This window comes from Amphiura filiformis, unplaced genomic scaffold (assembly GCF_039555335.1).
Source record: "Amphiura filiformis unplaced genomic scaffold, Afil_fr2py scaffold_37, whole genome shotgun sequence".
NCBI lineage: Eukaryota > Metazoa > Echinodermata > Ophiuroidea > Amphilepidida > Amphiuridae > Amphiura > Amphiura filiformis.
Window position 1 is genome coordinate 237,267 of NW_027305501.1, and position 144,179 is coordinate 381,445.

The 144,179-nt window shown below is 36.8% G+C and overlaps 3 protein-coding genes and 4 long non-coding RNA genes across 10 annotated transcripts; 1 reads left to right on the forward strand and 6 right to left on the reverse strand.

The window, feature by feature from the left end:
* Positions 1–14,250: 14,250 nt before the first annotated feature.
* On the forward strand, positions 14,251–16,903 carry LOC140144009 (uncharacterized). Its single transcript, XR_011857823.1, has 2 exons — positions 14,251–14,843; positions 15,505–16,903. It is a non-coding gene; the product is annotated as an uncharacterized lncRNA (long non-coding RNA).
* A 3,033-nt stretch (positions 16,904–19,936) lies between these two features.
* On the reverse strand, positions 19,937–26,964 carry LOC140144039 (uncharacterized). The gene is made up of 3 exons (XR_011857830.1): positions 26,898–26,964; positions 25,174–25,415; positions 19,937–20,119 (listed from the first exon to the last, which is right to left on the reverse strand). It is a non-coding gene; the product is annotated as an uncharacterized lncRNA (long non-coding RNA).
* Positions 26,965–32,723: 5,759 nt separating this feature from the next.
* Positions 32,724–35,210, reverse strand: LOC140144030 (uncharacterized). Its single transcript, XR_011857826.1, has 3 exons — positions 35,068–35,210; positions 33,978–34,060; positions 32,724–32,785 (listed from the first exon to the last, which is right to left on the reverse strand). It is a non-coding gene; the product is annotated as an uncharacterized lncRNA (long non-coding RNA).
* A 2,776-nt stretch (positions 35,211–37,986) lies between these two features.
* Positions 37,987–79,201, reverse strand: LOC140144012 (glycine receptor subunit alpha-2-like). 3 transcript variants are annotated; one of them, XM_072165840.1, is made up of 9 exons: positions 79,053–79,201; positions 72,130–72,212; positions 71,499–71,566; positions 70,312–70,529; positions 68,340–68,422; positions 43,773–43,913; positions 42,251–42,480; positions 41,153–41,254; positions 37,987–38,612 (listed from the first exon to the last, which is right to left on the reverse strand). In XM_072165840.1, the coding sequence occupies exons 1-9, from the start codon at positions 79,139–79,141 to the stop codon at positions 38,376–38,378; spliced, it is 1,251 nt and encodes a 416-aa protein (XP_072021941.1). In that variant the 5' UTR covers positions 79,142–79,201; the 3' UTR covers positions 37,987–38,375. The 3 variants fall into 3 exon arrangements, with proteins under 3 accessions (XP_072021941.1, XP_072021940.1, XP_072021939.1); XM_072165839.1 differs by having other exon boundaries at positions 37,987–38,615; XM_072165838.1 differs by lacking the exons at positions 37,987–38,612; positions 41,153–41,254; positions 42,251–42,480; positions 43,773–43,913 and adding exons at positions 62,120–62,730; positions 64,711–64,812; positions 66,945–67,174; positions 67,807–67,947.
* On the reverse strand, positions 43,947–60,291 carry LOC140144040 (gamma-aminobutyric acid receptor alpha-like). Its single transcript, XM_072165864.1, has 5 exons — positions 60,159–60,291; positions 57,495–57,577; positions 55,307–55,374; positions 45,325–45,542; positions 43,947–43,983 (listed from the first exon to the last, which is right to left on the reverse strand). Exons 1-5 carry the CDS (start codon positions 60,194–60,196, stop codon positions 43,947–43,949), a joined length of 444 nt encoding a protein of 147 aa, XP_072021965.1. The 5' UTR covers positions 60,197–60,291.
* Positions 79,202–89,786: 10,585 nt separating the features above from the next.
* On the reverse strand, positions 89,787–97,529 carry LOC140144025 (uncharacterized). Its single transcript, XR_011857825.1, has 3 exons — positions 97,221–97,529; positions 92,636–92,723; positions 89,787–91,810 (listed from the first exon to the last, which is right to left on the reverse strand). It is a non-coding gene; the product is annotated as an uncharacterized lncRNA (long non-coding RNA).
* A 33,566-nt stretch (positions 97,530–131,095) lies between these two features.
* On the reverse strand, positions 131,096–139,149 carry LOC140144043 (glycine receptor subunit alphaZ1-like). 2 transcript variants are annotated; one of them, XM_072165868.1, is made up of 4 exons: positions 139,053–139,149; positions 138,675–138,904; positions 135,809–135,910; positions 131,096–131,632 (listed from the first exon to the last, which is right to left on the reverse strand). In XM_072165868.1, the coding sequence occupies exons 1-4, from the start codon at positions 139,060–139,062 to the stop codon at positions 131,396–131,398; spliced, it is 579 nt and encodes a 192-aa protein (XP_072021969.1). In that variant the 5' UTR covers positions 139,063–139,149; the 3' UTR covers positions 131,096–131,395. The 2 variants fall into 2 exon arrangements, with proteins under 2 accessions (XP_072021969.1, XP_072021968.1); XM_072165867.1 differs by having other exon boundaries at positions 131,096–131,635.
* Between the last annotated feature and the right edge of the window lie 5,030 nt (positions 139,150–144,179).

Genomic DNA, 144,179 nt, shown 5'->3' on the forward strand with positions numbered 1-144,179 from the left:
ATATTATGATTTCGGCATAGGGCTAGTAATCCACGGACTAAACAGTGCGTATTTTAAACGATAATGTGTATTTGAAAATCACTCCTGCATGGTGCAGGTCTTTTGCCTACCGAGTACTGATTGTTGAGTGAAACATTTTGTTTCTTGAATTTTATTAAACCGTCCCGCAGTGCGTATTTTTAGCCAGAATGTGTATTTGAAAATTCACTCTTGATTTCGAATTTCTGTTGTATTTGAAAATCACTCTTCTTTACATGGTGTAGATCTCTTTCCTACTCATGTAGTCCTACTGATTTAGTGAAGAATTTTGTTCATGTGTTTTTATTTTTGGATTTTATTAAACGGGGCCGCAGTGCGTGTTTTTAGCGACAATATCAGATGATTTAATGTGTATTTGAAATTCACTCTTGACTTCAAATTTATGTTATCCGAGCAATTCATGATCTGATGATTTTCGTTTGTTTCAACTTGTGCACTATGAATGATATTCGACGATATTTGTTAGTTTCAAGTCGTGCACTACATTAATTTCTACTATCGACTTGTGCACTTGGACTGTGAATTACGATATTTGTTTGTTTGTTTTTGTTTGCCGAAATCATAATATTACATCTACGATAGTAAGCTTATTAATTTCGAGCTGAATGAAATGTTTATTTTCTTACCATGATTGAGAGCTGATCGAAATCACAACTGCTGATGCTAAAACCGTCACAAAAAAAGAAATAACAAAGCAATGAAATGGAACCCATACAAACTGCCTGTTTACATAGTTTCTATTAATGTGCTACACGTACAAGATGTTGCCAACAAAACCAAAGTACCCCGGGGCCACTCATATAAATGATCTGTACGCATGCGTGACCAAGCAAACAAGGAAAAAGGGGGGGGTTAAACATGTTACTACGTTTAAAACAAATTAATCACACAAGTATCATATATGTAAAATAATACAAAACATAAACATCCATTTACATTGTTAACACTCGGTGATAATATTCTTGTTTATAACCAATTTTAGAACATAATATTTCAACTTAAAAACTTGTGCAAGTGACATTCACTTCAACCAACCTAAATAGTTCAGTCCACATGGGTGACTTATATTGCCGACCTTTGATTTAATTCTACATATTAACAGACAACTGTGCATAATTAACTTCATATAAGCCTACATAATGTATTTCACAATTTCTACTCTTTCCAAATTGCAATTTCCACTCAATTGAACAATGCATTTAAATAACATTCCAATTTAGTCCAAAGGTGATTTTACTAAACCATCCCCATTTAATTCCAACAACCTTTCTTGTATAAACCTAGGTGACCTCCTACTCCACTTCACATATTACAACTGCCTCAGCGATGTTTGTCTTTTTTTAAAGACTATTCTTGTTAAGTTTTTTGCCGTGAACCCTCCTGCTTGTGTTCAAAGTGAACCAGACGCCATTTGCAGTTTAGGGGATGTCATTTTCTTCGGAAGGGGGTGGGTCATGAATATGTCGGTGACCGGAGTAAATTTTTGTATGACCCCCCCTATCGCGTGCTAAAAATTTTACGACACTAATTATAAACGATACGAGAAAATTACGAAAAATATCAAGATCAAGAGACTTGAAGATGCTAGAGCTGTTCAAATGGTTGAGGACGGGATGGCTCAGAGGCAAGTGACTGAAATAATGGGAGTGGCTCAAAGTGTAATTAGCAGGGTTGTACAGAGGTGCAGGGATACTGGCGAGTATAAAACAGCTGGTCAAGGTCACCCAAGAGTCATAGTCACTGTCCAGGATTGTAGCCTTCTTACCCCCGGTTCTACACGGCGGCCTAACTGCGTGCTGCCTTCCACAATGCCACAAGAGTACAGGTTTGTGATCAGACCATGCGCACACATCTTCACAGTGCTGGTGCTGCTCTGACTGCAGCGCATTTCAGAGCAATACAGAACTTTGCCAACGTCATCTGGACTGGCAGCTCAGACACTGGAATGTTGTCCAATTTACCATTAAATATATGTTTTGTGTCTGATGAATCTGCAAATGCCCTCTTGATCAATATCTTACCAGGGCCTAAAGAGTGCTTCAGTGAGTTCCAAGAAAGCGTAGAAAAAAAGTAAAATTTGTTTGTTCTAGCATTCTGTAGCAATATTTTGATGCTTTTTTGGTATTTAGTAGGGTAACCCAGCAAACACGAAAACGTTTTTAAAACGTTTTTAATAAGTTATATTTTGGCTTTTGGTTTACATAAAAACGTTTTAATAACATTAAAATGTCGGGTTATATGAAGGTCATGAAAACGTTTTAAAACGTTTTGTATGAAAACACACTACAACAATATTTTTAAAATGTTTTCAAAAATGTTATTATAAACTATTTTTGCAAACATTTTTTGCCAAATATTTTGTCAACACTTAAATAACATTATGCTAAAATATTTGCACCCAGCAAACACAGAAATGTTCTTAAAATGTTTTTTTCAAAACGTTTTAATAACATTTAAATGTCGGGTTATATAAAGGTCATGAAAATGTTTTCAAAACGTTATTGCAAATATTTTGGGCAAACATTTTTCGCAAAATATTTTTTTAACCCCAAAATAACATTCTGTTCAGAATGTTTTGTATCAAGTTTTCAAAAATGTTTTTGGAATGTTATTAAAACGTTTTTATACCCTTTATATAACCCGACAATTCAACGTTTTCTGTAAAACATTTTTTGTTTGCTGAGCAGTAGATTATCAAAAAACGAATTTTAATGTTATGAAAACGTTTTATACCCTTAATATACCCTTTATATAACCCGACATTTAAACGTTTTTTGACAACCTTATATAACCTTTTACGAATGATGTCGAAAACGTTTTGTGTTTGCTGGGAACATGAGTAAATAATCAGAAATCAAACATCGCACCCTCGGCGCAACGCGTCTGTAATCGAAGGTCGTAAAAGACAATCTTATAACAATAGCTATCAATAATCCGTTTCCAGTCCCTTCATACACGGTCCCTGGTTTAACGTAATCATCCTTCAAATTTTGAATAGGAACACTTGAAAATGTTCCAAGCGAATGAGTCCTCAATTAAGTTGTTATCTTAAAAACTGGCAACACCATATTATATTTAACTGATATATAATCAATAAGGTATTTTTAATGTAATAATGTTTTCATAACATGCTAATGTTTAACTATAGGTACCTATAGATTGTCGGCAAATCAAATCGGCACAAAGGAACAATGTTATAATAGCTCTATGTGATTACCCGTCATAGCGCAATACCGATCAGAAGAACAATATGAACAATGTGTTTTACTTAGTTAACTTTTTACCATACTAACAAATGCGATTATTTTTGGGTCTAGGTACCTGTATTTTTTATTTATACTTTTCGAAAAATGATAATTCTCGAAATTTTGAATCTTGCTATGACTTAAAGCTACTTATATGATGCAAATGTTTGTTGCTTTTTGTGGGCCGCCAGACCATTTGTGACCGTCCACCACAAATCGGCAAATTGTATTCCGAGTGACAGTGCAAAATGTGCATAAAGTGTGTATTCATGTGTACCTAAAGGTGCCACATCTTTCTCATTTTGCTAGTGCCAGTCAAACACCTTTTAAAACAATCATTAATCATATTCATGAAATAGATGCATTTGTAGGATTGTAGAAATTAAACTTGATTAGATTTTTTGATTGACAAATCCAAAAGTACTCACTCGTTTTAGACTTTCGCCATCTTGGCTGATGGCTTCTTCAGAATGACCATTGGGATCCACTTTCCCGCGGGATTGACCGCTGTTTCCGGCGATTTTCTCATCCCTCGGTGGCTTAGTTCGTATTAGTGGATCGTATACATGGTCTAGAGAGTAACTCCCGATGTCCCTGTTGACTGTTCTGTCCCCCAAAAAGTTGCAAACAGGAAATACACCAGAAAAAAACAGAACAATGTCAACCTCAGAACAAAACAAATCCGCGATAACTGACCACATCGCCATCGAGAACCATGTTATCAATTGGGATGAGCCTAAGTTACTAGAGAAAGACGGCAACCAACAAACTCGACTGATCAGAGAAGCTATTTGGATTAGAAGGCGGGGGGACAGAACAGTCAACAGGGACATCGGGAGTTACTCCCTAGACCATGTATACGATCCACTAATACGAACTAAGCCACCGAGGGATGAGAAAATCGCCGGAAACAGCGGTCAATCCTGCGGGAAAGTGGATCCCAATGGTCATTCTGAAGAAGCCATCAGCCAAGATGGCGAAAGTCTAAAACGAGTGAGTACTTTTGGATTTGTCAATCAAAAAATCTAATCAAGATTAATCATATTGTTGTATACTTATGTATAGAATTCCTAAATAGCTCTAGTCTTTGTTTGCTCTGGCTAAATCCTGCTCAAGTGGTTTGTTATCCAACAATTAACAATGAGAGGACATTCCTGAGCTTCGTTGACTTGGGGATGATTTGAAGTGACCGCCAAATTATGACCATTTGATATTTACTACCAGCAATGTGGAAAAAGAGAAATAATGTAGCACCGAAATAATGTACCCTTTTGCTGAAGGATTATCATTTTTGTAAATAGCTTACCTGAAACTGTTAATTGTAAATGCACTATGTATGCTGATGATACCACACTTCTTTGTACTGCTAATGATCCTTCTACTCTTCAATCAGAACTTCAGACAAACTTTGATCATATTGCTGATTGGTTCAAGAGTAACAATCTTACTTTAAATGTTAAGAAAACTAAGTTTATGGTCTTTGGTACTCGTCATACATTGGAAAAGTTCAAAAATGTTCACATATATTATAATAATGTTAACATTGAGCGTGTAGATGAATACAAATACCTTGGTGTCACATTTGACCCTATCTTGTCTTGGTCAAATCACATTAACAAAATGTCTTCATGTATTTCCAAACGTTGTGGTATTATTAGACGTATTAAATATTTTGTTCCAAGAGATACTCTTATCATGCTTGCTAATGCACTTGTCATGCCAAACTTTGATTATTGTAGCTCTGTTTGGTCTAATTGTGGCACTGAGCTTTCAAACTCTCTTCAAATTCTGCATAACAGATTAGCTCGCATTATCTTATCTGCTGATATTAGAACACCTGTTAATGACATGATGAGTATCCTACAATGGAACAAACTAAATGATAGATGGACTAACCAAATGTTGGTACTAATATTCAAATGCCTTAAAGGTATGGCTCCTAGTTACATATCATCTCATTTCAATTTCATGTACAACATGCATTCTAAAGGTACCAGGAGTCAAACCAACTTTAATCTCCATGAAGTAGCATGGAAAATTAATGCAGGGAAAAGGACTTTTACTTCACGTGCTGCCAAAATTTGGAACAGTCTTTCTGCTGATATAAAATGTAATTATGAATCCACGAGTCTTTGTCAATTTAAGCATAGGATTCTTACTTCATGAATTTGTTTATTCCATCTACATTATAGCAACATCTGTGTATTTGTATTTGTATATGTAATTTTATAATTGTAGCATAATTAATATAATCTATGTACTTGTATGTAATTTCATTTTAAATTGATTTTAATCTCTGTTTATAAGAATCTTGTACTTTTTGCTGCAGGGCCTCCTTGGAAATCAGTGTATTAACATTGAAGGGGCTACCCTGCCTAAAGAAAGAATAAATAAATAAGGAGCAAAGTTTAAGAAACCATAACTCCGCTTCTGGGTATTATTTGAAGTCAAATAATATATCATTTTAAAGCTTATGATATATATTGTCTAAATAAGGAAAACAAATGACCAGGGGCCGACTTAACGAGCGTTTCGTGGTGGACGGTCACATTTAGCAATCTGTTGCGTGTGAGGTGTATGTTATTGTTAAGGGATGGGGCCATTTTTAAGCGATCTACAAAAAGTTTTTTGATACGTTCTTTGATTTCTAAAAAAGTAAAATCGCAGTTTAACAAATAACGGTTAAAATGAAAGCCATTATTGGGGGGCTAATTATTGTATCAATTTGAAAGGCCTGACACCAATATAAACATTTGTTTCGGTGACCCAAGTTCATAGTCACAAACGCTCACGCACTTTTTTACAGATGGCCTAGAATGGCATATTTCGGTTTCAGCGATTGCCCGAAAAAAGGTTGTATGTTTTTGAAAAGCGTTTCCGCTTTAAATGTAGATAGTTATTGTTGATATTACTGTTCGCGATTTTTATTTATGCACTCTTTAGCCGACAATTTTCAATGCATTTTACACGATAGAAATGTCGCTTGCATAAATACCGATATTTTTAACAGTATCGGGTTTTTTAACCAAAATACCTTCCACATTAATTCCCAAGAATTGGATGAAACCATAGATACCATATCAGACTGCAGGTGACGGATAGATTTTAAACTAGAATTAAAAGAATCAGCGTAGGCCCTCTCAAAATTTAGTTTCGAGATATATCGCCTTGTGCAATTTTGGACAGCGTTTTGGCTGGTTTTTATAACAAGGAAATGTTTTACTTACCCCAAACTTCTCACGTAGTCCTTACTCAATGTCCGTTGCTATTTGGTATTATTCCAGTAATCCGATTTTAGTTATTTAATTACATTTTAGCACAAGTTTGCACCCCGAACGGTGTGCTACACTCTAAATTACAAGGATTTAAAAATAAATCCTTAAGACTGTAGTTAGGGACCAATCAATTTTAGATTTAAAATAAATCTTGTAGATTTGAATTTTAAATCTAAAAGATTTAATTTTAAATCTTAAAGATTTAATTTTAAATCTAACACTTGATTGGTCCCTAATCACAGTCCCTTGGGATTTATTTAAAATCCTTGAAATTTAGAGTGTATATTCCCAAAACTGTTAATGGCGTCAGCTGGCGTCAGGCTCGCCTTATTTCAAACCAAGTCGTAGATGTGTGACACTAATTTCACGGTTTTTATATTGGCAATTCAAACCTACGACAGATTTGGTGGTTTGCGATAGGCGATACCATTTTCCACGATTTTATGATATCCAGCTATATAGGCCTAGTATTTCATTTGATTACACTGAACATGGACATAATGAAGCTAAATCTCTACAGCCATCATGCACTGATCATTATTTTGCAGACCCGGCCTTTCGCATCGGTTCCACATGTAGTAGTCCTAAGCACCACATTAGATAATGTTAACAAAAAATATTTATAAAATATGCAGGGCCGGATTTACCATTGGGTCAGATGGACCAGGGCCCAGGGCCCCCGAAATCTGGGCGCCCCAATTTGGCATGTGCATGTTTCTTTTTAGCCCGAATACACCATATTTTGCACGAAAATATGCTAAAATTGCAAATTTTACGCGCTTCGCGCCCACTGGCCTTTTATAATTATAACAAAATTCACCTTCATTTTGGGCTAAAATTGTCTGAAATCGAAATGTTTCTCGCGCTTCTTGCGCAAATGTCTTAGTAAAACCCATCTTATTATAGGCCCCTTATTTGTAAACCAAAACTTGGTCACTTGAGTGCACATGCCTTCCCCACGGTGAGTTTGGGGCCTCCGAATTTTGGCCTGGCCCAGGGTCCCAAAAAAGGTAAATCGGGCCCTGAAAATATATATACAAAATTAAATTCATGTTAGATTTATATAGCGCTATGAATCAACTAGGCCGGTTGCAGCCAGACAGGGTCTAATTCTGCATAAAACCGGGCAACGTTATTTCTATAGATCTGCTGCGCATTCAAATTGCATTGTGTTGCATCGTAATTTCACTTGTGTCTATGCTAATTATGTTTACACAACATGAACTCACGTGTTTTCAAGTAAATTCGCCGATAATAGGTGATCAAAAGCGATCGGAAATTCGGAATGTTACAAAAGTACAGATCGCATTCAGCTTACTTCATATGAGATGATCTTTGGAAAAATACGGCATAATTTGTCTTGGTGTTTGCGGAATGCCATGCAGTAAAATATTAATACGTTGCGGCAATTCATGATTGACAACTAACAATCGGGGTGTCCTTCGTATCCTCCACTGTCAATTTCTTATCCACTCACTAATCCTCACAAAAGCTTTGTGTTGATTACGTAATGTGTGGAGGCAAATTGCAATAAGTACAATGAAATAATGAGTAGGGCGGGCTCCGAGGCGGGTTTCTTCTTCATCTTACGTAACAGTATTGTTCTCCAAAAAACCCGGAAGCTTGTCGTTTGGAGCTCTAGCTGAAATACAGCAAGATAATGTAAGATAGTGACCTGTATTTTAGCTAGAGTATCTCGAGCTAGTTGCAGCCGAACACGGCGCACACCTATCTGCTAAGATTGTAATCACCAATATTATTACAATATGGAATTTTGAGCGCTATGAATGAGCAAGAGCCGCCTCCTGTGTGAAATCTGCTATGGGAGATTTGATGATCATATCTAGAGCAACACCTGTGTTGATTCAATTCAATGCCTCTCTTTTATCTCAAATAAAAGGATTCGAACCATTATAAATAGCGTCCCTGACCTAATGTGACACATATTTAATGAGGCGAAAAGGGATTGGTCTGGAATATATGCTTGACTGAACTCAATGCGATCAGTACACTGTCCTATGCCTTATTGTGATGAGGCGGGAGTTTTAAAAACACGGCCCCTGAACATAACATAAAGCCCGAACATATTTCCAGACAAGGAACAATAGCCATAATACAGACAAACTGTCTGGCAATGACGTCACAATAGTCTATAGTATGATCAGTACAAAATAGTCTGTGATCGCCTACAGTATAATCAGTACTAAAAGTCCAGAGCGATTTTTCATTTATTTTCTAAAATTAAAAGAACCACTTTTCAGCGGGAATTTTTGTAAGTTGCACAGCTGAAGTTGTGAAAGGGTTGAAAGACTACAATATTACGGCATAAACAAGAATATGTTTGTTTGGTCTTTATTCCTATAGGCATATCCCTTAAGGTTTAGAAAAATAATATACCAATACAATCATGCATTGTGTCCTTCTACATGCGGATGTGATGAACGCCCGGGATAAACGTACGTTACATCCTGTCTACTGACATCTTTGACCTGATTAAGGTGGTGCGTGGCCAATAACTATACATACACTGGCAGCAGGAAGTATTTGCGCACCACACACTGCCCACAAACTCACCTTGTTGCTAATAAAATATCATATGTATCCCAGAAAATATTGGTTGTGTACGTTTATCATTTATATTCCATCAATAAATTCATGTTTAATCCGTATTTTAAGCTTACACGCTGTCAGAATTCATTATTGTTTTCATGTCGTCAAGATTCACACGTAAAATACCCATTGACATTTGCCTCATGAATAATTAATCAGCTCATTATCGCTGCATCACGCTATGGGGATTTTCCCAGACGAAAAAGATGGGTATTTGAAACATCTGCGCAATAAATATCTGTTTACCTTTTTTATGCGCAGTAAGCACATATAGCTTGAGGGGGTTTCGAAACTATTATAAAAGGTCAAATGACATCATTTCAGAGGTCACTTTTGCCGATAACCGTGACTTTCCAAGAGACATGATTTTGCTATTGCGTGAGCTCAATCCAATTCGGGAACCATCAAAATGCCAATTGTTTTTCCCGGGGTTTAAACTGGCTTGCAGTGATTTTCTTCTTGTGTGCACGTGTATCAAAATGCCGAAAACAAGTGAGCTTTCCGACTTCCAAAAAGGGCAAATTTCTGCACTTTCTGAGGAAGGGATATCCAATCGAGAGATAGGAAGACGACTCAATATACCTGAGTCAACCATTCGGTACAATTTGAAGAAGAAAAGGGAACACGGAAGCATGGAAAATAAAGCAAGAAGTGGACGACCCGAGGTGATGACACCGACTCAAGTGAGAAATCTTGTGACAAGATGCAAGCGTTCGCCGTTCAAGCCAGCCACGCATCTCCGCCAAGACATCCTGGCAGCAACCGGCTCAGCTGCTAGCATTTCTACGGTGAGGAAGAAGCTTGCGGAGAATGACTTGTCAGCTTATCGCCCTAGATCAGTACCAATGCTTCACCCAAGGCATCTTACTGCAAGGAAAAACTTCGCAAAAAGTTACCAAGATTGGGAAGAAGACGAATGGAGGCGGGTAGTTTGGTCTGATGAATCGAGGTTCTGCCTCTTTCGCAGTGATGGGAAAGGCTACGTTAGACGACCAACCAACAAAGCTTTGGACCCACGATACACCAAATGGACTGTGAAACATTCAGGAGGTGGGATCATGGTTTGGGGATGCTTTTCAAGAGCAGGCGTTGGTGATCTGGTGTTGGTTGATGGAACCATGGATCAGCACAAGTATCTTCAGGTTTTGGAAGAAAACATGCTTCCTTCAGCGCATCGTTTGGTCGGCGAGCAGTTCATTTATCAGCAAGATAATGCTCCATGTCACAAGGCCAAGTCCGTGGCAGAATGGTTCAGTGATCCAACACCAGACGCACTGAAAGAGATGGGAGTCGATTGGAGCTTCGACGTGATCGAATGGCCCGCACAGTCTCCTGACCTCAATCCAATTGAAAACCTTTGGAACGCCATTGAGGAAGATTTGAAGACAAGGAGGGTGCAACCGTCATCTAAATCTGATCTTTTTCGTGAGGTCAAGTTTTCATGGGAAAACTTGTCACCAGTTTATCTGATGCACCTCGTCGACAGCATGATTAGTCGATGCCGCGCTGTTATCAAAGCCAAGGGTTTTCACATCGATTACTGATCTGATGATGCCAAAAAAGCCTTTTTAAAGGCTAAATAACCCCAACAGCCTTTTTAAAGGCTTTTAAGGGCTACCAAATCTTCAAAAAACAGAAATGATCTTGTGTTATTATGCTGTGCTATGCTAAAAAAAAAAAAGAGTCCCTACACGTCCTTGCCCCGTACACAACACTGATAGTCCCCAAATTAAACAACACACACACAAGTTTTGTTTGTTTTTATTACAAGAAAGAAAAGACACCCATTCGAAACTTTTATTATTTTTATTCACAATATCAAATAAATGAACAAAACAAAGAAAGAATCATAATAAAATAATAATCAATAAATACAAATATACATGCAGACGGCATAAAGTTTGTGTACAATTTCTTGACTGTACACGTCTTATCGTTACACAGTGAGTCAATGGGTTCCCGGTTGTTTCTCTATTAGGTACAGTGGTTACGGTGCGCAAATACTTCCTGCTCGTCATTTGTTCAAACACAGGCTCGTACCCTGGATATTTTGGGAGGGGTGCGGAATTTCCAAAATGTTGACAGTCTTTTCAAAATAAATGTTGCTCACATACAAAAAAAGGAAAGCATTAGCATGTTATGAAAACATTATACCAAGTTTTCATATTCAAAATCTGAAGGAAGATTAAGTTAACAGTGGTCAACGTAGATTAGATTTCAGTTCAAACAACAAAAATAAACATGAACTTCTCACCAAATGACTTAAGGCCCCTGAATAAAGAGGGGGTTGAGAGATTTCAGAATAGAGGGTGCTCTGTTTTTTTCTTAAAAGGCCTTTTTCACATGAACACTTGCAACATCCTAAACACAATTATTATTTTGATCACAAATAATAGTTACAGCTATTATTACCACAACAGAATTATTTAAAGAATATCAAAGTTTGGCCTACGTCTTAAACAAGCCGTGGGAATGTCATTGAGCTTGATTTCTAGTCCAAACATTTCCAGTTTCAGTTTTATTTCACCTTTCCGGTACAAAAGGATATCACCATCAAATATTTCTGTTCTCACGGGATAAGAAGCGTAGCATGGCTTTGTATGAACAAGTTCAATGGCATAAAATTGCGCAACAAATAATCATATACTTGAGTAAAACTTACATTAAAGGCCTACATGGTTCTTCGAAAAATTTTGTACGTGGATGTGCCGCACAGGCTTTGGGATGATGACTTTCTGACCTACTTTGCTGTTTTGCCACCCATCAGTATCAAATTTTCACAAAAAGTACCCAAATTTGGTGCTTTTTCGAGCACTTTTGCTCAAACTGTTTCCAATTGCGCATTGGTCATAACTGAAAACCCACACATCGATATACAAACATCGTCGTGGCACATCCGCGTACACCTTCAACCACTAAGAACGCCCAAAACAATTTAAGCCTCAAATATAAGCAATCCCAGGTATGGATATTAAAATCCCCCCAATATTTTGAAAAGGGTGATGGTTCATACAATCACCCCCCCCTTGACGCATGTTTGTTGATTTCTGACTAAATTAACCTCATATTTGGCCATTTTAGCCTAAAAAGTACCCATTTTCCCGCGCTTCGCTCGAATTTGTTCCACTGTTGCACAACATTCCACCATTTTAGCTTCAATATGGCAAATTTTTCGCACGCTTCGCGCGGATTGGTAACATAAACTCATCTGTCGCCAAAAGATGATGGATCCACTATACTACACCCCCCCCCATGTCAGAAAGAAATCTACGCCTAGCCTGAAACAATCAAATATGGATAGAAACATTTGCTTTAATAAATCGTTAGACACGTTTTATTGACAAAATACAGGCCTTCTTCTTTGAACATGTTGAATGTGGAGAGATTGAGAGCTGGACTTACTTTAACTAATATAACCTATAAGGTATAATGTTTACACAACTTGCTAATGCTTTCCTTTTTTGTGCATATAAGCAAAAACTGTCCACATTTTGAAAATTCCGCACCCCTCTCAAAATATCCAGGGTACATGTAAATTTGAAGGCAGATTAAGTTAGCCATGCCTTTAAGGGGGTACTACACCCCTACCCAATTTTGTGCCTATTTTTGCATTTTTCTCTAAAATTATAGCGCATTGGTGACAAGGAAGATATGTATATTATAGGGGCAAGGACTACAACTATTGCACTGGAAATTTTATTTCAGCACAGACAACAGTTTTGGAGTTACAGTCAAAAATGAGGGAAAACCAGTATTTGATCAATAAATCAACTACTTGCCTTGAGTTGCTGAATTTTCAGTGCAGTATTTGTTGTCCTTGCCCTCTAATATACATATCTTACTTGTCACCAATGCGCTATAATTTTTGAGAAAAATGTAAAAAATAGGCACAAAATTGGCCAGGGTGTAGTACCCCTTAACTACTCTAGAATGCAATTATATTATAGTCTTATAGTTTTTACAAAAGCTAAACACATTTTGAGTCTAGTCTATTTTAGTGGTTGGTCGGGAAGCCGGAATCCTAGAACCGTAGTTTTGTTTTGGTGAGCACCCAGCAAACACAAAACGTTTTAAATAAGTTATATTTTGGGTTTTGGTTTAGGTAAAAACGTTTTAATAACATTAAAATGTCGGGTTATATAAAGGTCATGAAATCGTTTTAAAACGTTTTGTATGAAAACACACTACAACAATATTTTTAAAATGTTTTCGAAAAATGTCATTGTAAACTATTTTTGCAAACATTTTTGGCCAAATATTTTGTCAACACTTAAATAATATTATGTTAAAATATTTGCACCCAGCAAACACAGAAATGTTCTTAAAATGTTTTTTACAAAACGTTTTAATAACATTTAAATGTCGGGTTATATAAAGGTCGTGAAAACATTTTAAAAACGTTATTGTAAATATTTTGGGCAAACATTTTTGCAAAATATTTTTCAACCCCAAAATAACAATCTGTTTAGAATGATTTGTACCAAGTTTTCAAAAATGTTTTTGGAATGTTATTAAAACGTTTTTATACCCTTTATATTACCCGACATTTAAATGTTTTCTGTAAAACATTTGTGTTTGCTGTGCAGTAAATTACCAACAAATGTTATTTAATGTTATGAAAACGTTTTATACCATTAATGTACCCTTTATATAACCCGACATTTAAACGTTTTCTGACAACCTTTTATAACCTTTTGCGAATGATGTCGAAAACGTTTTGTGTTTGCTGGGCAGCAACACACGTATTTTTGTCCAGTCTTACGCCCGGCTTAAGGTCTCGTATAGCGACGCTTTCACATATGGGACCTGAGAGCACATCAGATATATCGAATTGCAGTTTGAATACGAGGAATGTCATTCTGATATCAAATAATTTTGAATTTTTGAAATTCGCGATATAATACACATTTTATGGCAAATGATTAATAATTGATATTTGAAATTTAACAGTCCTCGAAATAAATTGTATACGTCTAATGATATGTACTTAAAGGATATGCAGCTGGGATGAAAAGCAGTCCATCCAAAACAATTGAAATTTGGATTATATCGCGAATTTCAAAAACATCTAAATTATTTGATATCAGAAGGACATTCAGAAGGCAATTCGATATGTCTGATGTGGTCTCAGGTCCCATAAACTACTGTGCAAACGTTGCTATCCGATCCCTTAACACTCCGTTAAGAACGCCTTTAATAATACTAATAATGTACAATGCACTCTTAAGGGTGGGAAGAGAGTTATCTTCCGGAAGTGGTGACATTGAAATTGGTATTGTGAAAGCTGATGAAGACTGTTGTCGTAGTATAAAACAGGATCTGGATACGGCAGACTGCTCAGAATAGACAATACTGGTGCTTCGTTTACCACTGTAAATGACTGAGTACTCATCAGAATTGTTTCCATATATCCAAAACATCTCATCGGTACGATTTTAGTGTTCTGCACAAAAACCAAACATCATGCTGGGAAAAGAGTCTCTTATGCAACGTATATTTTGTTTTTACATTTTGCTCGCAGCTAGTGATGTCGCAACAGCGGAGCCGGATACCTGTGGCTACCTAGAAATCGACATTATGTGCCCTGCTGTACCTGCAGATAAAAGCCTGTCTTGCTGCACTGCACGGACCAAAGATGAAAAACAGGTCATCACAGAAACTATAGCTGAAATCGGTAATCAGACTAATTGTTATTTTCGATAAAATAATATTAACCATAAACATAAATGGAAACATTGTAGTAGCCTACAACTTTAAGGCGTGTCGTGGAACATGACCTAGCGTGTTACTGTTAGTGGTGTTTGCACTTATTATTGAGATAAATAAAGCTGACACACAAGAGGAATGGTATAAAGGAGATCCCAAGGCTTGATATGAGGGGTGTCATTTCTGCCCCCATGTGCATGATTTTTCTCGGGAGGGGTAACACGCTCAAAACTTTTAGATTATTGATATTATATGAATTATATTTTGATATAGTATTGCAGCCTTAACTCAAGAATCTCACAATTATGGCGATGTAAATGCGATTATTTGCTTCCATGACTCATTGTCTATAAAAAGTACACCGCAATTTTTACACCTCGCCTACTCCAATACATATCCTTTAAATTTAATATTCTTCCCTTCGTTGCTGATGAAGTTCTTTGAACAAATCAAACCCCTTGCATTTCCTCACATCACATCAAGCTTACATTGGGCGCCCCATTCCTTTTTAAAGGAATTTTATTTAGTTACGTGGCAAAAAGTAGAAAATATGGCTCCTTCCATTCCAATCGCCGTAATAACCGCATTCATTGTTATTGTTTTTTGCTTTTGTATTTTTACATTTACAGACAAAGGCTCAACACTAGAGTCCTATAAAGAAGACTATGATCGAAGAAGGAGAATGCAATTGGAGGGTGACACACCATACTATATAACTACAGCAGTTTCAACAATTGACAAAGTCACCGGAGCTACCTACGTTTGTATCGCTAATGGTACATCCCATTGCGAGTATCGCATGGCCACGAACGCAACCACCGTTAATGGGACGACTTGGAGCTGTTCCGATGTTGAATTTGATACAGTTTATACGAATGATCCCTTTGCGAAGGCCTGTTTTTCCATTCCCAAATGTACGGATAGGGAAATATGTTATTACCCTGACAAAGATAATGGTGGTAGTTCATCAACCATGTCAACCAGGGTTGGCTGGATTACCATTGTATTGATATTGGTGCAAATTGTTTCCCTTGCGCACTGAATACAAAATAAATAAATAAAGTCACTATAATTGGCTAAATTACTAGCTGGTTTCCCGTTGGCATTTTGCTTTTGGAACAAATTTTCCTTATTTTGTTTTTTTATTTTGAAAATCCAGAAAAAACATCTCGTTGTTTTTGTTCACACCATCTAACCGAAACATAATGTGAAGCGTTATATATTACGTTTAAAAATAAATAAGCTTTCTTCTGATACCAAAATGTTTTTGATGAAGAAAACCGAAAATAGATACGCGTAATAATTAATCGAATTAATGACAAACAATTTGGTTTTCGGTACATGGGTATAGTCCAATTGTTAGATAAAATAAAATACTGCAGTGAAGTGAGATAACTGTTAGAATATTTGTGATGCAATCAAGCAAAATCAGTCGGAACTCGAAAATATTACATTTTCAGTTTCTTATCGGATAGTAAAAAGCATTTACAAAGCTGGATTTTGCAGAAAACCCCATTAAACTTTAAACAGTTCCAAAGATATGAGCAATTAAAGAGTTTCCAAAACAACTGGTTCCGACTGATTTTGCTTGATCGCATCACACAGACCTATCAAAAGCCTATACATAAACTGGAACACTGTGAATTTCGTGTTATAGTATTAGACTATTTTAAATATTACATCAATAATAGAAAACATTTGCAAGCATCTTATATAATTCTAGTGAATCTGAACTGAAAAATATAATTTGTAGTGTTCCTCAAGGATCAATATTAGGTCCATTACTTACCACTAAACTTTATTCGCATAAAACATTCAATCTCAAATGAATCGAGAACTCAAAGAAGTGAGCAAATTATTCATCATCCAGAGAATCTTGTAAATATCTTCTTAGATATATTTAGAAAGAGTGCAGCATAAAAAAATCATGGATGTACTAATGATGAATGTCTAACATGGACATGTCATAATGTGTTTCTAAAACAATATTAAGAAATATTAGTGTTATGAATAAAGTAAAGTATTTTATTCCTGATTGTATACTCTTTTGTACGTTAGTTTTGCCTAGTCCTTCAAGAATGACTATTGGCTGAGGTTACAGTCAATATAGCGAGGCTCGGCCTTCGGCATCGCTACTCAGCCGAGGAGGTGCTTCTTGAAGGACTCTCTTTACCCTACCTAATTATGAAATACTGATATAGAGGTTGTGCATGGAATTATTGATTGACTCCAAACAAAGGATTTGCACCGGTGTCCTTCACCGTAATCATGGCGCAGTGCAGTGCATTCAATCAAATGTTGTCATCAACCTATTTGATCGTAGTGCATTTGTTATGTGTGTGAGACGAACTGTCGCGGTAGATTGCAATCATGCTTTTATTGAATGCATTTGAGTAGTCCGCCATATTTACGGTTTGATACGTCATTATGCACAACCTCTATGGAGTAGTACATATTAAACATAATTATCTAAATAAACTTGCAAAAGTGAATGGGCAATCCAAACAGTTTCAAATGTAGTAATTTGTCTGTATGTATTAAGTTGATTTAAGATTTAAGTTAAGATCATAATACACTTGAACTGGGCACTTTCATGCATAAATATTCGATTAACGAATTACCCAATGCCTTCAATTAGCCTTTTCGAGATATGGCGGACACAACAGGGTGGCGCTGCACGAAGTGGGTAAAGGCTTCTGAATTTGCTGGGTTTTAGCCAGATAACTGCCCTCCTATTGTGTGCGCCATACTTCGAAAAGGCGAATGATTATTTTACAAAAATGCTCCAGTCCTTTCCTCCATATTTGTCCTGTTTTGTCACAAATTTACATTTTGATGTTTTGCTTTGTAAGTAAGTTTATTATAAAATACTGGAAATAAAGCTGAAGACTTGAAGACTAACTGTAAACTGTACGTTTGTATAAAGATGTGGATGATTGACAGCCTCCATTGCTGTATTGCTTTTGCGGTGTTGCTTTGGGAATTGGGAAGGGGTGAACACAGTGGAATTAGTTCAAAATTCTTCTCTGTTTGCAATGTTTAATAATAGATTCCATAACATTAATTTTGAATTTCGACTCGGATCATAATATAGGTAAATCCGATTCCACGCATTCCTACACCTCAATGGCAGCCATTGATGGGGGCATCCAACCTGAAATGTGAAATGATGCAGGCTTTGCGGGAATTTTAAACTGTGTTCCATCACCCGTGTGACAAAAGGATGCTGAAAGTTTACTGTACTAATGAATTCTACCCATCACTTGGCTCGTCGGATTAGTGTACAGTTTTGTTGGACTCGGATTAGGTAGGCTACCCCCGAGTTCAGACTCGGTCACAAAATGACTCGGATTTGGCCGTCGGGGAGTCCGATGAGCTCCCTCTTCGAAGTCGGAATATTTTCAAACATAAACTTAGTTTATGTTTGCAAAACTATTGTTTGTGGAATTACTGAACACTTAGATTGCCATACATGCACGTCCACAAGGATACGGCCTAATATATGACACCCAAAATCATGCTATTGCCCAATCACATTTTGTGTTTACAAAGCTAGAACACTTGAAGACCTGAGCGCAAGAAGACCGAACGTCCACTTGGCCCCTCAACATGTATACACTAAAGTTGTGTATAGTTTTGTATAGTTTGGTAATGTTTTATACATGTTCAGGGGCCAAAACAAATCTTGTACAACCTTTCATGATGTTTTCACCCTGGAACATGTATTAAACATTATAAAACCCTAAGAAACTATACGTAACTTTAGTGTATACATGTTGAGGGGCCAAGTGGACTTACGGTCTTCTTGCGCTCAGGTCTTCACTTTTAGAACACTGGGTAAAACATCCATTGAGTATAACATTGTACCCAACATTAGGTATATTTGACTGAACATTGGTTAAATTCAACCTATATTTTCAGAAGTTTAGTCGATGTTGGTTAAAGTTTAACCAAAAATTTCTGAAAATAAATGTGAATCTAACCAATGTGGGTGAAATGAACCTAATGCCTCTGTCACACATAATGGACTGGGTCATCGTATATCGCCGTATACACAAATAATTTATCCGGTGGCAAAATCACCAGTCCGGCAGAAGATTAAGGGGATTTGGGGTCCCATTTCCTTTCGTTTCTCTATGCGTTTATATGGTATGTTTATGTATGTCCAATCGTTCAATGTCCAGCAAATAGAAGCTAATAGCTAATCCTATTTGAAAAGTGTGGGAGCAGAGAGAATTTCATAATGTAAATAATGGCCGAGGACCCTCAACTACCTAAAATACTCACAGGTCTAAGGCTTACTTCTCCGGCCAGGGCCGGATTTACCTTTTGGGGGGCCCTGGGCCAGGCTCAAATTTGGAGGCCCCCAAACACATCGTGAGGAAGGCATGTGCACTCAAGTGGCCAAGTTTTTAGGTTTGACTAGGACATTTGCGCGCGCAAAAACGCGCAAAATATTGCACTTTACCCTATTTTGGCCCAATACATGGTGTTTTTCGACTAAAATGGAAAATGCACACTGCACAGGGCAATTTTGGGGGCCCCCCAAATTTGGGGGCCCTGGGCCCGGGCCCATCTGGCCCTATGGTCAATCCGGTCCTGTCTCCGGCGATGTTTGACAGGCGCATAACGTTAGGTGTTAAAAATGTTTTCCTCAACGGTTGGTTCAATCAGTGGTGTGTTCTGACAGTGGATGATTTGCCATTGTTACCAACCCAACAAGAGTGACGCAATTATAGATGTTATTTGCAATTTGAGGGATCAGAATCAGAAAGCCTACTCACAAAGTACAGCTCTCACAAAATGAGCATAAAATTGACAAAATAACTTTCTGAGATATTCCAAAAATCGATATTTCCTCCAGAATTTATTGAATTTTGTCATGTTTATTATACTGTATATTCTTTAGTGCCCTGGCGAATTTAAGCTCATTTTGTATATATCATCAGGTTTTTATGAGTTAAGACTTTCTGGCTCTGAACAGTCGAATTATTAATACATGTTGACATCTTATGATTCAAAAATCACATAAAACGACCAGTAATATACATTAAACGCCAGAAACGCCAACGCAAACAACACTCTTGCTAATTTATCCATGTGCTCGGCACTAAATCCTGTATACTCCGGCTTCGATGGTCCGTTTGTCAATTCCTTTGTGTGTGCTCCGCTTTTCTCTTTAGTTGACGGGCTGGTGCTGTATATGCTGTCGTCGGGTTTTAACTCTGATGCATCATTAGATTTCTTCAGGAAAAGATGACAAAAATAATAATTTAATGATTACGTTAAATATACATGTATCTGTAGGTGTAAATTTAATGATTGTTACGTCACCCTTTACAAATGAATAGTAAATGAATTCCTTTGATTTCTGGATGAGCAAGTCACTGAATCACGAATACTTTTTATTCGTTGTAGGCCCCTATATACCTGTGCGATTGGTTTCTGGTGAAAGTGAGTGGTCCGAATTTATTACACGATTTATATACACGAGTCAGTTTCAAGTGGAGTTATTATTAAAGTCCATAGCATTTTTGATCTGCATGATTTTGCGAGTCTGAAGTCTTTAAAAAGTGTCACAAATACCGGAGCACTGTGACATTCAAATTTTATCATTTGAGTTGGGGCCCGTGAAAAATGTTGACATTGAAGATTTTAGCTTATTTCGTACTGCACGTACATCGATCGTGGACCTTCATTCTGAAATGTCTAACATCGATCGTAGACCTTAATTCTGAAATGTCTTGCAAAATTTGCAACTTGAAAATTGGCTAATGTGTTTATTAGCACTACTAACTAAAACAGAAAAAAATGATGCGGCATTTCTTAAGATTCAATATCCAGATCATTTTGTGGCACATTGGATAGCTAGACATTTTATTTTCTTCTTCCTTTTCTGGTCAATTGAATCCAATAATATCATTTTCATTTTGAACTTGGGCATACCGGGGCTACCGAGCTGGGGGAGAGGGGCAACATTTTCAAACTGTCTGTCTCGCTGATCCGGTACTAAAATGACTTTACTGGGTCAAATGCACATGGAAATTTTAACGCTAAAATGGCTCAATATTAGGACAATTATACCTCATGAAACCGAAGAAAGATGCACATTACATCATTTGGTCAAAATTGCTCCCCGGAGTTTCGGAACTTACCCCTCCCCCTTCCCCTAATCAGTAAACCTCTGATTTTGAACAAAAGAAATACTGTACCAGTTTTCTTTCCTGAAGTACGATAAGATAGTTAGTCATGGCATATTCTATCAGCGAGAGGAAAACGAAGATAAAACACGCGGCCATCCATATATCTATAGCCTGTAGGAAAAATCAAACATATTGTGGACATGTCCTTAAAAAAATTTACCCCCGCACAGCGACTACGCCTGGTAAATAATTATACTGTACAGGCAGGGAAGCTAAATCAATACACGTCTATCTGCTATATGCAATCCGATGCACGTGTATTGATTTACAGATACACGTGTATTGATTTTGAGATCTTTAGATACCGGGGTAGATTTTGGTTTCAAAAGAATCCAAAGAACATAGTGATAATATTAAGTGAGTGTATTGGAATTTAAACCGTGCATTTTGAAATCAAAAACTGACAAAAATTCAGATTTTATATGTGCAGAACAAAAAAAATTACAGCTGCCCTCATTCGTAAACACTCGGTTTACAGAACATAGCACAGTACTGGCGCAGTGTAGACCACTGGTGGAGGCAGCCTAAACATATGACGTACCAGGCTCACTGACCTCTACAGAGGTCAATTGTCAATAGCCTTATTCTTAGGTCCCTCGGCCTATAGTCTCAAAAGTATTATACAGGTCGAAACAAAATGGCCATGCGTGGATGTTGAAGAACTAGTGGATTCGATCTACCATCATGGCGATATCTGCCATGAAGATATCGGGGCGATGACACTGAGCCCCGAATAGCCAGTATCGGGGTATATAATTTTCTTTCCCTGATCTTATTTTCACATACCACTGTCAGCACAGCAGGAAATTGCAGGGGTTATTACACAGCCCGCTATGCACTATGACCACTCCTGCCAAACAACTTTATTTTGCATTTGAATATCGCGCTATCCCAGTCAACTCGCTACCATGATCATGACCAGAGGATGTATTGTATAAAGACATTCCCATAACCCAAATGGGGTTTCTGGCCTTCATTTGGATTTGGATTTGGAAGATACCTTCTCTTAAATAACAGTATTGCGAACCACCAGCATACATAACTCGAGGTAGAGAGTCTTTCCTATTCAGAGGAAATATTGCAATTACACACCTTATTGCCTTTTAACAATAACCATTGACACTAGCACATATCAGAGAAGATGTAAGAAAAGGATGGAGAACAGAATTATATCCTTGAGATAATCCCGTAGGTAATCCTGTTGCACCTATCATAGTCCTTTATTCTCAAGTGGTGGGTTAACCAACAATTAACAATGAGAGGAAATTCCTGAACCTAGTTCAGTTGGGGATGATTTGAAGTGACCGCCAATTATGACTATTTGATATTTAATACCAGCAATGTGAAAAAAAAAAAGTAATAATGTAGTGCCAAAATAATGTACCCTTTTACGGAAGGAGCAAAGTTTAACAAGTTATAACTCCGCTTCTGAAGTACGAATGTCAGCGGCGAATGTCAGGTTATTATTTCCCAGTCTTTAAAAAATTACAGGCAGAGGTGGGAATCGATCTCGGTACCTCCAGGTTAAACAGCACTGTGGAAGACCACTAAGCCAACTAAATATCTGTTGTGAGATGTGTGACATTAATCTTTGATATTGCTTAATGGAACAAATCGTGGAATTAAATCAGTAATAAAAGAAGTAGATTCTTATATAGCGGTCAAATTAGATAAAAGGGGAAATATTTGTCCCTGCTCTAAAGAAAATATAGGTTAGAAAATTATCAAATAAATTTAAATTAAAAATTGAGATTTTATATTTCTTTCTTTCACGAGGCGGACAAACACTGACAAACACTGTATAAGCTAAAAATTCGACCCTTATCACTAGATCCTGTCATAGCTCAATGGTAGAGCATCAGACTGCTAATGTCAATATCGTTGGTTCGAGTCCTCCTGCCAGCAATGGTTATATTTATGATTTTAATACTACGCTACAATTTGTTCAATTTTTTTCGTTTATTTATTTATTTATTTATTTATTTATTTATTTATTTATTTATTTATTTATTTATTTATTTATTTATTTTTGTTTATTTATGTAAATAATTTGATATATTTGAAAGAGGTATTTGAGCAATTGAAATTGCCAAACGTACAAAACCTATGAGTTTGCATCATACATGTCATCATCATTAAAAAAAACATTCTATGTATACCTGACGCCGCCGGCAGCCTATATTAATTTACTAGTCAACATTTGCATAGGAACCGCATAGATTGGAGATTATATACGTATTTATTAGTAATAGACAAGTAATATATATATATATCGTGTGTTTGCGATTTATTCCGTAATCAATAAGTATGATGAACAAACGCATTTCTGGCAGAAGCACTCACAGCGTAGTGGTATTCGATCTCGACTGTTAATCAAAAGGTTGTGGGTTCGAACCCTGGTAGAATTTTAATTGGAATAAATTTGTTTTTCTTTTGTTAAGGGATCTAAAATGAGCGTTTATTGCGTTTCGACAGTATTTTTTGTGGGACATGAGAGCACCTCGGACCTATCGAATTGCATTCTGAATACGAAGCATGTCTTTCTGATATCAAATAATTTTCATTTTTGAAAATCACAATATAATACAAATTTTATGACAAATCATAAAAATTTGATATTTGTCAAATTTTGATATATAACAGTCCTCGAAGTAAATTATATAAATCTAATGATATATTCTTAAAGTGTATGTAGCAGGGAGGAAAAGCCGACGGTCAATTGAAAATTTTGACCTTTCATATTGAAGATATGGATTTTTTCCCAAAAAGACCTAATTTTTTTGGTGTTTTGGGAAAAAAATCCATATTTTCAATACGAAAGGTCAAAATTTTCAATTGATCGTCGGCTTTTCATCCCACCTACATACACTTTAAGTATAAATCATCAGATTTATAAAGTTTACTTCAAGTACTGTTAAATATCAAAAATATCCATTTTAATGATTTGCCATAAAATGTGTATTAAATTGCGAATTTCAAAAATCTAAATTATTTGATATCAGAATGACATTCTTCGTATTCAGAATGCAATTCGATATGTCTAATGTGCTCTGATGTCCCAAAATAAATACTGTCCAAACGTTCATACCCCAGCCCTTAAGTAAGAGGTAATAATTATGGCAATAAATCCGCCGTATAAAACTGAACACAGCTCAATCCAGCCTCATAGGCCTATATCATGTAAATGTATTATGTGATGCAAATGTTGACTAGGAAAAAAAATATCGCACGCCGGCAACTAGACTACTATACAAAAAAATAGTATCACATCTTTCTTGCTCAATCAATATATTATAATACTTGCAAATAGATCATAGTTTACTAATCTAATCCTGTAATATAGACCTGCTATATCACCTTTACATGGTTTGTTATGGTAGGGATTAGTGTCCGATCTCTGTAATGTAATGTAAATGAAGCATATTGATATGCAGGAAGAATCGATCAGGGTGCTATCTATTAGGGAAAGATAAACACTATTCAAAATATCAATAGACAAGAAGAAAGGGATGTAGAGATTTGTAATTGAGTCATGCATGATTTAACAGAAGGTTCTTTCCAAAACCCAAACGTAATGTTGGTATGTCTGGCTTTTGTACACAAGTGGCACAGTTGACCATACCTTGCATTGGGATTGTGTGTAAATATCTGGTGTTTTCATCCTTTTATTTAACATTCAAAACATTGAGACTTATGAATAAAATTAATGCAGTGGGACATTAAGAATGTTTTCTATAAGAAAGTCTAATTTAATTTGATAAGTCTCAACTATTAGCTCGTTGGCTGCAATTTTAAAATTACCATTTTGTGTGTGTAGTAATGGGGATTTTGCCTTTAAGATTAGGTTATATTGATCAAATTGCCCAATCATAGCGCATTGTAGGTATGCCTTTAAGCCTCCTCTGGATCATGACTACATGCTTGGGAAGAGAAAACGTGTGTAGCTATAAGAATGGGTGGTTTTATTTAAATGAGAGACGTTCAGAATCTCCTCTTTTCAATGATGTTTTCATTTACATCGGATTCCTTCTAGGTTTCGTACAAAAGCGCCACAAACATGAGTTTACTTTATTTTGAATCACCCTGTAGGCTTACCTTCGCCCCTGTGGCATCAGGAAAAGAATCCTGCATAGTCGCTGTCATAGTGGTAGCCGTCAGGACTGTTGTGATCCCTAGAGTGATCCGGGCTGGCGCCGCGTGAGCATCAATCCAGAAAGACATCCAAGATATTGTGACCAGGAGTATGCTTGGGATGTAAACTGTAAGGATATAGGCCTGAAGGTGCCGCTTGAAGGTGAAGGTGATCGCTGCACCCGACCAGGGACCCGACCAAGTAGCTATAAAGATACAGCAGTGTTGTTGTTTTTATTTGGCAAAATTGACAAAAGTAACAAATAATCAATCAACCATCATCCCACAAGAAACACTACATAGAAGGGAGTACGGGAGTTGAAGAGGCCTTTAGGTGGTTTTTATTGGGTAGACAAGTTCGACCGCCAAAAGACAACCAAAATTGTGGTATAGGCATGTCGCTTCTATTTGTGCGCGTTTAATACCACATTTACTTTAATTTCTCGGCCTTATCACATACTGACGTATTTGCAAAATACGCATTTCGAGAAAATCGAACTTGAAAATCTAGCGATTTTCATTTGCTGCATAATCTTGATTAAAATATTATTGTCGATTAAAACCAGGTTAACAGTAATGTAAATATACCATATTTTCAATATAATTCACTTATCACTATCAGAGCATAACTTATTCTGCAAAAAAATAAATAATAAATAAAATACGTCACTATGCGAAAAGGACTAATGTCAATTTCGCCATTCAAATGACAAATACGTCGCGCAAATACGTCAGTATGTGATACAGTTGCGCAAATACGTATGTGAAAAGGACAAAACAGCAATTTTGCCGTGCAATGACAGAGTCGCGCAAATACGTAGCACAAATACGTCAGTATGTGAAACGGCAAATTCTTCAAATTGCAGATACGATATACTGTGCTTGCGCAGTATAGGTAATCGGCAAATACGTCGTTATGTGATGCAGACATTTCAAGGTTTTGTAAATACGACATAATTAAATTAATTAATATCTTACTAATTAAGCAACTTTGAGGCATGGTTTTTGGTGAATATATAGAGTAGAACATAACAAACTAATATACCAATTTTCTCAAAAATGTTTAAAATGTCGAATACGTCAGTATGTGATACGGCCGACGATGGGCCAAAAAAGTGTAAAATTGCACATAATTCGCTTGCAATCATCAGTTTTGGTACCTGTCTGCGGGACACGTTTTACCAAGTTCATTCTACAAAATCCGGGAAAGGGCACAAATGTATGCTATACCGGAAAGACCACTGTTTTTTGGACCGCGCACCTCCGAAAAACAAAGCACTGAAAGATCCCTGATTTTGATAATTTCAGCTCTAAAAGACCCGTGCTCATTCCTTTCATTTTCTTCCAAGACGATTTCAACCAGAAAGGAAATAAATTATAATATGAAGACACTTGATTTCGACAGTTAGTAGCTCCGAAAGACTTCCTTTTGCCGTTTTATACGCAATCGGCATTTTGTATTGTAAGGGTACGAATTTTTAAGCAAATAAGTACGATGAGTGTCGTCCATTTTTGTTCAAAAGTGAACTTCGACGTACAGGCCTGCGGCAGGATTACAAAATTTTGCTTGCCTGGTACCCATGATTTTCTGTTCGGTGACTGATCGTTTTAAAAGCGGCGTAATGGCACAACTCCCTTGAAAATTACATCCATAGCGTTTTTAAAGAAAATAATACCACCACACTTACTATTAGTCAGTATCTCAAAGTTCAAGTAGTATGTTTTAGTTGACACATTTGTCAGGTCATATCGAGCCACTATTATATTGGGATGAACTGCTACACTATTATCAGTAATGTCGAGCAAAATATCCAACGAAGAATATGCAACTGCAAAAAAAATTAATATTCGATATATTATTTTATACTTACGTCGTACTCCACATGTAATCTTTTCTAATAATCTCTTAATACCGCTCTTTGCAAAGTCACTAATCTTACAGATGCGAGTGATCAACATGATATGAGTATTCTATAGAATTACGATCCAGGTCTTTATCCCTGTTCTTTGACATCTATGGTTCAATGCATAGGTATCGCCTGAACGTTGTAGAAAAGATATCTCAACGTAAATATGAAATTTGAAGGTTTATAATTAAATTAAATAAAAAGTTATTTTGCCCCTTGTTTTCGAGACGATTACTGTGCCGAACTGGTCATGTTTTGCTTATAAAACGTATAACATGCATCTTGCGCTGTGTTGCCCATTGAGATCGATGATTTTACTGGGCTGAGATTTTCCATAGCGACAGTAAAACGTGCTTTTTTTTGTTCTCAACAATATCTCGTCCTGCAATTTTCTCTGAATTTTTAGACAACTTGTCTCAACCTAAATCTGAAATCTAGAGGGGCACAATTTAAGAAAAGGTGATTTTTTAGTTCTGTTTTCGCCATTGTTTCTGTGCCGAATTGACGAAGTTTGTGTACAAAACGTTATCGCATACATCTTGGCCGCTGTAGGCCAGTAGGGCCGATTGCAACGATTTAAAGTGACTCGTGGTTCAAGTTTGCGTTGTTGATTATCAAATTTTCAAGTAATTTTTGTATCACAGTTTGATTGCTTTTTAACTTAATTTAGTCCCCAAAATGTGGTCAGCGTCAGTGCAGTCACTGGAGCATGTCAGTTACGCAATCCAATTAAATTGTGCTTAACAACAGTGGATTAAAGCCTTCGCAACCGGCAGACTGATATATTCAAAAATTGAATTCAGCTATTGCTATAGTAGTTAATCATGTTACATCATCACTTCTACGGCGAATGGAAAACTTACAACTAAACATGTGAATGGAACACGTCTGCGTGTCAAATGGAAACCGTTGTAGTAGCATATGGCACACAGTTGTCAAAGACACTCTAGAATAAAAACATATCAAAAGTATCAAAATGATTATGGCAGTTTGTTTTTATATAAAATTATATATGAGCATATAGGAGCATGTACAAATTATACTACAAAATAATTAATTATTTATATTATTTATAACACTTAGGGGTCTGGCAATCTCTTTTTACATTGAGCAGAAATGGGATTATTCCACTTAACGAAAAAGACTTTTGCGAATATTCAGATAAACATGTATACCAAATTCATGTGTGTATGTTACATGTTTCCTGCCGGGGGCACTCATATAAAAAGTTGTAAGCATACGTGTGAACAAATGGTTGGGTTTTTACTACTGCAACACGGGCCCCGGGCCCATGTTAAGGGTATCAAAATCATTGGTTAGAGCATATAATGGTGTCTTTTTTGAAACCATGTGTCCGTGCTAAGGGTAGTTACAGCAAATCACATTCTTACCCCTGCAATCGTCATAATAAAATACTGCCCTGATAATGCAGGCGATAATTATGAGAAAATCGATCATGCATCCTTGCTAAGGGTTGGATGGTACGGTTAACAAACTATTATTACTGTTGAGGGTCATTTTGAAGACACAATGGTTGTCCTTGTTAAGAGTGCTTTTCTGAAGTGCATTCACACGCATGCTTACAACTTTTATATATGAGTGCCCCACGCCGGGGGCCCCACGCCCCCCCCCCCCCGGTTTGCTGTCAAAATATGGACATGGGTTGCTGCATTTAGCATCCATCAACCGAAATAGTTTTACAGAGCTTTTTAGTATAAAACAGTGGATTATAAATCAACTTGTATATATGGAATTTGGCACAAATGCTATTGGAATATTCGCTACGTCTTTTTATATAATTGTTACCTACAAATTGGACTCACCACTATTTTCTGTCATTTTCGGCAAATTAAAGACCTAACAATTAATGCCATCTTTGGTCCAATAGATCGCCGTAACCATTGTTCAAATCATTGCACTTTTACACGGGGGCCAAGTTCCAAATTGTTCGGACTTGGTTAAAAACAACAATAATGTCAGATGTGTTCAACTTCACCTAGTCATAAGGATTCAGAAAAAGTATAGTTTGTTGACCTATTATTGCCCGGTTATAGTGATCATGATGGGCAAATAGGTAACATTGTGACGTCATATGTCGAATTTTGGCTCCACAGGGGGCGAAAATGAAAAATGCTCCGATTCTATTGACAATAGTCACAAACTCCTTGTTTTGCCATGAGAAGAAAAAGAATAGTTTTCCCTGTGTAGGATATATCGTTACCATGGTAATAAAGACAAATATGACAGTATCCACTAAATCGCATTGGATTGAGTCAATTTAACCATGACAATTGTTGTGTTTCCTGGATAAGAAAGCACTCTTTGAGAATCATAACTATTTTTTTTTCATTTATTGTAACAAGATGAATAAGTTAAGACCATTTTCAACAAAAGCAGATCAATTTTCATTTTCGGCCCCTGCGGAGCCAAATTTAGACCTATGACGTCATAATGTTACACTTTTGCCCATAATTCAATAACCATACGTCATAGATAGGTCAAAGTATATTTTTCTGAATCCTTATGGCCAGAGAAGGAAGATGGCTGGGTTGTGAATAAATTGACCGCCTGTGCAAAGTTCATTGACCTTTTCCCACTAAATTAGGGGTGTTATTAAAATGGCTCCATAGCATAGATTAATCACCTCCATAAGTAATATTACAATGCCAAATACGGCAACTTTAATACGATTTGCACGATTGTATTGCCTATCATACTGAAATCTCTTGAACTGGTTGTGGGTGATAATCGACAGTCGATAAGGTCCTGTGTCACAACCTGGGGTACCTTTGTGTTTCATAGTAAAAAAATGAAATACTTCAAACATTTTACCTACACGTCTCATTTGAAGTGGTTCATCCTCCTGAGCATTTTGACACCTTTTTTTAAAAATGAAAATCGGTTAAAAAATGAGAGAGTGCGGGCAAAAACAATCACAAAGTAGGTGGGATTTAACCCCACCTCTTTTTTCCACATTTACAATCATTCTGAGCAAGTATTGGTCTTTTAAATGACCTTCTGTATTTGTTTAGATGTCTGGAAGTTCATTTAGACATTTTTTTTACTAGATTCAAATTTTTAATGGGGGTTTTAGATCAAATTTACGATACGAATCCCTCCTCCTAATCATCCTCCTAATAATCCTCAACCACCCTTGGCACATTTCATACCAAACGTCATAAGAAAATAATTAAAAATTATTTTAAAACAGGATAAAAACATGAGTAATATAGAATAAATTAGCTTCAATTTAAGACCTAATTGAATCTTCTAAGTGAAGGAATACTCAAGCGACACTGTTTTGAAGTCCAAGCTGCACATCAAAATGTAACAAAACCACCTTTTTTGGGTACCCCAGTATATGACACAGGATCATAACCGATAATCAATGATCAATCAGTTATCAATATAAGACACAGGATCATAACCGATAATCAATGATCAATCAGTTATCAATATTCAATAGGATTCTAAAAATGATAATAATAACGGACATAACGGACTTTCATGTTCACAAACGTGGGTTGGGTGTGTATAGCATGTTAAGTTGGTGCTCGCATTCGCTTTGGACGTTTATATCCCCAAAGAGGACATGAGAAAATGTGCTTTTTCCATGTCTTCTTAAGGGTAGGTGCCGTTAATTTCTACAATAGCCCATATACAAAGTACAACTTTACCTCACGGCATATCGGCATTTGCCGTCTGGTAAAATACTGAGCATTTGGTTGGCTTGGATGATATTATGATGATGTCCTTCTTTCTCATACATGAAAAAAACATCAGGAATCCAAAACTTTTGAATATCGTGTCCTTTTAAGATGATATAGTTTTCACCAGTGTAAGTTAACCTAGTGTCAACCCAATCCATCGCTGTATAAAAACTGGAAGAAAAATCCTGGAATAAAGAGTGGCTCGCATTAGTACCGGTATATGACATCAGGAGCGAATTCAAGTTTTTGAAGGGGGGTTCATGAAAGGTTTTCAGGCTCGCTTCGCTCGCTCAAATTGTACGGCACATGCAACTGTATTGCCCATTATGGGGAGTCTGTGGTTATCCTTGACCCTTGGAGACGGAAAATTGTGCAAAATGTTCTCAAGATCACCAAAAATATCTTCAAAAATGTGTTTTTCCTTCCCTTGGATCTGCCCTTCAAATAAATCACAATAGAAGTCATGTTGAATATTTGCAATCTAATGTTTAGAGTAAAGATGGCTCTTGGGTACTGCTACAGTTAACCATTGTTTTACTATTATGTACCCCCACCAAAATTTTAAAATGTTGGTATTTATACAGCGCTTTTCACATGTGTACATGTACCAAAGCGCTTTACATTTATTCCGCTGTCGTTAGAATATGTCAGCTGCCATACAATGCCCAAGGCATGCTCATACCTTTGGGCGGCGCTCAATGGACAATATTCATAACAGCTCCCAATTTTACCCCTGGGTAGAGAGAGGCAAGTAAGGTAAAGCGCCTTGCCCAAGAGCACAACACGGTGGCACCGCTGGGGCTCGATATGGTAAACATTTTAATGTTATTTTCTTCGTAGTAGGGTAATAGCTCAATTTGTTTCCTGTAGAGTAGATTAGATATGAATATTGAAAGTTAAACCAAAAGGCTATACACCTGATCCGTGAACATTGCCTTGTTTAAAGACTTTTCTTGTCTAATTTGCAACTGCTAATCGTCTCATCATCGGCAGGAAAGTACAATTATAGGAATGGTCTAGGAACTACGTTATTCCTCTTACCATATAGACTATGCCATATTCGATTTTTGATAAATAAAAATAGGTTATTAATCATGATGAGCGCATTCAGTTGAACTCGAAATTATACTGATATTTATTACATCAAAATACTAGTATAAAATGGTTATGAAAAAGTTTATATTATTATATTTGTGACAGTAAAAGTAAAGTATACGTAGGCTTATATTATTGAATGCAACATATCATAATGTCATAACTATAATGGCACTTCAATACTGAACAATTCTAATTTTAGAATCTGCCAGTTTATTACGAGTTAAAAATCGACTATGGACTTTCACTTTTAAGCAGAACTTTACCCAGGGACTTCGTTCTCTAAAACACACTGTCAATCATACTTGTTTATCAATCAAATCTAACCACAAGACTAAGCATGGTGGTACGATACGCGCTAGATGCGTACGTTCATCCACCAACTTTCGCGCCAGCACAAAAGCGCCGCATTCCAAAGATAGATGTGTACCACCATGTATAGTTAATGGTAATGGTACGTGTCGGGAGGATTTAAACAATAACGAGATCTGGGCGACCAATCACAAGCCAGATTCATTTGAAGATGCATTACATCATGACCAATTTTAGTTAGGCCAGAAATTGGCCTAACTCTCCATAGAGTCCCATGTTAAAAATGTTAACCGCAATCCAAAGTCAGTAGTCCACTTGGGAAGCTAACATACAGAGGGAGTACGGTGACTGAAAAGATGATCAGTTGTGAAAATCTATCAATTGTGCACAAGTTAATTAAATCGGAGTTTTAAGCTTAAATGCAATATCCAGAGTATGCACAATCATGACAATGGGCAAGTGGACTACGGAGTAGTCTACTTACCATAGTGCGTTCCTCAAGTGGCCCAATACTTTCCATAAAAACAATAAGAGACACAGTTGTTGGCGGTCCTGAAACAAAAACCCAGATATATTTGCATGATTGCGTGTTTGAGAAACAAGTCAAAAACATAAAAATGTCACTAATTTCTAATGTTTGCCGAGTGCTACAGAATTGTAATGCTGTACTGTAATCTTATATCATTTTGTTGATGCGTTACTAATAAACAATGACAGTTTGCCTGCGTTACCATGGTTATTGTACCGATTTAATATAATTGCATAAAGTATGAGCGGGAGAACGAGACCTTAGCCTAATTAAAGTCACGTCACACAATCACTGTCATATTAAATGGAAATGACATTTATGGAATACGTCTTAAAAAACATTTATAACCAAAAACGGGATATGCATTATTGTGATATATGTGCAACTGTGTCATACTATAGGAGAACGGAGTTAAGGGCTTTATACACATGATACAAGACATAAAGGGTGGTGGTGCAATTTGGTTTTTGGTTTTCTTTTTTAAAGATCAAAATACCTAATATTCAGGCCTAAAACTCGGGTTGCGAAGAATTATGCCAAGTTGGTTTGCTATGACATGTGAAGGAGTGGAATCCCGGTGTATGGCCGGGGTAGGCTTCAGAGATTTTTGACATGATTCGGGCCCATTATATGTTTATACATATACAAGCTATTATTGCCACATACTGTAATATTATCGTCTCTTATAAAAGGGTCTGGTATGAACGTTTCGATAGTTTTTTATGAGATAATATCAGATATATCGAATTGAATTCTGAATACGAAGAATGTCCTTTTAATGTTGATATAAAATAATTTTGATTTTTTGTAAATTAGCGATATAATACAAATTTTATGACAAATTATTAAAATTTGATATTTTTTCAATTTTTGATATTTAACAGTTCTCGAAGTAAACTTTGATCTGTATTTAAAGTGTATGCAGCTGGGATAAAAAGCCGACGATAAGTTGAAAATTTTGACCTTTCGTATTGAAGATACCCCCAAAACACTGAAAATACAAAAGGTCCCAATTTTCAATTGATCAGCGGCTTTTCATCCCAGCTACATACACTTTAGATTTGTAATCATTTGCCATAAAATGTGTATTATATCGAGAATTTCAAAAGTCAAAATTATTTGATATCAAAAGGACAATGCAATTCGACAAGTTTGATGTGCTCTTATGTCCCACAAAAAATACTGTCCAAACGTTCATACCCCAGAAGACAATACCTTCATGATCAGGTCTGATTCTATGGTCGTAGCCTGTTAAAAGTTCTTGTATTGTTTCCGTTATATTTGAAGCTACAGCAGACCTAATAGAAAAGTATATAACAATAGGAAATAAAAGTGTAAGTATATTCTTTGGTTAATCAATAAACTTTGGCTCCTCCTCGTACTGTCGTTGAACCAGGAATTTTTCCGGGGGTATTGATTGGCAATGGCAACATTTTTCCAAGGGGAAAATCTGAAAATACGCCACAAATAATGGCATTTTCATTCCTTGGTTATACCATAGTGATCCAAACTTGTATGAAACCCCCCATTGATGACTGTTGGGGTGGGGATTTTATATAATTATAGAGGAGCGGTGTTTGCTTCAGATATAATGATAGACTCTTATGTAACTCGACTACAGAGTTGTCATACACTAGGCCGACTCATCATTAGAAAACGTCAACATTATTATTATTTCCAAAAAATTATATTAATATTATTATGGTTGTGGTTGTTGCTGACCCGATCTTGAAAATTTGGAGAAAACAGGATTTTACTGTACAAAAGAATAACGATCGTAATTTTTCGAAATTACAGAAAAAAATGTTTTTACTTTTTATTTCAGAATTTTAACATCCTGAATATTTGTTTAAACAGCTACATTTTCATCACACTTTGAAGTGATGCAATAGAGAAATATCACAATTCACACATAATAGTCATTTTTATTAAGCTAATTAGGCATATACATGTTTTTGGCTACTATCTCCGAAAATAATATTTAAGAAAAAAATCCGAACCTCTCTTCCACAGAGAACTGCGACGACATGCAACATTTTTTTTTCTCTTACTATCATTTAAGTGAGATTTCTGCACATATAGACCTAAACATTCCTAGCCAATATGAAATTTTAAAATATGAAAATAACACCAGAAGACAAAAATCTGTGATCGGTTGAAAAATCCGTGAAAATTCTATAATCCAACACAGATTTTTCAACCAATGTGAATGAGCGAAATGTTTAACCATTTCATTCCATTTAATACATTACACGCGACTTTATTCAGGTTTAGTTACCATGGTAACAAATTCATTTCAACCTACCTTTGGACAATCACTGCCAATATCAGCAGCCAAAGCATCTTGTTGTAAATCGCAATATTATTCCACTGTATCCACAGTACAGAGACCTTCGACCTAATGGGCAAATAATGTATTTTAAGAGTAGTATCGCTATTTTTAAGACTGTAGAAATTTATTAAGCTTTTAAAAATGGTATCTGTATGTCACGAATGCATTTCGTAAGTAGTAGGTAATTGTAAATTATGTCACTCACCAGGAACTCTTTTACCTCAAATCAAGTGGCGTCCATAGGTGGCGTCATCAGCTGTGGTACACACTCTCAGAAATAAAGGTTCCAAATGAGCCTAAAATGATCGTTTTTGTCCTCTATATAGATGGACCGCTTAAAAATACCCCAAAAAAACCCTTCTTTAAATTGTAAGGACCCGGTATTTCTTTAATGTTTCTTTAACCCTGTGCAGAATCGGCAATTAGGGCTATTGAACCTTTTTCAATTCCGTTGAAGGCTCCACGGAGAGAGTTTTTAAACTATTTCTGAGAGTGTGTATGCTATAAACATGATAAACAAATGTCATATGTCAAAAAAATAAGTTTGAGTAAAAATAATGTCCAACAAGGTCCTTATAAATTGGCACGCTTGTAGCCATAACAATTTTATGACACAAATAACAGTATATTGTCCGAAATGCAGGCAAAATGCAACATTTGTGACGATAAAATACACAAACAAATGAAAATCTACTGAAGCACACACAAATACTGTGTGCTCATTGCCGAGCGTGTTGTTATTTTACATAAAATACTTCAATAAAAGCATGCAATTTTGTATACAATGTAAAAACTCTTTGTACAGTGGACTTCGGGTATATATATAAATGCGCTTTTAAAAATGCGCACGTGACATCTAGAAGTCGCCATACCGTGTTCAACGATGTAAGGTACCCGGATGTACACAAATCCCACACGCAAAAGTATAGGCGAAAATGACAGGAAAATTGTTTTTGCAAAATAGTGGCAATGATTGCAAAGGGCAAAATAATTTGAGCGAAACATACACTCTTTATTTAGATTTTCCATTACGGACAAAAAAAATTAATGACGGAAAAGCTAGATATAGCTGATTTGAAAACTTATATTTCAGTATTTTCGTGCTAAATGGGCGTGGCAATTGGCCATATTGATGACGAAATGTGATTCTTACTGGCATTAAGGTCAGAACTGAGTAGCTGCCGATGATGTTATTTGATAATTTTGCACGTGATGATAGGGAACTTAGCGGGCTGTCATTTTCTTCGGGAGGAATGGGTCATGGATTTATTTATTTGGGAGTCAAGATAAGTATTTCCCTCCCCCGTAGTGCCGCCACTGAACATAACCCTGACCCTAATTTTAACTCTAATTTTAACGTAAATTGACGAAACTATAACATGTATAACTTTAGCCCTTTTCGGAATAATGACCCTCTCGAACTTAATAGGCTAGATGTCCCCGCCCGACCTCCTCAACCCCAACTTACTCATTCGCTCGTTCACATTCAATTAAGTATCAAAATGGACACACAAAAAACAAATTCAAAATGTGTTTTTAAGCACCTTTTTGTGTCCCCCATGCTAAATCGGTAATTTGTACACCCTTTGACGTACAATTTAGAGTATAAATACGTAGATGACTGTACATGATCTAATCATCCCGGCTGGAAGATGTTGAGGAAGACTATACTATACATCACGCTCAAACGTTATATGACAATTTGACGTACAATCACGTATGTTATGCATGGTGTATTCTTCTAGTATGGTCGTCATACACAGTATTGTCATGGTAATATATATTGTAATTGTATACGTCATTTTTGTTCAGGTTGGTTCAAAGGGCTTATAAAGTTTTACTTTACACGGAAGGAGAAACTTAGCAAAAAAACAATTAATTTATGAGTTTAAAGGGGGGAGGGTGTGTTTTGCCTAGCCGAAAGGGGAACAAATAATATTTATGAAATTATAAGTAAGGCTAAGAAAAACAGAAACTCTGTTCTACGGGCGGGCGGACCTTTCAAGTAGGGTCGGTCGGTCGGTTTTTTGTTGTTGAAATAACCCAAAAAATCGCCAAAATCTGTAAATAATTTGCAATTTGAGAAAATAAAAAAACATTTATTAATTTGTACCGAAAACAAATATTTCTCAATTTGTTCAAAATCTGGGTCGGTCGGGCTCGTAGAACAGGGTTTTCTTTTTTCGTCGCCTAAGTACATAAGTAATAATAAATAAATAAATAAATAAATAAATAAATAAATAAATAAATAAATAAATAAATAAATAAATAAATAAATAAATAAAATTAGTTATGTTTGTACATGGGGGGAGGGTTGTGCTGTGCAATAATTATGATATTTCGATTACCATGATTTAGCCTTGCAAATTTATAGCATCAAACCTAAATTGTATTCTGTGTTACGGTGTAAAATGTGTACGAAGGTCGTATTCATCGATAACTTAAGTTGGCCCGACATCCGTCTGATTTTGATAGTCAAAAACTAATCAATAATCCTATTGTTGAAGTGGATAATATTAATAAGCTTCTACCTTAGATGGCCGGCTATAGAACTTTTAATAGCTCTGGTCTTTGTTTGCTTTTGCTAAATCCTGTTCAAGTGGTGGGTTACCAGGCATTGTATTTTGTACAGGTATGCATAACCAACAATTAACAATGAGCGAACTTTCTTAAACCTCGTTGACTTGGGGATGATTTGAAATGACCGCCAATTATGACTGTTTGATATATATTGCCAGCAATGTGGAAAAAGAGACACATGTAAAACGTAAAAGCTATAATTTTGTTGAAGGAGCAAAGTTTAACAAACCATAACCCCGCTTCTGGATATCGTTGGAAGTCAAATGATATACCATTTTTAAGTTTATGATGTTTATTTTTAAACCACGAGAGAAAACAAAATTGACCGGGGGAGGAATTTACGGCTCATTCGCCGTGGACGGTCACATATACAACCGAAGTCTACTGTTGTATAATGTTGAAAAAGTTCAGCGCTTGTACTAATAAAATTGTATTCATAAATTAGGTTTTTTTTACTGACTTGTTTGTGTAAAATGGTTTTATAATTTGCGAATGTCGTTCATTTTCTTATTGTTCATTACCATGTTCGAATTTAAAAAAATTTAGCCGTAATTTTATTCAAAAAACTATAGATTATATGTTTGTACGAATCCACACCTCTCTGTACGAATCCACACTTAACTGTAGATTCGTGCAGAAAAGTGTTGATTCGTAGAAAATAATTTACAGTTTATTTAATAGACTGACGTCATAGCAATGGTTCAAAAAATCACATAAAACGTCCAGTAATATGCATTAAACGCAAGAAACGCCAACGCAAACAATACTCTGGCTAATTTATCCATGTGCTCGGCACTAAATCCTGTATACTCCGATTTCGATGGTCCGTTTGTCAATTCCTTTGCGTGTGCTCCGCATTTCTCATTTGTTGACGGGCTGGTGCTGTCGTTCGTGCAGAGGCTGTCGTCGGGTTTTAACTTTGATGCATCATTAGATTTCTTCTGGAAAAGATGACAAAAATAAAAATTTAATGATTACATTAAATATATCTATACTATTCTATAGGTGTAAAATTAATTATTGTTCGTCACCCTTTACAAATGAATGGTATCTGAATTCCTATGATAGTTTTTATATTCAGTGATACCAGCGAAAATGTAAATAAAATAGTGTATAAATTGCCTAAAAGCAAAAGATAAGTCATTAAAATTATCATTAGGTATTTTTAAAATGAGGAAAACAGCATTATTGACAAAGTTGAAGCACATTCAAATGCATGCGACTATTTTTTTCTACTTAAAGCCATATTATAACATTTCTTTAAAAATAGATTTGTGTTTATTTTCCATAAAATGTTAGCTTTTACTGTCAGATATATCCCCTTTTAATTTTGAGCCAACAAGTGAGGTAAAGCAATCTACTAGCGCTATTATGTTAATCCGGCGGTTATAATACGGTACGATCCTCTGGGGTGTGTGTGTGTGTGTGTGTCCCGCGCGCCGTGTACGTAGTATGTGTTATGAACATCGCATATGCGTTCGACTAATATTTCTATCGTAATAATAAAACGACGGTTCCGGCTGTTTATTCAAAATCTCGGATTTTGACAAAACTACAGCACCTAAAGTCTTGACTTTTGCAGAGAATCTTTGTTTACTAAAAGCTACTAAAGTACATTACAATCGTATAAAACCCTGAATTTAAATTTTTTTTGAGGGCGTTCTCCTCAGCAAATGTTATAATATGGCTTTAAGTAGAGAAATTTTTTGTCTTTATACGCGGTTTTCGCCATAACAACTAGTAGGCTATGTTAGACATCTACTAATAAAGGTGCCAAAATCTGAATTTTACGATACTTCGGATGAGCAAATCACTGAATAGCCTTTAATCAAATCACGAATACTTTTTATTCGTTCTATGATCTTTACGATTGGTTTCTGTTGGCGGCGAGTGGTCCGAATTTTTTACACGAGTTTTATACCTAATTACATGAAAGCTCAAACATTTTATTCAGTTTCAAGTGGGGCTATTAAAAGTCCATAGCATTGTTGATTTGCATGATTTTGCGAGTCTGCCGTCTTTAAATGTGTCACAAATACCGGACCACTGTGACATTCAAATTTTACAATTTGAGTTAGGGTCCGTGAAAATTGACTACAGGGCCCGTAGATTTCAAACACAGAGGGCCCTTTTGACATTGAAGAATTTAGGTTATTTCGTACTGCATGTACATCGAACGTAGACCTTGATTTTGAAATGTCTATGATCGATCGTAGACATTCTGAAATGTCTCGCCGATTCGATCAATAACTATGTCTATGAGGGGGAAATCTTGGCAAAGCCTGATATGATTGTTGGCTAATGTGTTTGTTGGCATTACCAACTAAAACCAACTAGCAGTCAAGTTAGCTCAATCGATAAGGCGTTCGACTATGGTGCGAGAGGTTGCGGGTTCGAACCCTGGCGGTGCCTAGTACGCTCTCGTGGAAAAATTGAGTTAGCTTGAAATTCCCTGGACAAGGAACTTATTGCTAATTGTCTCGTTGTAACCCGTACGAAACTCGGGGAGCTGATCCTGGTTGCGATGGTTATTTGTGGAATGTCAAGGGTGTGCGCTCTTGTAGCAGCAAAGTCCCTGAATTGTTGTTAAATGGTTTATGGAATGATGTGGGGCCATAGTGGTCAGCGACAACCTGTAAAGTGTGCTGAGGCTTGTGGATCAACGTCTAGGCGTTGTGCCTGTGCGTAGCGCACTATAAATCACTGCGCTTTTTTTTCTTTTTTTTTTTTAAATCACCAGGGGAAGCTGAAATGATGCGTCATTTCTTAAGATTCAATATACAGATAATTTGTTTGCACATTTGATAGATGGCCATTTTATTTTCTTCTCCTTTATCTGATCAATTGATTTCAATAATAATGGCTTTATTTTTAACCAAATGCAAACTGTAGGTGGCGCTATTTATCCTAAATGATACTTTTTTTAATTTGCAAGGGGTAGGTGATTAAAAGTGCCATTAAAACAGGTGGAATAGGTTAAACAAGCAACAAAGAAATTATATAAACATATTTCATCAAACAATAAATGTATTTTATATTAAAAGCTTGAAAGAGTAATTTCCAGTAACTAAATAACGCCACCAATTTTGTAATTAATAGATACATTTTATATCCGAAAAAGCTTTAAAAATAGTGCAAAAGTGAATAATTATTTAAAAGAGGGGAAATTAAAGTGGAAAATGACTCAATAGCATCTGTATATATTAGCATGATATCGTTTTGAGCTCTTAACTTGGTTGTACATGATGTTTTGTTTATAAAACTAATAAATGATTCCATCAAACAACAGTGTTCCAAACCGTCCCACTGATCCGCTACTAAATGACTTTACTGGGACAAATGCACGTGAAAATTTGAACGCTAAAATTGGTCGAGATTAGGACAATTGTACCTTGGTCAATTTTGTCCCCCTCGAGCCGGGGAAACTTAACCCCTCCCCCCTCCCCTCTCTTTTGAACAAAAGAAATAATGTACATACCATTTTCCTGTCCTGAAGTACGATAAGATAGTTAGTCATGGCATATTCTATCAGCGAGAGGAAAACGAAGATAAGACACGCGGCCATCCATATATCTATAGCCTATAGGGAAAATAAGACATATTGTGGACTGCAAAAATGTAAGGGTTATTATTATTGGTTTGAGCGCTCCCCTGCTGACAATGGTATGTGAACATTAGATCAGGGAAACAATATTACCCCAGATACGTTTGTCACTATAAGATCAATGGGACGTTTTATAATTATCGGATATTGGTCAGTACCAGCAAACACAAAAACGTTTTAAAAACGTTTTAAATAAGTTATATTTTGGCTTTTGGTTTAGGTAAAAACGTTTTAATAACATTAAAATGTCGGGTTATATAAAGGTCATGATAACGTTTTAAAACGTTTTGTATGAAAATACACTACAAAAATATTTTGAAATGTTTTCAAAAAATGTTATTGTAAACTATTTTTGCAAACATTTTTGCCAAATATTGTGTCAATACTTAAATAACATTATGTTGAAATATTTGAACCCAGCAAACACAGAAATGTTCTTAACATGTTTTTTTTTTCAAAACCTTTTAATAACATTTAAATGTTGCGTTATATAAAGGTCATGAAAACGTTTTTAAAACGTTATTGAAAATATTTTTGGCAAACATTTTTCGCAAAATATTTTTTCAACCCCAAAATAACATTCTGTTTAGAAAGTTTTGTATCAAGTTTTCAAGAATGTTTTTGGAATGTTATTAAAACGTTTTTATACCATTTATATAATCCGACATTTAAACGTTTTCTGTAAAACATTTTTGTTTGCTGAGCAGTAAATTAACAAAAAATGTTTAAGGTTATGAAAACGTTTTATACCATTAATGTACCCTTTATATAACCCGACATTTAAACTTTTTCTGACAACCTTTTATAACCTTTTGCGAATGATGTCGAAAACGTTTTGTGTTTCCTGGGTATGTGAAAATGACAACGAAAGAATCGACATGACAGGTATTATTTTTGTTCAATGATCGTGCCCGTCATATAGATGATTCGTTTAAAGTTCCTTAGTTGGACTATCATCGCATATTTACTTACCTTCGCCCCTGTGGCATCAGGGAAAGAATCTTGCATAGACGCCGTCATAGTGGTAGCTGTCAGGACTGTTGTGATCCCAAGAGTGATCCGCGCTGGCGCCGCGTGAGCATCAATCCAGAAAGACATCCAAGATATTGTGACCAGGAGTATGCTTGGGATGTAAACTGTAAGGATGTAGGCCTGAAGGTGCCGCTTAAAGGTGAAGGTGATCGCTGCACCCGACCAAGTACCTGTAACAATACAGCAGTTATATATCTATTTTATTTATCGTAAAGGACGATTTCGTAATCCTAGCATGCTCTTTTTATGACATTTTTCAGTATATATCCACGAAAACACGGAAAAAGCTTATTCCCCAAATTTCAGTTGATTCCGATTTTGTGTTTGCGAGTTATGCATGATTATGTGTATGAAACTGCTTCATAGGCCACTGTTGTAATTTCGTTCTGGTATACCAGAACGAAATTCAAATTTGACGATATTTTTGCTAAACGAATTATTCTGCAAGAATAAACATTATGTAGCCAGAGGTTTCCAGTGGTATAAAAATTTCAACTCGTTTTGAAAAAAGTGGGGCGATGAGGCTGTGGATCACGAAATGCCCCTTCAATGATTTTATTTATTTATTTATGTTTAGTTGGCAAAATTAACAACAGTACAGAAAATAACAAATAAGCAATCAAGCATCGTCAACACAAGAAACATACAACCAGGATAACCCATAAAGTTGGCTAATTAAGCCAACTACTTATTTCAATGAGATCCATATTGGCCAAATGTTAAGACCATAGTCGTATATACCTGTGTACTAATGTATAGGAGGGAGCACGGGAGTGGATGAGTCACCTATAGGATTATTGGGTACGCAAGCTCGACGGGCAAAAGACCACCTAAATTGCGGTATGTAGCCATATCGCTTCCTTTTTGCGCGTTTAACCATGGACTGTAGAAATAATGTTTAACACCAACTTTATGGAATTTAATTGTGCGAAATCGTCATTTTTGGTACAGGTCTGCAGGGCTCGTTTTACTATGTTTACATTTCGCCCTACAAAATCCGGGAAGGGGCAAAATGTATGCTACACCGTAAAGACCACTGTTGTTTGGACTGCGGAGTGCTGAATCGCGAAAGACCAAAAACAAAGCACTGAAACACTATTGCTTTTGATAATTTCAGCTCTAAACAATGCTAAATGACCCGTACCCCTTAATTACTCATTCCTCTCATATTTTAAGAGGATTTTCAAGATAGAAAGATCTATAATATGAAAGACTTATGAAGACACTTGATTTCGACAGTTGACATCCTTTTACCGACTATTTAAACAAATAAGTACGAGTTTCGTCCATTGTTTTACGTACAGGCCTGCAACAGGATTACAAAACTTCACTTGTCTGGTACCCATAATTTTCTGTTCGGTGATTCATCGTTTTAATAGAGGTCTAATGGCACAACTCCCTTGAAACTTACAGGCATAGCGTTTTTCAAAAAAATAATACTAAATGCTACCACCACACTTACCATTTGACAGTATCTCAAATTTCATGTCGTATGTTTCAGTTGACACATTTGTCAGGTCATATCGAGCCACTATCACATTGGGGTCGACTTCTACACTATTATCAGTAATGGCGAGCAAAATATCCTGCGAAGAATATGCAACTGAAAAAAAATATCCGTTATATTTTTATTATTTTATACTCGTACTCCACATGTGATCTTTTCTAATGATCTATTAATATACACACAAAACAACATTTGAATTAGTTGTGATCATGCACATATTATATTCGCCGTAGAAGTGATGATGTAACAGGATTAAATACCATAGCAATAGATGAATACAGTTTTTGAATATATCGCTACAAGCAGATTGCACTCATCCCCTGCAATCATAGATTGAATACAATACCGCTCTTTTCAAAGATACTAATCTTACAGGTGCGAGTAATCAGCATGATACGATCCAGATATTTATCCCTGTTCTTTGACATCTATGGTTCAATGCATAAGTACCACATGAACCTTGTAGTGCAGGGCGATATATTCAAACTTTGTATTCATCTATTGCTATGATAGTTCATCCTGTTACATCATCACTTCTACGGCGAATAGAAAACTTACAACTAAACATGTGAATGGAACACGTATGCGTGTCAAATGGAAATCGGTGTAATATCATACGGCACACAGTTGTCAAAGAAACTCTAGAATAAAGAAAATAAAAGTATCAAAACGGTTATGGCAGTTTTAAAATAGAAATTATTTATGAGCATATATGAGCATTTACAAATTATGTTACAAAATAGAATTAATTATATATAGCCTATAACTTTTTGAATATATAACTTTTGAATAGAGTGCTCAATCCCAAGAAGGGAGAGCGTATAAAAATTCAAAGTTCAGACCTTCCAGAATAGAAGTCGTAACTCTGAGTTTCACGCCTAAAGGCGATCGTCAGACGACACAGTGGAGAAAATTTGGCTGGACGACCATCTCTTTGAAATGGAAGAATTTACATTCCATGGTGTCAACATGGTGTCAACAGCCAAACTATTCCGTGTTAGATTCCCAGGCATATACCATAGTGCAGTTATGTCCACGGCGAATTCACCGTGACCTTTCCAACCATAAACCCGCTTAGTGAAGATTAAACAGAGATATGCAGTACTAAACCATTATAGTAATCGATTGTCCAATGCAAATTTATCCAATGAGCGATCGAATTGTCCGCTACGGTCGACTAATCCAATCGATAATGCAGCTATTGACTGTCATTTACTCATCAAGGCGGTCCCCCGTTATTATAAGGACTATGCTAATGATTTAAAAATTGACATGTAGAAAATAAACCATACTTGATTGACAGAAAGTACTAAATTTGTACCTATTTCGGTTTCGTGACACCCCTCTTCTAAATGCGACCAAGCCAGGGCGGCCCGGTGAAGCAAAATGTGCATTGGAATAACACGGGAGTTTGGATATAGATGGTAGGATTTCTTTTTCATACAAATGTATGGTCTCCCGTAATTAAAGCTTGTACCGGGTTGAAAATGGGGATGTACAACTTTACCTCGCGACATATCGGCATTTTCCGTCTGGTAAAATACTGAGCATTTGGTTGGCTTCGATAATATTATGATGATGTCCTTCTTTCTCATACATGAAGAAAACATCAGGAATCCAAAACTTTTGAATATCGTGTCCTTTTAAGATGATATAGTTTTCACCAGTGTAATTTAACCTAGTGTCAACCCAATCCATCGCTGTATAAAAACTGGAAGAGAAATCCTGGAATAAAGATTGGCTCGTATTAGTACTGGTATATGCCATCAGGGACGGATCCAGCTCATGGTCATGAAATATTTTCAGGCTCGATTCGCTCGCACTAATTTTACGGCAAATGCAATTGTATCATGTGGCCACTCTTGGGCTCGCCCGGGTATTTATTTATTTATTTATTTATTTATTTATTCTTTCTTTAGGCAGGGTAGCCCCTTCAATGCTAAAACACTGATTTCCAAGGAGGCCCTGCATCAAAAAGTACAACATTCTTAAGTTAAAAACAAATTTAAAATTACATATAAATACAAACATGTAAATAATATAAATTATTTTACGATACAACTTAAAAATTACATATGAACACACAGATAGATTATAATGCAGATGGAATAAACAAACTTATGAAGAATGAATCCTATGCTTAAATTGAGAGAGACTCATGGATTCATAATTACATTTAATATCAGCAGAAAGACTGTTCCAAATTTTAGCAGCACGTGAATTAAAAGTCCTTTTCCCTGCATTAATATTCCATGACACTTCGTGGAGATTAAAGTTGGTTTGACTCCTTGTGCCTTTAGAATGCATGCTATACATGAAATTAAATTGAGATGATATGTAACTTGGAGCCATACCTTTAAGGCATTTGAATATTAGAACCAACATTTGGTTAGACCATCTATCATTTAGTTTGTTCCATTGTAAGATACTCATCATATCATTAACAGGTGTTCTAATATCAGCAGATATGATAATGCGAGTTAATCTGTTATGCAGAATTTGAAGAGAGTTTGAAAGATCAGCACAACAATTTGACCAAACAGAGCTACAATAGTCGAAGTTTGGCATGACAAGTGCATTAGCAAGCATGATGAGTGTATCTTTTGGAACAAAATATTTAATACGTCTGATAATACCACAACGTTTAGAAATACAAGAAGACATTTTATTAATATGATTTGACCAAGACAAGATAGGGTCAAATGTGACACCAAGGTACTTAAATTCTTCGACACGCTCAATGTTATCATTATTATAATATACGTGAACATTTTTGAACTTTTCTAATATATGACGAGTACCAAAGACCATAAACTTGGTTTTCTTAGCATTTAAAGTAAGATTGTTACTCTTGAACCAATCAGCAATAATATTGAAGTTTGTCTGGAGTTCTGATTGAAGAGTAGAAGGGTCATTAGCAGTACAAAGAAGTGTGGTATCATCAGCATACATAGTACATTTACAATTTACAGTATCAGGTAAGCTATTTACAAAAATAATAAAGAGAAGTGGACCAAGTATAGATCCTTGAGGAATTCCAATATTGATGTTTTAAAGTTAGACAGTGTGGAATTAATATTTACAGCTTGAGCTCTATTATTAAGGTACGACTTGAACCACTCTAATACATTACCTCGAACACCATAACAATACAGTTTCTCAATCAAGAGAGAATGATTTACACAATCAAATGCTTTGTTAAGGTCAAGAAAAATTGCTCCAGTAGCACTTCCACTATCCATGTTTTTCAAAATATAATCTTCAACATCAATAAGAGTAGTTGCAGTGGAATGATTTGTACGAAACCCAGACTGATTATCAGATAGAATACCAGAGATTGTAAGGTATGAATAAAGTTGATTGTGAACAGATCTTTCAATAATTTTTGAGATAAGAGGCAAAACAGAAATAGGTCTATAGTTCCCAACATCTAATTTGTCACCAGCTTTAAAGATTGGAGTAACTTTGGCCAATTTCCAATTTGTTGGGAACATAGATGTACAAAGAGAAAGATTACAAATATAAGAAAGTGAATGACATATATACGGTGCAGCAAGTTTAAGAAGTTTGATACTAATATCATCAATACCAGTTGACTTGTTGTTAGGAATATCACAAATTTGCTTATAAACAAAATCTGAAGAAATAGAATTAAAGCTGAAAGAACTATCAGAATCTTTGATATTATTGTTAATATGTACATTATCAAATTTTTCTGCAAGTGTGGAACCTATTGAAGTGAAATAATCATTAAATACATTAGCAGTTTCTTTGACAGTAGATGTAAATTCATTATCATTTTTAACAGTAGTGGTAGTTGATGAAGATTTAGATGGTAAAAGTTTCTTTATCGTAGACCATAATTTCTTAGAGTTATTTACATTATTAGTTATGGAATCAGAATAAAATTTCCTCTTGAGACTTAGACGTAAATTATTGGCTTTGTTACGGTATATTTTGGCCATCTGCCAGTCATTAGGTTCATTACTTTTATGTGCTTTTGCATAATAATAATCACGATCTTTACAAATAGATAAAAATTCACTTGTTATCCACTCGGGTTGAGAGGTTTTCACACGCTTCTCTTTGATTGGAGCATGAGTATTACATGCTTCATTAAACATTGTTGTCCATGTTTGGAGAGCTTCATCTACATTTGTATAATTATTGATTATATTCCAATCTATATTTTTTACTGTATTTACAAATTCATGTTCATTGAAATGCTTGAAAGACCTAGATTTACATATCTTAGGAGATGACTTAATTTGCTTAATCTTACGTACAACAAAGATAAGATTGTGATCACTAATTCCCAGACTGTGAACACCAGAAGCACAAATAATTTCAGGTCTAGACACAAATGCAAGATCAATAATTGTCTTACTTTTATCAGTGACACGAGTAAAATCATGAATAAGTTGAGTGAGCTGAGAATGATTAGCAACACGTGAAACTTTTTTAGCATCAGCAGGTTTAGCTACATCAAGATTAAAGTCACCTAAAATAATAACATCATCATAATTAGAAGAGCAATTTTGAAACATAGCATCAATTTTATCAATATAGTCGGCTTTGGCATCAGGAACACGATAAATAGTACCAACAATAATTGGTTTAGTATGGGGAAGACAAATTTCTAACCAAAGAGCTTCAACATCATTAATATTTAAATCACTATTTACACGATAATTCAAACTATCCTTTACATAACAAACAATGCCACCATGGGTATTGTATACTCTATCAATTCTACACAAGTTATAACCATTAATTTTGACTTCACCATCATCAATATCATCTGTCAGCCAAGTTTCAGTTACACAAAAAATATCTATTTTGTTGTCATGAAGAAGAATATTAAGGTAATCTACTTTATATCTTAAACTTTGTACATTAAGATGAGCAATTTTTAGACCTTTATTGAGAACACACTTGAGATCAATAAATGGCTCATTACAAAAGGGGAGTTCATTTGAACATGTCCTATACAGTTAGCAACCTGGACAACAGATTCTTTTGTTTAGCAAGGCTCACTCAGTCATTTAATGTGGCAATACAAGCGATCGAATTTGGTGTTGAAACGAGCTAAATTTTGAGTTACACCTTTTCAATGTAAAATTAATTTTCTCGGCCAAATGAAATGCAATCATTTTTATTTTTTCAGTAAATGTCAGGTAAAATTGTAGTGCTTGATACTTAATTTTTTTTCAAATCCTAGTGTTAAACTTAGGCGTGAAATTCAGTCATTTCGTGTAAGATTTTCGATTTTGATAGGCTTAAACTCTGCCCGCGAGCCTTTTCTTGGATCAACCTTTTAGCTTTTCAAAGTAATATAGTTCGCTAATGAAGGATTTTTCCCAACTTTCTAACGCACATCACCGTGAGCGATATATCATAGTTTTGTCAGAATTTACGTTTTGATTTCACCATTTTTTCACCGGCTGAAATTTTTTCAAAATCAACGCGTGTAATATAAGGCTAATAATACTAGCATTGTGGGTCGATATCCCTGGGTTTAATAGGAATACCGGCATGATACAGTGTTGCCAGAACTTCAATATAGCAACGAAATTCCCAGGCCTAATAGCGCTCCTATACTGATCATGTTTATAGCACGATGAGGATATTTCATCATCACGTGAGTGATTCGGACCAATGTGTTGAAATTTGCTTCTCCTCAAAACAACTTTGCCCGAAGGCTTACATGCAATTGGGCAATATTTTAAACAAAACTTTCTTTTACAAAACATTATATTACGCTGTATGTTTTATGATCAAGCAAACTGTTTGCACTTCCAAAGAAATAACCTTCGTAACGCCCCGGCGTAACGCCCCAGACTTTCGTTATTTAAACGCCAGAAATAGATTGTCCTTATAAGAACCATCAGAGATTGTGGCTTATAAGAACCGTTCATTATCATTGTAAACTTAAACAGGTTTATGTTTTTAAACATCTTTATAAATTGATTGTTTTTATGTTTGTTTGTAAATTTCGTGCTTTACGCGCTTTGAGTTCCTCCTCAGAGATTGTGCCTTATAAGAACCATTCATTTTCATTGTTAACTTAAACAGGTTTTTGTTTTTAAACAAAAACCTGTTCAAGCAATTATTTAAAATTGCTTGCCTAAAAACAGAATAACTTGGATGTTAATACTTGACATAGTGTTTCAATTGTCATGAAGGTGACTGGGTATGGTGCCTTTTGTTTGTGTTTGTTTGAAACTGCTTTTGGAAACCCACCGAAAGTCATAGGCCCTAATGAAGCAGCCAAAACAATACCAGGTTAAACATGGAAGTTTATAAAAACGTATTAAATAACCTTAAGGAAAAAAACAAACATTTGTGGCAACAATAAGCCTTGCATTGAAAGTCATGGTTTAAGTGTGTTGATTACCACACCAAAGTTTCCCTACATACACCCCACTACCCACCTCACACACCTCTGCACCCACCCCACCCTATAGGCCTACATGTACATGATATTACATAATAATATATAGCATAGCTATACATTTAGGTATAGCGCTTAATTATGACAAATATGGTTAGGCCTATATATAGGCCTACATGAAAAAAAAAAAACAAACCCGAACACTGATGAATCTCTACAGAAACCCGAACACAAGTCTGAAGGGTGTAATGAAAATGGCAACCCGCGATGGGGGGGGGGGCGGTGGGTAGGTCATACAAAATTCACATGGAGATAGGAGGGACAGAAGATTAAAATCCCCTATAATAACACGCTAATTTTTCTAGGTTTGGACCGTGGATTTTCATGAACCTCAAGCGTGCGTCTCTTAATACGGACTAACCTAGGTAAACAAACACACAGACAGACAAAATGGTTTTCATAATCATGGAATCCATATAAATTGAAATTGCAGGCTATCACGGGAGCAAATTTTTAAAATTCACCTCATTTACCAGAAAACCCAATTGGGGATTTGGGCTACCAAATCGCTAGTCGAGCAATCTTCATGATCTTTGCTTTTCAATGGAAAATTGCCCTGGATGACAACAATGAAAATATCGACTATTTCTGCTGGTTGCGCACGAGATAAAAGCACCGAGTTTGACATTTTCAGAGCATGAAGGGAAAAAGGGTAAAATAAAAACGGAAATTCTGACAAAACTATAATATATAGACCCACACGATGTGCTTTACAGAGGTGGGAAATATCTTTCTTTAGCAAACTATATTAGTTTGAGACGCTAAAAATCAATTCCGTAAAAAGCTCGCAGGCGAACTCAAGGCCTATAAAAATCAAAAATATCACACTAAAAGATACAATTTAATGCTTAATTTTAACACCAGAATTTAAAAAAAATGTATATCCAAGCACCAAGTTTTTAACTGACATTACTGAAGAAAAAAAAATATTGCTTTATATTTGACCGAGAAAATTAATTTCATAGCAAAAGGTGTATCTCTGAATTGTGCTGATTTTAACATGTATCGATCGACTTTTAGCGCGACTAAGCATTTCTAAAGAATCGGTTGTCCAGGTAGGTGACTGTATAGAAACATGATTGACACCAATATGGGCCATTGTTATTATAATCAGTGACACAGTTATTATGAAACATCAATGAACATTGAATGCATGAAATGGTTTGATGAGATGGGATTATCTTACAAGTACACTCAGCACAAATTGTATTATTATCACTTGCGACTTTACAATGAGATGGTTGATGGGATGAATGGATCAGTGGCATTGTTAACTGTGTTAGTTGTGTCACTGTAATTATTTACACTATTATTGCACATATTATTATTTTCATTACATATTGGAGAAACATGGTTATTAAACACATTTGAATTACAATTACTTGGCATTTGCAGAAAAATTCCACAATCAGGATTTGAAGAAGTATCAACATTGAAAACACTATTAGCATCAAAATTTAAATTAGTTCCTTTGTTACAAGGGTTCATGTCCATAGGTTTTATGACACTGTCATTGTTCTTCCTCTTATTTGTAGAAGCATAGTTTTTGTTTATTTTATAGTCCGGTCCTTTGTGACGCGAAAATTTAAGTAGTTCATGTAGTTCCTAGCGAGAATGGCTGTCCCTTGTTTATTCAAATGCAAGTTATCTTGAGTACTCAAATGATCAAGTGTAATGTTGCTGTTGTCTATATATTTCCAGCCATTGGCATTACTTAGTATACATAGGCGTGAGTTAAAATTGGTTATCCAAGTTCTACTAACACGGTTGAGTTGTGTTGTAAGCGAAGAAATCACAATGTCAATGTCATATCTTATAGCGCTTATAAGATGGCAAAGTTTGTCTATACAGTCAGAAGGCGTGAAGGTATGAAGATCATTTGTACCGCAGTGGATGATAACCATCGTAGGCTGTGTTTCTTCTATCATGGCATCGATGATTTTAGTCCACAAACTCAGTGTACTTCCTGGTATACACCGGTTGACAAGTCTATATGTTCTTGACATTCGTCGACCATTAACAAACTTTGGTATAGAATCTATACGTCGGAAACGGAAAATTGTGCAAAAATGTTAATAACCAAAAAATCGTCAAAATATGTTTTTCCTTCCCCCTGGATCCGCCATTCAAATAAATTACAATAGGAGTCAAGAGTCCAGACGCAGGTTTCATCATGCCTCAAATCACTTTTTCATTGGTCAAATCAGTGCAGAGTAGGTTAGATATGAATATTGAAAGTTAGATCATATAGATGTCTTATAGATGAATTGACCAATGATGTCACATGTTTACATTCAGACCACCCTCTGTTGTTTCAAGCCAGGCAGAATAATACAGGAGTGTCTATGGCAGACTGCATTAAGCTTTTGGAAATCCAACTTTTAAAACCTTTGAAGTTTTGAGTGATATTATATATATGGTCGAATCCAACCAAAAAGTGTCCACGGGCCAAAAATAAAAGTCCGAAATAAAAATGTCTCCACATTTTTTTCCTTTTGCCCATTGATTGATGACATATTGGCCTTATAGGAACCAAAAGTGCCATTACTAATCTTGAAAAATAAATCCAGGACGTGTGATAGTAAATGTGATATCAAAACCCAATGTTACCTACGAATACCACTAGGATGCTTTCACTATCGCAATACTAATCAACCTAAAACAAATGGAATATTCCCATTAACGCTTTTTTCGTGTAATGTAGACCACAGGGTGTCAGGAAAATGCTAGCTCAACCAGAAAATATTTGTTTTTATTTTTATAACGCGATCAATATGATCTTAGTCAATTTATGCTAGTTTATTTTTGAAAATGAAGTTTAGGTCAGTCTCTGTATTTTATTTATCAAATGAGTATGAATCAATTTACACATTGTATAAGAACGAGTATGATATATGTTTTCAAGAATATTAGGAATTATACGCATACACCTAACGCTTTATACAATGAAAAGGTGAAGAAACCCGGGTATTCGTAGGTAACATGAGTGATTAACAATATCTATATTGAGTTTATAGGTTTAAATTTTGCTATTATGGTAATGAATTAATAAAATGGTAGTTTTTAGATCTCTTTTAGATGGTACGTCCAAATGAATAAATGCTATTACCTTAGATCAAAATTTTTTGATGCTTTTAGCAAGATTTTGACCACTTCATTTTGATATACAAGTAGTTAATCAGCAATTTTACATAATAAATAATTGTTGAATGAATCCGTATATGGGTAATAATAGTGTCCTGGGGTACCGCTTAAAGTTTTTGACAATTAATTTCCATTGGTAGGGACACTTCATTACACATGTCATGTATTATGCTGTATTCGTAAGTAACATTTCAGTATTTGTAGGTAAGAATGAGACTTTTGGTGGATATCGCAATCAAAACTTCATTTTATAAAGCACTTTGAATGTATTATTTTCTTTATGTGCGTTTATTGATACTTTAGACCCTATCATGTATTAATAATGTCGGTTCACAGCGGTTGAAAGAGGATTGAAGTAAGAAATAAAGGCACTAAAGTGACTTTAATTTGCTTAATTGCACACAAATCACTTAAAACCGTTATTGCAGACTTGTGAAGTCCATCTTGGAGTCAGTTACGTCTTGTGGCCTTTCGTTTGAGGGCAACTACAATTAGCTTTATACCAGGGTTCATCAATGTGTTGTCTAGATCATGAGACAATGAGAACAGTCGTTTTTTCCATGGTATTCGTAGGTAACCTTAGCGAAAACGTCAAAAGTTACCTTCGAATAAATCAATTTGGACACAAATTACTCAGAAACCAGAAGGTCGGTAAACATTTAAAATGAAGCACACATGACAGTTGACAAATCCAAGTATTTATCCCTTCTAATCTTCTTTGAATCTGATTTTTCTTTCAAATGAGCAGACCGTCGTCTATTTCAGTACATATTTTCACCAATTAAGCCGTATTCAGTTTTGCATGGTGGGCATGTATGTGAATTCGCAACTTTCATTGACATATGATTTGATAGCAAACATACAGGCCTTCGTTATGTACCAATATGGGCATTAGCATGAATGGCGGTGTTTCACAATACTGACATGATGTCAAAGTGTATTCGTAGGTAACATTCGGTTACCGAAATTTACCTACGAATACTTGCTTTTATTGTTGACATCTCAGAAATATTTAAACGCAGGTTATTGAAACTTGGTAGAAATAAAGAGTGTATTACCCTGCACCTATTGCTTAACTATTGTTTACTATTCTCTCACTTTGTGGAAATGGCACAGCTTTTAACATGTATTCGGAGGTAATGCATATTTTTTACCAAACCTACCTTTGTGCCATTTAGAATTTCTGGCAGCTAAACACAATAATAAAGATGTCCGAATGCAATGCATTTCAGTATTGGACATATCAAAGCTTGTATCAATTGCGCATTTATTAGTGATTTCCATTTTTAAAGATATATCTAGAGCTATGAAAATTGTATTCGTAGGTAATGTAAAAAATACCACTCAAAAAATTATCACAAAAATTCATAATTATGTACAAATATGTGAAAAATTGAACAGGCCATCTTTGAATACACACCTTTCAGGAAATCAATTTAGATTCAATCCAATAACTTCTTTTCATAACTGATTTAGATGTTTTTAAAAATACTTTAAGAAATATTTTGAAAAAATGGGTAAAAATAGCATGTTTTGGGGTCTCTGTGTCTAAGTTTTACACAGAAGGGGGTCTTATTATATATGGCGCGAAGCGTATGATCAAGGCGAATAAACACAATACAAAAACGAATGCCAATTGATTAATACTTTCAAGTTATGGCCCTGAACATGCCGTGTACACTTTTCGTTGGATTCGACCATATATAGCTTGATGCATTTGTAAACAAGTATGATAACATTTTTAGTATTATTTGCGTTGAAACCATGCAAAGTTAATGAAACAAATCAGCTTCTTCAATGTAAACTATTGTGTTTTTTATGCCTGGCACCTCACTAACGGCAGGAAAATACAATTACAGGAATGGTCTATAAACTACGTTATTCCTCTTACCATAGTGCGTTCCTCAAGTGGGCCAATACTTTCCATAAAAACAATAAGAGACACAGTTGTTGGCGGACCTGAAAAATCAAAACAGATATATTTGTATGATTGCGTGTTAATTGAGAAACAAGTCAAGAACATAAAAATGTCACTAACTTCTAATGTTTGCCGAGTGCTACATAATCAGGCTTTTGCCCCTAATTTATAGAGTATTCATCTTCCTCTTAGGCAGGTCCATCCCAGGGAAAAACTAACATCTTTCCCTACCAGAACCACACTTGGCACATATTTTGCTTGGGTTAATAGGATAAATAAAGCCCACTGGTTATCTCGATTTTCCCCCAAATGCAAGATGGCGCCCAAAATCACCACGTGTTCACCATAAATATGACTATATATTGCGTAATCCTATAGGGACACGACATTACAAATACGATGGGTGCCAACAAACTTAAGATTAGATAGCTATTATGCAACTTTCTTTCGTTAATGAAACAGCCGAGTGATAGTCCTTTTTGTCACGTTACAAAACTTTATTGCTGACCCATTGATTTTCACCTTCTGATGCATTGTGGGGTTCCAAAATGATACTTTCTTTCAATCAAATTGATTTGGAACACCGCAATGCGCCGGAAGGCTGTGATCGATGGATCGGCAATGAAGTTCATTGATCATTCGATTTTATTCTTGGTTATATATTTAGTTCATATTGTTGCTCTTTTGTTTAACATGTTTAAGGGATGAGCCTATAGGAATAACGACCAAACAAAGAAATTCTTGTTTATGCCGTAATATTGTAGTCTTTCAACCCTTTCACAACTTCAGCTGTGTAACTTACAAAAATTCCCGCTAAAAAGTGGTTCTTTTAATTTTAGAAAATACATTAATAATCGCATTGGACTTTTCGTACTGATCGTACTATAGTGACCACCAGCCTATAATGTTCTAATCACACTATAGACTGGGATTACATGTGACGTCATTGCCAGGCAATTGGTCTCTATTGTTCCTTGTCCGGAAATATGCCCACGCAGTCAGGGACCGTGCTTTTAAAACGCCCGCCAGATCACAATAAGGCCATTGAACTGCGTAGTAGCCATACGTACTCACTGAAGTATAACGGTGGCACGTTCCCTTACCGACTCATTATTAATGTGTGGAAAGGGGTCAGGGACGGCATTCTGATCATTCTAATCCTTTCTTTTGAGGTCAATAGATAAAAGAAAGGCCTTGAACACAGGTGCCGAGTTGTAGATAATATTTAATCATCAAAGCTGATGGCATAAGAAAATTCCAGGAGGCAGCGCTTATTATTTCTTGTAAACACAATCTAATGTGGTACTCACTACATGTAGAAGGCCAAGGGTCTGCAAATTAGTGCATGAAGCTAGTAAAGATATAGCTTCATGTTCAGTTTAATCAATTAAAATACTATGGCTGGATATCAAAAGAATCGCGAGGCATTATTTCTTGTTATGGACGACAAGTATTAATTTTTATATTATTATGACAAAATCCAGTCCCTTCTCAATTGAATAGGCTCTGAGATTAGACTTTCCTTTCCAAAAATAAATTATATGGCCTAGAGGACATGATATAGGCCTAATATTCGGTATCCAGAAACCTTCACAGTCCGAGCGGCGCTTGCACTCGCATCGCATTAAACTAGACAAAGTTCGCTTAACTGAGGCCTGCTTCAATTGCCAACCTTTATCGAGGGGCGAGTTTGAGGTTTCATAGTCATCTATTACCTATACCATTTTTCACCCGATGTGGCAGTGATGTCAACGCGTTGTGAACAGCTGTTTCGCTCGCGCATCTATGCGGTGTCTTTAAGCGCGTGCGTATGTACACCAGCGCCATCGAACTCCAGCGAGTGATGCTGCGCTTAATAAAATTCGTATAGACCTTTTTCCCTCTTTCCCGCCATGCACTATTCCAGGGGGTATGAGTGTCGCAAAATACATCATCTCCCCGGGGGAGTACAGAGTTATGTTCATTGCATTCTGGAAAACGGACATTTCGGCTGGTGCCTTCATCACAAAAAAGGACGAAATAAAATAAGTTCTGTAAAGTATGACTACCCTGATATTGTTGTAATGCCTTATGGGAAATACTTCCAGAATTGGAATGTTTCCAGAAAAGGAAACTCGGCCGAACTGTTAAAGGGTTGCAAAATATTAAAGTAAGACAATACCTTCATGGTCAGGTCTGATGCTATGGTCGTAGCCTGTTAAAAGTTCTTGAATTGTTGCCGTTATATTTGAAGCTACAACAGACCTAATAGAAAAGTATATAATAATAGGAAATTAAAGTGTTAAGGGTAGACGAGGTATTGTTGGTCGAAGCAACCTAAAAATCGATTTTCATTATCTAGATCAATATATTATTGAAAAATAAAACCTTAATGTTTTGCAAAAGTTTATTCTACAAACCGTATACTTTGTAAACTTGCTTAATTTATTGTTGTTAATGATTTATGTACGTTTTACAAAACTGTTGTTGTTTCAGCCCTCTTTACAACATAACTCAAGAACCGCAGCACCTATAAAAGTATATCTGTGATATTTTAATTCTTCTATACACTCGCTATGAATTGAGCAATGCAGTTTTTGCCAAAGCTCACTACCATTCGTAAGATGCTGTGAACTACCAAATCACAACAGTTTAAAATAATTAATAACCTTAAGTATATTATTTGGTTAATCAATAAACTTTGGCTCCTCCTCGTACAGTTGTTGACAGTAGTGGCACCAGGAATTTTTTTCCGGCGGCATCAGAGGAGGCTTAAAGGCATTCCTACAATGTACTATGATTGGGAAATTTGATCAATATAACCTAATTTTAAAGGCAAAGTCCCCATTGCCACACACACAAAATGGTAATTTTAAAACTGCAGCCAACAAGCTAATAGTTGAGACTTATGACTAATATTTGATTTTCTTATAGGAAACATTCATATTGTCCCACTGCATTAATTTTATTCCTAAGTCTCGATGTTTTGAATGTTAAATAAAAGGATGAAAACACCAGATATTTGCACACAATCCCAATGCAAGGTATGATCAACTGTGCCACATGTGTACAAAAGCCAGACATACAAGGTCAGAAACCCCATTGGGTTGTGGGAATGTCTTTAAACATCCTCTGCGGCGGCATTGAGAGACAACGTTTTTCCGAGGGGAAAATCTGAAAATACGCCACAAATAGTGGAATTTTCATTCCTTGGTTATACCATACTGATTATTGAGCAAATCCAAAATTGTAAGAACCCATCCCCTTTATGATGATAGGGGGTTGTATAATTATAATGGAAGGGGGTGTTTGCTTCAAATATATGGCAGACTGGTGTAACTCCACTGCAGAGTTGTGATAAACTAGGTGGACTCATCATTAGAAACGTCAACATTAGTATTATTTAAAAAAACATTATACATATCAATTTGTTAGCGTTCTTTAGCAAAGTCATAGTTCATTGAATTTACAACTGTATGACAAAACAGCCGAAATCAGTAACTTTTTGCACAAGAGATTGGCCATTGCTCATTCTAATTAAGCTAGTATTATGGCCAATATAAGTGTGCTCTTTCATTTAATGAACAATCTGAAAAATATTGTAAGGAACACTTGAGGTTTTGACTTTTAAAACCTATATTTTGGTCAAAATATGTGCTTGGATAGGTAGTTTTTAACAACAGATTTACCACATTCGCGTTGCTCTAACATTGAATTGCGTTATCTGTTGACCTAATAAAAAAAAGTATTTTTAGGGAGACGTGCTAGTTTTCGTTCGATATCAAACATTTTCTGATTGGATGAAGGGAACACTTTTTTACAAAAACCAATCACAGACGTCTATTTCCCACTAGATCTCACACAGCTGTTATGATGCTTTTCACTCAACCGTGTAGTATAACACAGACTGCGTGGAGACTAGACTCGCTGTGTTGGAAATATCTGTATACTCAGGTGTATTATATTATTATTATCCCAATTCCACTATATGGGGGCTAGACACAGGCCTTCAACATCATAGGCGAATTGTGCGTGTAAGAGTATAGTATCGCTATTTTTTAAGACTGTTCATATATGACATTTAAATGTCACGGATGAACATTAAATTATGTCATTCACTAGGAGCTCATTCACCTTAACTGGAACATCATAGGTGCCAGTAGGCCTACTGATAGGTGCCGTCATCAGTTGTTGCACACGCTAGATAGGTTCCAATTCTCAAAAATTATATTATTATTATTATTATTATTATTATTATTATTATTATTATTATTATTATTATTATTATTATACAGATATACATTTCTTGCCAATTTTAAAATTATAAAATGTGAAAATAATGAGCGAAATGTTAAACCATTTTATTTCATTTGAAGTCCCATTCAGTGATCCCAGCGCAAGTGTAAAAAAATTAAAATTGTTTATAAATTGTTTAAAAGTGAAGGACAAGTCATCATTTGGTATTTTTGAAATGAAAATTTGGCACCACACGAAGAAAACAGCAGAATTGTAGACGTTGAAGCTCCATTAAATTACAGATTCGTGTAAATGCACTTTATTGTGTCTTAAATACACGGCTTTCGACTGAACCACTAGCAGACTATGTTAGCACATCTATGGCAAAGACAAAGGTACCAAAACGTCCGGATGAGCAAATCACTGAATGGGCCTTTAATAATTTATCATAATATTGTGAAACTTCTAGCTACTTTGAAGTACCGCTTGAAGTATAGCTAAAAATATTTATTTTCTTTCATGCATGTGTGAAAAATGCATAGTTTGCCTGTCAATTGCTACATTGCACGCGAATCCAGTCAGGTTTAGTAACAAATAAATTTCAACCTACCTTTGGGCAAGTATCGCTAAAATCAGCAGCCAAAGCATCTTGTTGTAATCCCAGTAATTATTCCACTCTATGGGGGAGGGGATTACACACAGGCCTTCAACATCATAGGCGAATTTTGCGTGTAAGAGTAGTGTCGCTATTTTTAAATATGATATTTAAATGTCACGGATGAACATTAAATTGCGTCATTCACCAGGAGCGCTTTCACCTGAACTCACTATAGGTGCCGTCATCAGCTGTTGCTCACGCAAGGTTCCAAGCCTTAAAGACATTTTCTCCCATGATGGAACTCTCCCCTAAACTCTGTTTAAAAAAGGGTTCTTTTAAACTGAAAGGACCCACTTCTGGTTTTTGTTTAATGGTTCTTTATCCCTGTGCAGTATATTTTTGGGCATAAATATCATAGTAGAACCTTTTTTTATTTCCGTTAAAGGCTCCATCAGGAGAGATTTAGTCCCTTAGTAACCATTTCTGAGAGCGTGTGGGCATAGGCTATAATTACAAAAGTCAAATTCAAAAAATTCGGTTTGAATTCAATTAAGATCCAAAAGGTTCTTTAACGTTGGCACGCTTGCAGCCATAGAGGGGGTTAATAGCCTTGACATTGACAATGATGTGCTAAAAATACCGAAAACGACGTCAAGAAGGATATCGCGGGTTATGTGATATCCTTTTTGGGGCGCTCGCTACGGCGGCGCCCCACTATTGTCTTGTAATGCAAATTTGAGCAACTCTGAAATTTGACCACTGTGTTGACCTTTAACCTTGAATATGGCCGGAGTGCCGGGAATTATTTTTGTTAACATCTTGAATGTGTTAAAGGACCATAAAAGGAAGCTAAAAAAGTTGGTTTGGTAGAGTCCTGGGGGGTCGGGGTCATCATTAAATTCCCGTAGATATCTGACTAAAAGTTTACAATGCAATACAATGATAGGATTGATTTTGAAGCAGGCTTTTCCACCCTATTGGGCTGTTACAACACCAGTTTGATCCATTATGGATTTATGTTTCCCACTACTTCAACTTTTGGGGACTTTTAATATGTTCTTTAATATACTTTCCTGAAATGAATGGTGATTAAATGATTTCTGTTACAATTAGTGGTTGGTGATTTTCTTTTGATTTGATTTTAATTTGATCTTATAGTATTAGACTAGCTTAAAACTTACTTGAATAATAGAAACATTTGCAAGCATCTTACTAATTCTTGTGAATCTGAACTGAAAGATATTATTAGGAGTTCCTCAAGGATCAAAATTAGGTCCATTACTTTTAATTGTTTGTGTAAATAATTAATACTTCAACTTTCTTCGCATAAAAACATTAAACCTCAAATGAATATTGTCAACGAAGAACTCATGAAATGGGCAAATTATTGGTTCAAATCCATGAAATTGTCAGTAAATACCAGTAAAACCAATGCTTCACAAATGACATCAATCAAACAAACTAATAATATAATCTTAGGCAATACATATTTAGAAAGAGTGCAGCATACAAAATTTCTGGATGTACTAATGATGAATGTCTAACATGGAAATGTCATATTTTTGGCTGTCGGGGTGGGAAGGAACCCGAGGAGTACGAGGTGACCCCTCGCTTCGAGGTCACAACTATTGTTTATGGAATTGCTGAACATTTAGATTGCCATACATGCACATCTACAAGGATACGGTCTAATAGATGACACCCAAAATCATGCTGTTGCCCAAATCTAGACCACGCCTACGGGATATCACTTTTAGAACACTGGTTAAAACATCTATACATTTTATCCAACATTATGTAGTTTTGACTCAACATTTGTTAAATTTACCTATATTTCTGAAAATAAATGCAAATGTGGGTAAAATTTACCTATTAAATGCCTCTGTCACACATATACGGACTGAGTCATCGTACATCGCCGTATACAAATATTTTATCACGGTGGCAAAATTTGGGTGGGATTTGGGGTCCTATTTCCTTTCGTTTCTCTATGCGTTTATTATTATATGATAATAATCCTTCAGGCGTTTGTACAGCTCTCACAAAATGAGCATAAAGTTGACAAAATAACTTTCTGAGATATTCCAGATTTGAAATCCTTATTTTATACCCTCTAAAATCCATGATACCAAACATGTAGGGTGGCTTCTTGCTTTGGTCTCCGAAAATCAATATTTCTTCTAGAATTTCTTTAGTTTTTTATTGAATTTTGTCATGTTTATCAGACTGTATATTCTATAGTGTCCTGGCGACTTTATGCTCATTTTGCAACATCAGGTCATTATGAGTTAAGGCTTTTTGGCTCTCAACAGTCGAATTATTAATTTTGCATGTTGACATCTTATGATTCAAAAATCACATAAAACGTCCAGTAATATGCATTAAACGCCAGAAACGTCAACGCAAATAACACTCTTGCTAATTTATCCATGTGCTCGGCACTAAATCCTGTATACTCCGGCTTCGATGGTCCGTTTGAAAATTCCTTTGCGTGTGCTCCGCTTTTCTCATTTGCTGATGGGCTGGTGCTGTCGTTCGTGCAGATGCTGTCGTCGGGCTTTAACTCTGATGCATCATTAGATTTCTTCGGGAAAAGATGAAGAAAAAAATATAATGATTACATTAATTATATAGGTGTAAAATTAATAAATGAATTCCTATGATATCCGGATGAGCCAATCACTAATTAGGCCTCCAAATGAAGCAAATAGCGCCATAACACTTTTTATTCGTTAGGCCCGTGTATATCTTTGCGGCGATTGGTTTCTGGTGAAGGTGAGTGGTCCGATTTTATCACACAAGTTTTATACCTAATTATACATGAAAGCTCAAACATTCTTATTCAGTTTCAAGTGGAGCTATTAAAGTCCATACTATATAAGCATTGCTGATTTGCATGATTTTGGGAGTCTGAAGTCTTTTAAAAGTGTCACAAATACCGGACCACTGTGACATTCAAATTTTACAATTTAAGTTGAAAATTGACTAGAGGGTCCGTAGATTTCAAACACAAAGGGCCCTTTTGACATTGAATATTTTGGCTCATTTCGGACACTGTATGTACATCGATCGTCGACCTTTATTCTAAAATGTCTATGATCGATCGTAGACCTTCATTCTGAAATGTCTTGTGGATCCATTTCGATCCATAACTACCCAGCAAACACAAAACGTTTTCGACATCATTCGCAAAAGGTTATAAAAGGTTGTCAGAAAACGTTTAAATGTCGGGTTATATAAAGGGTATTATTAAGAGTATAAAACGTTTTCATAACCTTAAAAAGATTTTAGATAATCTACTGCTCAGCAAACAAAAATGTTTTACAGAAAACGTTTAAATCTCGGGTTATATAAAGGGTATAAAAACGTTTTAATAACATTCCAAAAACATTCTTGAAAACTTGATACAAAACATTCTAAACAGAATGTTATTTTGGGGAGTTGAAAAAATATTTTGTGAAAAACGTTTGCCCAAAATATTTTCAGTAACGTTTTAAAAACGTTTTCATGACCTTTATATAACCCGACATTTAAATGTTATTAAAAGGTTTTGAAAAAAACATTTTAAGAACATTTCTGTGTTTGCTGGGTTCAAACATTTTAACATAATGTTATTTAAGTATTGACACAATATTTGGCAAAAATGTTTGTAAAAATAGTTTACAATAACATTTTTTGAAAACATTTAAAAATATTGTTGTAGTGTGTTTTCATACAAAACGTTTTAAAACGTTATCATGACCTTTATATAACCCGACATTTTAATGTTATTAAAACGTTTTTACCTAAACCAAAAGCCAAAATATAACTTTTTTAAAACGTTTTTAAAACGTTTTTGTGTTTGCTGGGTATAGACGAATCTCACGAGCCAAGTCATGGTCAGGATTTGGTCGGCCATGACTGGGTCCCCGCTATACACCAAACAGGTGTTGTGACTGCCCAATTGGGTGAATTTAAGCCGCTTAAAAATCGATGTTATATTGTATTGTGTTGTAAACTTTCATCATTCTTTTGTCTACGTGTAGCACGGGTGATGGAAAGCAGTTTAAAATGCCCGCCGACGGGGACCCAGTTAATGGCTGCGAGTGAGGTGTAGGAATGCGTGAAATGAGATTCGTCTATATCTATGAGGGGAAAATCCTGGCAAAGCATGGTTTGAACGTTGGCTCATGTGTTTATTAACTAAAACAGCAGGGGAAGCTGTAATGATGCGGCATTTCTTAAGATTCAATATCCAGATAATGTTTTTGCACATTGGATAGTTGGATATTTTATTTTCTTCTTCTTTTTCTGGTCAATTGATTCCAATAATATCATTTTCATTTTGAACTTTTGCGTACCGGGGCTACCGAGCTGGGGGAGAGGGGCAAAATTTCCAAACCGTCCCGGAAATGTTAACGTTAAATTGGCTCAAGATTAGGACAATTATACCTCATGGAACCGACGGAAGAAAGATGCACATTACAACATTTGGTCAAAATTGTCCCCCGGTATTTCGGAACTTACCCGTCCCCCCTTCCCCAGATCGGTAAACCTCTGATTTTGAACAAAAGAAATACTGTACCATTTTCCTGTCCTGAAGTACGATAAGATAGTTAGTCATGGCATATTCTATCAGCGAGAGGAAAACGAAGATAAGACACGCGGCCATCCATATATCTACAGCCTGTAGGAAAAATCAGACATATTGTGGACAGCAATTATTATTATTGGTTTGAGTGTTCCCTTGCTGACAATGGTATGTGAAAATAAGATCAGGGAACAAATTATTACACCCGATACTGGGTACTTGGGGGTAAAATTTGTAAGGACATGTCCACATGATGACAAAATAACATTTACTTTATCCCGGCAAACACAAAACGTTTTAAACGGGTTATATTTTGGTTTTGGTAAAAACGTTTTAATAACATTAAATATCGGGTTATTTAAAGGTCCGGGATTTTTAAAACGTTTTGTGTGAAAACATGTTCTACGACAACATTTTTAAAATGTCAGAATGTTACGGTAATAAATATTTCCAAACATTTTTTGCCAAATATTTCGTCAGCACTTAAATAACAATATATTATAATATTTTGCAGTAAGTTTTCAAAAATGTATTTGAATGTTTTGAAAATGTTATATACCCTTTACATAACCCAACATTTAAACGTTTTAGGGTAACCTTTTATAGCCTAAACCTTATTAAATCGAAAACATTTCGTGTTTGCTGGAGAGATTAAAATTAAAAGGGGACATATCTGACAGTAAAAGCTAAAATTTTATGGAAAAGAAATTAATACTAATCTATTTTTATAGAAATGTTACAATATGGCTTTAATTTAGCGCTCTGCACTATTCATGCTATTGGTATACTTTTGCACATGGGGTGTGCGTACGGGCCTGACCGCGTCTGTCATGCCATTTAAATGTTGCTTGGCAGATAATTGATAGTTTAAGATTTACACTGATGCAATAAAGTCTAAAACACAATGCCCTATACTGACAGTTAGATAGGCCTACCTCTGTATCTGGATGATTAACATGGAATGCCCATGAATTGATAATTTAATGTGGCAGCATAATGTGTGTTCATATATATAAAAAGAGACGATGATTTCTAATCTTGATGTCCGCATAGTGCCGATCGTCAGATTGCCAGGAAAGTAATTACAATGTAGAGCCGTAGGCAATTCAGTGCCGAGCGCAAGTAGCAAGTAACTATATATAAAATAAGCCAAAATCGGATTTCCATTGCAAAAACAAATCGATGAACGTCGACCTCTATAGTCACTATAATATCAATGGGTCGTTTCATAATTATTGGTGATTTGTCTGTATGTGGAAATGACAACGAAAGACTCGACACGACATGTATTTGCATTATTTTTGCTCAATGATCGTGCCCGTCATATAGATCATGATGCAGTCATGTCTACAGTAGAATTCATCTCGACCTTTGCAGGACTTAAACCCCATTAAAAGCTATTAAACCAAGATAACACTCATTGAAACAGCTCAACTGATTAAATCGGATTTTCTCTGGTTGTGCACATGTGTCTGTTTTATATGTCCGGTATCGCTATGAGGTGCTAAAATACAGCTTCAGTTGGGTAACTGATTATAAAGGAAACGCAAGGAAACAATGGTATGTGGACCTTTGTTCACGAAATGAGACAATGGCCTGCTTTTTGTTAACCAGCATTCTTAAAAATGAGCAACATAATGATTGGTTTGGAAATAATTTCTTCATATTTTTGGTGTTATCTGTCGTTTACATATCCTTCCTAAAACACAAAAGTGCGACTATTTCCAAACACCTAAATTAGCTAAAAATTTAGGACATGTTACAAAACTATATTTTCTAGAATTTCATAGAATAGTTTAAATGTAGCTTGTACAGTTTTTTTTGTGGCATCCTTCAGAACGGAGCGGTCCGTTACCAATATAGCTCAATATTTTCGGTCAAATCTCCATTCAATTAACACGGGGAGTTGGCTAGCTATGAGCTAGCTATGCTTTGCCCTCACTCATATTCTACGAAAGTGCGACTATTTCTGAACATCTAACCTAGCTGTAAGTTTAGGTCATGTTAGAGAAATATATTTGCTAGAAGTTTGGAGAATAGTTTAAATATTGGCCGGTTATTTTTCACACAGTGATGTTAACTAGGCAAATGCAATATACTTCTAACATACACTATTTGTAAAGGTTGCGCGTCAATGGTGAGAGCACTGTGTATAGGAAAACGGACAGTAACTGCAGTATGTGATTCGTTTAAAGTTCCTTAGTTGGACAATCATCGCCTAGGCTTACCTTCGCCCCTGTGGCATCAGGAAAAGAATCCTGCATGGACGCCGTCATAGTGGTAGCCGTCAGGACTGTTGTAATCCCTAGAGTGATCCGGGCTGGCGCCGCGTGAGCATCAATCCAGAAAGACATCCAAGATATTGTGACCAGGAGTATGCTTGGGATGTAAACTGTAAGGATATAGGCCTGAAGGTGCCGCTTAAAGGTGAAGGTGATCGCTGCACCCGACCAAGTGTCTATAAAGATACAGTAGTTGCTTATGTATTTTATTTTATTTATTTATTTTTTATTTGACAAAATTAACAACAGTATAGAAAATAACAAATAAACAATCAAGCATACTCCCACAAGAAACACGCAATTCACACACAAGCAGGATACTCTCATAAAGTTGGCTAAATATGCCAACTTATTTCCAATGCGGTCCATATTGGTCCAGTTCGGTAATATTAAATTTTAAGACCATATTCATACCGTAGGGCCTATACCTCTGTGAACAAATACATAGAAGGGAGTAGAGAAGTGGAAGGGGGCTAGAGGCCCCTGCGGCTTTTATTGGATAGGCAAGCTCGATGGGCAAATGACAACCACATTTGCGATATGTTGCTTCCTAAATAAGCCATCAGCATTTTCTATTGAAGGGTTTGAATTTTTAAGCAAATAAGTACGAGTTTCGTCCATTTTTATTTAAAAGTAAACTTCGACATACAGGTCTGCAACATGCATGATTTCACAATTTGTCTGGTATCCATGATTTTCTGTTCGGTGATTCATCGTTTTAATAGAGGCGTAATGGCACAACTCCCTTGAAAATGGCAGGTAAAGCGTTTTTAAAGAAAATAATACTAAATGCTACCACCACACTTACTGTTTGTCATTATCTCAAATTGCAAGTAGTATGTTTTAGTTGACACATTTGTCAGGTCATATCGAGCCACTATTATATTGGGATGGACTGCTACACTATTATCAGTAATATCGAGCAAAATATCCAACGAAGAATATGCAACTGCAAAAAAAAATTAATATTCGATATATTATTTTTGTAATCATTTGTAATATACACAATTATGTAAATTTGCATTCGTTGTGATCATGCACATCTATTCACCGTAGAAGTGATGATGTAACAGGATTAACTACCATTGCAATAGATGAATACAGTTTTTGAATATATCGCTACAAGCAGGTCGCCGGTGTCTGCAATCATAGATTAAATACAATACCGCTCTTTTCAAAGACAGGTGCGAGTGATCAGCATGATAAGATCCAGGTCTTTATCCCTGTTCTTTGACATCTATAGTTCAATGCATAGGTACTGCGTGAACGTTATAGTGCAGGGCGATGTATTCACAAATTATCCAGTTACATCATCACTTCTACGGCGAATGGAAAACTTACAACTAAACATGTGAATGGAACACGTCTGTGTGTCAAATGGAAATCGTTGTAGTAGCATACGGCACACAGTTGTCAAAGAAACTCTAGGATTTAAAAAAAGTATCAAACGGTTATAACAGGTTTTATATAAAATGATATGTGAGCAGCATGCACAAATTATGATACAAAACAGAATTAATTAATTATATTATTAATAACACTTAATTAGTTTGCGTTCGACGTCATTATATTCAGTTGCTCAGCAGCGATTTATTTTTTCATATATCATTTTTAAAACACATATGGTAAACACATTTGCTTTATTCCGTGCTAAAATATGAAAAGCGGAAAAGAAATTCAAAATTTACAAATGAAGAGCAAACAATATCGCTCCCGTGTACAGGGTGTAACAAAAAAAGTGTACAATTTTGAAAATAGAATGACACAAGTATGCCGCCTATATTTTGGTTTGATATTTATATGTCTATCAAGATCATTTCATTAGCCACCAGCTAAGCTTTGTTCCAATAAAATCGATGGTATACAAGTGATGATATGGCCAATCAATTATGTAACCTAGTCTTAAAACCGCTTGGGCCACTTTTGTCTAAGTGTTACAAGAGTGACTGAAAAGAGTTGAACCATGGACCAGTTGGACGGTGCTCTTATGATAGGTAGTTTTAAACAATGGGGTATTCGAAATGGTAGAAATGATTACATAATAGAATATCTCCTTGAGTTTTTGAAAGTCACAACTAACCACTGACATAACAACCTCATTTACTAGAAATCGTGGCTGCAGCTCAACACCTTCAACCTAAATTCACGTTGGAAGACCGTATTTTTATGGTTGTGACATTCAGTAGCACATGGGGTCAAGCAGAAACCATAAGATTGTTTATAGCTCATTTTCCAAACTCACGTCTTCCATCAAGGCATACAATTACATATTTGTATGAGAAGTATGTAGTATTTGTTAACAGAAATGCTGGCAATAGTGGTCGCCCCAGAACAGCTAGAAGCCCAGCTGAACTCAATTTCAAAATTTTATTGTTTTGTACTTATGGATGCAAAAACTGTTCTCAGTTTTACCAATGATATCTCAGGGATATGAGAAATTACTTTATTTATAAGATAATTTGAAAGAAATCTCATGACTTCATTTTAAAGAAATATCATATTATTATTAAGTTCATGTTAATTATATGTAGGAACTCCACTTAAAATTCTTTTGAGTCAGTTTTTTATGCTTAATGCACTATAAGAATATCTACGCGGTTCAAACTTGATATACGCAAACATGGCAAAAGAGGCCCAACACATTTTCTGGACGATTTAATTAATCGAACATAACCTTTGAACCCAAGCTAGTAAAGAAACCAATTAAACGTCTTCTTTTAGCCAAGTTATTACTGATTGTATTGCATATAACATTCTTGCCGTAACTCTTTTAGTTTTTTCCTGAAAAGTCAAAATGCAATTGTATAAATTTTATTGTTACACCCTGTATATAGACCAGGAGCTCAGAAAATTTATTCAAATGAAAAGCGCCGGAACAACTGACCCTATGGGTTGAAAAGGTCATAACCCCACATCACTATGCATCGCTGCAGGGTGTGTGTATAATTTGTTGGTGCTCGCAATCGCTAAAAGAACGTTTACCCCTAAACGTGCTAAAGAAGACATGGGACAATTTGATTTTCCCATGTCTTCATTGGGGAATAGAGAAGACATGGGAATCCCATGTCTTCTTAAGGGGTAGGTGAAGTTAATTTCTGCAATTCACCCATTGTACGGTTCCGCCATATGCGAGGAGAGCCTCGATCTGGCAGCATGCATGAATGGGATTTGAACCCTTGATTGAACCAGTCATATAACATTGCGTGAAGTTAAGCAATACTTCCTTTCATGTCTATTGCCAGTTCGAGGCTCTCCACGCATATGGCGGAACCGTGCAATAGGCGAATAGCCCATATACAAAGTAAAACTATACCTCACGACATATCGGCATTTTCCATCCGGTAAAATTTTGAGCATTTGGTTGGCTTGGATGATATCATGATGCTGTCCTTCTTTCTCGTACATGAAGAAAACATCAGGAATCCAAAACTTTTGAATATCATCTCCTTTTAAGATGATATATTTTTCACCAGTGTAAGTTAACCTAGTGTCAACCCAATCCATCGCTGTATAAAAACTGGAAGAGAAATCCTGGAATACAGATTGGCTCGTATTAGTACTGGTATATGCCATCAGGGGCGGTTCCAGCTCATGGTCATGTAAGGTTTTCAGGCTCGATTCGCTCGCACTAATTTTACGGCAAATGCAATTGTATTGGCAATTGGGGGGAGCCCGGGGTACCCCCGCCTTCGGAGACGGAAAATTGTGCAAAAATGTTCTCAAAATTACCAAAAAATCGTCAAAATATGTTTTTCCGTATGCTTCGACTATATTTATAAATACGTATATAAATACGCACGTGACCACCTCCGCGCTGCCATAACGGCTTGTAGATAGTTAGCCTCGAAGTGACCTTCTACACCTTTCTACATTTGAATGCAAAGGCGGTAAACAACACGAGATTGGCTACTGTGCAGCAAAATTGTCTATTTTGTTCAACTTTGTAAACGTTTCCGTCGATAAATATTTTTTTCCGTCAGCAAATACTTTCAAAATATTGTTTTTTGATAACATATTACAAATTCGGAATAATTTTGCTAGCCAATTAATACTTAAATAAAGACATGAAAGAGTTCCTATGCTTTTCTGTATAGTGGTCAATGGCATGAGGATCTGGTCACGCTTGCTGGTCTTGGTTATGTCGTGCCCATGGGTCACATGCGTATTTATAAATACGTATTTATAAATATAGTCGAAGCGTACTGTGAGTAGTGCTACAGTTAACCATTATTTTACTATATTATCATGATTATACACCCCAGTCCTGACAGATTCCCCCCGTGTACAAAAATATTCAAATAAGTACCCAAATGACTTGGACTAATCAAAGTCCATCTTATGCGCTAATTTTTATGGAAACATTATAGGGACCACGCAACCAAAAGGGCTCCATTTAGCATGTTTAGGAGAGATGTTTCAAATAGACAAATCATATATCAAAATCAACGGCAGGAAAACACAATTATAGGAATGGTCTATAAACTACGTTATTCTTCTTACCATAGTGCGTTCCTCAAGTGGGCCAATACTTTCCATAAAAACAATAAGAGACACAGTTGTTGGCGGGCCTGAAATAAAAACCAGATATATTTGCATGATTGCGTGTTTCAGAAACAAGAACATAAAAATGGCACTAATTTCTAATGTTTGCCGAGTGCTACAGAATTGTAATGCTGTCGAAAGGGTAGAAAATTATTTTAAAAATATAGCCTCCCTATATATTTTCATAAAGGCTTATGCCCTGATTTATAGAGTATTCATCTTCCTCTAAGGCAAGTCCATCCCAGGGAAAACTAACACTTTTCCCTACCAGAACCACACTTGACATATGTTGCATGAGGTAATAGGATAAAAAAGCCCACGGGCCACCTCGATTTTTTCTCAAATCCAAGATGGCACCCAAAATAAGTTCTTTAAACATGTTAAAGTAGGACTACTTGTCCGACGGCGAACCCGCTAAAAACCCACTAATTGTTATGAATTCCCGTCGTAAAAGCCTATACCACAAATAGGACTACCCTGATATTGCTCCAATGCCTTATGGGAAATACTTCCAGAATTGAAATGTTTCCAGAAAAGGAAACTCTGCGGAACTGTTAAAGGGTTGCAAAATATTAAAGTAAAACATTACCTTCATTATCAGGTCTGATTCTATGATCGTAGCCTGTTAAAAGTTCTTGTATTGTTGCCGTTATATTTGAAGCCACAATAGACCTAATAGAAAAGTATATAACATTGGGAAATAAAAGTGTACGTATATTCTTTAGTTTATCAACAAACGATGGCTTCTCCTCGTAGTTGTTGACAGTGCATGTGGCACCAGAAATTTTTTTCCGAGGGCATTGATAGACAACGTTTTTCCAAGGGGAAAATCTGAAAATACGCCACAAATAGTGGAATTTATTGTGCAAATTCTTTGTTAATTCTTTTGAAATAACAAAGCCATTTTCGAGGCTTCTTTTGGCTCTCACCCAAAGACCCCATTTTATAAAAAAAGTCATAATTATTCTCACCCAATGTCCCACCCCCTAATTTAGATCCAAACGGTCCCTCTCTCAACCAAGGACCCCATATTTTGTACATTTTGCTCTCACCGAATGCCAAAAATCATGCTCTCACCCTTGCAATGACCCCAATGTTTTGCTCTCACCGGATGCCCCTTACTGCCCAGCCCTACACCTATCTATTCATATTGAAGTGCCACCTAAGGCTGGAATGTCCGTTTAGATAAAATTGTTTTGTTTAAGGGGGTACTACACCCCTGCCCAATTTTGTACCTATTTTTGCATTTTTCTCAAAAATCATAGCGTATTGGGGACAAGTAAGATAGTTATATTATAGGGGCAAGGACTAAAACTACTGCACTGGAAATTTTATTTCAGCACAGACAACATTTGTGGAGTTACAGTCAAAAATGAGGGGAAACCAATATTTAATCAATAAATCAATAACTACTTACTTTTGAGTTGCTGAATTTTCAGTACAGAAGTTGTAGTCCTTGCCCTTATAATATACATATCTTACTTGTCACCAATATGCTATAATTTTTGAGAAAAATGCAAAATTAGGCACAAAATTGGCCAGGGGTGTAGTACCCCCTTAAAACAAGGTAACATTAGCATAGTAAGCAAAGAAAGATTAGGAAATGTAAAGCATATTTATTGCATTGAGAGAGGTATCAAATCGTACTGCATGGGATGAAAGAGGGTTGGTTTCAAATAAAAAGGAATAAAGATCAGGTTACCATTTCGGTTACGATTGTTAGGAAATCATGTGGGGGGGGGGGGGGGGGGAGCAGAATTATTTTATTTAGAATACATGTATATAGCTTTGCATATTTAATTCTAAAGGATTGTTATCCAAGTGGACATAATTATGATATAACTGTAGGTTGTAATACCTGACAATATTGCATGCCTGGTTATTAATTTAACGGAAAGTCGCCGCGATATCAGAGCATTTGAACTTGTTTAACATGTTTAACGACACAAAAGTCATTGTGTATTGGGTGTTTATTAACCCAATAGATTTGTATTTCAAACAAAGATGACAAGCCTATACGCACGGGACTTTAAGGATTTTTTTAAAGTTAAATGTTTTAAATAACACTTAGGTAAATGTTTTAAATAACACTAAGGCCTACAACAAATGCAAATACCGCGCTAGATTTTCCAGGGATAAGAGACCATCCCTCTTTTTAAAAAAAATAAGAAACCATGTTTATTGATAGAATTCCTGGTTTCTTGATCGACAAAGTAGCGTTCGAAATAGCGCTATCTATCGAAAAGTGTTTTTAGAAGACCTGAAAGGTATTTTTCTTAATTTCGTATTTCAAGCATTAATTCCCGCTGTATATTACGTGCATTACCTATGCTGTATTTTACTTGCATTCAATGCATATTAGTAAACAGTAATACAATCAAAATCCAAACCAAGTTAGTTGTCTTATTTATTCTAAGCACATACTTTTGAAACTTAAAGCATTTTGCAAAGTCAATCCAATATAGGGACGCCGCTGTAGCGGGCGCCCTTCAAAAAGGATATCGCGGGTTGTTTTATGTGATATCCTTTTAAGACCGTCCTCGGGTTCTGGCCAGATTTGTACCGGCCAATTGGAGTTGTTTCTAACTTGTTCCAACATTAGACAGTTTATGAACAAAACAAAAAATATTGCCAATGAAAAAATGACGAAGTGGTCACAACAAATAGAAATACCAAAATTGGTGTGTGGAAACAACAAACGTTTTGTGTTGATTTTGTATTACTAATTTTTAGGATCTTTCTTTCTGAGCTAAAATTTTTTTGCATTTGTGCCCTCATTGTGGGTTTTTAAGACAAAATAAAATAAAGGAAACAAACATAATACAAACTTTATCTGCTTGCATTCTCCTTTTTACAGTGTCGTTTCTAATAGCTCATTTGATTTTGTATTACTAATGTAAAATAATTTTAGAATCTTTCTTTCTGAGCTAATTTTTTTTGCAAATTCACTGGTCCTCCTACCAAGCACATCGACCTTGGTAGAGTATAAGGTACAGTGTAATACTCAATAGTCATGTATCAGTGAATAAAGCTAGTAGCTTCATGATCAGTCCCTCATTTCAAATATAGAGTTTTAGTTTTGGTTTTGGTCACGTGGTTTCCAATTATCCTGCCTGAGCTCTTGACTGACATGATTATCGATATCTTTGTTTCTATCCTTTGTGATCCGATCTTGAAAATCTGAAGAAACGAGTTTTTACTGTACAAAAGAATAACGATCCTAATTTTGTGAAATTACAAGAAAAGATGTTTTTGTTTTTTATTTCAGAATTTTTAAACTAATTGAAGTGATACAATAGAGAAATATCCAAACTCACACATAATAGCCATTTTTATTAAGCTAATTGGGTATATACATGTTTTTGTCTATTATCTCCGAAAATAATATTTAAGAAACATATCCGACCCTCTCTTCCACAGAGAACTTCGAGGAAATGCAACATGATTTATTCTTACTACATGTATCATTCAAGTGAAATTTCTGAACAGATATAGTTTTCTTGCCAATATCAAATCACAAAATATGAAAATAATGAGCGAAATGTTAAACCATTTTATTTCATTTCATCAATTATCATAATTGTGATACTTCCAGCTACTTTTTAAGTACCGTTTTCTTTCGTGCATGTGTGAAAAATGCAATGGTAGGCTTGTAGTAATACATTACACGCGACGTTTATTTTTTCAGTAAAAAAAATTCAACCTACCTTTGGACAATTATTGCCAAAATCAGCAGCCAAAGCATTTTGTTGTAATCCCAATAATTATTCCACTATATGGGGGAGGGGGGCTACACACAGGCCTTCAACATCATAGGCGAATTGTGAGTGTATGAGTAGCATCGCTATTTTTAAGGCTGTTCATCCAAGACATTTAAATATGATATTTAAATGTTATGGATGAACATTTATGTCATTCACCAGGAGCGCTTATTTTCACCTGAACTCACCATAGGTGCCGTCATCAGCTGTTGCACACGTTAGACCCAGACGAATAATTTGACATGTTGAATTTTTGCCCCCTATATGTGACCGTCCACGGCGAATGAGCCGTAAATTCCTCCCCCGGTCAATTTTGTTTTATTTCGTGTTTAAAAATAAATGTCATAAACTTAAAAATGGTATATCATTTGACTTCAAACGATATCCAGAAGCGGGGTTATGGTTTATTAAACTTTGCTCCTTCAACAAAATTATAGCTTTTTACGTTTTTACATGTGTCTCTTTTTCCACATTGTTGCAAATAAATATCAAACAGTCATAATTGGCGGTCATTTCAAATCATCTCCAAGTCAACGAGGTTTAAGAAAGTTCTCTCATTGTTAATTGTTGGTTATGCATACCTGTACAAAATACAATGCCTGGTAACCCACCACTTGAACAGGATTTAGCAATATAAGCAAACAAAGACCAGAGCTATTAAAAGTTCTATAGCCATCTAAGGTAGAAGCTTATTATCCACTTCAACAATAGGATTATTGATTAGTTTTTGACTATCGAAATGAGACGGATGTCGGGCCAGCTTAAGTTACCGATGAATATGACCTTCGTACACATTTTACACCGTAACTCAGAATACAATTTAGGGAATTTACGGCTCATTTGTGCTGCCGGGTCACATATGATCATGTAGGGGTTTGTGGGCCTTTTGCAGGTTCACGGGGTTCTAACAGACAAACTTTTTGAATTCAGCATATCCGAATTAACCAAAATAATTTGGTTACCAACTTTTACGCGAACTTGCCGCTTGATATGCTTAAATATGCACATATTTCCAAAATAATAACATAAATTGTTCATTTAATTTTGATATATTGTTTTAAAATATTGCATTTTGATTGCTGATGCTCTTTAAACAAATGTGTTGGTCTCGCTATGTAGTTTATCTAATTATTCTCTGTATCTTGCTTTTACCGTAATTATATTTTTCATATCATATTAGACCCACCTGTCATGCCTAGCTACATTTCATTTTAAGCTGTTTTAATGTTTGCATGCTTTCCTAGTCTTTAAAGTAATGAGCTGGTCTCGCTATGTAATTTTAAACTTTTATTATTGTATTTCTAAATTGATGGGTTTTTTTCTCTTGACATGTAATGATATTTTTTTTATTTTATGTATTATTTGTGTAGTAAAGCGCTTTGTTCATGAAAAAGCGCTCAATAAATGATGCGTATTACTTCGTATTATATTTATTGGAAAAAACGTTACTAAGTTCAAAATCATGTAGCTTTATAATAAGATTTTCCTCTTTGACCTTTCAATCCTTTGTAACATTGATATTTGTAATTTAGGGCGGTAATCTTAAAAATGACGACCATCTTAGATTTTGAATTGGCTAATGTGTTTTCCTAATAAACGATTCAAAGGGAGGTAACTGCACATTGTGGTGCTTGCATTTGATCCCTTGTGACATTAATATTTATCATTTAGTGGCGGCCATCTTGATAAATGGTGGCCATCTTAGTTGTTAATTTGGCTAACGGGTTTTTCCTAAACATTAACCCATAATGAGAGTATGCGCTAATTATGTTGCTTTATCACCTTGGGCTCGGTTGTCACCAGAGGATGATTTAAGTACTACCCACTGAACACTCCACTGGGTTAACTTTGCGGCTAGCGTAACTGTGTGAGTGAACATGACACCACTGCTCGCCCACTGCATAGACGTGCATGGTTAAATTTGAATTTGGACAGATATATTTACAATATAAACACATTCAAAATGCTGGTCGATTTCACATTTTATGTTATCTACAGAAGGTGTGACTTATCCTTTATGCATACATCACTTTTGTTCTAAAATCGACCAAGTAATAATGTCACACACACACAATTCTAAAACAACATCTTTTGCACAGAATTAAATGGGATTTGAAAAGTAAAGTGGCAGTTGAAACTCTAGTGATAACACTTTTACAGTGCATGATGGGGCTTCCTTAAATCATCCTCTGGATTGTTACTAATCTGCAGAGCTATGCCGAAAAAAAGCAAGGAGATTAAGCGAAGCAACTGTCGGCGTCGCCGGAAATTATACAGACTATACCAGAGACGTTGTAAGTCAAGTTTTGGTGTAAGGTTGAATAAAGAAAAGTATTGTTTACTGAAAAGAAAACTACTAAATATCATTTTTATATTTCTTACATACTGGATTTGCGACTCGATCTTACTTCGCGGAAGAACTTCATTTCCAGGTCATTTGACCGGTTGAAACATAAATGGCATAGATATATTTTAAGCACGAATTATTAATTCTCACTGCACGGATTTTTTAATCTCACTGCACGATCGTGCCAGGAGGCACGTTAAAATAGCCCCTGCATGATATTCTAATCTATTTGGCCAAAAATGTTTGCAAAAAATATTTTACAATAACATTTCAAAAACATTTTAAAAACATTATTGTAGTGTATTTTCCAAAACAACAAAAGTCATTATATGAATAGTAATCTCCTTCGCAGCCAGTTTGGTTACGCGTAACCAAACTGGCTGCGAAGGAGACTATATATGTTTCCAAACACGGAGAACTCTTTTGATGTTCATTGATCTATGTAAATCGTGACCTTCAACGCGCAAAATTAGGAAGGCCACAAACGATTAGTTCCCGATAGAGATGCACACAGTTCTGTGGACCATGGAAATTGGTTATTTGCATAATAAATACAATCTTTTTCTAGCACGTTTGTGTATAATGGTATGTCGTGCTCAAATTCTGATCATACGGTGAAATTGATCTAAAATATTTTTTTATATTTTAGTCCAAGTATTTCTCATCAAGTTGATATACATATGAATTTTAATATCACATTTTACTAATATATAATAAAGAAGCGGCCTGCTTTTATCCATATAGGCCTACTTGATTCAGAGTTTATTTTTCTGATAAAAAACAACAGTATACGTTCTGTGCATTGACATTGTTGGCAGTCCATTCTCTCAAAGCTGGCCATGTTCATCATGACATCACTGTAGTTTCTAGGTCAAATCTGTCTCGTTCGAAGGAACTCACCGCTTACAGTTTGTTTTTGTGGAAAATCAATTTTAACGACTTATTTTCTCAAATAGAGAGTAATTTTCATTATCCTCATAATATTAGATTTCCAATGATATGATGTTGTCCGAGTTATATGCCTTTAAGCTAATTAGGCATATACATGTTTTGGCTATTATCTCCGAAAATAATATTTAAGAAAAATATCCGACCATCTCTTCCACAAAGAACTGCGAGGAAATGCAACGTTTTTTTCTCTTACTATCATTTAAGTGAGATTTCTGAACAGGATACAATTCTTGCCAATATCAAATTATAAAATATAAAATTAATGAGGAAAATATGAAACCATTTCACTTTATTTAATTAGATCATAATTGTGATATTTCTGGCTACTTTTAAGTGTAACTAAAAATATATATTTTTCTTTCATGCATGTGTGAAAAATGCCAGGTAGGGCTGTCTGTTAATACATTCCACGCGATTTTAATCAGGTTTAGTAACAAATAAATTTCAACCTACCTTTGCGCAATTAACGCCAAAATCAGCAGCCAAAGCATCTTGTTGTAATCACAATATTCCACTATATAAACACGGACCTTCGTCCTCATGGGCGAATTATGTATGTAAGAGTTGTATATATGATTATCGCTATTTTAAAGACTGTAGAAATTAAGCTTTTAAAAAAATGATATCTAAATGTCACGGATGAAGATTCATAAGTTGTAGGTAATTGTAAATTATGTCACTCACCGGGAACTCTTTCTCCTCAACTCATGCGGCGTCCGTAGGTGGCGTCATCAGCTGTTGCACACACTCTCAAGGATTCTCGAGTACTAATATACTATAGGATAAGCCACTCGTTTGCGCAAATGAAGTCAGTCATTCAGCCTATGCGCGATAATGCATGTGATGGCATAGTACCCCTGTACGTGTAGGAGTGTATCACCTGCGGAAGAGGTGATGCATGTTCACGTCATCGTTTCAAAAAAAATGAAATGGCGAAAAAACGGCGAACATTTGGTCGAATCTTTCCATTACTATCATATCGTGAAAAACCAAATAGCTGAGGAGTTAGCTCAATATGCTAGGAAATATTCTCTTCGATGACCCCATGACGAGACTGGCTAAATAAGCTGTATTTTTGCTGGAAAGGGTCCGAATAATTGGCAGTCGATGTGCGCCATCTTGGAAAAATTTAGGGTACCAAACTACCCAAAAACTGTCAATCAACATAATCTAGGGTACCAAACTACCCAAAACTGTCAATCAACATACCGATGGTACCAAACTCCCTAGTAATGGTACCAAACTCCCTAGTAACCGTCACTCAAACTGCTGATGTGTGACTTCAATTTTTATACAGGGATTGAACGAGTGTCACGGCCCTGACACTCTCACAAATAAAGGTTCCACAAATAGTTCAAGTGATGATGAAGAACGTTTTAAAAACATTTACTCAAAGCTAGAGAGCTTTCGGAATCTAACACTATTCCTTGTTCACTCGTGATCAAGTGATCTTAAAGACATTTTTGTCCTCTAGAACTCTTTAAAAAAAAAAAAAAAAAAAAAAAAAAACGTTGTTTAATGATTAATCCTGTGCAGAATCGTTTGTGCTAACCTTTTGCCATTTCCGTTCAATTCTTATGGAAACAAACAAAACCAAACCAAACAAAACCAAACCAATCTTAACTCTCTTCACGCGGGTGTCGACTGCAGACGACAAGTTTCAAAAATTTTTAAAAATTCAAAAATTTCAGTAATGTAAATTGTCATGACCATATTTGGGATAAGCATGAAAAATGCATTAAAATGAGTACAAACAAGTATTGGTCCAGTAGTTTTTAAGATAGCCCTTGATATTTTGAGAAAAATTTCAAAACTTCAACTTTTTCCGTTGAAGCGCATGGCTAGCACGCAGAGCATTCGTTTTCTCCATTAGCAATGATAGTCTAATTATATTGTAGAAACGTTTGTTATAAATCCACGTGTTAGTGAACAATTACTTCTAAATGACTTGGTAAATTTCTTACCGTGAAAACAAACAAACAAAAACGTTAAGGGTGATTAAAGTGCATGGAACCCCTTTCACCTCAAAATGATTTTGATTAGGGGCGCACCATTAGATTTCCAGGGGGGGCATGGGAGTTTTTTGAAAAAAAAAACTTTGCCCACTAGTGAGAAAAAAAAAAAAACTTTGCCCACTAGTGAGACGAAAAAAAAAAATTTTGCCTCACTGATGAGTAAAAAAAAATTTCCCCACCCAACTTTGTATAAAATGTACATTAAAATTGAAAAAAAATTGGAGCTCTTGGAAGCGAAAAAAAAAAAAAAATTCCGCCGCCTTCGGCGGCGAAAAAAATAAATTCTACCTGACCCAAACTCCCATGCCCCCCCCTGAGAATCTAATGGTGCGTCCCTTATGATCATCATTACAAATCAAACTTTCGTTACAATATTGTATGATATAAGCACCTCTTTTTGAACATTATACAAATAATTTTAAAAAGAATCTTAAAAGATTCATTTAGTGTAAACCGATAATAATTATTGTATCATGACAACCATACCCATTCATTTTGCTCGATTAATACAAAATTATTGGTGCGGCGAAAATTTCCCAGATCATGATGGCACTTGAACTATCTAACTAATTTACTTTCCGCTGTGAGAGTAAATACCTATATAGTATTTACTTTCACAGTAGATATCGCCACGACAAATCTCACCATGAATGATGATTTAAAACTTGAACTTGCTATCCAGATCATGTCCAGACTATGGGGGTGGTGTCTCGAAACGGATGGCCTTAAATAATACAGGGTGTCCCTGAAAGAACTGTATTTGAGTATTTTGTGGTTGAAGAACAAATCCGCTTTAACATACTTTTTGAATTTTGACAATTGACCACGCCGTTCTTGAAATATAAAAATTGTACGAAACTCCCTCATTTTCGAACTTTTCCACGGATTCAAATATCAATCGATGATCACGCTGATCTGTAGTCGGAGTGCTAATTTCATCTTAATTTAATAGTTTGTCTCAAAGCCCCAGCGCGCATTAGTAAAATCGCCCGCTTTTTGTTCGTTATTCAGACTCTTTCTGACCGTAGGAAAATCATCATCATCATCATCATCATCAGTCGGCTGCGGAGCAGGCGACTACAAGCTTTCTCCAACTAATGCGATCTTGGGCAAGCGAAACAATTTTGTTTCCCTTCAGTATCTCCCAGGAGGTGCTGGACATACTGTAAGTACAGTGTGCGCGGCCGTCCCGGTTTCCTCTTCCCATGTGGTGGTATATAAAGTGCATATTCTTTCACAGGCTGGCCATCTTCAAGACGCAGTGTATGGCCGAGAAATTTGAGTTGATGAATCTTGACTCTGGCAACCAGTGGAGTGGTGTTGGTCAGGTTGTAGATGGTTTCATTTGGAAGCCGATCCACACGCTTGATGTTTAACATGACTCTGTAGCAAGATGTTGCAAATGCATTTATCTTGTTTTCCATGTCCTTGTAATTACCCATGACTCGCACCCGTACAGAAAGACAGTAACACACGTTGTCTGAAACAGCTTGATTTTTGTTTCGATTTGCAGGGACGGGCTTCTCCAAAGGCGTTCCAGTTTCCAGAAAGCAGCCCAGGCTAGTGCTTTTCTTCTTTTTAGGTCTCCAACACTAGAGCCCATCTTGGAACCCAAATACTTGAAGTCTGTGACATGGTTGATGGTACTACCATAGACTTCAAGTACTGGTTGGGCGTTACAGTTTGCAGTCATATATTCTGTCTTAGGTGCGCTGATGACAAGGCCTAGATCTGCTGCTGCAGTTGCAGTCCTAGTAAGCTGCGACTGGGCCCGGTCTATGGAAGATTCCAGCAGGGCAATATCATCAGCAAAATCCAGGTCATTTAGCATCTTGGCAGGATACCTGCTTGACCGACGTGGGTAGGTAACAATTCCAGAGTCAATTCCAGAAGTTGATTTCATCAGAAGGTAGTCTACCAGGATAATGAACAGGAATTGTGCCAACACATCACCCTGAAGCACTCCAGTTGTTACTTGGAAAGGCTCTGAGATACTGCCATCTACCATAACGGCACTATTGGAGTCTTTGTAGAGCACCTGGATGGCATTGACCACAACCTTTAGTATTCCATAATGCCGCAGCACTGAAAACATGACGGACCTGTTGATGGAGTCGAAGGCTTTTTTGAAGTCCACAAAAGTGACTGTTAAGGGAAGTTGGTACTCCTTGAAGCCTTCCATGATCCGCCTCAAAATGTGTATTTGCTGAGCACAGCTGCGACCCGATCTAAAGCCAGCCTGGTTGCTTCTCAGTAAAAGATCAATGTGGGGTCGGATCCTGTTCAGAAGGATCTTGTTGTACACTTTTGCGGCAATGGACATAAGCGAAATACCACGGTAGTTTGTCATGAGAGAGAGAAAAATTACAGTGTGAAATTTGCTCAGTCTCTGCCAAAATGTGATCGTACGAGCAATCTCATTCCCCCTACAAGGCGTTCTATGCATGGCAGAGAATTGCGCAATTCAAATTCCATCACTCGTTTACCTTGTAGAACTGAGCGGTTCAGAAAGAGTCCAATTCCACACTTCATCAACTTACTTACAGCAATAATGTGTGATTTGCATAAAGAATAGATTCCTATTTAAATGTGTGTTTTCACTGATCACATTATCCTCTGAATAAAACCGGGTCGACCCGGTTTTAATATAAACTAGATTATTGTTAACAATATTGCTAGTATGTCAACAAATGAAAGTTCTTGATTTTGTTGAAATTCTTCAATACTAAATAATTTTGAATGTCATCCAATTGTAGATCTCTATAGTCACATTTTCGATGTATTAACAACTAGCTATGTAGCAAAGACGTTAACTTCATGTACAAAACATTAACGATCTTATTTTGTAAACATTGTATACCCATAGCTACTTTAATCAACAATAAATGTTCTGTAATTGTTCATTATCCTTCATTTCTATTAGACTTTCAGTGTATTAGCAAGTAGATGTATATATGTATAACAGATGTTATTCATTTGTAAACACTTTTTTTCATTTTTCATAAACATAGGATACCCAAAGCTATGCTAACAATGAACGTTCATTGACTGTTAGGCTAAGTAAACGTTACAGGATAATATGTATTCAAATTCTGCCTCAAGGTTCCTGCTTAAATTGTGTTCAAGAATCAACTAAGATTTATTTGGCCCACCTTTTGCCCGTAAATAGGCTGTCAGGCATTATCCAGTGTATTTTTATTACACGTGCCCGGTCTTATCACTTGGTACACAATAGCTCACCAATCTGAAAGAAAGCCTGTTTTAATCACAATGGTCAGAATTAAATAGTAAAATGATTAGACAAAGCTACACTGTCCATACACTGAGTACAGTCTCATTGCAAGATCATGGGCTAAGTACCAGGTGCGGATCCAGAGGGAGGGGGCGGAGGGGCGCGCCCCGTAAAAATAGCAAAACTAGGAAAAATGGGGCGCGCCCCCCCGTAAAAACAGGAAAAGGGAAAGGAGAGAAAGAGAAAAGGGAAGAGAAAAGCGAGAAAAAGAGAAGAGAAGGGTTAAATTACGCATAATTGAGTAGACCCGTGCCTAAAAACTGCACAGTGGGGTCGATCGAAGGCTTAATAAGCATAGGATAGGCCTAGGCCTACGCCTGTGATTATTTTAGGCACTTTGTAAGACTTGAGACACACAATTAGGCCTACTAAAGCATGCATGAATTGATGTCAGCATTGACTCCGGGTTAATACTGACTTTGGTGACATGTGACCTAAGTGTCAGCATGATGGTGGACCAGTGCAACTTTTTTTGTTTAAAGCAATTATATAAATGGTGTAAAAATGATGCAACAAATGGCTTCAAGTGGACCTTCATTTTGCAAAATTTCCCCCCTCAGACACCCGTACGTATGCGTAAACAACTGGCCGTTTTCGCTTTTGTTTCGAACACCCGGCACCTGTACACTTTAGGCCTATATTATTTTAAGTAATAACTTAATGATTAGGCCTACAGTAATAGAGAATAATGGTCCACGAATGGCTTCGATTGGGCCTTCATTTTCACACATTTCCGAACTTTATCTAACTAAAATTCTACACAAAAATAGTGTCAAAATTGTCCACCAAATGGCTTCAATTGGTCCTTCATTTTGCAAAATTGTCCAACTTCTCAGGGGGGAACATCCCCCTCAGACACCCCCTGCGTATGTATAAAGAGGTTACTCTTTTCTTTATGCTTTGGATACCCGGAACTTTATGTTTAGGCCTAAAGCAATTGAATTTATACAATAATCATGATAATATTGAAAACTTGTCCACGAATGGGAAATGAGCCGTCATGGTCAAAATGGTCCACCAAATGGCTTCAATTAGGTCTACATTTTGCAAAAGTTTCTCACTTTTGAGGGGGCACATCCCCTCAGACATCCCCCCTGCGTCGCGTAAGCAATTGAATTTATACCATAATATTATTGAAAACTTGTCCACGAAAATGAAGGGGATATGAGCCGTCATGGTCATTTCACACATTTTCTGCTCTTTCAAACTCAAATTTTACTATGACACGATAAATAGTGTCAAAATGGTCCACCAAATGGCTTCAATTAGGTCTACATTTTGCAAACGTTTCTCACTTCTGAGGGAGCACATCACCCTCAGACACCCCCTGCGTCGTGTAAGCAATACGCTCTTTCAAACTCAAATTTTACACGATAATAGTGTCAAAATGGTCCACCAAATGGCTTCAATTAGGTTAACTCACTTGGCTTTAAAATAAGTTAATAGGTCTGTCACACTACGACGGACTGGATCAACGTACATCACCGAATACAAAAATATTTTATTCGGTGGAAAAATCACCAGTCCGGCAGAAGATTCGGTGGGATTTTGGGTCCGATTCCCGTTCGTCTCTCTATGCGTTGTGGCCGCTAATAATCCTGCAGGCGTCTTATATCCGATCGTTCAACGTTCGACAAATGACCGGATTTGGGGGTCCGATTCCCGTTCGTTTCTCTATGCGTTGTGGCCGCTAATAATCCTGCAGGCGTCTTATATTCGATCGTTCAACGTCCGACAAATGACCGGATTTGGGGGGTCCGGATTTGGGGGTCCGATTCCCGTTCGTCTCTCTGTGCGTTGTGACCGCTAATAATCTGCAAGCGTTTTATATTCAATCGTTCAACGTCCGACAAATGACCGGCGAATCAGTCGCATGTGGCACCAACAGGGACGTCCACCCTATCAGAAAAGTGGGGGAGGAGAGGGTGTTTGAGAGGGTTTTTGACCCCTTAGAGGCAGTGACGTAGCAAGCACTTTTTCAGAGGGTGAACAAAGTGGGTAAAGACAACTTTTAAGGGGGAAAACTTTGACGAAAATGGTCAAATATTGGCGAATAAGTACAAAAGGGCTACAAACCTGATATATCAGGGCAACCAGCGTCCGGGGGCAATAGAGGTGAGAAACCTTTGGACAATGAAGGCCCAGTTGAAGCCATTTGTCATTTTTTGGATCAATTTTAGCACTATTATTGGGTACTATTTTAGTTTGAAACAGCCGAAATTGGTGAAAGAAAGCCTAATTGAAGCCATTATATAATATAAACAATTGTTTTAAAAATAACACAGAAGCAAACAGGAAGACTTGTCCATTTTTCAAAATGAAGGTCCATTTGAAGCCATTTGCATGGGGACTTTAGGGCCTATTTACATTATTAGGCCTAGGCCTATTGTGTAAAAATTTAGTTTTAAAAATGGAAAATTTGGAAAATTGTTTTTGGTGCATCATTTTTACACTATTATTGCCTTAAACAAAAAAAACAAAGAAGGCCCGAACTGATCCACTGACACTGACACTAGATATAAGACTTCAGACTCGTAATTTCAGGTAAAGCATGCATGGATTGATATGTTAAAGTCAGTAATAGACCTAAGTCCGTCTTAAATACTGACTTTGGTGACAAAATGTCACGGGCCCTACATATCGACGGGCCGGCAGTAATTTTCAAAGGCTTTTGGGCCAAGGAACCACATTTAAGCACTGCCTATAATAATCACAGGCCTATACTTAGGCTTACTACTATCCTGGGCCTACTCAATAACGTACAATTTAACCTTTTCCATGTTTTTTCTTCTTTTTTCTTTCTTGTCAATCACTAAAACTGGTAGGAATTTCTACCCTTCAGAAAGTGCCAATCCCTCATTACTACTTACATGCACATGCCTACTAAATTACGTGCAATTTAACTTTTTCTCTTCTCTTCTCTCAATTTTTCTCACTTTCTTTTCTTTTTTCTCTCCTTTCCCCCTTTTTTCTACTTGTCAGTCACTAAAGTACTGGGGGAATATGATCTTTCATCACTCACCCTTCACACAGTCCCCCCCCATCCCATGTTCGATGCACATGTTAGCCATAGGCCTACATCCGCACGCGCCTGCGAAACCTTGCAAACACCTGCGGTATATAAACGAAAGAATAACGAACAAACCCAGGGTATATATACAGAAGAGTACGAACACACATCGGACAACTTCCGAACATGTGTATTCGGCACACTTCGCTGCAAGCTTGAAAAACTTGAAACGCATTGTCGACGGACTAAACAAACATCACCTAACACGAAACGCATTTGGCGGATAATAGCAGGACATATGAAGAACATAAAACGAACATTGACGAACACTAACGGATTTGCTAAAATACCATCCGTTTCTTATACGGAAGACCGATCCGGTGTAGTGTGACACTAAGACGGTTTGTGTCGCGTACATCACCGAATGCAAAAATATGCTATCCGCTAGTGAAGGCCTCACAGGAACGTATTTACAACGAACACGGGCCGAGTGCAACGAACAAATAACGAACATGAACGAAAGAAGAGCGAACAAACTCCGCAATATGCAGCACCATACGAACACACATCGGATAAATACCGAACATGTGTATTCGGTACACTCCGTTCAAGTTTTGTGCATGCACAAAACTTGCCGACGGACTTAACGCACATCACCTAACATGAAACGCATTTGGCGGATGATAGCAGGACATAAAAAGAACATAAAAGCGATCATTGACGAACAACAACGGATTTATTAAAATACCATCCGTTTCTTATACGGAAGACCTATTCGATGTAGTGTGACAGGCGCATAAATAACAAAATAAAACATCTTCCAGTCCTAATATTTTAGAGGGTCAGTGAAAACAATGTGGGTTTTCCACTGATATTTTGGGAGAAAATGGGGATGAAGCTGTTGATAGACTGTCTGAAACATTCACACTCAAAATCTTTCTGCAAAATTCATGTTTTTTAACTTTTTTATTTGATTTTCAATTACATGGAAAATAAAAATAATAGAAACATAATTTTTTTAATGATTTTCCTTTCTCAACAACTGACTTGTGCTTGATGACAATCATCATAAATATGTTTATAGTCAATTCAGTATCAGTATAGGAATGTCAGTATCTTACCTAAATTACAAAATACAGTGGAACACAAAATCTGTTAACACAAAAACCTTATAACAGTGATTTTGAAGTCCCTGGCTTTGCTTTTGTATGTTAAAAGTACCTGATAACACAAAATGTTGATAACATAAACTCAATCCTGTGGCTCCATAAATTTCATGTTAAAAGCGGTTCCACTGTATGTACGTACAGCAAGGTATGGTATCTCTTGTGTCTATGTTCTTTATTGCCTTTATAAAATGCATCTATACATAAGGATATAGAAGCCGTGCATGTTTTTATCCAAATTTCAAACAAAAAATTTGTGCTAGCATCCGTAATTAGAGAATAAAGGTATTGTTTTTAGTTTCTTCTGTGCATCTATCATATCATCATATAACACAGACGACATCATTATTTTATTGTAAATCAAAGAGGCGAATTTTACGCCGAAAATAATGATGTGCCCGTGTTATATGAGATAGATGCACGATAGCGACTAAATACAATACTTTATTCACATTCTTAAACAATTCAAATAAAATATCATAAGTATAACAAATTTTAATCAATTTAAGTCCTACATTTTAAAATGAATTACCTAGGGCATAAAATTGACCAGTCCCTTTGTTGCTCTGCGCCTCCGATTGGTTCAAATAGCGAGTATCACGGATCGCATTGATGCACACGCAGCTGAACTGTGTTATATCATGTCATATCACACGGATGAGAAGCAATAAGATTGCAGGACCATTCTCAATTGTTTAAGAATGTGGTTTTTTTTTCAATAAACTGTTGGGATCAACTTTTGGTGCATGTTTTTTGTGGAATAAACTGGAGATATCCCTTATGAAAATGGCAAGCATTTTTGCAAGCTTGCAAAGTGGTTGCGCATGCTTGCATTATACAAGGTTGTGCAAACAATTCTGCAAGCTTGCGCAAGCTTAATTTTGGAACAATACGGGCATGCGCAAGCAGGCAAATCGGTCCGTTGCATGCTTGCAATTCGCAAGCATGCTTGCAATCATAAGCATGCTTGCAATTCGCATGTCATGCACTGCAAGCAGTTTGCTTGTTGCATGCTTGCATTGAGCGTGCTTGCGCCCTGCATGACCTCGATCACCGCGTGCTTGCCTCTGCATGCTTGCAGTTGCTTGCGCAGGCATACAAGAGCTTGCGCAAGCTTTTATTTGGAACAATATGGTCATGCGCAAGCTTTTACTGCAAGCACCCACAGTGTCTTGGCCAATGCTTGCGCAAACAAGCCCATCTTTCACAAGCATGCGCAAGCTTGCAATACGCATGTGCAAGCTTGCAATGCGCATGCTAAGTGTGCGCACGGGCGATATAGACATCAGGTCCAATTTAATTACAAATATACGTATTTCGCCTGTAACTGTAAACCTACTAATTCGTATTTTTACACAACATTCATGTTTCTTCAATCTGCAGCAGTTTATTCATAGATACATCAGTTTTTGCCATCTTTTCGCTTCATATTTTACTAAAGTACACATACTTTAGAGCGGTTTAACTGATGTTTACATCCATGAACAAGTGGATGCATTGTGATGTAATTCTGATTACATTTCATATTTTTGTCTATTGAGATGGCAGCAAGCTGAGAGCCGATGAACAAATTTCATGACACAGTTCTAAAACTTGCTCTACCAAGGAAATAATACAGATAAATACAAAATAATTTTTCTAGACTTGTTTACAATGTTCAGTAACATGTTATAGTTGGATATATTTTCAGACAAAATGATACACTTCACATCTGGTTGTTGTGCTTGGCAATTAAATTCTTCTTTCAAGTAACTACAGTACAATCTTGCAAAATAATATGACTTTCTACATGTGTAGTTATTTCACCCGGCTGTACCTTAAACATTGATTTTGCATTCTACATGTAGTTGTGTTAGTTCACTGCTACATGTTTTTGGTTCCCCATTTACACCTTGAAGCTAAGCTGTTAACTAATCAAGAATGAAAGACATACTGGATTAATAATATCAATAATTGTTGGAAACATTTCATATCATTTTACATAATTCATAGCTACGATACGTAGGAGCAACACGTTTTCCAAAAAAATACTGATCATATACGAGGGAGTATCTAAAAGTTTTGACATCGCCCGGAAGTGAAAGAGCTATTATACCGATGAAATTGTGTCAGTGTAATCACTGGTCCTTATGTACATAATGGTCCAAAAATACTTTCTTTACAGGTGGCGCTAGATGGGCAGTAGGCGCATAACCTGCAAGATGGTGAAAATTGAGGCACGCAGCGTGATTAAGTTCCTGCATTTGAAGGGTTAGACCTACAATGCTCAGAAAATCTATGATGAAATGAAAGCAATCTACGGTGATGATTGCCCATCATATGGCACTATTGCTTTTTGAAAAGCTCACAGATGAGCCAAGAAGTGGACGTCCATCACTTACAGATGATGCGGCCACAGTGAAAAAACTCAAGAAAGTGGAGGACCTTATCATGAAAAGGTTATGCGCCTACTTCCCATCTAAGCGCCACCTATGAAGAAAGTAAACATACTTATGAGACCATTTTTGGACCATAATGTACATGTATAAGGACCAGTGATTACAATGACAAAATTTCATCAGTATAGCTCTTTCACTTCTGGGTGATGTCAAAAACTTTTGGATATCCCCTCGTATATTGCAACAGGTTCAGCAGGTTTGGTTGGTAAATAAAGAACTAAAATAGACTTAAACCATCAAAAACCATGCTAAAAAACTGTCTTCTTGCTAAAAACTGCTTGGTTTCGATCGGTGGTTTGACAGATTCAAAACATGATCATGCTGATTTCATTTCGCAGTATAGATATTTTAAGTCTATCTATCCAGATGTAATTTACATAATAAATAAGCATCATTGGCAATAGGTTTACCATTTTCACCCCCATGTGGCAGCCGAAATCAGTGCGTATTTTATTGAGCGCATCAGCTTCAAATCGCTATCATTCGTTCAAAGCGCTGGTGTACACGCTTAAAGACGCTACATAGATACACGAGCCGAAACAGCTTTCTCAACGCGTTAACGTCACTGTCACATTAGGACGAAAAATGGTATAGTCATCCAGCAAATACACTCAAATGTTCCTTTTTTTAAAATTGTCAATTTAAAATCAAACAATAAAAGGCTGGTTAATGTGGCTTAAATGATGTTACATAATACACTGTAGATACAGTGGAAACTGCATGGTTACCCTGTTTACACAAGATTCTGAAACACAAAAAGTCCCAAGCATAATTTAAACAATTAACAAAAGACCTGATTACACACAACCCTTTCAATCTGAGGCCCAGACAATTTTGTGTTAATGAGGTTCCACTGTATATTTTTAGATTATTAGCTGTGCATATTCATGAGGCCTAAAAATGCATTGCCCTTAGAGCTCCAAAGTCAAGGTCCGTCGGACATAACTATTCTTTATATATTTTTACCATAATATTAAAGAGTTGCTTGTTATGAATTACAAACAGGTCAGATATTTGACCAATTTTATAAAACAATCAAAAGTTTTGATCGATCCATTTTACACTGCCTCAAAATGAATCAAAAAATGGTTAAGTTTCATGCGCATGACTCCGATAAATCCGTCTTTGACAAGCAAAATTAGTGCAAAGTTCTTTTTTCACATGACTTTTTTGTGTAACATCTTAACTCGTCATTTTGCATGGCTGATTTATGTAGAGCATTTTCTTCTTGGTGCGTTGCCATTGTTGGAAGTCTATTCCTGCTGCAGTAGGGTCACATTTCAGCAGCAACTGAAAGCAAATTGTAGATAAGTTACTGTTAGTTACACTTCAATTAGCAAAATGAATATTCCGCTTACATCTGAAACAACACCGTTCAGAAAAAATATTTTGTGTTGGTGAGAAATTAGGATCATTAAAGTTTTTCACTTTATTTAGTTTAATATAGCCTCATCAATTAAACCAACACAAATTGTTTTGGTGAACATTCAAAATGGAATTTTGACAACTTATGACAAAGGTCAGGAAACTTTAATAAGGAAAATCTTACACTTCTAAAATTTTAGTCAGGGTCTACAAAAAATGTATGGCGGGTCAGATATTTCCACATCACTTTTTCCCCACCAGGGCTTTTTTCACCAGGGCAGTGAAGGATACAAATTTACATTTTAATGAGTACGGGAATTAAGCATAGCCCCATTTTTCTTCATCAAAAGTGACATGTTGGTGCCAGTATCAGAAGAAAGCTCATTTCTCATAACCAAGTAAAATAATACAGTGGCAACTCGTTAACACAAACCCTCTTAACACGAAGTTCCTGATAACAAGAAGTATGTTTTACATTCCAAGCATACATTTCACATGTGTTATTAGAACTGGATAACACGAACTCCTGATAACAAGAAGTAAAATTTGAATTCTGCACAACTTTGTGTTAATGAGTTTCCACTGTACCGTATACAATTTATTGCTTGAGATATTTAAGTTTTGTTTGATGGTACGAACAAAAATGTAGGGAATTGGGATTACCACACCGGAACGGAAGGAAGTGCATCATGTACTATCCTATGGGGAACTGTTGTAACCATTTTTGTTAAATTTATATCGAAACCGTACCTTTGGTATTTGAGTGAATTCCTCCAGACTGTAGACAGTGTGTATGATATATCCATTGAGTCTTGTACTTTTCAAGCATCACGGTTGCCTGTGAAAAAAATGCATGAAATTAAAAATGGTATTTGACAAGCTGTACGTCTGAGCGTAAGTTTTGGGTGGCGAAGCGATATTAATTGCAGACCATGCACAGAGCATTTGGTTTTTGGTTGTGAAACTTTTTTAAACTGTTGCGATTTTGTCGTTCACAGGCTCTTTCGAATGGTAGTGACAGGTACATGACTACATGTAAGTCACATGAAAATTTTCAAGCGCAATATTGAGATTATCATCGCTGTATTTTGAAAAGTAACACCCTAGGATAGCAAAAGTATACATTTTTGGAAAGCTCTTGGCCCAAGGATTAAAAAAAACCCTTAACCTTAACATTAGTTTAATGTCTACAGGCGTGATACCCTAAAAAAATATTTTTCAACACATTTACACCAACGGGTTGAAATGGTATAAAAATCCACCAGACATTTTCTTATACCGGTACACATTGTTTTTCTATCGTTCAGCTCTATATCATTACATTAGAAAGCTAATGGTCTCAACTTTTCAAAACTGCATGAAGAATTAAGGGGTACACATGAATCAGTACCAGTAACCAAAATAAGCTTCATCTAAAATGAAAAAAAAAAAAATGCTTGCATTTTATACATTATTTCTTTCCACATACACTCTACATTAGTTCTGATACCATTTTTAGATTCCTTGGACCAATAGCTTTCCAAAAATGTATACTTTTACTATCATAGGGTGTATAGATTTCTAAATATGACCATTGGTACCCAAATCGGTGCATGACAGAAAAATTAGACCGGTGACCCAAAATCGGGTGATCTACCGTACCTTGCTCACCGATAGCTTCACATTCGTTTCAGGGTTGTAGCTAGACCAAGTTGAGTGCCGCTAATTTTACTATCAAATTAGAGTGCTGGCTCGGGGCACAATCTTTTTAGCGAACATGCGGGTCAGGGAATAGGAAAGGGGTATACCCCCAAATTTTTTTTTAATTTTAAAAAATGTTTAATTTTTTTAAATTTTTTTTTTTTTTTTTTAGTGCGGTTGGCGCCGGTCCATGCCGGTAATTGGCTGACCGACCAAGCGCTACAACACTGCATTCTTTGCTAGAGACTAGAGAGACAGATTCGCTAAAGCATGACACTTTCTGTGTATTTAAAAGCAATGGAAGTACACTTCAGTAAACACAGCTGATCACATCGGGCGAACGCATCAAAAAATTTAGACTTTTCAAAATAGGCCAATTTTAATTATGACGGTCGACAGTACTTTGGATCCAAGTTTAAAAATTAACAGAATAAATATCATCCGTTGCTAATGCTATACTATTTGCTAAAAATGTCAATGCTGTTCGACCAAAAAACGATAGCAACATATTATAAACTCAGCATCGAATGAGTATCGTGTACAAATTGAAGCTAGAGTTCTCATCGAGTCCGTGCCGATACCTACTGAAAAAAAACCCGATCATGCGACAGTTTCATATGCTACTGCTAGTCTCTTAAATTGTAGTCAAACTAGTAGTTCTCAACATGCTCAAGTAACACTGTGCATACTAGGGTGCATCAAACGCCCCTCATGTCAATGTAATTTTTTGCTCATATGATTAACGTGTGCCACTTGTCAAGTTAAATAAGTGGTCCAAATTTAAATTCAAACGGAGGTCGGGAAATGGGTCCACCAAAAGCTCAAAGTTTGAACGTTATTTGCATGTATAACATATAATTACACATGAGGCAGCTATTTAGTTTTTGGTACTTTATGACATGCACAATAAAGGCTGCCTCATTGATTTGTGCACTAAGTAGCCAAAATGTATCATCTCAATGATCTCATACTTACAAATCATAATAATCATGCTAGGATGATGTCACAGGTTATAGATATGCCTTCAAAATGAATAGCTGCCCCATGTATTCAAATACATAATAAAGCATACATATCTCTTATAGTCTTATTTGGTGTTAATTCACTTTACGGTTGCCATCAGAAAGGAGTCAATAGATAACCAGTTAAATACAATGATGCTTCTGCTTGAGCAGTGAACAATTAAAAAGCCATTATATTATTTATATTACCATTGCTAAAGATACTGCCCATGAAGTGAAAGTTACTAGTTTAGTCTTAATCACGGCTATCGCTATACAGTTTACGCTTCCGCAAATTTGGTGTCTTCTTCCGATCTTGCTCCACCACCTGCAGAACATTCTGATAATGTTTCTCACTGTGGGCTGTAGCCAGGAAATCGGCACTCAGTTTCACACCACGTTCCGCTGCGTCATTAACCACATTGATGGCTTTTAACATTGTTTAAGGAGGATAGATACGCTGGGGATTCTGGCCATGTGTCTACGTCATCTGTTAAGAACAATCTGCAAGATGCTCATAGTAAACCAAGAGTCTCTGCCGGCAAAGTCAGCTAAAGCTGTTGTTTGTGTGATGTTCTCATCAGAGAACTTAGGCTTACCAAAGCCTGAACCATACCGATTAGTTGGTGTGACCATCACTTCATCGGGTTTAACTGCGAGAAGCCTACTAGCAAGAGCTTGTTTCTCCTGTGGTGGCACCTTATCACTGAAGAGAGCCAGTGGGATCATTTCTTGGGAGATGTACCACAGATGTCGTTTCATGGCTTTTAGGGCACTTGCAGCAACATCAGCATTGACATCAGAATACTTAAACAGCCCACAGTGAGAAACATTATCAGAATGTTCTGCAGGTGGTGGAGCAAGATCGGAAGAAGACACCAAATTTGCGGAAGCGTAAACTGTATGGCGATAGCCGTGATTAAGACTAAACTAATAACTTTCACTTCATGGGCAGTATCTTGAGCAATGGTACATGTAATATAAATAATATAATGGCTTTTTAATTGTTCACTGCTCAAGCAGAAGCATCATTGTATTTAACTGGTTATCTATTGCCTCCTTTCTGATGGCAACCGTAAAGTGAATTAACACCAAATAAGACTATAAGAGATATGTATGCTTTATTATGTATTTGAATACATGGGGCATCTATTCATTTTGAAGGCATATCTATAACCTGTGACATCATCCTAGCATGATTATTATGATTTGTAAGTATGAGATCATTGAGATGATACATTTTGGCTACTTAGTGCACAAATCAATGAGGCAGCCTTTATTGTGCATGTCATAAAGTACCGAAAACTAAATAGCTGCCTCATGTGTAATTATATGTTATACATGCAAATAACGTTCAAACTTTGAGCTCGCGGTGGACCCATTTCCCGACCTCCGTTTGAATTTAAATTTGGACCACTTATTTAACTTGACAAGTGGCACACTTTAATCATATGAACAAAAAATAACATTGACATGAGGGGCGTTTGATGCACCCTAGTGCATACTCTCATGAACTGTGCAGTGTGCATCTTGTAGGTATCCCAGGCAAACCTTAGTTAACACATTTGCTAGTCAGCCAAATTCGCCGAAAATGTCAATGCATATTTACATAGAAATTTAAAACAACTGGCAAGAAGGAAACCTACATAAATATGTTTTCTATACTTCACTTGACCCAAATATATGATTTTTATGGTGATAAGACAATCGCACATGGAATTTTAGAGGATTTTGATAGCAGTTCCATTGAAAAAGCTGCTATCATAATGAGACTAAGATCTAGAAACACCCCGAAATGCCGTTTTGGGGAATTTTGCTAGCTGAATCTTTTTGATGAAAGTCAATCTTTGACAAGATGTAACTTTGCTACGGAAAGTGCTATGAAAAACGGTTTTCAGTTTTGGCTTTGTTTACTCAAGGGCTTTAATTTGATGATATATATAAAATGATGCAGTTTGATGGCAAATTTGAATTCACCTTGCATACCTACATCTTGTGCTGTATGGTACATCATAGTCCTGCCAGCAAGACTTCAGTCTTTATCATAAACATAATGACATCGTCACGCGTCATCATGTACCGTACTGTACATATCATGCCAAAATTTTATTTCAGTATTTAATACACGTGTCACTTGTATGACCCACTCCATGACCCCCGGGGGTGGTGAGTCACTTTACAAAGGTGCGTCGGATTTAACTATACCATGACCCACATGTGCGTCTAAACAATGACGGACATTTGCCGACAATGACTGAGCCCCTCGTCAAAATTGTGACGCACATGTTAAGGATTATGACTGTCCTCATGACGCAAATTTGACTCACCATTTAGGTATTTTGACTGACACTGATGCACCTATAAACCATTGACGCACCTAGGTAAAGTGACGGACACTGACGCACCCCTCGGGGTATGTTGTGACGCACATATATTGAGTAAATGACCGTACCCTCGTCACTAATTGGTTGGTAAATGACCCAACCATGACGCACATCCCCCGGGGGGTCCTAGGGTGGGTCATACAAGTGACATGTGTATAATACTACAATACTAGTACATGTACATGTCACATGAATAGGTAAGCTAAAAGTAAAAGCTTATCAATTTGATTTTAAAAATTAAATCAAAATGTCGACTGTATATATACTTACAGTTTACACACCCCAGGTACACACACCTCGAGCTGCCACTCATCAGCCGATATCGTCATGCATGTCCAAGTTGTCTATCATGCATTTGCATGGATGGTTAACGGTTGTCCGGACCGTGCATCATCACAATCTCAGAATCTGCTGTTTAAGCTTTACTACGTTGTGTCACTATCATATTTGTCTTAATGGCGATACTCGGCCTCAATTGTTAGTGAACCCAATAAAATTCCTTTTCTGTAACGCAAAATTTGGCCCAAAATTTTGACAAAAACTGCAGCTCCAACTGCCATGACTGTTTGAATGTGTAAGCTGCCATGATATTTCCGGTCAGTGTTGCCAAAACTTTTCAGCTTCAATCGGCGCGGCGCATTGACTCGCCAGGCCGCGGTAAAGGATTCTCAAGTAGCCCAATTTTCTAAGCTTCCAAAAAAGCGCCCAATACCGGATATTTGGGCGGATTTACCCGAATTTAGAACGCAAAACACCCAATTGGGCGGAAAAACACTTGACTTTGAAACTTCCGGTACTTACTGGGAAGTTACTGACCGATCAATAAATGGTCACAAAACCCATTGTAATTTCAATTTGGAGCTTCAAAGACTCAAAACCTTTATAAATCGGCTAAATTGAAAGGAAAATAAATCAAATTAGTGCCGCGGCCTGAGACTGTCAAAAGTAGCCCAATTTTAGACAAGTAGCGGCATGCTTTTTTGAGTAGCGGCAAGTGATCGCCAAGTAGCCCAATTGTGCGCCTAAGGCGCGGCGTTGGCATCACTGTTTCCGGTTGCAGATCCCTTTTTTTTCTAGATGCAGATGATTTTGTTCATGTTTAAAAACATGAACAAAAATTCCCTTTAAAAAGGGATGGTTAGGGACTGAGCCCGGGGAACTGAGTAATAATGAGCCCAGGGAGAGGGGAGGGTAATATTTCGGGGAGGGGGGGGGCAAGAAATTTTGGCAAGCCAAAAGGGGGGGCAAGCAATTTTGGCAAGCTGGGGGGAAGCAATTTTGACGACATTTATGGGGCGCCTTTTTAATTAAACGCTAAGGCTTGGGAAAACAGTATGGAAACGCTTTGATATGCAAAATTTCCAGCTTGCTGTGCTCTTAACATATATCTAGACCATTTAAGGTTTGGAAATTGGGATCCCAAAAATTAGCATGTTCAAAGGGGGCAAAAGATTTTTTAGGCGGGGACTGAGGTGGGGGGATCGATTTTGGCAGGCCAAGAGGTGGGGGAGGGGCGATTTTTGGCGGGCCTTTCGGAAATTTTACCCCCCTGCTCATAATTATTGTACAGCCCCTTAGTTGCCTCAGATGCCCATTTTGTATTCTTATACAAAAATACCGACTTATTTATTATTTGTAGCTAGAAAAATGGACATCAGTTGGAAAGAATTTGGAGTGGTATTCAGAGAAAAAGATTCTTAGAGGCTAATTATGCCCTGTACTCATGAGGGGATAATTCAATATTGGTTAGGGCAAACAAAATGGACAGGGGAGCAATTTTGGCAGGTGGAAACAAATCTGAAGAAACAAAATTTGCAGTAAAAAAATAATCTAAAGAACAAAATTTTTGCATTTTATTTTATTCATTTGTTGCATTGATTTTTTAGGTGGAGCATTAATTTGATTCTCTGAATTGCGACGTGCCCGAGGCATTACAATTTATTAGATTGTGCCGCCCGGATTGTGCTTCCAAATTTTGTTCAGTGCAAAGTTCTGCAATTAAACAGTTGGTCTGACGGCTATGTGCTTGCATATCGCGGCAGGTGCTTGCTGCATGCAAGCAGACAGGTGCTTGCATTGCAAGCTTGTTTTGCGATTACAATTTGCAAGCACATTGATGCTTGCAGGATGCATGCAGCTGGTTTGCTTGCAGTGTGTGCAGTTTGCAAGTGCTTGCGCAACCTTTCGCAAGCACTTGCATGCATCCGCAAGCTAAATGCTTGCAGTGCATGCAGTTTCCATAGTGCTTGCGCAACCTTTCGCAAGCTCTTGCATGCATCCGCAAGCTCAATGCTTGCAGTGTTTGCAGTTTGCATAGTGCTTGCGCAAGGTTGTGCATGCTTCGCTGTTACTTGCGCAAGCTTGCAGCAAGCGTGTACATGCTTGCTGCAAGGTTGTGCAAGCTTTTTTTGGTGATTGCATTTTCGTAAGGGATTGGTATGTTTCTATTTAACTGAGTTGAACATTCAGGGCCATTTTATGACTAACTAGTCACATATAGGCTCTAAGTCATTGTATAAATACTTCAAATACACAACTATATTCCAATTTCTCTTACCCAGTAGACAAAACGTTTCAATGTTGGGTTACATGTACACAAAATATATAAAGTGTTTTTTTAACATTCGTAAAACATTCTTAAAACTTGAAGCAAAATATTCTAACATGATGATTTTAAGTGTGACAAAATATTTTGCACAAATGTTTGCCGACAAGTATCTTGTTTAAATTTTGATATTTTTGAAACGTTTTAAAAGCATGTTCATAACCTTGATATAAGTTATCCAACATTCAAATGATATTAAAACATTTTGACCAAAACCAAAACATGTTTATAACACTTTAAAATATTTTTGTGTTTGCTAGGTATAGCCTACTGAAACACAGCCTTGGCCACTATAAATGATGTATTTGAAACTCTTATTGTTACAAAAATAAGTATAGGAAACAAGGGATACTGTTCCTGCCCACCCCCCCCCCCCCTTAATTCTTGTTGAAAGTCAGATCACTCAAGCCTCAATGTCAAAAAGTTATTTTCTTCATTTAGTCAATCGTCCTATGACATCAAAGGATGGATCACATGGATTGGGAACTCCCTTAGTCCCTAGTCTAGGACTCCATACCTCTATTTAGCCAAAAGGCTCTCAAACTGTTTTGGGGTTTAGACATTGAGAAAGTCATCGCAGACAAAGGAGACCCAAACCAAGGTTTAAGTCTTTGATTTCCAGCATTTTATATTCATACGAAAAACTGCTATACACTCCTTGTTTCATATTGCAATTCCCAAATTTGAGTTCTTTATGATCAGCAGCTCTATGTGATGCAGCACATCAAAAGGCAGGGGGAGGTGTTGCTGCAAAGTGCTTTTCAGCCTCAGGATATAGATTTAAATTTAGTAAGACTGACAAAAATAAATAAGGAAAATAATGAGAATTTGGGATGCTTTTTTACCTACTAAATATGAATGCCTTGATCAATTTTAGCAAATGAGGTGTCATTTTAAAGCTTCCAAAATGTTTTCAAAGCAGAAATACTGAACTCAAAATTGACTTCACCTGCAAAGTTCCCCCTTTTGATATGCTGCATCCCAACAAATCTTTGTCTTCAGCCCATTCTGAAAATTAACAAGATATAATTTTCCTCGTATTGCATATCATGAATTGATTTTCTGGTCAAAGATGGGCTGAACAACAAGGGTTGAGTTTTACATGCAATAAATTCTTAGGCCATGAAGGAGCTACCGAGTGAGATCATTACTTGCACCTAATTCAGTCAGTGAGCATGATGTCACTTGTGATAGATCGCTCCATCATCACATTGGTTGTTTTCGCCAGGATTTGGTTGTTCCATCTTATGCCCCTAACTGTTGCACTCAAGGGGAAATAATAATAAAAAAAAATATTAAAAAAAAAAAAACCTCTTGGTGAAACATAAAATAAATACCTCTTTGTGAAACAATTCCAAAAGTTCAATTTTTTTATCAAGGAAATCAACTTCAAATAATTACAAAAGAAAAGGTAAATTAATATTCTATGCTGAGAAAATTGACTGGAACTCAAAGCCCCGGAATAAAGCAATAGTGATTTCACAAGGGTGTCTCATTTTACAGATGTGAGAAATTGGTAAGTGCAATAGATGGAACAGCCTGTGATAGAATTGAGAATCAAGTCACTATGTGTGGGTCACAAGCAAATGATATAGGAAAAACAAATTTAAGTATTGAAAACATATTTAGACTGAAGTCCAGTAGGTGCATGAAGTTGAAAAAACATTTTGTTGGAGGCAGACTATCAACTTAAAGTTAAGTAAACTAAAAAGTTTACTCAGTTTAATCAACTTTGATTCACACAAATCTGTTTCCTAGATGTTTGCGAGAATGTACTCTCCGATTCTCATCAAAATTCTGACCGTTCTTGAAAATGATGGCAACACTGTCAGGCCCACAGTATGTTGAATGGCACTCTTTCGGACGCGGATACTTGATGAGTGACCTTCCGGGATATAACCCTATTCATCTATTGATGCATACATGTACAAGCAACGCTACCGACAGAATATGTTGCTAGCCACAAAAATAGCTTCTCCGTCTGTGCCGCACACCAGCCGGTCACCGTCCACGTCCAGGGAGTTGATCGGCATGGTGTTTGCAGGCAGTACTTCGTTGGTGTTAATTGGTCTGCTAGGGTCTGTTGATAACCATGGGCTTATGTGATCTGCACTTGAGGGTTTGTTGGGTAGACCACCAAGACCAAATCCACCTCCTACGCCTACTCCTGTGGCTGTAAAAAAGAGGATTTTAAAGATAGAATTAAATAGTAAGTATGTATTCTTATATTGGAAACAATTGGTGATGGTAGACAATCATAGCAAAATAATGGTGAATCATGAATCAATAGTAGCAGAGGTACAAGTTTAATTTCCACACGCACACACACACACCTACGTGCATGGGCATTCGAAGCGAGGACTTGTGATACACATGTGTGTATTGTGCGTCTGTCCCGGCATTCAAAGCGAGGACATTTTCACAAACAACAAATTCAAAGTGAGGTCACCTCACTTTGTTTGTAAACGTGCATACAAAGTGTGTGATAATAGCCTATACCCCCTATAGGAAGAGTGTTATCCAATGCACACACTCACAAAGTGAGGACTCAGATTTTGACCTCATTTTGTCAAAATGTCCTCACTTTGAATGTGGGAAACTATATCTTGTCCTCGCTTTGAATGGCTCAAGCGAACACAAGTTCACCATTTTTAAGAACTTACACATATACCAAATACTAGTTTATAACCTTTTCTCAGACCAAAACAATGATTCTTCAATACCATTATAAACAGGAATGACATCTCATTTTTTATTTTTTTATTTATCAAGGTATAAAACAATCCAGAAAGCAGGTCACAGACCTGATACGCCTGGGTGACAATTACAAATATGTATAAAAACAACAGACAAAGCAACAACAAAATGCATACAATAGCATAACATTCAAAGGCAAAAAAGAAATCACAGATTATTAAGACGCTGAACAACTTGAGGAATGGTAGATTGCATGTACCTGGTTCGCTTACAGCGAGGAGGATCAATCTGCTGGGCATACCTAAGATTCCTACCGTGCCGATCACCTTTGGATTTAGGCAGCATTTGAGAATGTTTAGCAGACGCTTGCAAACCTTGGCCAAATCGCACCAACAGCTGATCTCTCCTCTCACATAAGGAAACCAAACCTAGTTTCTCCAAAGCAGCCCGATAAGATGTGTAGCTCTGGCCCACGAAGCATTGAAGCGTCTCAAAACATAAAGCATATACATTCGTCTAGAGGCGCGAGAAATCATTGAATTGACTTGAGTAGTCCAACTAAGATCACTTTCTATGGTGATACCAAGAAGTTTCATATTCTGAGGGGCATCTAAAACAGAAATTCAGAGTCAAAGGATTGAAGGAATGCTCCCTTTTCAAAAAACTGATGTGCATAATATGACATTTGGAAGGTTTTGGTAGCATGTCATTTTTGTTGCACCACTCACCTAAACCATCAAGATCTTTTTTGCATTTGTGAACAACCACCTGTCTTAGCATTACAAATAAGATTACATACAACTACAAAAATGTGTGTGGGTGTATGGTGGTGGAAGCAATTGATAACATACCGACACCGGCAAATTGCCCACAAGTCTTACTTTAGCACCGTTTAAGCTCATATGCCCATGGGAAGCCAATATTAGTGTGGCTGGACAAATGTGCTCCAATTTAGTGCAAATTTCAATCTTAGGAAATTCAGAGATGAAGTTCCCTTACATCTTTGGTCTCAAACCATCTCACTGACCAAAGATGTACAGTACATTGATAGAAGAAGATGATGAGTAAATTACACGGTGCCATAAATCAAGTTTTTTAAACAACAAACTTTACTCTACCAAATGCTCATACTTTGGAAAATTTAAGTTTGTGGTCCGATAAAAGTTTTTGGTTCGAAAAACTAAGTTGAAAAGTAAACAGTATGTCTCAAAGCTTGGGAAGATTTTGAAATCTATGTGGATTTTGGCAGACTCAAAATTAGTTTGAGATTATAACTTTCAAAACTTGCCATTATACACATAATGAAATATTTTCATTCATTGAAAGTGTTAATCACATTTTTCAACAAAATGCTTTTAAACATATAGTTAAATGTGGAAAAAAAATGAAAGTTTTTCTGGGACAAAATGTACACTGCAAAACAAACAAGCACGGCAGATTTGAGACATACAATTTATTTTGCCTGTAAAAGGCCGAGATAAGTTTTATAGTGTGTTTAGTCTCACGTTGAGAGTAGCGCCATGTTGGATTTTGCTGTGGCAGATACTAATCTTTCACAACCTTTCATGATGTTTTCACCCTGGAACATGTATTAAACATTATAAAACCCTAAGAAGCTATACGTAACTTAAGTGTATACATGTTGATGGGCCAAGTGGACTTACGGTCTTCTTGCGCTCATGTCTTCATATTGTAATAGCTTTCTAGCTTTGCCACCTCCATATCACTACGAGAGCTGGTGTCGGTTTAAGCAATTATTTTCCTCCGATCAAACGCAACTAATTTGTCTTGCTGTTAATTATTGAACTTCAAAGTTAACGGTATTAGAAGCTTGAGAATACATTTTAAAATCTTTGATTGCAAATCATTCATTCCCTCATTTCAAATATATAGTTTTGGTTTCTCTTTTGTTCAGAAACCAAAAATCAAGGGATTAAAAAGTAGAGCTGATCTGGTCTGCAATCATAACACTATTATGCTGGGAGGACACAGTATAGGGTATATAACCAGAAGTATACAATAGCCTATTGTGCTAACATAATTATTATCATGATTGATATCGGAAATCTATCCCGCGGACGACAGTTGATGCTCTCTGTCGACGGTAGGTGGCATATTACACTCACGAGTTCTAGGCCTAGAAATCATATACATGCGCGTATATTGAAGGATGGGGTGGGGTGGGGGGATTTGTTTGTTTGAAACATAAACGATGCATGGAGATGATTTGATTATGAATTAGTTTATTATCCCCGGAAGCACAACCCATACCTCTTTAAGAGGGGCTCCCTCCCTATATAACCACATCTTCCCTAAATTACCCCTTTCCCCCTCCTCCTCCCATACATTCGGTATCTTCATCTCGAGCTCTCCTCCCCCTTCTCTTTCACTTCCAATGCTCTCTCTCATTATGTTTCTCTCTCTCCCGGCCCACACACCCACACACACCCCTACACATCACACAATCTCTTCTCCCCTCTATCTTCTACTTTTGCAGTAAAAATTGCTTCAGTAAAAGTCATTAGGTTATTAGAGGTCATATAATGGCCTTCCATCGATTCTGGTACATGGGATTAAGGACATGAATCGATTTTGTTTATAGCACCTATACAATTACAATGGTGGTCCCTTTTGTAATGTCGAATGCAAATATTTCGATGGTCTATATATTTTCACAGTGAAATCAGCTCAGGCTATTTCGTAGTCTCAAGTCAATGCTTTCAAACTAAATCAATGGTTTCAAATGTAGACTGCTTTGTTCGACTTCTCTGCTCGTGAATATTGCACTGCGAAATTTAAACATTTCTTTTGTATACTTAGATCAGGTAACTCGAAAATCCTGTAATTTTATTCGTCACACCACTTATAAGAAACTGAAACCACAACCGAAACTACCTGTCACAAATGTTTAGTTTTAAACAAAAGGTAGAAACAATGAGTTCGATATCTTGTGATTCAAGTGGTTAGGCAGGACAATAGAAAACCACGTGACCAAAACCAAAACCAAAACTAAAACTCAATATTTGAAATGAGGCACTGACATCTAGACGAATACTTACCTGGGAGTGGCAAGGAATCGAGATTAACCCCGAGAGTGAAATCGGCATAATAAAAAAGGAGCGGGAGGGATAATATTATATATAAGGATAATATTCCTGCTGAGGAGCATCAGTTGGTAAGTTTTCATATACATAATATTTTTACTCGTATTAAACTGGAACCAAAGATTAATCCGGCATTATAATTTGTCGCTGATTTAGCATAGTGTCGTATGACGAACTTTTGACAAACCACTCCTGAGTATTATAGCACCGTTTTCCGTCCTGCAGCAAAAACAAAAATATATCGAAAATTAGTTGTTTCCCGAAGTAATTATTTCTCGCATTATAGCCATAATGTGTGATTTGCTCCACAGCAACGCCCTTAATTTATTTTCGAATTTATACTTTTGCACACAATAAAATTTAACATTTATAATATAACCAGAGATCTCCGGTTTTATTCTGAGTTCACTGATCGAGTACTGGATAAACACAACGCGTGCGTGTGTACATTGAATCATTGACTCAATCAAGTACAGTATAAATTGTAATACTGTATACATATTGCTATTTGTCTTACGTCTTCTTTGAACATCACATCAGCTGCGTGTAGCTCTATTTATCATGATAATAATAGAATGGTTTGGGGCTGTGGTGACGTGAGTAGGGGTGGTTTGGGGTTAAAGTGTATAGGTGCGCCTGACTACAGAGCTATGGCTACAGAGCGCATAGCTCTGTAGCTATGGCGCCTATGTTCAAGGGTATTAGGTTTGTAAGGCATCATTGCAGCGAAGTTTGAAAAGTGGTGAGTTAGACTAGACGATGGTGGCCGACGTCATTTAACAGCCTATAGCGTAATCAAAACAGATAATATGACGGCAACACTGCCTGGACGTTGGACGCAATTATTTTTCCCTCAGCCGAGGTGCGCTTATAGCTCTACTGGTCCCGTTACGGAAAAAAATGGACAACATATATTTCCCATTGCAATATAAATATTTTTACATGAAAATAAATAATATTGGACTCAAAAAATGAATGTGAAGAAAAAATATCTTCGCCGGGATTGGGGATCGAACTGAGACCGCCGGCGTCGCAGGCATAGCTAAAATCCATTACACCACGTTTACATTGCTTAGAACAGGGGAATTTTCAGTACATATTATAACATATCGTGCGTTATTTGTACAAAAATTCAAAAACAGTACTTACAATGAGGTGCACTGTCGCACCTCAACGGATTTAGACAGATAAAATATTGCTTGATAAAATACATACGCTTTTGGAACTATTTGAGACATTTTCGTGTTTACGTGTTAAAGTATCGAAATATCTCAACAATAGCTTTACGCCGCAGAGTGACGATATACAAAGTCACAAGGTGTTGTGGTGTAATATAATGTAGAACGCCGCTCCTGGGGTGAAATCTATAAAAAAAAATTGGGACTGTTAAATGAAAGTCCATAAACGTTACCCTAGGCATAAATGCTGATGAGCGTTGTTCCAAAAACACACCATTAATGTCAAAACAGTGCAAACTTTACCCTTATTCCCAAAACGACGTGCGAAAATCTAATCCTTTTTCCACGTGTTTATTAAAAGCGAATACGAAGCTTGTATATATCTGCGTGGGTCCCCCGGGGCAAAAAATAATACTTAAAACAATGCTGTGACGTCACCAATTCTTAAAATTGGCCCTCAAAGTCATAATAAGAGTCCAATACAAGAATCAACTGCAGAAATTCATACTTTAATAATCTATCTTCATGTATAACCGGTTATTTGGGATAATGACCCTCCCGTTATCTTGCTATTTCATGACAAAATCAGCCAGCGAGTCTCTCTTACCAAGGCCAAAATATTTCAGGGCTCCCGGTTTGGTTTCTTGATCGCTAGCGCGTATTGGCCGTTGGCGGCGGGTGTTAGCGTCAAGCTGATACACGCATTGTAGGCGCTGGAATGAATAGTCATTTTCTTCGTTTTGCCTCATTTGTTTGGCTCGAAATTAAAAGGGGACAATGTGATCAGTAGATCACTACCAAGAGTGATGAAAAAGGCAAGCAGAAAAAGAAGTGGTAGCCCAGCAAAAGCATGAAAATACAAAGGCAACTGTTGGGTCCCCTTTCATGGGTGGGCAGAATCAGCACCAAAATGATCTTTGTTCGCATGCAGTAGTTGCGTGAGTAGCACAAAATGTTTAATTAGCGTGTATTTGTATTTATATTTATAAATTTATTTATTTATGTATTTATGTATTTATTGATTTATTTCTTTATTTATTCCTTTATTTATTTCTTTATTGTGTGGATGGGTCTGAGAGGGTGTGGGGCCTAGGCATATTATAAAACTTCACATTTATTTTAAATTTCTTATTTCGTTTTATTTGTTGAATACAAACTATGAGAAGGATATTTGGAAACAAAAGGACTTTTGTGCAAGAAAATATAATTTAAAACAATGACGTAGGTTACAGAAAACAATTTTTGTAAAATCAATGAATCTGAAAATTTCAAACAAATGCTGACATTCTTGGGAAGGAATGATGGTATTAAACAAAACTCAATTTACATTTTATCGATAAATCCAGTTGGAATAAAAAGAAATCCATAATTTTAATGTCATTGTTAGGAACAAATAATGTTCAGTGCTCGGAATAAACGCTATACATAAAACGTAATGCGCAACAAAAACCGGCGGACCATCGTAGGCCAGTAAAAATCAGCCCCAAAATCTCCAAAGGTCAAAATAATTGCAACATGAATTCTATTTTCGGAAAATGTTGCTCTTAAATCTCTATTGTAACATACTCAAAGTCTACCAAAATCAACCTCTGCGAAAGATGTGTAAAGTTGACTTTTTCAAAATGGCAGCCAAAATGCCGTACAAAATAGACAGTTGTGATTTCAATATTATATGAGTGTCCATATGGGAATTGGGTGACATTTTGACCTATAAATGCTCTTATGCCCTAACCGTTTCATAAATATTTATTTGTCTGCGTAGTTTTTGTTCAAAATTTCAAAATGGCCGCCAAATACGTTCATTATGGGTTGTGAATACAGACAGGGCAATTAACTTTTCACCATAGAAGCTGAATCAGTATTAAAATAGTACATGTTAGTTATGAAAATGTTGCTCTTAAGTCTCTATTTTAACATACTCAAAGTCTACCAAAATCAACCTCTGCGAAAGATGTGTAAAATTGACTTTTTCAAAATGGCAGCCAAAATGTCGTAAAAAATAGACAGTTGTGATATCAATATATATGAGTGTCGGGATGAGTGTCCATGTGGGAATTGGGTGACATTTTGACCTTCAAATGCTCTTATTCTCTTACCGTTTCATAAATATTTATTTGTCTGCGTAGTTTTGTTCAAAATTTCAAAATGGCCGCCAAATACCGTCATTATGAGTTGTGAATACAGACAGGGCAATCAACTTTTCACCATAGAAGCTGAATCAGTATTAAAATAGTATACATGTAAGTTATGATCCACATATTATGTGTATCGGATACTTTAGAGTAAATATTTGAATGGTAATTAGATGGACGGTCCTAATATAACATTCAATACAGCGTTGTCAAACATTTCTCCCACAAAGAGCTACCGGTTCGATTCTAAAGGCCTATAAATCAGGGGTGATTCGAAAAGGTGATTTATTGTCAGCATGACTGCAATATGACTGTAACTTATTTTTACTGTTCCACTTGAATAATTCTGGGGGCGACGATATACTTCGCCAGGGTCCGGGTCTCTCCCATAGGCTTGAGGATCGCTGATGTTTGATTATGCGCTCTGATTATCAGGCAGGCGGCATCGGTTCAGGCTCGGGTGTGGCTTCGCCTATTAGGGCTGGTGGCCAGCGTTCGGAGCTGCCACTTGCGTGGAGATACAGCTATACTTCCTCGAGCAGTTGCAAGCGTGGCGGCATCCTCAGAGCCTCATAATTCCGGTCCCTCGGCAGCTCCAATCCTGCCTCTCCTGGTGGATAAATCAACTCAGTATGACAGCATGACCGTTGCGTTTTACATCAACAGGGAGGGGGCTTGCTTGTCGGGGTGGGTCAGTCCTCATCTCTCTTGTCTAATTGAGTGGCACCTCACTCAGTAGTATGCATGTATCGGTCCATCTTTCAGAGGTTAGATCGTCCCATCAGAACCATTAGCTTCCGCCTTACTTCACCCGGGATTAAGGGCGTTAGGCCGGGACACCATGCAGGAGAGTTGGGAGGGCATATTCGGTATAATGCCTTCCCTCCCATTGCCATGATCCTTCTGGTTCTGCTGAAGGTAGCCAATTCTTGGAACTGATTACTCCTTTTAGCCGCTTTCTCTGGCCCAAGCAGTGGCTTGTTCTCCCGCCTCCTGTATCTTCTCGTGGGAGAACTAGTCAGTCGTCTATGCCGCGTAGATCTTCTCACAGTTCCGCCACGCCACCGGCACCAGGTACATATGGAGGTGATTAACAACCTCCACCTGACTGTTTGGCGTACTTCCGCCAGTCCATCCAGACAGCGGGCCATTAATATTCGGTTGCTGCGCTTGCTGAAAGGCAAGGCAACAGTCAACTAGACAGAATTACGATTCGCGACTTCGCCGATTCTACATGCCTCGTACCGCTTAAGCATTCAATACTGTCATTTTAGCGATTCATCATGACTTGGGGGGAGGTGGGGTATATGACGGTCTTATCGAGTCCAGCACTTGCGGACCTCATTAAGAGCATGGTGACAGAAAGACCTCCAGTTCGCTCCCTGGTTCCAGAATGGGACTTCATGCTGGTGTTGCAGTATCTACCCAAGGCCTTCGAACCCACGGAGGACCTCTCTCGTTGCAAGACTTGACACTCAAGACTGTGTTCTTGATGACAGTAGCCTGCGGTCGACATTGTTCAGTTATGTTCTGTCTATAGACGAGCACCACCTACGCTTCACCACTGGGGTAGTCTCTATCCTTCCTCGGGCTGGGTTCCTGGACAAGAACCAGACCATGCCCTGTCCTTTACTCGTTAACCGATGTGCCTACCTGATCTGGTTCTCATTGCGGGTATATGCCATGAAACCGTCACGCCCAGTCAGGGCTCTGAGAGGGTACATTGCGCGTATCAAAGAGATCGTGGGAGGTAAGTAGAGTTGCTCAGTGTTTACCCCACTCAGAAGTGAGAGGGAAATACGCAAGCACATAATACTTACCTCTCACGAACTGAGAACTGACCCGCGTTTTAGGCGTTCCATCTCGCGAGATCGTCCTACGGGCACACGTAGAGGGTCACAAGAAACGTGCGTTGGTGGGGCGATATGTCGTTAGGGTTTGGTGATACCGGGCATCCCCGTTCCTCTGGGGTGTCAAAACCTTTTTCTGTGGTACAGAGGGTTTCTTGTGGTCCCAAACTATCAGTTTGTGTTTACAAGTGCTAATTATTTAATTCCATATTTAGTGATGGAATAATGACCGTTCCAGCTATTTTGGCGGCCATTTTGAAAACTTACAAGTGAGAAAAAGTGATTAATCTTATTTCAGACCCTCGAAGCATGGCTTGAAACATACGAATCGTGTGACTATTACTAATAAGTGACATAGTGAGTCTGTTTTCTATATTTTGTCCACCATTTTAATCATTTTGGAGGCCATTTTGAAAAAAATCGATTTATCCATATTTCGCAGAGGTTGATTTTGGTAGACTTTTAGTATATTGATAAGGGCACCTAATAGAAATGTTTTCCGCAAAAAAATTCCATGTTGCAATTTGTTTGACCTTTTCAGCTGATTTTACTGGCCTATCGTCATCTGCAGACCCTATTCGGAACGGTATAGCAATTGAAATGGCAGCCATGACAATTCTAAGTGTCAGAGGACATGTCTCTAGTTCGATTCCACAACCATTCATACCTATCACCTGTATTATCATACGAATTACCCCGTGGAGGCCTCTTGGTGGAAAGATTTTTTAATTCGATGGGGTCTATGCTGTCCCTAAATTGAGAATGGACTGTCCCACTCGATTTGTGAAAAGGTCGCGAACACTTTTGGTGGACCCAAGTAAGTGCTTACATTGAGGCAAAACTGAAAAGAAATGGGGTTTCAAATTGAACTTGAAATTTGAAAAGTATAAATTCTGTTGGGACTAAGATTGTGCTAACACTTTTCTTTAATGACTTTGACCACATTTTTTTATTTTTTTAAATATCTTGGTGATTTGTATGCTGAGAATTCCCGCAGGGTTCGCATATTCATGAGAGTCGATCGTTCGAACGCCCGTGTCAGGCGGCGGATGACATGATAGAGAGAGACGGCAAAACTGCTCAACCGTATGGCACTTTCCACACAATCGGAACACGGAAGTAAATTGGGACTGAATTTGGCAGCTGCCGTGACCACTCAAAAAATTGTGATTTTATATGTGCCGAACAAAAAAACAGACAGCTGCCCTCATTCGTAAACACTCGAGTCACGGAAGATACGCGGTACTATAACGCATCGTAGGCCACTGGTGGAGGCAGTCTAAAAGCAGATGACGTCATGACGTATACCATGCTCACTTATATCTACAGAGGTCAGTCACCAGGCTATTGTCAATAGCCTTGGTCAGATGTCCCTCGGCCCATTATGCGTCTCAAAACTATTAAACAGGTCGGAACAAAATGGCCATGCGTGGCTCTGGATTCAATCTACCATAATGGCGATTTCTGCCATGAAGATATCGGGGCGATGACACCGTGCGGGCGATGACACTGTGCGGGGCTGTGACAGTCTTTTTTTTATCTGTCGTTTATTTTTAAATATTGCTGGTTACAGCTACCGCGTAACTCTAATTGAATATATCGATCGTAACGCAGAACTGGCAAAGAGCCTGAGCAGATCAGAAAATATCATTATTTTTGAATTAATTTGCTTTTCAATCAAATCTTCCGTCTACAATTTTCTAGGCATATGGGCTCGAATAGCGACGGAACCTATACGAACCTGCTGAGGAGCATCAGTTGGTAAGTTTTCATATACATAATATTTTTACTCGTATTAAACTGGAACCAAAGATTAATCCGGCATTATAATTTGTCGCTGATTTAGCATAGTGTCGTATGACGAACTTTTGACAAATCTGTCAAAATCTATGAATGAAACGATACTCCACTCCTGAGTATTATAGCACCGTTTTCCGTCCTGCAGCAAAAACAAAATATATCGAAAATTAGTTGTTTCCCGCAGTAATTATTTCTCGCATTAAAGCCATAATGTGTGATTTGCTCCACAGCAACGCCCTTAATTTATTTTCGAATTTATACTTTTGCACACAGTAAAATTTAACATTTATAATATAACCAGAGATCTCCGGTTTTATTCTGAGTTCACTGATCGAGTACTGGATAAACACAACGCGTGCGTGTGTACATTGAATCATTGAATCAATCAAGTACCGTATAAACTGTATACATATCGCTAGTTGTCTTACGTCTTCTTTGAACATCACATCAGCTGCGTGTAGCTCTATTATCATGATAATAATAGAATGGGCGAGATTATACACGCATTATAAGCGCTATCCGTGTTGACGTATAATCTGTGTGTATATCGGTATTCGTCTTACATCTTGTTTGTTCGTCCCAGCTGTGTAAAACTACGGTAATATTCATCACAATAATACGATCATCCAGATATGCAATGGTTTGGGGCTGTGGTGACGTGAGTAGGGGTGGTTTGGGGTTAAAGTGTATAGGTGCGCCTGACTACAGAGCTATGGCTACAGAGCGCATAGCTCTGTAGCTATGGCGCCTATGTTCAAGGGTATTAGGTTTGTACGGCATCATTGCAGCGAAGTTTGAAAAGTGGTGAGTTAGACTAGCCTATAGCGTAAATACAAATTTCATAGTGATATATCTGCGTGGGTCCAAAAGGGAAAAAAATAATACTTAAAACAATGCTGTGACGTCACCAATTCTTAAAATTGGCCCTCAAAGTCATAATAAGAGTCCAATACAAGAATCAACTGCAGAAATTCATACTTTAATAATCTATCTTCATGTATAACCGGTTATTTGGGATAATGACCTCCCGTTATCTTGCTATTTCATGAAAAAATCAGCCAGCGAGTCTCTCTTACCAAGGCCAAAATATTTCAGGGCTCCCGGTTTGGTTTCTTGATCGCTAGCGCGTATTGGCCGTTGGCGGCGGGTGTTAGCGTCAAGCTGATACACGCATTGTAGGCGCTGGAATGAATAGTCATTTTCTTCGTTTTGCCTCATTTGTTTGGCTCGAAATTAAAAGGGGACAATGTGATCAGTAGATCACTACCAAGAGTGATGAAAAAGGCAAGCAGAAAAAGAAGTGGTAGCCCAGCAAAAGCATGAAAATACAAAGGCAACTGTTGGGTCCCCCTTTCATGGGTGGACAGAATCAGCACCAAAAATGATCTTTGTTTGCATGCAGTAGTTGCGTGAGTAGCACAAAATGTTTAATTAGCGTGTATTTGTATATTTTATTAATTATTTTTATATTAATAAATTTATTTATTTATTTATGTATTTATTTATTTATTTATTTATGTATTTATTTATTTATTTATTTATTTATTTATTTATTTATTTATTCCTTTATTTATTTATTTATTGTGTGGATGGGTCTGAGAGGGTGTGGGGCCTAGGCATATTATAAAACTTCACATTTATTTTAAATTTCTTATTTCGTTTTATTTGTTGAATACAAACTATGAGAAGGATATTTGGAAACAAAAGGACTTTTGTGCAAGAAAATATAATTTAAAACAATGACGTAGGTTACAGAAAACAATTTTGTAAAATCAATGAATCTGAAAATTTCAAACAAATGTTGACATTCTCGGGAAGAAATGATAGTATTAAACAAAACTCAATTTACATTTTATCGATAAATCCAGTTGGAATAAAAAGAAATCCATAATTTTAATGTCATTGTTATTATCTATTCATTTTACCTTGACAGTCGCGGGGGTCCTTTCGAACGTTCCAATGAGTCAAATAGGGCCCAAACTTACGCCAGAGTGAACACGATAATGCGATTGATTTTCTTACACGTAAAATACGGCCAATTCAGAGAGAAAATCTTGTTTGTCGTATAGGGCCTACTATAGACAGTTACTTTTTGTTGGCCGCTGAGCTATATCTTTTCAGATACTTCATAACGCGTTTCCATTAAGTTGACAAGCTATTTCCCCTTGCTTTAAAGAGAGCACAAATATGCACACAGTATATGGACAATTGAATGAATTGAATTTGTGCTAGGATTTCACTTAATGTAACTATTTTTTTAATTTTATAAATATAATACCTCATACCTAATAAGATAATATTGTAAAGGCCATAGATATACGCACTCATGCATAGGGAGACAAACATGATAAAGTTAATCTGTTCTTTTCATTCTCGATCATTAACCTTTGGAACATTTCGCATGCATATTGTTTGTCTCAATGCCTTCTCGGTATAGCAATTGAAATGGCAGCCATGACAATTCTAAGTGTCAGAGGACATGTCTCTAGTTCGATTCCACAACCATTCATACCTATCACCTGTATTATCATACGAATTACCCCGTGGAGGCCTCTTGGTGGAAAGATTTTTTAATTCGATGGGGTCTATGCTGTCCCTAAATTGAGAATGGACTGTCCCACTCGATTTGTGAAAAGGTCGCGAACACTTTTGGTGGACCCAAGTAAGTGCTTACATTGAGGCAAAACTGAAAAGAAATGGGGTTTCAAATTGAACTTGAAATTTGAAAAGTATAAATTCTGTTGGGACTAAGATTGTGCTAACACTTTTCTTTAATGACTTTGACCACATTTTTTTATTTTTTTAAATATCTTGGTGATTTGTATGCTGAGAGAGTCGATCGTTCGAACGCCCGTGTCAGGCAAAACTGCTCAGTCGTATGGCACTTTCCACACAATCGGAACACGGAAGTAAATCGGGACTGAATTTTGCAGCTGCCGTGATCACTCAAAAAATTATGATTTTATATGTGCCGAACAAACAAAAAAAGACAGCTGCCCTCATTCGTAAACACTCGAGTCACGGAAGATACACGGTACTATAACGCAGCGTAGGCCACTGGTGGAGGCAGTCTAAAAGCAGATGACGTCATGACGTATACCATGCTCACTGACATCTACAGAGGTCAGTGACCAGGCTATTGTCAATAGCCTTGGTCGGATGTCCCTCGGCCCATTATGCGTCTCAAAACTATTAAACAGGTCGGAACAAAATGACCATGCGTGGCTCTGGATTCAATCTACCACAATGGCGATTTCTGCCATGAAGATATCGGGGCGATGACACCGTGCGGGGCGATGACACTGTGCGGGGATGTGACAGTCTTTTTTTATCTGTCGTTTATTTTTAAATATTGCTGGTTACAGCTACCGCGTAACTCTAATTGAATATATCGATCGTAACCATGGTTAACGCAGAACTGGCAAAGAGCCTGAGCAGATCAGAAAATATCATTATTTTTGAATTAATTTGCTTTTCAATCAAATCTTCCGTCTACAATTTTCTAGGCATATGGGCTCGAATAGCGACGGAACCTGATAGCACATCAAACACATCGAATTGCATTTTGAAAACGAGGAATTTCCTTCTGATATCAAATAGTTTTGATATTTTGAAGTTCGCGATATAATACAAATTTTATGGCAAATTATTAAAGTTTGATATTTTTTAATATTTTTTTTTTCCTCGAGGTAAATCGTTTAAATCTAATGATATGTACTTAAATATGTTAAAGTGTATGTAGCTGAGATGAAAAGCCGTCCATCATATCAAAATCTTATCCTTTCGTATTGAAGATATAATTGTTTTTTTTCCAAAAACACCAAAACAAATTTAGGTATTTTTGTGAAAAAACAGCTCTCAGGTCCCACGGTTACGCTATTTATGGATTTTTGTCATTTTTTTTAAATCCCAAAATGTCACATTTTAACGTCATATGTTATTGTGCATAACACATGGCATATGGTTATTTAATATCTACGAACAAAATCATCACTTATTCAATACATGGGTGAAAATGAGATTTTTTGGTGGTTTTTGTGCAGTTTTGAACAAAAAATAGTAACTTTTACGTGGGATTTTTTTAATGGCTTATGCGTCATGGAAAGTGTGTCAATTTTTCAGATGGATGTTTGGATCAACGAAGTCTATGTTCTACCGCATTATCAGTACCCCGGGTTCTAGGTTCGAGCACATCAGCTATAAATTGAGTGGGATCATAGCACAGTGTCATTGCCCGATATCTTCATGGCAGAAATCCCCATGATGGTAGGTCGAATCCTCTAGTTCGTCAACAGCCACGCATGGTCATCTACAGAGGTCAGTGACCAGGCTATTGCCATAGTCTCAAAACTATTAAACAGATTGGAACAAAATGACAGTGAGCCTGGTATGTCATCTGCTTTAGACTACATGTACCTCCATCAGTGGTCTACACTGCGCTAGTACCGTGTTATGTTGCGTAACCCTAAGTGTTGACGAATGCGGGAGGACAGCAGTCATTTTTTTGTTCTGCACATATAAAATCTGAATTTTTGTCAGTTTTTGAGTTCAAAACGCACGATTGATGTTCAATACGCGCACTTAAGATTATCATGTTCTATAAGTGCAATAATTATTGGGTTTTTTTAAAAGCAAAAATGACGTGAGATATTCATCATTTTCTTCCCCGGTATCCAAAGATCTATCGTCTGAATAACAATATAGCAGATACACCACTCTACGCTAGTGCAAAACTCGGCTGCCCAATTCCCTAGCCCACCTCAGGTGGTATGCGCCGTCATTCTCTGAATTCAGTAAATTTCCATCGTCAACCGTGTAATTGAATGGGATTATTTTGAAATTTTAAAACGCTTGAAATATCACAAACAAATAGGCCCATGTTAATAAATAACATAAATACAAGCTAAACCGTTGTTGTTCGATAATGAACCCCACAAAACTATCCGAGTATATGGAAAATGCCATACGGCCGAGCGGTTTTGCCAGCTCTCTCCGACCATCATGCCACTCGCCGCCTGACCCACCTAAAAAAGACAAGAGCGCGAGCGGTTACTTCAAATTATCTCATTACCACCATGGGGATTAATCGTTCAGGAATTCTATAGAGACGGTAAGACATTGTCCCCTCAACATGTAAAAACAAGTTAAAGAAGGAATCGTCGAAAATGCCTTTTTATTGAAATAAATTGGCCAATAAAGGTCAATCCCCATTACCACCTATTGACAACCTATGTTGTGATGTTTCCTAGGTAACGAAACATGGTTACAACTTTTTGGCCCCTGTGTGGACAAAAAAACTGACCACCCCCATTTTGCTTATAACTCAAGAACGGTATGTCGCAGATAGGTCAAACTATACTTTTTCTGAATCCTTGCAATGACAGAAATAAGTTGGTGTGCTTGTTAACCAGATTTGAGCAACTTTGAAATTTGACCACTGTGTTGACCTTTAACTTTGAATGTGGCCGGAGTGCCGGGAATTATTTTTTGTCAACAACTTGAATGTGTTATAGAACCATAAAAGGAAGTTAAAAGTTGGTTTGGTAGATTCCGGGGGGGGTCATCATTAAATTCCCGTATACACCGGACTACAATATGCATGGTCTATTGACTAACATGTCTATGAATAATCTTTAGCAACAGTATACAACAAGAACTGTCTTAACGTGGCTGTATACTCTAGACACTGCTTCTTTCTCGAAATTGAGCTTTTTTGAAATGTATGTACTTTGTTATATTTTTTTATAAATACTGGGAAAGAAAATCCGGATTTGTAAACTCCAACTGCTCTATTTTATGGATTTTATTTCGCTATTTCACTCGTTTCCGCAATTTAAAAGAAAATCTTTGATGTCCATCCGGGTGCACGTGCGGAACAACGCATCGCGTTCCCTATTTCTTTCACTTATGTATACCTGTTCTTATCAGAACACCGAAAGCTTGTCAGACGCCTTAATCAACACCCCTCCTACTGGATTGTCGGGCTCTAATCTTTGTGACCTTTAATGACATGCTTAATAACCATACTTTCTCTACTTTCTCTTTACGTTTAGAAACAGTCAGGCTATGTTCCAAACAGTGACATTTTACAACACGGTCAAGATTCCGGCAACAGTGGTAAGTCAGCGCATAAAAGTAGATGCACTAAATTGTTGAACGTACCCTTAGGTATTCTCCATCTTCAGAAGAAATTGATTTGAAACTGTTAAGTGTCTGAAAGTTTAACGTCTGAAGCCAATTCATCAGCATCGGATATCTACTGTCTAAACCCGAGCTTCTTTCCGGCGTTCGTTCCAACAACTTCCGCTAGAGCGGGAAGAAACATCATCTCAACAACCTTGTGTAATCAGAAACTTAATTAACACCTTTCTCGCTAGAGTGGGAAGAAACAAGATCTTAACAATCCGATGTAATCAGAAACATTCCACCTTTCTCCGGCAAGAGCGGGAAAAAACAAGATCTTTTCAATCCGATGTAATCAGAAACATTCCACCTTTCTCCCGCTAGAGCGGGAAGAAACAAACGTCTCAACAATCCGGTGTAATCAGAAACCTACCGTTTTTCTCCGGCTAGAGCGGGAAGAAACAACGTCTCAGCAATCCGGTGTAATCAGAAACCTACCGTCTTTTTACCGGCTAGAGCGGGAAGAAACAATGTCTCAGCAATCCGGTGTAATCAGAAACCTACCACCTTTCTCCGGCTAGGGCGGGTAGAAACAACATCTCAGCAGTCCGTTGTAATTAGAAACCTACCGTCTTTTTCCGGCTAGAGCGGGAAGAAACAGCATCTCAGCAGTCCGTTGTAATTAGAATCCTACTGCCTTTCTCCGGCATCGGATATCTATCACACCTCACCTACTGTCTTCCGGCGTTCGTTCCCACCACTTGAAGCCAACATCAAACTTTGTGAACCGAGGAGAGAATTTCCCCGGCTAGAGCGGAAAGAAACAACATCACAAAATCCGTTGCAATCAGAAACCTAACACCTTTCTCCGGCTAGAGGGGAAAGACACAACATCTCAGCAATCCGGTGTAATCAGAAACTTCTGTACACTCACTATTGATAAGCCATGATGTAATTGATACCTCTGTTGAAACAGTTGGACTATTTTGCTTCTGTCCAGGTTTATGTGCCAAAGGTTAGAACATGTAGTAAGCATCAAACACCAAGTTTTAAATTGGCAGCACATTCAAAAATAAATTTAAAATGGCAAATTTGAGCATATTCCGAATCAACCCTTTTTGTATTCTTGTTCCCTTATCTTCTTGAATCTGGTGTTTCATGTCATTACTGAATTGCAAGTTGTTCCTCTCTGGGATTCTCCTCACCGGTGCACACTCGCCAGGGATAAACGACAAACAATTGATGAAACCACGTTCACTTTCAATGGAGATTCAGCCCGAACTTGCAGCTTGCAAATAACATCATCAGAAGGAACCGGGGTTTTGTTGCGGATGCTTCAAGGAATGCCTCGTGATTCATTTTGTACGTGGACAACCAAGGGATCTTTTGAACTGTCAGAAAAGATATGTGGTCATTGCAGCAAACGAATCCTGTTCAACTTTATTTCCCCATAGTGAACTCCAGCTAAATCTGCATGGTAATGCCAGAGTCCTTATCAATAACATACCAATAAACCAGTCTCTGTCTTTGTGCTCAGAAAGTGATGATGAAAAACAACAGGTTATTTCCGGAGAAGTCACAAAGCATTGTGATAGATATGAATTCAATCACACTATTTTTTGTCGGCAGTCCTCTGAATATACGTGTTCCGTTGACTTTCCATCGGATTGCAATGCTACTATTGGTAACAGATACGCAGAATTCACGTGTCACAACCCTCAGATTAGTCACACGGCTTTGGTAATTTATCCAGACGGTATCACCACATTAGACCTGTCAGAACAAACTATAGTGGAGGTCTCCCAAAATGCTTTCATCAGTCTGCCACGTCTGGAGAAGATTGATATCAGATCGAATAAATTATCTAGACTACATTCCCTGGCGTTTACGGGTTTAAAATACTTATCATATCTAAATTTAAACGAAAACCAATTGGTCACATTGAATGCCTTTTTATTCAAACATTTGATCACATTGAATATTTTGTCCCTCCAAGTGAATGAGTTACATACATTACAGCCGGGATTGTTCAAGGGGTTGATCAATCTTGAAAAGTTGGACCTCTATAAAATCAAATAATTTCATTAGATGAGGAATTGTTCAATGAAACGCGTAAGCTGACTGCACTGTATTTAGGTGACAACAATCTGACTGTTTTACAGAAAGGGTTGTTCAACGGGTTGACAAAACTTGAAAGGTTGACTCTCTTTAAAAATCAAATAATTTCATTAGATGAGGAGTTGTTCAATGAAACTCGTAAGCTGACTTTACTGAATTTGGGTAACAACAACCTGACCGTTCTACCGAAAGGGTTGTTCAAACGTTTGACAAACCTTGATTATTTGTATCTCGATGCAAATCAAATCATTTCATTAGATGGCGATTTGTTCAATGAAACTCGTAAGTTGAGTGACCTGCATTTAGATGGCAACGACCTGACCGTTCTACCGAAAGGGTTGTTCAAACGTTTAACAAACCTTGAATATTTGTATCTCGCTGCAAATCAAATCATTTCATTAGATGGCGATTTATTCATTGAAACGCGTGAGCTGATTTTACTGAATCTGTTTGACAACAAATTGACCGTTTTACCGAAAGGGTTGTTCAAAGGTTTGATAAACCTTGAAATGTTGTACCTCTATGAAAATCAAATCATTTCATTAGATGCGGAGTTGTTCAATGAAACTCGTAAGCTGACTATATTGGACTTGGATGGCAACAACCTGACCGTTCTACCGAAAGGGTTGTTCAAACGTTTAACAAACCTTAAACAGTTGTATCTCGCTGCAAATCAAATCATTTCATTAGATGGAGATTTGTTCAATAGAACGCGTAAGCTGACTTTACTGGATCTGGACGACAACAACTTGACCGTTTTACCGAAAGGGTTGTTCAAAGGGTTGGTAAACCTGAAAACGTTGTACCTCATTGAAAATAAAATAATTTCATTAGATGCGGAGTTGTTCAATGACACTCGTAAGCTGACTTCACTGGGTTTTCAAGGCAGCAACCTGCCCGTTCTTCCAAAAGGGTTGTTCAAACGTTTGACAAACCTTGAACAATTGATTCTCGCTTCAAATCAAATTATTTCATTAGACGGAGATTTATTCAATAGAACACATGAGCTAATTTTCCTGTTTCTGCTTGACAACAAATTGACCGTTTTACCAAAAAGGTTGTTCAAAGGTTTGATAAACCTTGAATATTTGTACCTCTATGAAAATCAAATCATTTCATTAGATGCGGAGTTGTTCAATGAAACTCGTAAGCTGACTGTACTACAGTTATATGGCAATAACTTGACCGTTCTACCGAAAGGGTTGTTCAAACGTTTAACAAACCTTAAACAGTTGTATCTCGATGCAAATCAAATCATTTCATTAGATGGAGATTTATTCAATGGAATGCATGAGCTGACTTTACTGCGTCTGCACGACAACAACTTGACCGTTTTACCGAAAGGGTTGTTCAAAGGATTGGTAAGCCTTGCAACGTTGTACCTCTACAAAAATCGAATAATTTCATTAGAATTTGAGTTGTTCAATGAAACTCGTAAGCTGTCTGAACTGTATTTAGGCGACAACAATCTGACTGTTTTACCTAAAGGGTTGTTCAAAGGGTTGACAAAACTTGAAAAGTTGCACCTTTTTGGAAATCAAATAATTTCATTACATGCGGAGCTGTTCAATGAAACTCGTAAGTTGAATGACCTGCATTTAGATGGCAACAACCTGACCGTTCTACCGAAAGGGTTGTTCAAACGTTTAACAAACCTTGAACAGTTGTATCTCGCTTCAAATCAAATCATTTCATTAGACGGAGATTTATTTAATAGAACGCGGGAGCTGACTTTACTGTCTCTGTTTGACAACAAATTGACCGTTTTACCGAAAGGGTCGTTCAAAGGTTTGATAAAGTTGAAAACTTTGTACCTCTTTGAAAATCAAATCATTTCATTAGATGGAGATTTGTTCAGTAGAATGCGTAAACTGACTGAACTGGAACTTAGTAACAACAACCTGGCCGTTTTACCAAGAGGGTTGCTCAATGGTGTGATGAACCTAGAAGTGTTGCACCTCTATGAAAATCAAATAATTTCCTTAGATGGAGATTTGTTCAGTAGAATGCGTAAACTGACTCATCTGGAACTTAGTAACAACAACCTGACCGTTTTACCAAAAGGTTTGCTCAATGGTGTGATGAACCTAGAAGAGTTGCACCTCTTTGGAAATCAAATAGTTTCATTACAGGAAAATTTGTTCAATGAAACGAGTAAGCTCAATGTCCTGCTTCTGCATAACAACAACTTGACCATTTTACCAAAAGGGTTGTTAAATGGTTTGATAAACCTTGAACTGTTGTACCTCTATAGAAATAAAATCACTTCATTAGACGGAAATTTGTTCAATGAAACGAGTAAACTGACTATCCTGCGTCTGTATAACAACAGCCTGACCGTTTTATCGAAAGGGTTGTTCAAAGGTTTGATAAACCTTAGAGCAGTGTCCCTTTCTGGAAATCAAATAATTTCATTAGATGCGGAGTTGTTCAATGAAACTAGTAAGCTGACTCACTTGACTCTGTCTGACAACAACCTGACCGTTTTACCGAAAAGGTTGTTCAATGGTTTGACTAAACTTGAAGTTTTGTACCTCAATGGAAGTCAAATAATTGCTATTGATGCGGAGTTGTTCAATGAAACTAGTAAGTTGACTGCCCTGTTGCTTAATAACAACAATCTGACCATATTACCAAAAGGGTTGTTCAATGGTTTGATAAACCTAGACGAGTTGCACCTCTATAGTAATAAAATCACTTCATTAGATGGAGATTTGTTCAATGAAACAAGTAAGCTGACTACCCTGTATCTGTTAAACAACAGCCTGACCGTTTTACCTAAAGGGTTGTTCAAAGGTTTGATAAACCTCGCAGCATTGTCCCTCTCTGGAAATCAAGTAATTTCATTAGATGCGGAGTTGTTCAATGACACTAGTAAGCTGACTGACGTCAGTCTTGGTGACAACAACCTGACCGTTTTACCGAAAGGGTTGTTCAAAAGTATGACAAAACTTGAAGAGTTGTACCTCTATGAAAATGAAATAATTTCATTAGATGATGATTTGTTCAATACAACGCGTAAGCTGACTATTCTGTCTGTGTCTGCCAACAACTTGACCCTTTTACCGAAAGGGTTGTTAACTGGTTTGATAAACCTTAAAGTGTTGGACTTCTCTTACAATCGTATCATTTCATTAGATGCTGATTTGTTCAATAGAACGCGTAAGCTTACTAGCCTGTCTATGGCATTCAACAACCTGACCGTTTTACCAAAAGGGTTGTTGAATGGTTTGATAAACCTTAAGATGTTGGACCTCATTGCAAATCAAATCATTTCATTAGATGGAGATTTGTTCGATGCAGCTAAAATGTTGGTTTTCCTTGCACTGACGCACAACAATATATCAGCTATTCCAAAAGGGCTTTTTAAAGAGCTAATAAACCTTGAGAGACTAGATATTAGCATAAATCAAATCATTTCATTGGATGGAGATTTGTTCAATGCCACTACTAAGCTGACTAAACTTATCATAGCTGTGAACAAATTGAAACATCTTCCTAAGCAATTGTTTTGGGGACTTCATAGCCTGAATATTTTAGACATCGGTAAAAATGAATTGATATCAGTAGATAATAAATTGTTTCAAGATTTGTCTAACTTACATTTTTTGTCCTTATCAGGTAATAAATTTGTGAAAATAGCACCTAGTTTAGTTTCGAAGCTTGTTAATTTAAACACTCTAGGTTGCGCAAACAACTCATTGACTGATTTAAATCACAAAATATTTAAGCGATTGAAACACTTGCAATATTTGTTGTTGCAAAACAATCAGCTGCAGGTCTTGCATTTCCTAATATTCAAAAATACAATAAACCTGCGTCATCTGGATTTGTCTGGTAACCAGCTTACTGATATTCCAAATATTACCTATTTAAAGCAACTTGATTTTATTGACTTACGAGATAACAGACTGACTATGATAGATAAGTATACATTTATTGACCTACCAAAGCAGACAGAAGTTAGTGTAAGCCAAACTGAAATTTGTGAATGCTATGTACCAAGTGATAATTGTACAGCTTTAGAGGAGAGATCACCGTATTTGACATGCGACAGGTTATTGTCTGATAAGGCATTGATGGGCATGATGTGGGTTATTGGTGTGAACGCCCTAGCTGGAAATATTTTTGTTTTAAGCAGGAAAAAAACAAAAGACGAAAAAGGTAAAGTTCAAACCATCCTGCTTACCAATCTGGCGCTGTCTGATTTACTCATGGGCATGTATATGCTAGGTATCGCATCCGCTGATATTTATTTTGGTGAACATTTTCCTATGCGTGCTGAGTCCTGGAGAACGGGTGTCACGTGCAGAATTGCTGGCGCAATGGCAATACTATCCAGTGAAGCTTCTGTTTTCTTTGTGACATTGATAAGCATTGACAGATTCATAAACATTCGATTTCCTTACTCTCATCGAAAGTTGAGAAAAAAGTCATCAACTTACGTAGTTTTCTTTCTTTGGCTGCTTTCTCTGGCACTAGGCATTATTCCAACTGTTTTATCCGGAAAAAATTATAGATTTTACGAGAACTCTCACGTGTGCATAGGACTTCCTCTGGCTAAATTGGAAAGGTTTAACAAGACAGTATCATTCACTTGGATAGATTCTCATAATGACACTTCCTATCAGAAGTTTTTTGTCGATTCTAAATCTCTCGGCCATGTTGCTGGTTTGTATTATGCGTCGGCACTATTTCTAGGTCTTAATGGCATCTGCTGCATTGTTATACTGTTGTGTTATGTAGAGATTGTGCGATCTGTCAAGAAGTCATCAAAACAAGCAGGACGCGAGTTAGAGTTGAAACAACAGATAAAAATGACTGCCAAAGTCTCTGCCATCATTCTTACGGATTTCTTTTGTTGGGCACCGATTATTGTGCTTGGGATATTGGTACAAAGTGGGGTAATGACTCTGTCCCCTTCAGTATTCGCATGGTCTGTTGCAGTCATTTTACCTATTAATTCTGCCATTAACCCGTATTTGTACACAATTGCCGCACTTATCAGCAATTATCGCAAACAACGGAAAGCTGCTCAACTTGAAAACAAAATAGATCCACCTCAACAATGGGATCAGAAGCCTTTACGACAAATACATCCGGATGAGAATTTACAACAAAAGGCACATCCTTTGTCCATAAACCAAAGACAGCTGTGTAGTCCTCAAGACATAGAGCTACAAACTATATCTAGTGGTCAACAAAAGCATGATAGTGTTCAACATCATTCAGAAGACGATGTGTTGCCTAATGAATCTAAAGAAGCCGGGGCAAACATGTGAAATCTGTGATAGCAGATTGTTATCAAGAACGATGCATCATGTGAAGCTATTTTATCGTACTCTATGAAATATGTATGCCTTACTTTAATAGTAGTTAGTTGTAGTAATATATCGTACCACCAAGACTAGCTGGTCATATTATCTCTCTCTTGGTCATTGAATGAACATGTAGTAGTTGATCTCAGCTATGGCACGATTTAGGGCAAGGTTGAAAAAGTGAGGAAATTGAACATCACAAAAAACATCACCGGATACGCCCTCTGTTTTATTTCATCACTCACAAAAAATTGATTTCTTATGTATTACTTTGTTTCGTGATGAAAATCGTGATGTTTTATTTCATCACGCTCTAAAACAAACGATTTCCTATGTATTACTTTGTTTTGTGATGAAAATCGTGATGTTTTATTTCATCAAGCTTTAAAACAAATTGATTTCTTTTGTATTACTTTGTTTTGTGATGAAAATCGTGATGTTTTATTTCATCACGTTCTAAAACATATGATTTCTTATGTATTACTTTGTTTCGTGATGAAAATCGTGATGTTTTATTTCATCACTCTCGAAAAATTGATTTCTTATGTATTACTTTGTTTCGCGATGAAAATCGTGATGTTTTAATTCATTAAGCTTTAAATCAAATGATTCCTTATGCACTACTTTGTTTTGTGATGAAATGTTACCCCTTTACTCCGCAATCCTTTGACATATCTTTTAGGCATAACACCGCCCCTCAGCGTGATGTTACCCCTTTACTCCGCAATCCTTTGACATGTCTTTTAGGCATTAATTAATCAATATTTTTTTAATGATTTACCATAATTCCAAACATGTCAAGCAATATGTCAAATTAAAGCTAATGAATGATTTATAAATTGGTTAGAGCACATTTTGCAAAATGCATTTAGTATTTTAGTTTCAAAATTCCAAACATTCTATTCCAATTTTTTGCTATACACGCACAGGAGCTGTACTTTTAAAATCCGCGCCTAATCAATAATGAGTCTTTCATTCCATTGTCAAAGTAGTGTGCTCCCTGTAGCATTATGGAGTGACCAGGTCCTAGAGCACACCACTCTTTGTCATACATACATTCTCCAAGCCACAATTCCCTAACATAATATGAAATTTAAAAAAAAAAAGTAAATTTAGTTCGGCAGAGGTGCGGTTCGAACGTACCTTTGGCCACCCTTACCTAAATCATTAGCCTTCAAATAGCCTTCACAAAGCGGTCGCCAATAGTGGTCATCATAGCGGTCAAATGCCATATGACCGCTAAAGTTATTATAGCGGTCATATAGTATTCTGTAGTGAAAAATTAGCCTTCCTATTCGACTACCCTTCGACTACCCTTCGTATGATGCGAATTATGCAAATGAGCCACGCTAACTAATGGTCGACCACTAGTGGACCAGTAAGCCGAATGCTATACTAATGGTCGACCAGTAAGCCGAATACTAATAGTGACCAGTAGTATTAGCGGTCGACCACTAGTGGACCAGTAGGCCAAATGCTATACTAGTGGTCGACCAGTAAACCGAATACTAGTGGTCGACCACTAATAACAGGACCATGCAGTAAGTCAAATGCTATACTACATGTAGCATAGGATACATGTAAGCTGAATCACCCATAGTGGGTAGGAGAACATGAAAACTAATATGAGATACTGTATTAGGATCACATATTAAGTATCATGTGAGAGTATACTCTTGTACTCCAGAAGACAGGATCACATATTAAATATTTGACACCATAGAATATAAAAACTAGTAATTTGATAAGTTAAAATAAGATTTTTAACGGAATAAATCTAAATAATATGATTATGCAGTTTATTCCGTTAAATATTTACTCCATAATTTCCCTCATTCTTCAGGCCCTGCCCTCTATCGGGTGCTAATTTAAAGTTTAAGCTTGATTGCTATTGTTTCTTTGTAAGCCTGCGGCGCAACCTTGAACAATATTGTCTCTTTGTAAGCCTGCGGCGCAACCTTGAACAATATTGTCCTTGAGATAACATCCCGTAGCCACCCCCAGCCAGCCCCATACCTCATTTCAATTTTTAACATACCCATATCCTTCTTTTTATATTCCATAGTGTCGCACATTTAATATGTGATCCTGTCTTCTGGAGTACAAGAGTATACTCTCACATGATACTTAATATGTGATCCTAATACAGTATCTCATATCAGTTTTCATGTTCTCCTACCCACTATGGGTGGCTGAATAGGGGTTTGCGTACATGTTTTCCAGCAAATGAGAACACACACAGGATTTTTCACCCTAAACTGTGGACTTACCTCCAACCGAGGACAGTCCTCAGTCTCAAACTGCTGCAAAAGACCTCAAATGCACGCTAAATGCATTATAGTGATTTGCTCAAAACTGTGAACCATACGTGTAAAAACTACAGTCAGCTGTTGAAGGATAAAATTCTGTTTCGTATCATACGCAAAAAAACATCCCCCATTTTAGTCCACAGTTAGGTGATGAAAACACGATACACATGTCCGTGCTTAGATATAGCAATACACACTATCCTCGGTTGGCGCAAACATACACAGAGGTGGTAGGGCTTATGTGTTTACGGACAAACAATTGGACACGCACATGACATTTCACATTTAAACTGTGGACCACTCTGCAATGGGAGACCTTCCTCAGTTTCGGAGGTCTGCAAACGAGCACAATTGCACATGTATAATGCATTTGTGAGATATCTCTATCGTGTATTAAATATACCGTCCGCAGTTGCTTAGGTAAATTGCATCTCATACACGTACACACCCCTACACACACAAAAACGGTGAAAACAGCCTCAGCTAGTTTGTCAATTGAATGCATTTTAGAAGTTAGCGTTTGCATAGTCCTATTCCCCTGTGGCCACATTTGGAATAACACCGGCAGGGTGGTGTGTGTGTGTGCATGTATTGATCAGGGTTTTCTTAATGCCAAATGAGGGCACACACCATTTTTCTAGAAACAAGGACCTATACATGCCATAGGGGATATTGTACGGGCGAAGGGAGTAGAGACTGTTCTGGTTGGCTTGGTTTGTCATGTTTTCGACACCACAGAATGTATATACTTGTATAAACATTTCTGTAAATTTGAAATCATGACAAATTATCCGGCTGATGATCGGTATACCCAATGATCGTAAGTGAGGGTATTCCGTGAAACTTTAAGTAACGGTTGCCTTGCCAGAGGTCTATACTTTGAATTTGTTTCTATAGCTCACCTGTAATGGGTTTGAGCACTCTAAATTCCAAAGTTAGTCACTTGTAAAGTAAACTTGTTATAATACACCCCCACTATTTTTAGTGGTTGAGCACTCTCGACTACTTTTGGAGTAGAGACTGTTCTGGTTGGCTTGGTTTGTCATGTTTTCGACACCACAGAATGTATATACTTGTATAAACATTTCTGTAAATTTGAAATCATGACAAATTATCCGGCTGATGATCGGTATACCCAATGATCGTAAGTGAGGGTATTCCGTGAAACTTTAAGTAACGGTTGCCTTGCCAGAGGTCTGTACTTTGAATTTGTTTCTATAGCTCACCTGTAATGGGTTTGAGCACTCTAAATTCCAAAGTTAGTCACTTGTAAATTAAACTTGTTATAACTAAAAATATATATTTTTCTTTCATGCATGTGTGAAAAATGCCAGGTAGGGTTGTCTGTTAATACATTCCACGCGACTTTAATCAGGTTTAGTAACAAATAAATTTCAACCTACCTTTGCGCAATTATCGCCAAAATCAGCAGCCAAAGCATCTTGTTATAATCACAATATTCCACTATATAAACACGGACCTTCGTCCTCATGGGCGAATTATGTATGTAAGAGTTGTATCGCTATTTTAAAGACTGTAGAAATTAAGCTTTTAAAAAATGATATCTAAATATCACGAATGAAGATTCATAAGTAGTACGTAATTGTAAATTATGTCACTCACCAGGAACTCTTTCTCCTCAACTCATGTATCGTCCATAGGTGGCGTGATTAGCTATTGCACACACTTTCAGAAATAAAGGTTCCAAATGAACCTAAAATGATCTTTTTTGTCCTCTAGATGGACCGCTTAAAAAAAAAAAAAAAAAAAAATTCTTTAATGTTTCTTTAACCCTGAGCAGAATCGGCATTTAGGGCTATTGAACCTTTTCCAATTCCGTTGAAGGCTCCATGAGGAGAGATTTTTAAACTATTTTTGAGAGTGTGTATGCTATAAACATGATAAACAAGTCATGTGCCAAAAAAAATCAGTTTGAGTAAAAATAATGTCCAACAAGTTCCTTATAAATTGGCACGCTTGTAGCCATAACAGTTTTATGACACAAATAAAAGTATAATGTCCGAAATGCAAGCAAAATGCAAAATTTGTGACGATAAAAAACACAAACAAATGAAAATCTACTGAAGCACACACAAATACCATGTGCTTATTGCCGTGCGTGTTGTTATTTTACATAAAATACTTCAATAAAAGCATGCAATTTTGAATACAATGTAAAAACTCTTTATTGTATAATGTTGTAAAAGTTCAGCGCTTGTACTAATAAAATTGTATTCATAAAACTGGCCTCAAAAAGAAACTTATAATTTTTCACAAGTCCATAAAATGAACTAAACTTGCACACAGGATTACTTCAATACTCTACTCTAAACACTGGTCGGTAACCAAACAGTTGTCCAACTTACACAACAGCAAAATGCACTGACATAGAACAGCTTCCTGGACCACATTCACAGCCAAATATTTGGCACCTAACGCAAGAAATCTGTGAGTAAGTGGAGTAATGTGGAACAAGACCTGTTTCTTGTAGGAAGTGTGTGAAAAGTAGAAGTAGCCCCGTTCAACACTATTCCATTTATTCTTTGGAAATAATCACCCGTGTAAAGATCTTGTACGCATTCTCACAAATTTCCTTTGCTGGGTGGCAATTATTTGCCTGTGAATGTGGTCCACGAGGCTGTTCCGTGTCAGTGCATTTTGCTGTTGTGTCAGCTGGATAGCTGCTTGGTTACTGACATGTGCTTAGAATAGAGTATTGAAGTAATCCTGTGTGTAATTTTTGTTCATTTTTATTAACAGGATTTTAAGATGTGACATTGTTAAAAATTATAAGTTTCTTTATGAGGCCAGTTTTTTACTGACTTTTTTGTTTAGAATGGTTTCATAATTTGCGAATGTCGTTCATTTTCTTATTTGTTCATGATCATGTTCTAATTAAAAATACAGGCGTAATTCTATTCAATAAACTGTAGATTACATAAAAAGTGGGTAATGGTGAATCCAACGGACAAGGACACAAAACACATCAAGGATCAATAAATGATACAAGAGGATACCTTGAATATGAACAACAGGAAAGAAAAAAGCAAGGTACACCAACTTGATGTGAGGAAACAAATAGATTACATGTTTGTACGAATCCACACCTCTCTTTACGAATCCACACTTAACTGTAGATTCGTGCAGAAAAGTGTTGATTCGTAGAAAATAATCTACAGTTTATTGAATAGACTGACGTCATAGCAATGGTTTAAAAAATCACATAAAACGTCCAGTAATATGCATTAAACGCAAGAAACGCCAAAGCAAACAACACTCTTGCTAATTTATCCATGTGCTCGGCACTAAATCCTGTATACTCCGATTTCGATGGTCCGTTTGTCAATTCCTTTGCGTGTGCTCCGCTGTTCTCATTTGCTGATGGGCTGGTGCTGTCGTTCGTGCAGAGGCTGTCGTCGGGTTTTAACTTTGATGCATCATTAGATTTCTTCTGGAAAAGATGACAAAAATAATAATTTAATGATTACATTAAATGTATAGGTGTAAAATTAATGATTGTTACGTTACCCTTAACTGAATTCCTATGATTTTTGACAGATTTTAAAGTCTTTATATTCAGTGATACCAGCGAAAGTGTTTGGAAAAAAAATGTGTATAAATTGCCTAAAAGCAAAAGATAAGTCATTAAAATTATCATTAGGTATTTTGAAATGAGGAAAACATCAGTATTGACAAAGTTGACGCCCATTCAAATGTACATGTAGCTAATTTGTCTACTATAGAGAAATACAGATTCATATAAAAAGTCTTCTTTGTCTTTACACACAGGTTTTCGCCATAACAACTATAATAGTGTAGTCAAAAAAATCAATTCCGTGACCATTCTCTGGCTAGTAAGGTTTTACGATTGATTTGACTTCTATGGACTATTTAGAAAAAAATTAGCCCCCATGTCCCTCGCGAAAATCCCGGCATTTTTCGCTAGAGGGCAAAATCCAAAATGGCCGCCGCCACCATTTTGAAAAATTAAGTTTTGAACCAGAGCACCTATAATCATGTAGAAAGACACTTTTTCGGGTATGTCGAGCACAAGGATTCCGATTCTGACATTAATTTGACATTACGGCATCATTTTCACCCATAAATCCAAGATGGTGGCCGGCACCATCTTGAAAAATTTCGTTCTAAAATCGTGTACAAAGACACTTTTTTGGATAAATCGACCACAAGGATATCTGACATTACTTTGACATTACGTCCTCATTTTTACCCAGAAATCCAAGATGGCGGCCGCTGGTGCCATCTTGAGAAAAATAAGTTTTGAACCAGAGTACCTAAAATCGTGTACAAAGACACTTTTTCAGGTAGGTCGACCCCAAGAAATCCGAATCTGACATTAATTTGACGTTATAACATAAATTTTGCCCAGAAATCCAAGGTGGCCCCCAATTGGTAGAGCGTAAATGTAATTCTTGAGTGGGAGCAGGAGCATAAGTGTGTCATTTCCGCCTTATTTGGGGTTTATGTCCCTTATCTGGGGGGTTAAACTGCTTTATCTTGAGTTTACATTACTTTTCTAGGGATAAGGCGCCTTATCTGTGGTTTAGACAGCCTTATCCGGGGTTTACTTTCCTTACCGGTGGCTAAGATGCCTTCAAACCTTAGCATATCGCAGTCGAAACCCAGATAAGGCATCTAAACCCCAGATAATGCGCCGGAACCCAGATAAGGGACGTAGACCCCAGATAAAGCAGTCTAAACCCCAAATAAGGCGCCTTAACTCTAGATAAGGGTCGTAAACCCCAGATAAGGGTCGTAAACCCCAGATAAGGCACCTAAACCCAAGGTAAGGCGCCCTAACCCCAGATAAGAGACGTAAACTCGGATATGGCAGTCTAAACCCCAGATAAGGCGCCGTAACCCCCGATAAGGGACGTAGACCTCAGATAAAGCAGTCCCAACCCCAAATAAGGCGCCTTAACCCTAAATAAGGAACATAAACCTAGGATAAGAGAAGTACACCCCAAATAGGCAGTCTAAATCCCAGATAAGACGCTTTAACCCCAGATAAGGCATCTAAACCCCAGATAAGGCGCCTTAACTTCAGATGGGGGACGTAAACCTAGGATAACACAGTCTAAGCCCCAGATAAGGCATCTAAACCCCATATAAGGCGCCTTAACCCCAGCTAAGAGACGTAAGCCCAGATAAAGCAGTCTAACCCCCAGATTAGGCGCCTTCCATCAGATAAGGAACGTAAACTCCAGATAAGGCATCTAAACCCCAGATAAGGGACGTTAACCCCAGATAAAGCTGAAATGATATACCTAATGCTTCCATATCCATTAATATTTCATAATTAGCCAAAAAAGGGAGTTAATTCGTGATCCTAGGTGCTCCCACTCAAAAATTACATTTACGCGCTACCAAATGGGGGCCATCTTGGATTTCTGGGCAAAAATTATGTTATAACGTCAAATTAATGTCAGATTCGGATTTCTTGGGGTCGACTTACCCGAAAAAGTGTCTTTGTACACGATTTTAGGTACTCTGGTTCAAAACTTATTTTTTCAAAATGGCACCGGCGGCCGCCATCTTGGATTTCTGGGTAAAAATGAGGTCGTAATGTCAAAGTAATGTCAGATTTGAAATCCTTGTGGTCGATTTATCCAAAAAAGTGTCTTTTTGTACACGATTTTAGGTCCTCTGATTCAAAACTAAATTTTTCAAGATGGTGCCGGCCACCATCTTAGATTTCTGGGTAAAAATGATGCCGCAATGTCAAACTAATGTCAGAATCGGAATCCTTGTGCTCGACATACCCGAAAAAGTATCTTTCTACATGATTATAGGTGCTCTGGTTCAAAACTTAATTTTTCAAAATGGTGGCGGCGGCCATTTTGGATTTTGGCCTCTAGCGAAAAATGCCGGGATTTTCGCGAGGACATGGGGCTAATTTTTTCTAAATAGTCCATAGAAGTCAAATCAATCGTCAAACCTTACTAGCCAGAGAATGGTCACGGAATTGAGGTTTTTGACTACACTACTAGTAGGCTATGTTAGACGTCTACTAATAAAGTTGCCAAAATCTTAATTTTACGATACCCCGGATGACCAATTCACTGAATAGCCTTTAACCAAATCACGAATACTTTTTATTCGTTGTATAATCTTTACGATTGGTTTCTGTTGGCGGTGAGTGGTCCGAAATTTTTACACGAGTTTTATACCTAATTACATGAAAGCTCAAACATTCTTATTCAGTTTTAAGTGGAGCTATTAAAGTCCACAGCCTTGTTGATTTTTGCGAGTCTGAAGTCTTTAAAGGGTGTCTTCGGCAATCACAACACTATGCCTTATATGATAGAAAATTTATTATCAAACACGAATCATGTGGTTTTAATTTAAACAAACTCATATTGACCATAAAAACGAATTAATACAGCTGTCTCTCAACACGCGATATTCAAAATTCCCGAGTGCCAAAATTGTCGAGTGCAATGACGTCCCAGTAATACAATGAAGGTTGACAACAATCGAGCACAAATAACCACGACGTCATTGCACTCGACAATTTCGGCGCGGGAATTTTGAATATCGCGTGTTGAGAGCCGGGTGTTTTTATTCAATTTTATGGTCAATATGAGCTTGTTTTAAATAAAACCATGCGAGTCGTGCTTGATAATTATTTTCCTTACATATAAGGCATAATGTTGTGATTGCCGGAGTCATCCTTTAAAAAGTGTCACAAATACTGCGACATTCAAATTTTACGCGCCACGGGGGGCATGGAGGGTGCAAATACCCCCAATCAGAACTCTTGCCCCCCCCAGTAAAACCCAAAATTACAAAAATTCCACTTTTTACGGCATTTTTGCCCAAAATTTGTTGATTTTGCCCCCTGAAATTCACTTTGCCCCCTAATGCCCCGCGAAAAAAATTCCTGGCTCCGCCACTGCTTTTGACATTGAAGATTTTGGTTTATATCGGACACTGCATGTACATCGATCGTAGAACTTCATTCTGAAATGTCTTACATCGATCATAGACCTTCATTCTGAAAATGTCTTACATCAGGTACATCGATCGTAGACCTTCATTCTGAAATGTCTATGATCGATCGTACACCTTCATTCTGAAATGCCTTACATCGATCGTAGACCTTCATACTGAAATGTCTTGCCCTTTCGACCCATACCTATATCTATGAGTGGAAAACCCTGGCAAAGCATTATTTGAACGTTGGCTAATGTGTTTATTAGCACTACTAGCTAAAACAGCAGGGGAAGCTGCAATGATGAGGCATTTCTTAAGATTCAATATCCAGATAATTTGTTTGCACATTGGATAGTTTGACATTTTATTTTCATCTTCCATTTCTGGTCAATTGATTTCAATAATATCATTTTTATTTTGAACTTGGGCGTACCGGGGCTACCGAGCTGGGGAGGGGGCAAAATTTCAAACCGTCCCGCTGATCCGCTACTAAAATAACTCTACTGGGTCAAATGCACGTGAAAATATTAACGATAAAATGGGCCGAGATTTATAGGACAATTGTACCTTGGTCAATTTTGTCCCCCGGTATTTCGAGCCGGGAAACTTCCCTCTTCCCCCTCCCCGATCGGTATGCCTCTGATTTTGAACAAAAGAAATACTGTACCATTTTCCTGTCCTGAAGTACGATAAGATAGTTAGTCATGGCATATTCTATCAGCGAGAGGAAAACGAAGATAAGACACGCGGCCATCCATATATCTATAGCCTGTAGGAAAAATCAGACATATTGTGGACATGTCCTTAAAAACCCTTTACCCCCGAATAGCCAGTATCGGGGTATATCATTTTCTTTCCCTGATCTTATTTTCACATACCACTGTCAGCAGCAGAATGGTAAGGGTTATTATTATTGGTTGGAGCTCTCCCCTGTTGACGATGGTATATGAAAATAAGATCAGGGAAATTCGGCAAACATATAACGTTTTAAACGGGTTATATGTTTGGTAAAAACGTTTTAATAACATTAAATGTTGGGTTATATAAAGGTTCCGGGTTTTTAAAACGTTTTGTGTGAAAACATATACAACAACATTTTTAAAATGTCAAAATGTAACGTTATTGCTTTGGCCAAATATTTCGTCTGCATAAAAGTAACAATATATCAGAATATTTTGCAGTAAGTTTTCAAAAATGTATTTGAATGTTTTGAAAATGTTATATACCCTATACCCCACATTTAAACGTTTTATGGCAACCGTTTATAAACCTTTTGTGAATAAAGTCACGTTTTGTGTTTGCTGGAGAGATTAAAATTGAAAGGAGACATATCTGACTGTAAAAGCTAACATTTTTAGAAAAGAAATTGATACTAATTTATTTTTATAGAAATGTTACAATATAACTTTAAGGGATGGGGTATGAACGTTTGGACAGTATTTATTGTGGGACATTAGAGCACATCAGACATATCGAATTGCATTCTGAATACGAAGAATGTCCTTCTGATATCAAATAATTTTGATTTTTTGAAATTCGCAATGTAATACACATTTTATGGCAAATCATTAAAATTGATATTTTGATATTTAACAATACTCGAAGTAAACTTTATAAATCTGATGATTTCTACCTAAAGTGTATGTAGGTGGGATGAAAAGCCGACGATCAATTGAAAAATTTAACCTTTCGTATTGAAGATATGGATTTTTTTCCCAAAACACCAAAACAAATTAGGTCTTTTTGGGACAAAATCCATATCTTCAATGTGAAAGGTCAAAATTTTCAATTGATCGTCGGCTTTTCCTCCCAGCTACATACACTTTAAGACTATGTCATTAAATGTATAAAATTTACTTCGAGGACTGTTATATCTCCAAAATGTGAAAAATATCAAATTTTAATAATTTGTCATAAAATTTGTTTTATATCGTGAATTTCATAAAATGAAAATTATTTGATATCATAAAGACATGCTTCGTATTCAGAATGCAATTCGATACGTCTGAGGTGCTCTCATGTCCCACAAAAAATACTGTCGAAACGCAATAAACGCTCATTCTAGATCCCTTAATTTAGCGCTCTGCACTATTCATACTATTTTTATACTTTTGCACGGAGGGGGTGGGGGGGGCGTACGATCCTGACCGCGTCTGTTATGGCATTTAATTGTTGTTTGGCAGATAAATGATAATTTAAGTATTACACTGATGCAATAAAGTCTAAAACACGATGCCTTATAATACTGACAGTAGGCCTACCTCTGTATCTGGATGATTAACAGAGAATGCCCATGAATTGATAATTTAATGTGGCCGGCAACATTAACGTTTGTTTATAAAAAAAAAAAGGACAATGATTTCTAATTTTGATGTTCGCATACTGCCGATCGTCAGATTGTCAGGAAAGTAATTACAATGGATTCAGGCGATTCAGTGCCGAGCGCAAGTAGCAACTAACTATATTATATAAGGCAAAATCGGATTTCCATAGCAAAAAAAAATCGTTGAACGTCGACCTCTATAGTCAATACACACCAATCCGACTAAGCCATTACTGTGGTGTTCCCGACGTAAAACTGCGGTGTCCCAAGGTCGGGGTTACACCAATTACTTGTTAGTATGCTATACAGAACTGTACACAACAGTGATTTTCAATACACGATCATGAATTGATTGAACAAATTAAATCTACCGCACTCTGTGGTTCCGTTAATAGAGGGCCAAATACAGTAAAAGCTTCTCGGATTGGTGTATAAGATCAATGGGACGTTTTCTAATTATCGTTGATTCGTCAGTATGTGGGAATGACAAAGAAAGGTGTTCGCATTATTTTTGTTCAATGATCGTGTCCGTCGTATAGACCTTTTTCCCTCTTTCCCATCATGCACTATTCCAGGGGGGTATGAGTGTCGCAAAATACATCATCTCCCCGGGGGAGTACAGAGTTATGTTCATCACATTCTGGAATACGGACATTTCGGCTGGTGCCTTCATCACAAAAAAGGAATCCCCGATAGTCACGATAATGGCGCCCGATCACTAATACCTTTCGGGGGCAAAAAACAACATTTCTATGCCTTATGGACATGGTGTCGTCGCCAAAAAAAGTTTCCTGTTATTGAAACCTAACTTTGTATACATTTTATAGACATAATGGTGAAAAACTGATGACGGGACACGCAGTGATATTTTACCGGCGTCCGTTTCACTTTTTTTCGGAGATGAAAATAAAATGTAAACACAATCTCTTACACAGATGTTCTGCATCGCTCCGTAACTGCATCACTCGTGTATTCAATAATTGCATAATTAGTAACATCGATGGCCTTTACGATAATCCGCTTATATGGAATCAGTATGCCCATATTAAGACAAAATAATTGCAAAAGCCTGGCAAAGACCATCGGATGCACACGATCTATGAGGTTAATGAACTACGTCATACCCCCCTGGAATAGTGCATTGTGGGATAGAGGGAAAAAGGTCTATAGATGGTTTGTCTTTAGTTGGACTATCATCGCCTAGGCTTACCTTCGCCCCTGTGGCATCAGGAAAAGAATCCTGCATAGAAGCCGTCATAGTGGTAGCCGTCAGGACTGTTGTGATCCCTAGAGTGATCCGAGCTGGCGCCGCGTGAGCATCAATCCAGAAAGACATCCAAGATATTGTGACCAGGAGTATGCTTGGGATGTAAACTGTAAGGATATAGGCCTGAAGGTGCCGCTTAAAGGTGAAGGTGATCGCTGCACCCGACCAAGTATCTATAAAGATGTATACAGCAGTTACTTATTTATATATTTTTATTTATTTATTTTTTATTTGACAGAGGCGTAATGGCACAACTCCCTTGAAAATGGCAGGTAAAGCGTTTTTAAAGAAAATAATACTAAATGCTACCACCACACTTACTGTTTGTCATTATCTCAAATTGCAAGTAGTATGTTTTAGTTGACACATTTGTCAGGTCATATCGAGCCACTATTATATTGGGATGGACTGCTACACTGCTATCAGTAATATCGAGCAAAATATCCAACGAAGAATATGCAACTGCAAAAAAAAAATAATATTCGATATATTATTTTTGTAATCATTTGTATTGATCTCTTAATGTACACAATTATGTAAATTTGCATTCGTTGTGATCATGCACATCTATTCAGCGTAGAAGTGATGATGTAACAGGATTAACTACCATTGCAATTCAGCATCGAAGTGGTTACGTAATTCTCTTGGTTACCGGATCACGCTTTTTTGGTATGCCTTCGAGTGCCATATACTTTGTGTGGTGATCGTTTCGATCGTGGTTCATTACTCAAGAGCGTGATCCCGTTGACATAGTAACATTACGTAACTTTGATACTGAATAGATGAATACAGTTTTTGAATATATCGCTACAAGCAGGTCGCCCGTGTCTGCAATCATAGATTAAATACAATACCGCTCTTTTCAAAGACAGGTGCGAGTGATCAGCATGATAAGATCCAGGTCTTTATCCCTGTTCTTTGACATCTATAGTTCAATGCATAGGTACCGCGTGAACGTTATAGTGCAGGGCGATGTATTCAAAAATTATCCAGTTACATCTTCACTTCTACGGCGAATGGAAAACTTACAACTAAACATGTGAATGGAACACGTCTGTGTGTCAAATGGAAATCGTTGTAGTAGCATACGGCACACAGTTGTCAAAGAAACTCTAGAATAAAAAAAAGTACCAAACGGTTATAACAGGTTTTATATAAAATTATATATGAGCAGCATGTACAAATTATGCTACAAAACAGAATTAATTAATTATTAATAGAGACATTGCGATGTTCCAAACGCAGCACGTGGAACGTACGTTTTTACGTACGTTAATACGGTGTTAAATATTGCTAGTCTCGATTCCAAACTGGATTGTGCTCATTTGTCACGAAGGAGAACGAGTCAGCTGGAATGAAAGACTATAACATTTGATCTAATCTAATCTAGGTTGATAGAGGGCATAGTGATTGACACAATAACAGTAAGCTGAGTCTCTGCTTAATTCAAACAGGCCGCTTTTGATTTTGACTAAAATTTTGACCTACATGCTGATTAAACTTAATTGTTTTTTTGTGCTCCACAAATATTATAGTTGCCCAAAAACATATATTTTGGTAGATTAAAGATCACTACATCCATACATCATGACTTTACTTTCAAAATGAGACTTTTCGTCCTGAAAATTGGGCGCGTTACATGGACTTAGACATGAGGTAAAATCAACGTAGCATCTGCGTTTTATTCTACGTTGGAATCCAAAACACACATTTCAATGGGCAATCTCTGCGTATGAATATTGCGTTTAAATTTGGTCCATTTTTAACACATCGCTGTACCTTTATTATAATGATTTGTTACAAACAAAAAGGATCATAATAATAATTAGACTTTCCTTCGTATGTGCATTATCTTTGACTGTCTTTAACATATTGTGAAATGGACAAATTTTGTGCATTTTCAACGATGTATCTACGTCGATTTCGCACGTGGAATATCTTCAAAAATAGCTAAATACGTGCCCTCGCTTCGATACATAAGAGTGGTTTTGAATAGATCGTCCGATGTCTATGTTTGGAAATCGCAATGTCTCTAATAACACTTTGCGTTCGACGTCATTATATTAAGTTGCTCAGCAGCGAGTTTTTTTATATATCATTTTTAAAACACATATGGTAAATAAGTTTGCTAAAATATGAAAAGCGGAAAAGAAATTCAAAATTTACAAATGAAGAATAAATAATATCGCTCCCGGCGATCCCGTGTGTATAGACCAGGAGCCCAGAAAATTTATTCAAATGAAAAGCGCCGGAACAACTGACCCTATGGGTTGAAAAGGTCATACCCCCACATCACTATGCATCGCTGCAGGGTGTGTGTATAATTTGTTGGTGCTCGCAATCGCTAAAAGAACGTTTACCCCTAAAGAAGACATAGGACAATTTTATTTTCCCATGTCTTCATTAGGGAACAGAGAAGACATGGGAATCTCACGTCTTCTTAAGGGGAGGTGAAGTTAATTTCTGCAATAGCCAAAATATACAAAGTAAAACTTTACCTCACGACATATCGGCATTTTCCATCCGGTAAAATTTTGAGCATTTGATTGGCTTGGATGATATCATGATGCTGCCCTTCTTTCTCGTACATGAAGAAAACATCAGGAATCCAAAACTGTTGAATATCAAGTCCTTTTAAGATGATATATTTTTCACCAGTGTAAGTTAACCTAGTGTCAACCCAATCCATTGCTGTATAAAAACTGGAAGAGAAATCCTGGAATACAGAGTGGCTCGCATTAATATTGGTATATGCCATCAGGGGCAAATTTAGATTTTTGAACGGGAGCTCATAAAAGGTTTTCAGGCTCGCTTTGCTCGCCCAAATTTTATGGCAAATACAATTGTATTGGGCCATTCTGGTATCCATCGGTGACCGAAAATTGTACAAAATGTTCTCAAATTCACCAAAAAAATCGTCAAAATGTGTTTTCCCCCTCCCTCTCCGGATCGTCAAAAATGTGTCCCCCCTCCCCCGGAGCCGCCCTTCAAATAAATTATCATAGACGTCATGTTGAATATTTGCAATCTAATACATTGCATATGTTTATTGCAAAGATGGTTCTTGGGTAGTGCTATAGTTTACCATTGTTTACTGTATGTACACCTCCGACAGATTTCCCCCGTGTACAAAAATATTCAAAATAATACAAAAAAAAAGTGTCCAAATGGCTTGCACTAATCGAAGTCCGTCTCATGCGCTCATTTTGAGTGAAACAGTATAGGGACCATGTAACCAAAAGTACTTCATTTAGGTCAGATGTTTCAAGTGGACAAACCATATATCAAAATATTCAGAAAATAGTCTGGAGAATCTATTCTGCTATTATTGTCAAATTTGTAACTTGCCCGCTCTATTTTGTTTCCATGGCAACGGTCACGCTTTTAGAGGATTTTGGTCACCGTTTTTATATAAAATAGGTCACATTTAAACTAGCTTTTTCTTTGAAACTAAATGGAGTAGAAACTTCTTATTCTGTGTACAGAATACATGACACGTCGATATCTAATATCTATAAACTAAGTCATCACTTCATTCAATCAATGCTCTTGATTTAATGTATTTTTAGTGATTTTTGTCTAGTTTTGTCATGTTTACATGGGAAAGTTTTGACAAATGATTTTATGCATCATCATGAAAGGTATATGAGTTTATTGAGGTGCATGTTGGGATTAAATCGGAACGTTTTTCTGTAACCTATGATTTTTGACCCAAACCTCTTGAAATTGAATCTTTTTCATATTTTTTTAGCGATTTCTTCCATTAGCTACTACCGTATTATTATGTTATTGACCCAGCAAACACAAAAACATTTTAAAAACGTTTTAAATAAGTTATATTTTGGCTTTTGGTTTAGGTAAAAACGTTTTAATAACATTCAAATGTCGGGTTATATAAAGGTTATAATAACGTTTTAAAATGTTTTGTATGAAAACACACTACAACAATATTTTGAAATGTTTTCGAAAAATATTATTGTAAACTATTTTTGCAAACATTTTTGCCAAATATTGTGTCAATACTTAAATAACATTATGTTGAAATATTTTAACCCAGCAAACACAAAAATGTTCTTAAAATGTTTTTTTTTTATTCAAAACCTTTTAATAACATTTAAATGTCGGGTTATATAAAGGTCATGAAAACGTTTTCAAAACGTTATTGAAAATATTTTGGGCAAACATTTTTCGCAAAATATTTTTTTAACCCAAAAATAACAATGTTATTAAAACGTTTTTATACCATTCATATAACCCGACATTTAAACGTTTTTGGTAAAACGTTTTTGTTTGCTGAGCAGTAGATTATCAAAAAATTTTTTTTAAGGTTATGAAAACGTTTTATACTCTTAATATACCCTTTATATAACCCGACATTTAAACGTTTTCTGACAACCTTCTATAACCTTATGCGAATGATGTCAAAAACGTTTTGTGTTTGCTGGGGATATACAATATGTACAAGGTTTCTTTAATTTTAAGATATTAGGACAATTTACACCCACTTTTGGTTATTGTTTTTGGGAAATTTACTCAATTTACTGGAGAAGGTTAAAAATGAATATAAATGGCTGTGTGTATGGCTATAGGATGAGATGGCCGTGTATGTGCTACCATGGTAGTGTTGTTCGTACATGTGCCATAAATTTGGCCTTCTATACTGATGAATAATATTTTGTTAACATGTAGGCCTATTTGATATCTATTAATGCTGTATGTGTGTGTGTGAGGTGAGTAGGCCTATTAGCTCCTATTTACTTGTGATGGAATGCGTTTCAGATTGTGTGTGTGTGTGGGGGGGGGGGGTATATGCATGCGTGCTGCTTGTGTTAATGTACATACGTGTAAGGTGGAGGTCCTGCCATGGATGACAGGGAGTCGGGTGCAATATCGCAATTTTTGACGTATCCATTGGATTAAAACGTAATCATGAAATCTTCACAAACAATTTGTTATGTGGTGTCAAAGAAAAATTAATGTTCTTCCAAAAACCGTTGAGTCAGCCCCTTACGTCACGTGTCACGTGACATATACCGCTGATTGATTGGGTGAACATCGTCACCCCATCAACGGCAGTAAAGTACAATTTTAGGTCTATTAATGGTCTTTACACTGCGTTATTCCTCTTACCATAGTGCGTTCCTCAAGTGGGCCAATACTTTCCATAAAAACAATAAGAGACACAGTTGTTGGCGGGCCTGAAAAAAAAAGATATATTTGCATGAATGCGTGTTTGAGAAACAAGAACATAAAAATATCACTAATTTCTAAGAGAATTGGAATATGCTTCACTGTAAAAGTCGTGGAGGAATCGAAGGAGTAGAAAATTATTGTTTAAAATAGCCTTCGTTTATATTTTCATAAAGGCTTTTGCTCCTGCTGATTTATATATTATTCATCTTCCCCTCTCTCGCCCTCTCTGTCTCTCTGTCTCTCTCTCTCCCATCA

Excerpts from the sequence above, each read along its gene's own strand:
- LOC140144040 (XM_072165864.1), bottom strand. The coding sequence starts at position 60,196 with ATGCTTTGGCTGCTGATTTTAGCGATACTTGCCCAAAG. Across the intron at positions 57,578-60,158 it reads TTAGCGATACTTGCCCAAAG|GTCTGTTGTAGCTTCAAATA; the intron begins GTAGGTTGAAAT and ends CTTTTCTATTAG. Across the intron at positions 55,375-57,494 it reads CATCAGACCTGACCATGAAG|GTCCGCCAACAACTGTGTCT; the intron begins GTATTGTCTTAC and ends TTGATTTTTCAG.
- LOC140144012 (XM_072165838.1), bottom strand. The coding sequence starts at position 79,141 with ATGAGGACGAAGGTCCGTGTTTATATAGTGGAATATTGTGATTACAAC. Across the intron at positions 72,213-79,052 it reads TTGGCGTTAATTGCGCAAAG|GTCTATTGTGGCTTCAAATA; the intron begins GTAGGTTGAAAT and ends CTTTTCTATTAG. Across the intron at positions 71,567-72,129 it reads AATCAGACCTGATAATGAAG|GCCCGCCAACAACTGTGTCT; the intron begins GTAATGTTTTAC and ends TTTTTATTTCAG.
- LOC140144043 (XM_072165867.1), bottom strand. Across the intron at positions 135,911-138,674 it reads CTGATGCCACAGGGGCGAAG|GCTATAGATATATGGATGGC; the intron begins GTAAGCCTAGGC and ends TTTTTCCTACAG. Across the intron at positions 131,636-135,808 it reads TACTTCAGGACAGGAAAATG|AAGAAATCTAATGATGCATC; the intron begins GTACAGTATTTC and ends CATCTTTTCCAG.